The sequence below is a fragment of the Bos mutus genome, chromosome 16 (genome assembly GCF_027580195.1).
Source record: "Bos mutus isolate GX-2022 chromosome 16, NWIPB_WYAK_1.1, whole genome shotgun sequence".
Classification (NCBI taxonomy): Eukaryota; Metazoa; Chordata; class Mammalia; order Artiodactyla; family Bovidae; genus Bos; species Bos mutus.
In genome coordinates this window covers 29,467,715-29,611,893 of record NC_091632.1, presented here as the reverse complement: position 1 = coordinate 29,611,893, position 144,179 = coordinate 29,467,715, and the positions used below count along the sequence as shown (strand labels likewise).

Below are 144,179 nucleotides of genomic sequence, written 5' to 3'. Positions count from 1 at the left end.
GGGATGGACAGGGCAAGAGATGGCTGCTAGGAAACTAAGAAAGAGGAACTAGAATGGAAATAAGAAGAAATTCAGAAACTAAAAAAATAAGAGATTTGAAGAATCAGGTACATGGGAGGTGATAAAAGTTGTGGAAAGATTGAGTAAAATAAGGGTTATGAGGGGGCTGTTGATTTTACCCATAAGGAAGTTGTCAGTGACCTTAGTTGGAGCAGTTTTATTGGAGTAGGTGATATTCAGAAGCCAGATTGCAGTGTACTTGGAGCCTAGGAATCAGTCAGTGGAAACTAGTTATTTCTTAATGCCCATCTCTAACCCAAGCTAAAACTCCATTCATGCTCCAAGTCATATCCCCTAGGAGGCAGCTATGTGTTCACCCTGGAGACCACTTAGACACACAACATTGGGTTTCTACAATGACTTTGTGAGAATATTTCTAGGGATTCATGGGCCCTGCCCAATCCTATTACCGCACTCTTTAGTTATTTTTATGTTTTTAAAATGTGAAACCTTAAATGGGAGGAAGTACTGAAACTGACCAGGGGAAGAGTGTGTTGAATTACCTTGTCCTTCAAGTAATTTCCCAGCATGAGCCAAGAACTCTTCAACTGGAAAGGTATAAATTTTCCTGTAATATGAATGGGTTTGTCAGTGTGTCACTGAAATCTCTGGTGGTTTAGCATTTCTGCTCCAATATCCCCCCACCCTCTCTCTCTTGCCGGGGTCCAGCCCCGGTGGATCCAGGGAATTCGAAGCGGGGACAGCGTCTGCGAGGATCAGGAAACAATTGCTTAATCAAACGTTAATTAAGGATATAAAGAGTGGTTAAATAAGGATAGCTCAGTGAGGAAATTCAGTGGAGAAAAGAGGCTGAATAATTCAGCCAGAAGGTGAGAGAAAGAACAACATGGGGAGACCAAGTTTTGGTGAACAAGGCCCGCACTTTATTTTCCAAAGTAGTTTTTGTACCTTAAATTATGCATAGAGGATAATGGGGAAGGGGTAGAGTCATGCAGTAAGCCAGGCTTTCTTCCTGCAAACTTATCATATGCAAAAGTTTAGGTGATTTGCATCATCTTCTGGCCTGGAGGCCTGTTAACATTTTAAGACCCTTTCTTCAGAAAACATTTTTCTCTAAAGGTGATTAGTCAGGAGCCACCCTCCAAAAGTGTTAGATAAAGTTGGATTCCTACAGGGCAAAGGTGTGGTGGGCTATAACAAGAAAAAGAATTAACTCAAGGGTCCAAGGTTACAAACATTAAAGCTACTACTTACACCAATTATATTAATCAATACACTGCCAGGGACACAGCAGGTAAGGGATATGGAAACTTAGCAGCAAACATTGGCCCAACAAGTGAAAAACCCTTCACCAATACAATTTCTAATCAATCTTTTAACTGCTCAAAGGAATCTGTATTTAGACAGTTTAGAACATCTCATGCCTTTCACAGTTGGGAGGCTCTGAGCAATCACATGTGGCTGGAAAAACCTATTCAGGCAGGCTAGAGGACTTCCAAGGGAGTTTGTAGGTTGAAACACTATCACACCCAGGAATTATTAACTGGAGCTGTAAGTTAATTCTTTTTTTTTTTTTTTTCAGAGAGAGGTAGTGGGGGACAGCCCCCCGTAAAGTCAGAGGTGTAGGTGAGAGCACAAAGCAGAAAGTAGGCAGACTCTGGTTTTGGGGGTAGATGCTCGAGAATTTCCAGGGGAACTCCTGAGGCTCGATCCTGCCTTTGCGTATGCTGAGCCTCCTTCCTCATGACCTTTGCCACAGCGGAGTGCCTCACGCTGGCTCCCAGCACTCTCTTCCTTACTTCCTCCCTCTCTCCCTCCCTTCTTCTCTCCTTCTCTCCCTCTCTCCCTCCCTACCAATATTTACCATTATCCTTGGAGTTACAGAGATAAAACCAGAGAGTGGATATGGATTGTGCTCTTAAGATTACAATAGCAGCAAAGGAATGATTTGTGCACCCAAATAGGACTGGTACAAGATCAGTTCAGTCACTCAGTCATGTCTGACTCTTTACAACCTCATGGACTACAGCACACCAGTCTTCCCTGTCCATTACCAATTCCCAGAGCTTACTCAAACTCATGTCCATCAAGTCGGTGATGCCACCCAATCATCTCATCCTTTATCGTCCCTTCTCCTCCTGCCTTCAATCTTTCCCAGCATCAGGGTCTTTTCCAATGAGTCAGTTCTTCGCATCAGGTGGCCAAAGTATTGGAGTTTCAGCTTCAGCGTCAGTCCTTCCAATGAATATTCAGGACTGATTTCCATTAGGATTGACTGGTTTGATGTCGTGTATACAGCCAGATGGCCTATTGGCCTCTGGAACTCTTCTTCCTCTGGTCAGTTAGGAGATGCTCTTTCTCTTCTGACTAGCTCTTTCAGAACAGTTTTGGACAGCAGAGCTATTGAACCTCAGTGATGTTGTCTTTCTTGCCCCACAGCCCATGTTTTCCCTGAGTGGACAGTTCATCTAGGAGGGGTTTGGCTTCTGCCTGGTGTCAGGTTTCATATCATACTTTGCTTTTCCAAATCCCAGGCTCATTCCACCACTAACCTCCGTTTTCCCTTTGTTTTACTGTTGGACTCCCAGAATACCAGGGCTGTTCTTGGGCAGCTGTTTTAGGGTCATTGAATATTTCCTGGAAGTTGAAAATTTCCTTAAAAATGCTCAGGTCTCCCAAGAACTTCTTAGGGAAGACATAGCTTAACTTCACCACACTGAGCTGACCAGCTGAGTGCATTTCCCAGTTAGGGGAAGGGTAGGAGAAGGGATACATTTTCATTTCAGTATTGTGGAAACCAATAGAATTTTCTTTAAAAATACAAGCTGTACAGAGAAGTGTTGAAGGGCTACTTGGAGTTGGGGTGATGAGGTGGACATGCAAAAATACATGAGAGGTTTGGGTTGGAACATTCAAACCTGAGTCATTGCCAGAAGCTCCATAGATGTGAGTGAGTTTGGCTCTTTAAATAACATGCTCTTATAGCTTGCTGCAGTCTCAGCTGTTTGTGAATAAGTCTCTGATACTCTTCATCTTGCTGTAAAATTTGTAATATGTAGAGGGGATGGTTGGAGAAGGCAATGGCACCCCACTCCAGTACTCTTGCCTGGAGAATCCCATGTACGGAGGAGCCTGCTGGGCTGCAGTCCACAGGGTCGTAAAGAGTAGGACACGACTGAGAGACTTCACTTTCACTTTTTACTTTCATGCATTGGAGAAGGCAATGGCAACCCACTCCGGTGTTCTTGCCTGGAGAATCCCAGGGACAGGGGAGCCTGGTGGGCTGCCGTCTATGGGGTCACACAGAGTCAGACATGACTGAAGTGACTTAGCAGCAGCAGCAGCAGCAGCAGAGGGGATGGTAAGTGTAGATTGTGAGAAGATGGGAGAACAAAGTATAATTGAATGTGAAGCAAGAGAGGTGTAGGGGATGGAACCACTTGGGAGGAGAGGCTGTTTGTCATTAATTTTGGCTTCCTACCCACCCTCCCTCCCCACTTTAGCTTTGAGACATTCTCTACCTGGACAGAGCACAAAGTCTTCCACTCTGTAGAAGCCAGGTACTCAACATTCCAGCTTTCCTTATAGCTAGACCATGTGCTGGAGAAGACAATGGCACCCCACTCCAGTACTTTGGCGTGGAAAATCCCATGGATGGAGGAGCCTGGTAGGCTGCTGTCCATGGGGTCGCCACGAGTCAGACACGACTGAGCAGCTTCACTTTCACTTTTCACTTTTATGCTTTGGAGAAGGCAGTGGCAACCCACTCCAGTGTTCTTGCCTGGAGAATCCCAGGGACAGGGGAGCCTGGTGGGCTGCCGTCTATGGGGTCGCACAGAGTTGGACACGACTGAAGCAACTTAGCAGCAGCAGGAGGAACAGACCACGGTCATATGGCTAACAATTCATGAGTCGGATTCACCGAGGGTGGACTTTGACTTGGAAGCTATGAATCCAAAAGACCGTTGGCTATGTAGACATCATCTTGGCGAGGCTAATGGTGCCAGTGGAAACTAGATCCAGTTTCCAGAGTCCATGGTGGTAACAGTTTTAGCCCAGACACCAGTGTCCAGGATCAGGGTTGTCAGTGGAAGAAGCAATTGGTCTGTGTCCAGGAGAAGCAACAATTAAGTCTTCACAGGATCAGTTCTGCAAGAGAATTTTGGGTGCTTTTCTGGAATGGGTGACATTTAAGTCTGATTCTGATCCTCCTGGAGCCTCCATGGGCAACTCAATGCCTTTTTTGTTTTTAAACATTTTATTTTGTATTTGGATATAGCTTATTAACAATGCTATGATGGTTTCAGGTGAATTCAGTATTTTTTCAGTATCATTATTCCCTTTCTGCTTCAATCATCCAGCTTGCAACTATGAACCTTGACACCCAAACAAGCAAATAAACAAAATTTATTTTTTTTGAGGCAAAAATAGTTTATTATGATATAGTTTATGTTAAGTTAAAAGTTAAAGTGAAGTCACTCAGTCGTGTCTGACTCTTTGCAGTCCCATGGACTATAGCCCACCAGACTCTTCCCTCCATGGGATTCTCCAAGCGAGAATACTGGAGTGGGTTGCCATTTCCTTCTCCAGGGGATCTTCCCAACCCAGGGATTGAACCTGGGTCTCCTGCATTGCAGGCAGATGCTTTGCCCTCTAAGCCACCAGGGAAGTCCTTAAGTTTAGAGTGCTGAAACCTGGCTTATATATATAAATATTTACAGTAGAAATGATTAGCTCAGTTCAGTTCAGTCACTCTGTCGTGTCTGACTCTTTGTTACCCCATGGACTGCAGTACACCGGGCTTCCCTGTCCATCACCAACTCCTGGAGCCTACTCAAACTCAAGTGCATTGCATCAGTGATGCCATGGAAATCTAGCATGTCACACAAAGGAATAAACGTTTTAACAAAGTAACACTTCAGCTGTAGTGAACAGTTGATCAGAAATTTTTTACTGTTTAGTTTGAGGCTCTTTTTAAAAAACAAAACAAAATTTAGAGGACAGAAGATTTGAAAAGATGAAGAAAAGGCACCTGTAATCCTGTCACTTTAACACAACCATGATGATACCTAAATTCTCCTCGGGACATGTTCCCAGAGTGTTTCCATGGAACACGAGATAGGCAGGAAAAAAAAGTTTTCATCAAATGATTTTGGAAATTTGGAATATGTTTGGATAATACAGTTCTCTTTACTTCAATGTGTAACTCCTCAGAATATGTAAGTACAGTTACAGATGATTCAAGAAAGAGACAGACAAGTATATTTCCCACTCCCTGTAACACTGCAAGGGTCTTGAGGAATATATGCTGCAAAATGCTGCCCTGTGCTTTTTCCTCACATGCAAGTGATACACACAGAGGTAGTCACAGGGTAATTTTGTGCCCTGCTTTCTTCTAAATTGTATCATAGAGGCTTGGAGGGCAAGACTTTGCATGGAAGAAGCTTCTCTCCTTTTGTCTCTGGGGTCTCTAAGTATGAACCTGAGATCATGCAGCACATTAAAAGGTGGGAACCGCCTCCTCTAGCTTGCAGATCGTATCTTGTGACTTAATGTCTGCTCATGTGTATTCTGGTAGAATCAGTTTGTCAGCACTTGAAATTAGGGTGAAGACCGTCTAATCCTGAAATAAACTGGCTTTATTTGGGCATTTCCAACTCACTAAACTGCATATCCAACTTCCCATTCACTCCCCAGACCTAAGGGTGAGACCTGGAGCAGTGACTTGACATAGACTATAAAGGACAAAAGAAAATCTGATTTTCCTCAAAGGAAGAAACTCCAAGTGCAATGGACTGACTGCAGCAGGGTTTGTCATGCAAATGACTCAGTGTATCCTTGTAGCTCTCAATTATGCTCACTGTGGAAAGGGCTGAGATTTAAGAAAACTGAACTCAGAGGAAAGAAAAATAATGGCTCATCCATGCAGCAATGGCTGTTTAAGAAAAAAGGGGAAAAAAACCCTTCTTTTCACTTTATTATTTTTTTACACCTGCTGAGCTGGCCCCAGGAAATATGACACTCACTGATAGCTCTATCTCAACTGTGCTATATAACTCTGCTGGTTAGAACATGGTGCTGAGAAAGGCACAGGCATGAATCTCCATTTGAATTTATATTCAATGAGGGTGGAGACTTGGTTTTTTCACTTCTGTATCCTCAGGATGTAGATTAGTTGCACTATAAATATTTGTAGAATTAATGAAATCTGTCTCCTCATAGAAGAGCTAGTTCTGCTGGATCCACAGACAGAGGTTGAACCTCTAATCCCCACTAGCCTGAAACATCTAGTTTGGTATATATTATTAAAAAAGGCAATTATCATCATATTTCTCTAAGTTCCCTTTGAAAAATTGTCAAGGTACAGATCTCCACATTGTCCTGTTTAGTAGGAATTCACTCTGAATTATTTCCTTGCTATAGACCTGCACATTTAGAAAATATATAGCTCTGCTTCTGGTAATATAATGACTAGGTATCTGGAACAATCTTCCTGCTAATAACTATGAAAAATGTTAGTTAATGTATATTTTTAAAATCTTCTTAAAAGCATTGAAGAACTGGTAAAATATAGCAGCAAGGATTTATCCATCCAACATCTAAGGGAAGGCAGGAATCTAGAGAAGTAAGCAAAGTTTTTACCCCAAGGGCTGTTGCTGAACCTAATGAACTTGTGCTTCAACTTTCAGTTTTTTAGGACAAGTGCCTGGTATGTGTGTGTGTGAGAGAGAGAGAGAGAGAGAGAGAGAGAGACAGAGAAAGAGAAAGAGAGAGAGAGAAAGAGAGAGTAGGGAGCAGGGAGAAAGCAAACTCCAGTGACTGTTCCCAATCCTGGAACCCCAATGGGTCACATGCTAAGTGTCAGTGTGAGCCAGAATGAAACCCAGCTATGCCCCTTCCACACACAGGAAATTTCAAGGTAACATGCCTAAGCATCAGACAAAGCAGGTAATAGTAGTTATGGTGGTGGAACAATGGAGTTTAGTTCCTAAGTCACGTCTGACTCTTGCAACCCCATGGCCTATGCACTGTAGCCTTCCAGTCTTCTCTGTCCCTGGGATTTCCCAGGCAAAATACTGGAGCGGGTTGCCATTTCCTTCTCCAGGGGATCTTCCCAACCCAGGGGAAAAAACCTGTGTCTCCTGCATTGCAAGCAGATTCTTTACCACTGAGCCACCCAGGAAGACCTCATAGTAGTAATAATAATAATATTAACAATTCTTCCCGATGATTAAAAATTTAAGCTGACATTTGTGTGGACATGTAAATCAAATTCATATGACCCAGGTGGTAAGAAAAACTTCACGTCAGATTTTAAGATATTTCCAGAATGGCAATGCCCCAACCATCTGGTAAAAATAAGCACAAAGCCTCTCTGAGGGAAACTGCTTCCATCCAAGACCTCAAGAATTCTCCTCCCTCCACAAAGGAAAAGGAGCAGCTAACAATGAATAATTACTAAATATGTGAACAGAAGAAATAGATCTGTATAGACATTAGTCAGTCAGTTCAGTCACTCAGTCATGTCCGACTCTTTGCCACCCCATAGACTTCAACACGCCAGGCTTCCCTGTCCATCATCAACTCCTGGAGCTTGCTCAAACTCATGTCCATCAAGTTGGTGATGCCATCCAACCATCTCATCCACAGTTGTCATCTTCTCCCGCCTTCAATCTTTCCCAGTATCAGGGTCTTTTCCAATGAGTCGGTTCTTTGCATCAGGTGGGCAGAGTATTGGAGTTTCAGCTTCAGCATCGGTTCTTCCAATGAATATTCAGGACTGATTTCCTTTAGGATGGACTGGTTGGATCTCCTTGCAGTCCAAGGGACTCTCAAGAGTCTTCTCCAACACCACAGTTCAAAAGCATCAATTCTTCGGCGCTCAGCTTTCTTTATAGTCCAACTCTCACATCCATACATGACCACTGGAAAAACTATAGCTTTGACCAGACGGACTTTTGTTGGCAAAGTAATGTCTCTGCTTTTGAATATGCTATCTAGGTTGGTCATAACTTTCCTTCCAAGGAGTAAGTGTCTTTTAATTTCATGGCTGCAGTCACCATCTGCAGTGATTTTGGAACCCCCAAAAATAAAATCTGTCACTGTTTCCATTGTTTCCCCATCTATTTGCCATGAAGTGATGGGACAAGATGCCATGATCTTCGTTTTCTGAATGTTGAGCTTTAAGCCAACTTTTTCACTCTCCTCTTTCACTTCCATCAAGAGGCTTTTTAGTTCCTCTTCACTTTCTGTCATAAGGGTGGTGTCATCTGCATATCTGAGGTTATTGATATTTCTCCCAGCAATCTTGATTTCAGCTTGTGCTTCTTCCAGCCCAGCATTTGTTATGATGTACTCTGCATATAAATTAAATAAGCAGGGTGACAATATACAGCCTTGATGTACTCCTTTCCCGATTTGGAACCAGCCTGTTGTTCCATGTCCAGTTCTAACTGTTGCTTCCTGACCTGCATACAGATTTCTCAAGAGGCAGGTCAGGTGGTCTGGTATTCCTATCTCTTGAAGAATTTTCCACAGTTTGTTGTGATCCACACAGTCAAAGGCTTTGACGTAGTCAATAAAGCAAAAGTAGATGTTTTTTTTCTGAGACTCTCTTGCTTTTTCTATGATCCAGCAGATTTTGGCAATTTGATCTCTGGTTCCTCTGCCTTTTCTAAAACCAGCTTGAACACCTGGAAGTTCACGGTTCACGTACTGTTGAAGCCTGGCTTGGAGAATTTTGAGCATTATTTTGCTAGCGTGTGACATGAGTGCAATTGTGCAATAGTTTGAGCATTCTTTGGCATTGCCTTTCTTTGGGATTGGAATGAAAACTGACCTTTTTCAGTCCTGTGGCCACTGCTGAGTTTTCTAGATTTGCTGGCATATTTAGTGCAGCACTTTCACGGCATCATCTTTTAGGATTTGAAATAGCTCAACTGAAATTCCATCACCTCCAGTAGCTTTGTTCTTGGTGATGCTTCCTAAGGCCCACTTGACTTCACATTCCAGGATGTCTGAGTCTAGATGAGTGACCACACCATCATGGTTATCTGGGTCATGAAGATCTGTTTTGTATAGTTTTTCTGTGTATTCTTGCCACCTCTTCTTAATACCTTCTGCCTTTGTTAGGCCCATACCATTTCTGTCCTTTATTGTGCTCATCTTTGTATAAACTGTTCCCTTGTTATCTCTAATTTTCTTGAAGAGCTCTCTAGTCTTTCCCATTCTATTGTTTTCCTTTATTTCTTTGCATTGATCACTGAGGAAGGCTTTCTTATCTCTCCTTACTATTCTTTGGAACTCTGCATACAAATGGATATATCTTTTCTTTTCTCCTTTGCCTTCAGCTTTGCTTCTTTTCACAGCTATTTGTAAGGCCTCACCAGAGGCCTAAATTTCTTTTTCTTGGGGATGGTCTTGATCACTACCTCCTGTACAATGTCAGCAACCTCTGTCCATAGTTCTTCAGGCACTCTGTCTGTCAGATCTAATACCTTGAATCTATTTCTCACGTCTACTGTATAATCATAAGGGATTTGATTTAGGTCATACCTGAATGGTCTGGTGGTTTTCCCTACTTTCTTCAATTTCAGTCTGAATTTGGCAATAAGGAGTTCATGATCTGAGCCACAATCAGCTCCCAGTCTTGTTTTTGCTGCCTGTATAGAGCTTCTCCATCTTTAGCTGCAAAGAATATAATCAGTCTGATTTTAGTATTGACCATCTGGTGATGTCCATGTGTAGAGTCTTCTCTTGTTGTTGGAAGAGGGTGTTTGCTATGACCAGTGTGTTCTCTTGGCAAAACTCTGTTAGCCTTTGACATGCTTCATTTTGTACTCCAAGGCCAAATCTGCCTGTTACTCCAGGTAGCTCTTGACTTCCTACTTTTGCGTTCCAGTCCCTTATAATGAAGAGGACATTTTTTGGGGGTGTTAGTTCTAGAAGGTCTTGTAGGTCTTCATAGAACTGTTCAACTTCAGCTTCTTCAGCATTACTGGTTGGGGCATAGATGGGGATTACTGTGATATTGAATGGTTTGCCTTGGAAATGAACAGAGATCATTCTGTCATTTTTGAGATTGCATAGACATCAGATACTGCAATTGTCAATCTCATGATCCAAAATAAATGATTATCTTACTTAAAGAATTAAAAGACAAGTTTAAAATGTCTGTAGAAAACACAAAACTAATGAGGGTCTAAGCAGATGTTAAAATCTAAATTGAGGCGTATTATGAATTTAAGTGATTTATTTAAGCAAAAATCTACTCAAATAAGGCAGTGCCAAACTGGAAATGGTTAGGAGCATTCTGCCAAGAGGAGTAGGAGAAAGACTTCTACAGAGAAAGTGGGGAAGAAAAAAGAAAATTATTTGATTGACTACAGCTTAAAGCCTAACTGGCTGTTTGTGACAGGTTGTTCTTAGTGTTTTGATTTCAGAACCTTGAGGCTTTTTACAGGTTTAGATTTTGGTTTGATTCCATAGGCTGCCATGTCATTAAAGCCACCTCAGTGTCATGAACTTCTTGTGTAATTAATTTAATGCAGATTTGAAGAAAAGCCAGATATGATTTATTGAAATGAAAATTATAATAATACAAATTGAAAACCAATGAATGAGTTTAACATAAAATTAGATGGAGGTGAAGAGAGAATGGGTGAACTAGAAGATAGGTCAGATAAGTTATTTAGAATGTAGAGACACACAAGATGGAAAATGTGCCAGAGATCTCCAGAGACTTAGAGCACAAAATGTAAAGATCTACCAAAAATGCTAATTGGCGTTCAGAGGAGTGGTGAGAATGGGACGGGGAAAATGTTCAGAGAGAGAGGAGCTGGGAATTTTTGATAACTGTTAAGGACATCAACTATATTTTTAAACTGAAGTGCAGTTGATTTACATTCCTGTATTTGTTTTGGGGTGTACAACACAGTGATTCAATATTTTTATGAAATAAACTCTATTTAAAGGTATCACACACACAAAAAAAGATGAAAATACACAGATTCAACAATTCTCACAAATCCTAGGAAGAGAAAAAATAAATGTGCATCTGGGCACATCACAGTGAAACTTCAGGACATGAACAACAAAGAGAAATCTGAAGAGGGTACATTTACCAGAAGGTAAAATATATGTTACCTTTAAAGAACAACAGAAAGTTGAGTTTTTCAGAAGAAATAATAGAAACCCAGAATCAGATCTTCAGGGTGCTGAGGAAAAAAAAAAAAAAAAACCCACTAACCTGGAATTCTGTACCCAGAGAAAATATATTTCAAGGATAAGAATAAAATTAAAAAACCCCAAAACCAAGAAAACTTGCTTCCAGGGGAACCACTCAAAAGGAAATTCTAAAGGATGAACTGCATGCAAAAAGAAAGCAATCCCAGATGGAAGGCTTACAGTCAAAGAAGAAATGAAGAGTGAAAGGATGGTAAATACATGGGTAAATTTAAATCCTCATAAACAATACCAATAACATCTTGTGTGGGGTTTTACTTTTTTAAATATGATGAAAGTATGGCACCCCACTCCAGTACTCTTGCCTGGAAAATCCCATGGATGGAGGAGCCTGGAAGGCTGCAGTCCATGGGGTCGCTGAGGGTCGGACATGACTGAGCGACTTCACTTTCACTTTTCACTTTCATGTATTGGAGAAGGAAATGGCAACCCACTCCAGTGTTCTTGCCTGGAGAATCCCAGGGACGGGGCATCCCGGTGGGCTGCCCTCTATGGGGTCGCACAGAGTCGGACACGACTAAAGTGACTCAGCAGCAGCAAACTACTTTAATTGAAACGGTAAATCTAGAGGATGATAAATGGTATTAAGGTGTTATAAAATATTTGTATTGTCTAGATGAAGAGTAAAGATACTGTTTAAATTTAGACTTTGATGAGGGTTAGGGAGAAACATAATACAACATGCAGAAAGCACAAAATAAAGTGGAGTGCATACAGAAATATATCAGTAATCTCATTAAATATAAAAGGAATAAGTGAAAATATACAAAGAACACTTAAAATTCAATGATAAGAAAAATAAGTTAAAAAATAGGCAAAAGATCTGAATGGATACCTAAACAATGAATTTAGTTGGCGAATAAGCATTTGAAAAAGATCCTCAATATTTTGTCATTCAGTTCAGTTCAGTTCAGTTGCTCAGTCGTGTCCGACTATGCGACCCCATGAATCGCAGCACACCAGGCCTCCCTGTCCATCACCAACTCCTGGAGTTCACTCAAACTCATGTCCATCAAGTCGTGATGCCATCCAGCCATCTCATCCTCTGTCGTCCCCTTCTCCTCCTGCCCCCAATCCCTCCCAGCATCAAAGTCTTTTCCAAAGAGACAACTCTTCACACGAGGTGGCCAAAGTATTGTAGTTTCAGCTTTACCATCATTCCTTCCAATGAACACCCAGGACTGATTTCCTTTAGAGTGTACTGGTTGGATCTCCTTGCAGTCCAAGGGACTCTCAAGAGTCTTCTCCAACACCACAGTTCAAAAGCATCAATTCTTCGGTGCTCAGCTTTCTTTATAGTCCAACTCTCACATCCATACATGACCACTGGAAAAACCATAGCCTTGACTAGATGGACCTTTGTTGGCAAAGTAATGTCTCTGCTTTTTAATATGCTGTCTAAGTTGATCATAACTTTCCTTTCAAGGGGTAAGTGTCTTTTAATTTCATGGCTGCAGTCACCATCTGCAGTGATTTTGGAGCCCCAAAAAATAAAGTCTGACACTGTTTCCATTGTTTCCCCATCTATTTGCCATGAAGTGATGGGACCAGATGCCATGATCTTCGTTTTCTGAATGTTGAGCTTTAAGCCAACTTTTTCACTCTCCTCTTTCACTTTCATCAAGAGGCTCTTTAGTTCCTCTTCACTTTCTGCCATAAGGGTGGTATCATCTGCATATCTGAGGTTATTGATATTTCTCCCAGCAATCTTGATTCCAGCTTGTGCTTTTTCTAGCCCTGCGTTTCTTATGATGTACTCTACATATAAGTTAAATAAGCAGGGTGACAATATACAGCCTTGATGTACTCCTTTTCCTATTTGGAACCAGCCTGTTGTACCATGTCCAGTTCTAACTGTTGCTTCCTCACCTGCATTTGGGTTTCTCAAGAGGCAGGTCAGGTGGTCTGGTATTCCCGTCTGCTTCAGAATTTTCCACAGTTTATTGTGATCCACACAGTCAAAGGCTTTGGCATAGTCAATAAAGCAGAAATAGATGTTTTTTCTGGAACTCTCTTGCTTTTTCAATTATCCAGCAGATGTTGGCAGTTTGATCTCTGGTTCCTCTGTCTTTTCTAAAACCAGCTTGAACATCTGGAAGTTCACTGTTCACATATTGCTGAAGCCTAGCTTGGAGAATTTTGAGCAAAGTATGTTTTAGGGGATTTCAAATTAGAGCAACAATTAGATATAACCACATATATCAATGAAAATGACCAAATCCAAAGAAATTGACAATATCATATACTAGCTAAGATGCAGAGGAACAGGAGCTCTCATTAACTGCTGGGAATGAAAATGGTACAGCCAATTTGGAAGACAGTTGGGCAGTTTCTAAAGAAGTTAAATATTTACCATATTATAGCAGTCACATTCCTATGTATTCACCAATTGAGTTAAAAACTTTTGTCTATTACCCAACAGTGAAAGCAACGGAAATGTGCCTCAGCAGGTGAATGTATAAAATGTACATATGGTACATCCATGCAATAGAATATTATTAATATTTAGTAATAAAAATAAATGAGCTATAAAGTCACAAAAGACAGAAAACTCTAAATGGACACTGCTACATAAAAGAACTCAGTCTTAAAAGGCTACATACTGTATGATTCTAAGTATATGACACCCTGCTTATTTAACTTATATGCAGAGTACATCATGAGAAATGCTGGTTTGGATGAAGCACAAGCTGCAATCAAGATTGCTGGGAGAAATATCAATCACCTCAGATATGCAGATGACACCACCCTTATGGCAGAAAGTGAAGAAGAACTAAAAAGGCTCTTGATGAAAGTAAAGAGGAGAGTGAAAAAGTTGGCTTAAAGCTCAACATTCAGAAAACGAAGATCATGGCATCTTGTCCTATCACTTCATGGCAAATAGATGGGGAAACAGTGGAAACAGTGGCTAACTTTTGGAGAGGAAAATGGCAACCCACACCAGTATTCTTGCCTGGAGAATCCTGTGGACAGAGAAGCCTGGTGTGCTGCCGTCTATAGGGTCGCACAGAGTAGAACACGACTGAAGCGACTTAGCATGCATGCATGCATGCATTGGAGAAGGAAATGGCAACCCATTCCAGTGTTCTTGCCTGAAGAATCTCAGGGACAGAGGAACCTGGTGGGCTGCCAGAGTCGGACACGACTATGGGGTGGGTCGCACAGAGTTGGACATGACTGAAGCGACTTAGCAGCAGCAGTGGCTAACTTTATTTTTTTGGGCTCCAAAATCACTGCAGATGGTGACTGCAGCCATGAAATTAAAAGGTGCTTACTCCATGGAAGGAAAGTTATGACCAACCTAGACAGCATATTCAAAAGCAGAGACATTACTTTGCCAACAAAGGTCCATCTGGTCAAAGGTATGGTTTTTCCAGTCGTCATGTATGGATGTGAGAATTGGACTATAAAGAAAGCTGAGCACTGAACAATTGATGCTTTTGAACTGTGGTGTTGGAGAAGACTCTTGAGAGTCCCTTGGACTGCAAGGAGGTCCAGCCAACCTACCCTAAAGGAGATCAGTCCTGGGTGTTCACTGGAAGGAATGATGTTGAAGCTGAAACTCCAATACTTTGGCCACCCAATGCAAAGAGCTGACTCATTGGAAAAGACCCTGATGCTGGGAAAGATTGAGGGCAGGAGAAGGGGGTGACAGAGCATGAGATGGTTGGATGGCATCACCAATTCAATGGACATGAGTTTGGGTAAACTCCAGGAGTTGGTGATGGACAGGGAGGCCTGGGGTGCTGCAGCCCATGGGGTCGCAAAGAGTTGGACACAGCTGAGCAACTGAACTGAACTGAACTATATGACTTTTGAAAAAGGTAGAACTCTTGAAACCAGTAAAAAGATCAGTGGTTGCCAAGGGATTAGGAGGAGAGTGAGCGAATAGGTGAAGCCCAGAGAATTTTTTAGGTAAGTAAAACTATCTGTATGACACTGAAATGGTGGATAAATAACCTTGTGCATTTATCCAAAACCGTAGAACTTAATAACATAAGAACTGAACTTCAATGCATGCAAATTAAAAAAAATTATTTAGGAGTCTGGGGGATCCCAGGAAAGAATCCAAACTATGGCAATAGAATCTATATCACAGGGGTATTTAAAAAGATTTCATTGAACAGGATGGAGGGCTTCTCTGGTGGATCAGATGGTAAAGAATCTTCCCACAGTGCGGGAGACCTGGGATCAATTCTTGGGATGGGAAGATCCCTTGGAGGAGGAAATGGCAACCCACTCCAGTATTCTTGCCCAGAGAATCCCAAGGACAGAGGAGACAGGCGGGTTACAGTCCATGGGATTGCAGAGTCGGAAGTAACTTAGCACACACAGACGAGACACTGGAAAATGTGCTGACCTAGGTCACTTTGGAAATGAGTGCAATCTATAAGGCAAAAGCAACTGAACATAAGCATTGTGTTTTAGTTGATAAAGTTGCTTCCCATGGAGATACATGTTAGAAATTCCGATACTGCTCTATGTGCATGCTGGAATTGAAGAATTAAGTAAATGACAGCAGATGGTAGGAGCCTAGTTTCTCACTGTTGGAATGGGAATTTACCGGTAAGCTTAGGGACGAGGCTAGAATCATTCACTTGGTAATGAGTTGGAGACACGAAAAAGAACTCATTTCTAACCTAATATAAAAACAACTGGTGACATACCATTAATACCGGTTGATATACACCCATATATGGTGTATTTCTTTGTTTTATCAGCTGAAAGGGCTTAAAAGAAGTGACACCTCAGTAGTAGTGAGCATACCTAGTGCCCAGATTTGGTTTGTAATGCTGTTAATCTGATAAAAGGAACCAGACCCCTTGGAGAAATGGCTGGGGCATGAAATACACAAGATCAGCCATGGACATCTTACAGTGCCATAAAGAAAGGAAATGCTAAAAAAGAAATGGACAAGCAAACAGACACCTCATACTGATGTAGGTAGATCAAAGGGGCCATTGAGTCAACCCAAAGAGTCCCCAGTGGCCAAAGCTGGAGCAATTCAAGCAAGAAATAAAGTCATATTGGTTTATATGCCAAACTAGAAACAAATATCCATGAGTCTGTATTGATATAAATAAATAAATGGAGTAGAAAGAGAGATTTCTCCTCTGCGGAAACATTTCAAGTATATTACATGCATAGTCTGCGCTCAAGGAGGTGACACATGAGTTTCTACTCCTTAAGCATGGGTGGCACATGGTGACTTCCTTCCAAAGACTAGAGTATGGGGGGTGGGGGTGGGGAAGACTAACTTTACAATAGAGAAACCTAATAAAAATGATCTCAGTCAAGTGATCAAGGTCAATATCAACAGTGATAATACATGTTGATAGCATGTACACTTGATCTGACGTGATGAAAATGGCACTTTATCTCTATGGTATTCCTCTCCAAAACATGTCAGTTAATAATGATGTATCAATATTGGTTCATCAAGTAGAGCAAGTGTCCTGTATGAATGTAAAAACATTAACAGTAGGGGAAATTGGATGTGGGAAATATGAAAACTCTCTAAAGAATCTTTGCAATTTTTCTATAAATCTAAAACTGTTCTTAAAAATAAAGTCTATCAATAACAAAAAGGAATAAATGCCACAGTTAAGAGAAAGAAAGATGATCTGATTTGGTAAAATACAAAATTAACTATGTGCTATTAATAAAAGAAACATATAACAAGATGTAGAAAGAGTGCACAGAAAAAAATAAGTGAAAAAAGATGTATCAGAAAAAATCTAACCAAAAGGAAGCTGGTGCAATTACTTTTTCCCCAAATTTATTTATTTCTGGCTGTGCTTGGTCTTCAGAGTGGTGCATAGGCTTTCTCTAGGTGCAGAGCACAGGCTCTAGAACCAGTGGACTCGGTAATTGCAGTGTGCAGGCTCTCCGGTTGTGGTGCGTGTGTGGGCTCTAGAGCACGCAGGCTTAGTTGCTCTGTGGCATGTGGGATCTCAGTTCCCCGACCAGAGATCAAACCTTTACCATCTGCGTTGGAAGGTGGGTTCTTAACCACTGGACCACCAGGAAAGTCCCCAAGTGCAATTATTTTAAGATCAGAAAATATAGACGTTAAGGCCAAATTTTTTCTAGTGACAGGGAGGACCACTTCAATAAAAAGTTTAATTCTCCAAAAAGATATAATTTAAAATCATGTGTACCTTAGTAACAAAACTTCTAGATCTCTAGCCAAGTAATGATAACTACAAGGAGAAAAGAAAATCTACAGTCACAATGGGTCATTTTAATACTCTTTTCTCAGTAATTATTGAACAAGTAGATAAAAAACATCAGTAGGAATATAGAATATTTGAACAACATGATGAAAAAAACCTTGATTTAATGGATATGTATGATTGACTTGACTGGGAAATGTATTTTTTTCAAAATTCACAGAATATTTCCAAAGTTTTTCTGTATGCTGAGCCATAAAGCAAAACCTAACAAATTTTAAAAGGCTGAATAACATAGATTGGGTATTCTCAGCTCAATCCAATTAGGAAGGAATCAATGATAAAATGGTAATTTAAAAAGTATGTTTAGAATTGGAATGCACACTGCTAAATAATCAGTTCAAAGAAGAAGTGTTTAGAGAAATTACAGATTACTTTAAATGGAATGATAATAAAAAATACTGCCAATTAAAATGTGTGCGATGAGGTTAAAGCAGTACTTTGAGAGTTTATACTTCAAATGCCAACATAAGCATAAAGAAAGGCCAATCAAATTTAACAGTGTATAAAAATGACAAAGTCAAGTTTATCTCAATAAAACAAGGTTTTAACATTAGAAAATTAAATTTGTTTTAATATTACTAGATGAATGGAGGGAAATCATGCAATAATTGTATAGATACAGAAAATTGTGGTCCATTTATTATAATTGCTCAGAAACTTGGAAATAGAAAGGAATTTTTTAATTTAATAAAGGGTTTTGGCAGAAGTAGGGGAAGAGAACTAGAGAAAGCATGATCTAAAATGGTGAAACATCAAAAGCTTTGTCTTTGAGCTAAAGAATAAGAGTACCGTCATCTGTTGCCTCAGCATTACTCTAGTTTAGCCAGTGAAATAAAGCAGGGAAAAAAAGAATAAAAGATACAAAGTTTGAATCAAAAGAAATATTTAATTATTCAAAATATCACTTTATTTATAAAACTCCTATAACATCCAAGGAGAAGTTATTAGAATTAATGAATTTATTAAGATTATTAGAGGGCTTCCCTTATTGCTCAGTTGGTAAAGAATCTGCCTGCAATGCAGGAGATCCAGGTTTGATTCCTGGGTCGGGATGATCCCCTTGAGAAGGAAATGGCAACCCATTCCCATATTCTTGCCTGGAGAATCCCATGGACAGAGGAGTCTGGTGGGCTACAGTCCATGAGGGCGCAAGATTCAGCCATGACTTAGCACCTAAACTGCCAAGATTATTAGATAATAAATTAATGTGAAAAATTCAATGATATTTCTCTGTATCAGCAACAGACAAAAAAGCTTGACATTTTTACAAGGTTCTGGGAAATACTGTTGGGAGATCCTCCTCCAGGAGTCTTTCATATGCCTGCATGTTTTATTGGATATGTCAAGAGCTCATGGTCCTGACAACTCTTACATGACTCAGATCGTAAGGTTGTTTTGGCACTGAGAGTTCTTGAGGGATGAAATAATGTCTTCCTCTGGGACAAAGAGCAAGCTTGCTTATTGCTCGCAATAAAATAATCGGTTTCTCATGCTCAGTGATCCTTACCCATAAAGCAAACCCACTACGTGGACAGATTCAGTACATCTGGGCTCCTTTGTGGGACTCGAATCAAGGAAAACCAATGCATATGCTTCTTACTGGGAGTAATAAGAGTTTTCTTTTCTGCAGGAGTCTCCTGTCTTCTGCCAGCATTCGTGAAACAATAATAGGCCAACATTAGCTTGTAAATACAGTGAAATCAAATCTCAAAGCCAAAATGTAGCTGGCAGGAAATCTAGTGACAGATGTGTAAGACCTCTTAGAAGAAAATTATAATCCTGAGAGACATTAAAGAAGACACGGTAAATTGAGAGATATTCTGTGTTCACTGACGAGATGATTCAACCTGTGAGGAGGCCTGTTTTTCCAAATTAATGTGTAGGATCAATATAATGTCAAGAAAAATACCACATTTTTTTTGGTGGAAATTAACAAACTGATTCTAAAATTTATTTGGAAGTTAAAAAAGACAGGAATAGTCAAACTCTATTGAAGAAAAGGAATAAGGTAAGAGGTCTTGCTCTACAGATATCAAGTTATTTTAAAGCCAGAATAATTGAGATGATGTGGTATTGGGTCTGGGATAGTAAAAAAGAAAGGTGGCATTGAAGATCAGTGGGCAAGGATAGATTTTTAAATACACAGTACTGGGAAGATTTTTATTCATATGGAAAAAAATGAAAATATGTCCCTGCCCATATCATACATTGTGTTGAGCTATAGAAAACTATTATCTTACAGGCCCAAAACAGTCAAATAAGGCAACTTCATATAATTCTACCTAATAAAAAATTCTAGGTAGGTTAAAAAGCTAAATGTAAAAGATAAAACCATAAATACCACAAGAGAATATATTCATGTCTCAAAAAACAAGACCAACAAACCCTGACCACTAAGGGAAAGATTGATAAACCCGATTACATTGAAATCAGAAACTCTCTTTATCAAAGACACCATAAAAGGGTGGAAAAACAAGCAACTGAGTGAAAAAAGACATTTGAAGTACACACATAACTGACAAATGCTTTCTATCTAGAATACATAAAAATAACTTCTAAGATCAATAGGAAAATGACATAGAAAACATAACTATAATAGAAAAACCATTCAATGAGTTATGTAGATATTTCAAATTTGATGTATTCTGTTACACAAAATCAAACAATCACATCTTTAAACATCACTACCGATCTCATCAGCAATTTTCTTAAGATTCTTGAAGCTGTCAAGCTTAGCATGGTGGATACAAGTTTTTCAAAATTCTAATTTTCTCTTGAGAGCTCAATTTTTTATCACTAGCTGCAAATACTGTCAATTGTTTTCCTCAAAATGACAGGCTCACTTGGCTCATTTTTAAGAAAAGTTCTACCAAAGTCTGAAAATCTGTAGTTAGTCTGTCAGTTGTTCTTTCAAGTAAAAATGGCATTCCATGAAAATAAAAAAACCAACTGGTTCAGCTGGTGACTCAAACAATTGCATAAATTCTTCTCTTTGAGATAATTATTGTACTTGGGTATGCCACAAAAGTCCTTTAAGAATTCTCCCCATTTAGCCACACAGAATTAAAAAGACATGCACTGAAGATCAAGATGCAATAAAATTAATAATTTTTATTTTTTTCATCAAGGACATTCTTAAGGGAAAATGACTTTTTTTTAGTGCTAGTTAAAAATACTGCTATGTGTCTAGTTAGTTGCCATTGCTTTGATTTGTCCTGAGGTGCCTGAAGTTTTACCATGATTGATGCAAATGTCAATGTAATGAAAAAGGTAAATTTTATCTTATTATTCTTATAAAGGTGTTTGGATTTTTAGGGTACCCTGAAAATGGACCCTGTGGACTACAGTTTTTGACAACAGCTGCGCTAGCTGGGTTAATTTCCCAGTGTCATCACAAAACAATAATATAAATGTCTAGATAGTATATTAAAAAGCTGAGACATCACTTTGCCTAAGAAGGTTCATATAGTCAAAGTTATGGCTTTTCCAGTAGTCATGTGTGGATGTGAGAGTTGGACCACAGAGAAGGCTGAGTGCCAAAGAATTAATGCTTATGAACCGTGGTGCTGGAGAAGACTCTTGAGAGTCCCTTGGACAGCAAGGAGATTAAACCAGTCAATCCTAAAGGAAATCAACCCTGAATATTCATTGGAAGGACTAATGATGAAGCTGAAGCTCCAGTACTCCAATACCTGATGCAAAGAATCGACTCATTGGAAAAAACCCTGACTGTGGGAAAGATTGAAGGCAAAAGGAGAAGGGGTGGCAGAGGACGAGATGGTTGAATGGTATCACCGACTCAATGGACTTGGGTTTGAGCAAACTCCAGAAGATATAGGAAAGCCTGGCATGCTTCAATCCATGGGGTAGTGATTAGTTGGGGATGACTGAGCTACTAAACAACAACAAACATCTAGAATTTAATTTTCTGGTTAACTTTTCCTTTCTTCTATATATATAGGGTATCTTGGGACCATTCTGGATGAGCTAGGAATCGAGGATATGTTGATGGGGGATATCTGATGGAACTCTTTTGACATTATCCATTTAAGTATGCAACTGACATGACTTTGAGGATGGTTGTGGTGAAGGTCAAGGTTGGAAAGAGGCAATGTCAACTTCTCTTAATTTGTTTTTTCAAAACTGGAAGTTATTGGTAGGTATTCTTTAGACTGAGTCAAAAATTTCCTGGGGCCTACATATCATGAACCTACTTACTGTATTTTATAGGTTAAGATTCTTTTAGTATCAAATAACAGAAAACCCAACTGAAACTGTCTGAAACAAAAAAAGAGGATGTTTTCACAAATCTAGGTCAGACTGGATTCTGAAGCTTAACTATGTAATCAGAACCCAGTTTCTTTCAGCATCTCTGTTTAGCCTCATGTGGTGTTAGGTTCATTTTGAACCTGACATTTTTCATGAAAAGAAATAGGATACACTGGTTCTAAGTGTTTCACCCATAAACCCCAAAATTTAGAGGCAGTGGGAGTTTTATTCTTGGAACCTGCTAAAAAATGTTTGTCTCAATTTTCTGGAACTAATTTGGGACTTTGTTCACCTTGAACCACTAACTGTGGGCTGGGTTAGGATTTTCTTGCTTGGCTTAGGCCTGAACCACTGTGCCCTGTCCTCAGAGGGGTGGTTTTCAAAGGGCAGGGCATGATTTTTCCCCCAGGGGACAGTTTTGTTTGTCAAAACTCAGGTGCGTGTGCATGTGTGTGCAGCTGGTATCTGGTGGTAGAAGCCAGGGCTGGGCTTCCCAGGTGGTGCTCGTGGTTAAGAACCCATCTGCCAATGCAGGAGGCATAAGAGACATGAGTTCCATCCCTGGGTCAGGAAGATCCCCTGGAGGAGGATATGGCAACCCACTCCAGCATTCTTATCTGGAGAATCCCAATAGACAGAGGAGCCTGGCAGGCTACAGTCCATGGGGTGGCAAAGAGTCGGACACAACTGAATGACTACACTTTCATTTTCACCATGATATAAAGTCCATGAGGGCAGATATTTTTGTCTCTTTTGTTCTCTGCTATATCCCCAGTGCATAGACCAATGCCTGAAACACACCAAGTTCTCCATATATTTGTGCGATGAACAAAACGAATCCATGTCTGCAGCTTCAGTTATTCTCAGTATCCTTCTTGATATCATATGTGTTCAGGACCAGCTCTACAATTTACTGGACTTTCTGAAAAATAAAAATGTGGATCACTTTATTCAGAATTTCAAGATAATAGCTGCAGAACATTAGACCAGTGGAGCTCTTCTAAGTGTGGGGCCTTGTGTGACTGTCCAGGTCACATGTCCATGAAACTCACTCTGTATGTGATCCCCAGGTGTCTCTGACTCATGCCCTTCCTTTAACTTCAGACCTGTACGTGCAACTGCCCTCTTACTTGGATATCTCAGAGTGCCTCTATCTGACATGTGAAATGGAGTTTCCTGCCTTTGGTTCTTACCTAGTGCCTGCGACTTCCTGCATGGCCACTGTCCATAGAGTCATGCGACCGAGAATCTTACAGGCCATCTTGTGACCACGGTGTTGCTCATCCACATGTTCGAGTTCTGTCGATTTACGCCCTAAACATCTCTTGACTATGCTTATCTCCCCAACTCTGCTAAAACCACTTGATTTCTCATCTGAACCACTCCTGACTTGCCCCCCCAGCCACATCTTGTGCATCCCCTAGTCATTTGTATGAGAGCCAGAGTCAACTCTTTTAAATGCATGTATAATCATCTCGCTCCTTTTTAGAATCTGCTCACTCATCTCGTGGCTTCCCACTACTCTTAAATTGGGTCAGAATTCACATGTGTCTAGCAAGGCCCTGTCTGATGAGGTCCTGCCCTCCTTCATGGGTGCTTCTGTATTACCCACTCACCATCCATCTGCGCTCGAGTGGCCCTGGCTTTCTATCAGTTCTTTGCACAGTGAGGACAGACAGGGGGTGTTCAGTGACTCTTTGTTGAGTGAGTGAATGAATGAATGTACAAACAAATGAAAAATGAGTGAATGGATTCTCTAGGTCAGGAATACTTGAGGGGCTCAGATGAGAAGTTATATTGAAGGACGTCTTCCTCCCTGCCCTGTGGCGCCTTTTTGGCAGCGGGCTCTTTGTGCAGGGAGAAACGCTCTTGCTTTCAGTATTCAGTACTGTGCCTTGATGAGGCTTCCCTGCTGGCTCAGATGGTAAAGAATCTGCCTGCAATGTTGGAAACCTGGGTTCGATCCCTGGGTCAGGAAGATCCCCTGGAGAAGGGAAAGGCAACCCACTCCAGTATTCTTGCCTGGAGAATCCCAATAGACAGAGGAGCCTGGCAGGCTACAGTCCATGGGGTTGCAAAGAGCTGGACATGACTGAATGACTAACACTTTCATGTCACACTTTTACCATGCCTTGACGGGGGAAAACAGCACCAGAGGGGCTCTAGTGCCCAGCACATCTGTCCAGTCCATGTGACACTACCAGAGTGAAAACACTGGCTCGATGAACTGCAAATTTGTCTATGCCCCTGGGTGTAAGTGGGAGCTGAGGACTCATGTGAAGGTGATAATTTCTGTTCCTCTTCTTTTCTTAGGTCAGGACCTGGGACAGATGAATAGCTCTGAAGGTGGCTATGAGCCTTTTGCCCCCTGTAGCACCAGGCAGAATCAGAGCTGGGTTGTGCAAAGCTATGGTCCCAATGTCATAGCTGGAGGGGGACAGATGAGTGCTCAGCTCTGGAGTGGGATCAGGGCCTTCTCTGAGAGACCAAGCTTCTGTCAGTAGGAAGTTTGGGGTCCATTCTGAGGAGCAGAAAGGCTTCCCAGGTGGCTCAGTGGTAAAGAATCTGCCTGCCAATGCAAGAGACACAGATTCCATTGCTGGGTCGGGAAAATCCCCTGGAGAAGGGAATGGCAACCACTCCAGCATTCTTCCCTGGAGAATCCCATGCACAAAGGAGCTTGGTGGGCTACAATCCATGGAGTCTCAGAGTCAGACACAACTGAGCGACTGAGCACATACACACTGAGGAGCAGAAAAAGACACTCTTATGTGGGGCTTAGCAAAGTTGGAGGGCAAGCCTGGGTTGAGACATGGGCATCCAGAACAATGGCCCTTTCAAATGAATATTCTTCCAACGTGTTTCATATTCATGTAGAAGTGAGGGTAAGGATCTGAGCCTCATATCGGGAGAATATAAGAGGGCTGATGGCAGTGTTTGGGCTCTCTGTCCCTTGAGCATCTGGGCTATAGCCCCAGATGCCGCACTTAACATAACTGAAGCCCACAGTTTCTCAGAAGCCAGATGGGAGCCCTCACAGTAGAAGTTGTCATCTGTGCTGGTGAAGCATGCCCTTTGGGGGCCTAAAGCCTGAGCCCAGCAGACTTCAACCACAACCAGGTGTGGTCTGTGAGGAGTTTTGATAAATACAGATCTAAGGGAGGATCTCATCCACGAATCTGAAAGAGGGCTGTTAAGAGTCTCTGGTGGCTGCCAGGGTCTCTCTGGTCCTGATTCAGTGTCCCAGGGAAGGGTCTGGTTGGGGGATGAGCTGGAACCAGGCTGTCCTTAGACAGTAGCTCTGGACCATATTGGATTGGCTTTCAACACTGCCTGTTCCCCTTCACGTCTCTTCACCAAAAGAGTCACTAGTGGGCAGACCTCCGCTGGGCCTGCTTTGTTCCACTCTTGTGTCCCCTGTTCCTTGTTCTCTGGCTTCTCATCTTTTTGCCCCCTCCTGTTCTCAGGTAGCCATTGGCTGACCCATGATAGCAAGCTGAGGCTCTTATTTTGCCCAGGGCATTTTTTAAGGCAGTAAGTTGCTTTAGGGAACTAGGTTGGTGAAATTTTAGCTCATAACACTGCTGGGAAGGTAGTTGCGGTTTAAGCATGATTTTCAACATTTTTATACCTTCAGCAGGTTAGCACATTTGCAGTAGTGAGAACACTTACTTGAAAACATTTTCTGCGCATTTTAATGTCTGCCTCTCATGGTAGTCTGTGAAGTAGGAAGTATGGCTGCTCTTGTTCCCATTTTAGAGGTGAAGACGTTAAGCTTCAGAGAGGCAAAAGGACTTACCCTGGGGAGTGTTACCAGTAAGTGGTAGAAATGGTTCCATTACATATACCTCTGACCAAATATCCAGGATTCTTTCCTCTCTTCCTCAAATAAGTCTCAGAGTGTGCTATTTTAGAGCTCTATTTGAACTTTAGCGTAATTAATGTTGTTTACTGAATCTCTTTTGTAGATGTGAAATAGGATTAATTTGATTCAGTTTACATCAATTCTGTATTGAGTCCCTACAGAGGGCTGGGTTGAATTTTAGGAATAGAAATGGAAAACCCAGCCTCATCCCCCAAGGAGCTCACAGATGAGGGGAATACTCTTCTCTCTGGTACTTTCCCAATCCCCCCCACCCAAGCCTTTGGAAAGAAAATACGCCCTCTCCAGTCCACCAAACTGGAGGACTGACTCTTCCGAGGGCTTTAGTCTTGGAAGAGAAACAAATGGTCTAGAAATCTGATAAAGCCAGACCCCAATCAGAGAGGGTCGGCTCTCATTGATCTGGAAGAAAATTCTGTGGTGGAAAAGACCGTGATGGAAAGCACCACATCTCTTATGGCACCAAGTTGTGAATCCCACATTTTCCTCCCTTGCTGTGAGCTCTGTGACTGTGCACATCCCTACAGGAAAGGGATCTCATCAGAAGTTTTTGAGAGACTGAACCAGACCTGTCCCATCTGACCAAGAGAGCTGTCCGTCACACTGGCATGTGGATCCTCCCCTGATCCCAAATAACCTTTACAGGTAACATAACTTTACAGATGATCTACTATGGTAATGTATTTTTCTAAGGACAAAACTAGGCCAAGTGGCCCCACAGGCATGGCTGGGACACTAGGAAAGAAAAATCAGCCTGGTGACTCCTCTGAAAAATGGCATCTCTCCCTGCATCCCCCTTCCTGTTGTGGAAGAGCTTGTTTGGGCGGGTGAGCTGGGGAAAGGGGTTTAATGGTAGGTGTGCTTCTCTGTCACGTGTTGCAGTAGATTTCTTTCACGGACAGCTATCTATTTTCCCGTTTTGCTCCATTTCTATTTTTGTGACCCAATTAAAAAGTTCTCCCTGGTTGGGGGTCTGGTTAGCTTGTTGCTTTCCCCAGCATCACAGAGGACCCTCTTAGGCAAGTAACTTGGATGTGCACATTCTCCTGGGGAACACAGGCACTGATGTTGGTTCTCCTTGCTTATTGGATCAGAATCCTGGACCTAAGTAGAGTTTTCTGGCTCCAGTCTTTGTTACCCAACTCTCCCTTGATTTCTCTTTTCTTGAGCAACCTTCAGGACATATGAAATTGTGCAGTATCTAGGGATCTTAGACAATCGATACCATTTATTATTGTCCATCAGATGAAGCAACAGAGCCAAAGGTCTAATTTCCCAGTGACCCTAGGTTTGAGACTTAATTGATTCCTGGAGAGCCATGACAAATGGAACCATTTGTAAGTCAAACTCTCATTTTCAGTAAGCACCATCTGATAAATTCTACTTTCTGCCTTGGAATCTAATCTTATATCGCAGAAGTACCCAGAGTAATTCCAACAAAATGAAACTTAAAAAAGCACAGATAGATTCTTTTCAAACTTTTATAAATTATATAAAAAGAAATTCAATAGAAAAGCTACAGCAGCGTTCAGTTTGGGCGACTCTTTTGTCTTTTGGACTGACAGGGACCGGCTGAAGCTTCTGAAAAGGTTGCTTCAGTGAGGTTGGTATTGAAGTCGTCTTCTTTAGTGATGTCTCCTTAGATGGTGGTTGTTATTTTGCTCCTTAGGGGGCATTTGGCAATGTCTGCAGGTATTTTTGACTGGTGAGGGGGTGATCCCACTGGAGTTTGGTGAGTAGAGACCAGTGACACTGCTAAATATTCTACAATGTGTAAGACAGTTTCCTGCAACAAAGAATTATCTTACCAAAATGTCCATCATACTGCTGTATTGACACCCTGGCCTCTAGCAAGCATGGTAATTCAAACTCAGTTAAAATTCAATCATTTCTTGGGTGGAGGACAGAAATGGTGAAAAGTAGATTTACATAAATGTCTCAGAGTCTCTAAAGGGTACAGGGTGGGGCTGGGGGAGGGGGAGGGCAGGTGGTTGCACCTTGACCTCCCTGGTGATCCTTCTCTCATTTAAGTCAGTAAGTCAGCTGAGTTGCCTTTAAAAGCAATCCAGGCTGTCATTGCTGCTCATTGTTTCAGGGTAGCTTTGGTTGTAAATACGAGTTTTGGTTATTACTCTGTGGGTTTTATTTTTGTGGGGCAGAAAAGTCATAAAAAGTGAGTGTGGGTCACAAATCACACCAGGTATTGCTTGCACCCAGAGGTAATTTACGCATTCCCTCAGAGTTCTCTCTGTTTTCCTTGGATCTTTAAATTTCCTGTACAGCTAGCATATTGAATTTTCATAATTGCCACTGCATTTCTTGTAATTTATACTCATTTCCCAGAAACCTCTAAAGGGCTTATTGTTTGTCAGGAAGAGCAGACCCAAAGCTTTTACACAAGCTATGAATGTGTGTTTAGTGGTCATCTCTGGGCATAGCAATTCTTATGTAAGGCATTAAAGGCCATCCACATCCCAAAGCACCAGAACAACATCTTCTGATGCCATCCCCCCGACCCCCTGCCTCCCAAGAAAAATTGTATAGGAATCAGTCATTTGAGAAGGTTCTGTTAGCTTTTTGGATTCAAGTATTTCCCTGATTGCCACATTTCTTAGTGCCTGAAGTGTTTTAAATGTGTCTGAGTTAAAAAAGCAGACCAAAGAAACCAACTGTCGATATTGAAAGGACAACCCTCATCCTAGCTGATTGAATTCTTTTACTGTACATCTCTTTCCAGTTCCTCATGAACACATAAACACAAATTTGGAAAACTTGCTCTATTTAACTTTAAAAGTTTTGAAGCGAGGCTCTTTACTCACATATGTATGGAATATTAATTGGGGAATAGGGAGTTTGGTATCAGTGGATGGAAATAGAAAGAGGCAAAAAGAAGCTAAAGTTCTGCCGGTGGGAGGCAGCCCTTTAATCTCTGCACGTCCAGGGCCAGTGTCCCTGGGTCTGGTCCATAGCAGGTGCTGTGTCAGCAAATTTGGAAAACTCAGCAGTGGCTACAGTTTTCATTCCAATCCCAAAGAAAGGCAATGCCAAAGAATGCTCAAACTACCGCACAATTGCACTCGTCTCACACGCTAGCAAAGTAATCCTCAAAATTCTCCAAGCCAGGCTTCAGCAATATGCGAACAGCGAACTTCCAGATGTTCAAGCTGGTTTTAGAAAAGACAGAGGAACCAGAGATCAAATTGCCAACATTCGCTGGATCATCAAAAAAACAAGAGAGTTCCAGAAAAACATCTATTTCTGCTTTATTGACTATGCCAAAGCCTTTGACTGTGTGGATCACAATAAACTGTGGAAAATTCTGAAAGAGATGGGAATACCAGACCACCTGACCTGCCTCTTGAGAAACCTGTATGCAGGTAAGGAAGCAACAGTTAGAACTAGACATGGAACAACAGACTGGTTTAAAATAGGAAAAGGAGTACATCAAGGCTGTATACTGTCCCCCTGCTTATTTAACTTCTATGCAGAGTACATCATGAGAAATGCTGGGCTGGAAGAAGCACAAGCTGGAATCAAGATTGCCGGGAGAAATATCAATAACCTCAGATATGCAGATGACACCACCCTTATGGCAGAAAGTGAAGAGGAACTAAAAAGCCTCTTGATGAAAGTGAAAGAGGAGAGTGAAAAAGTTGGCTTAAAGCTCAACATTCAGAAAACTAACATCATGGCATCCGATCCCATCACTTCATGGGAAATAGATGGGGAAACAGTGGAAACAGTGGCTGACTTTATTTTTTGGGGCTCCAAAATCACTGCAGAGCCATGAAATTAAAAGACGCTTACTCCTTGAAAGGAAAGTTGTGACCAACCTAGACATATTAAAAAGCAGAGATATTACCTTGTCAACAAAGGTCCGTCTAGTCAAGGCTATGGTTTTTCCAGTAGTCATGTATGGATGTGAGAGTTGGACTATAAAGAAAGCTGAGCACCGAAGAATTGATGCTTTTGAACTGTGGTGTTGGAGAAGACTCTTAAGAGTCCCTTGAACTGCAAGGAGATCCAATCAGTCCATCCTAAAGGAAATCAGTCCTGGGTGTTCATTGGAAGGACTGATGTCAAAGCTGAAACTCCAATATTTTGGCCACCTGATGCGAAGAGCTGACTCATTTGAAAAGACCCTGATGTTGGGAAAGATTGAAGGCAGGAGGAGAAGGGGACGACAGAGGATGAGATGGTTAGATGCCTTCAGTGACTCAATGGACATGAGTTTGGGTAAACTCCAGGAGTTGGTGATGGTCAGGGGGGCCTGGCGTGCTACAGTTAATGGGGTGGCAAAGAGTCGGACATGACTGAGCAACTGAACTGAACTGAACTGAACTGAAATCCTGGGCAATGGAGACTCTTGTACATTTCACACGTGAGGTGAGATACGGACCCCTTGGGCTCTTACTCCACCCTGATGTGCCTTACTGCTGCCTGGCAAAGAGATCACTGCTGGGATCATTAGCGGGGAGAAGATGCTACTGGCTTTAGGTCATGTTTTTGGTAATTGCACCGATTACTAATGTTGCCAACATTTCTCTTGCTTAATAACCCACTTTTAAATTTCACCCGTGGCAGTTCTTCATTCCCACAACACAGCAGTGATTAAATCTGTGTTCAGATGGTTGTCAATGTACCCAGAGGTCTTAAGCAATCAGTGAATTATGCTCATTTAAGCTAGAACATAGCTTTGCATTCAGCCTCTTCAGGAATAAATACAAATTCTTGAGATGCCTTTGATTTCCACTGTATCCCTTTATCCCTATATCTCTTTGGTCTCTTTTTCCCAGATAACATTCAGAATGAGATTTCATGGATGGGTTTTATCCAAATACTATAAAGATCCCTCCTCTGGTAACATAATTCTGACATATGGATTTGGGGAGTGGCTTATTTAAAATAGGATCCAGAAATGTGGCTTATTTAAAAAGGGGCCTCTCTTGTCTGATATTACAGAAATCTGATTTTTAGGAAATGAGGCACAAGGAAAGGCTAAGAAAAGTGCTCTGCCCTCTCTGTAGGGTGTCTGCCTTCCTGCATCTGTGCTCAGTCGTGCCTAACTCTTTGGGACCCCTTGGACAGTAACCCACCAGACTCTTCTGCCAATGGAATTTCCCAGGCAAGAATACTGGAGTGGGTTGCCACCATCCAGGGCAAATTGTCATGTGACTGGAAGCTGGGATTTTGTTCCTGTTTCTCACATGGCCCCAGGGTTGAGGACAGGCCTGCTGGTACCTGGAAAAGGCTAGGAGAAATAAACATTTAAAAAAAAATTATTATTATTTCCAAGGCTGGGAATCTGTCCCCCTTTTAAAGTCCACTCTGTGTCTCCCTTTTAATATGGAGATGTGGAGAAAAGCCTCTGCCTGTTGGCCTTGGGATCTCACAGTGCTCTGTCTGTCCCTGTGAGCAACTCTGTCGCCACACCCCTGCCCAGAGCCCCAGGGAGCCAGGCCAACGTGACTGCTCACCAATCTTGGTCCTGTTCACACAGGTTGCGCTGTTTCATGCCCTCAGACTCTCCTTCTAACTGCTCCCTCCTTGTCTTTCCTTTGGCGAGTTCCTGTTGTCCTGAGACCCAGCCCTCCAGGTAGACCTCCCTGGGGCAGTTCCCTCCATGCCCCTTCCCTGTCCAGCTGGGGAGGAACCTATCTGGGTTTATGGCACCTACACGCTGTCACAGTCCTCTCTGTATTTCCTGGCTCTGCGTGCCTGCAGAACTGAACTGGATGGAAGTTTTCATCATGACCCTGCTCCTGGGGCTGTTACTTGTCTTGTTGTGGTTTAGTTGCTAAGTCGCGTCCAGCTCTTTTTCGACCCCATGGACTGCAGCCAGGCAGTCTGTCTATGTGATTTCCCAGGCAAGAATACTGGAGTGGGTTGCCTTCTCCAGGGGATCTTCCCCACCCAGGGATCAGACCCACATCTCCTGCATTGGCAGGAGGATTCTTTACCACAGAGCCACCAGGGGAAGCCCTGTTGCTCCGCCAGGTCTCACCTAATGTTACCTGGATATTAGAATTGATCTGACCCTGGGCACCGGGTCTGTTCTCAAGGGAGAGAAAGGGAAAATGTTATTCTAGGTGACAAGTCTGAGAAGCAGGAGCTGGAGACTGACTGAGCCTAAGGTAGGCAGCTTGGCAGGCTGTGCCTGTTAGACATTCTCCATTGGTGCCCATAGATGGCACTAGAGCCTCGGCGATCTGGCTACCACTGGGCACTCCAGGCTTGGAGGAACTGGACAATGAGTCAGTCTTTGTGGCTGATCAAGAACTCAAAATCATAGACAGGACCAGTCTGGGTGATGCTGGGGCATCCAGCAGAGTCTGTCACCCAGCAGTGACCTTTCCTGATGGTAAACACAAAAGGTGAGATGGAGAATTCAGAGAGAGTGGGAGATGCAGAAGGAAGAGAGAGAAAGATGAAGAAAGAAGAGAGGAGGAGAAGGAGGTGGAGAGAAGAAGGAGAGGATAGAAATAACGAGGACATGATGAGAGAATGGGGAAACAGGAGGCAAGGGACACAGATGCAGTAGCAAGGCACTGAGCGTGAGATCAGCCTGGCTATGTTACTGTGGTTTATAATAAATATATATTTGTCTCCATCCATCTGTCCTGCTTACCATTCCCCAAACCCTTGGGATTTCCTGAAAGTTGAGAAGTGATAAAGTTGTCTGGTTAGGTGAATGAGGTGACTTTTGGAAACACCTAAGGATGGGGGCTCGGAGAAGGCAATGGCAACCTACTCCAGTACTCTTGCCTCAAAAGTCCCATGGGTGGAGGAGTCTGGTAGGCTGCAGTCCATGGGGTCTCGAAGAGTCAGACACGACTGAGTGACTTCACTTTCACGTTTCACTTTCATGCATTGGAGAAGGAAATGGCAACCCACTCCAGTGTTCTTGCCTGGAGAATCCCAGGGACGGGGGAGCCTGGTGGGCTGCCGTCTATGGGGTCACATAGAGTTGGACACGACTGAAGCGACGCAGCAGCAGCAGCAAGGATGGGGGCTAGTTGCTAGGAGAACCAACCACCTGATTAGACTGTTAGAACTTTCAGCCCCACCCCCTGACCTCCAGGGAAGGAAGAGAGAGAGACTGGAGGTTGGAACAATCACCAAATGGCCAATGATTTAATCAATCACATAATACCTGATAAAAACCTATAAGGACAGGGTTCAGAGAGCTTCCAGGTTGATGAACAGGTGGAACTGTTCCTGAGGCTATATATATATAGCCTCAGGATATATCCTGAGATATAGCCTGTTATGACAGACCAATGATCCACTGAGGAAAATGATTCTCTGAATTCTGTGAGCTATGCTGGCAAATCAGTCACCGGAACCTCCAGTTTGGAGCCCATTGGTCAGAAGCACGGGTAGCAATCTGGGCTTGTGACTGGGGTCTGAAGTGGAGGGTGGTCCTGTGAGACTGAGCCCTTTACCTGACTCTCTTTTTTCCCACACCAAGCAATCTGCAGGATCTTAGTTCCCTGACCAGGGATCGAACCTTGGAGCCCGGCAGTGGAAGCCTGACATCCTAACCACTGGCCCACCAGGGAAGGCACCTGTACTCACAGTGTTGGAGAATCATTTGTTGGTGTGGGGGAGCACCCCCCAACCCACACACGATGGAACTGGGTCTAGCAACCCTTCCACCACCCAAAACGGTGATTCTGGGAAGATGCTTTGGTGAAAGTGATGGGTGAGCCTGAGGGGTGGGGGATGGGGCCTGGGCAGAGGCAAAGCCAGCCACCTGGGAAGAAAGATGCGTCTCCAGGATTCCCCACAGGACTCCACAAAAGCATGTCATTCCTTCAGGATCTTTTATTAACGTATAGAAAATGTGTTTTAAAAAAGGAACTATACAGAGGCTAAAAGCAACCAGGACTAAAAATACTAGTTAACAATGGTTAACAAGCAGAGATTCCAGTCTTTGAGCTACAGTGCCATGGAAGGATGGGGGAAGTTGGTTTGTCCTCTCCCTTCCTCTGTCTGTATTTATTTTTATTTTAGCTCACTTAACACCTGAGGAGTATGTACTCCATGTGTTCTTGTTTTTTTCCTTTCTTCCATCTAGTCTTTCTAGTCTTTAAGTAAATGCTTTTCCAGGCACAGTGTAGCTACAAAGTGAGTAAATCGATCTTTGTTATTTTTTACCTGAAAAGGCTGTTAAAGGTTAAAACAACAAACTCAAATTTGGAGGGACTGGAGGATTTGGTGTTTGTGATTTCTCAGAACAACAGTCTAGAGACCACTGGGGTGGGTTCCAGCTGCCGAGCCCCAGGTAACAGCTCCTTCAAGATCACGGTGACTTGCTTAGGGTAGCTGGGAATTCCTAGGGCCTGGAGTGTCTTTGAGGTTGGAATGATAGGAAAGGGAAGTCTGTGTGTTAACGGTAGCTCGTATGGATTCTAAACCTTGCTCTGTGTGGCCGTGGTGTGAGTTCAGCAACAGAGAGGGCACGGGTGGGGACAGAGGGTTGGCAGGGCAGCACTTCCCTGGCTGACATTTTTTGTAAGCCATGATGTCTGCTGCATCTAACACAGAGATGTCACTGCTGTCCAAGCAGCCCCAACATGGGAGAGGACCAGGATGCAGAGATCTCTCCCAGGACATCTATTCCTTACATATGAATGTTGTTCAAATAAGAGAAAGGGGCTCATGTCTGGAGTTCGGGCCAGGCAGTGAAAAATACAAGTTGCCAAGTACTGATTTCCCTGTAAATCCCCCAAAGTAGCCAAGAGAGCTGAGATTATAGCCACAGTCCTCTGAGCCCCTCTGCTCACTGGGAGGGGAAAGCAGGTAGGGAGACGGGTAAAGAAATCAGGGAATAAACGAAAGTAATTTGTCTCCTGCCTTTTTCTAGCCTCATTCCTCAAAAATTTTCACTGATTTGTCCCTGCAAGGAACCATGAAGGTCCTAGTAACCCTGAGAGTTTGGAAGGAGGGAGCCCAAATCAGTGTTTAACTTACAGGCTTTAGCCTAAACATTTTCAGCATTTCTGCATTTGATACCAACTGCATTGGTTTGAATACATGAATAATACAGTCCTTCCTCTCCCAAATTCAAGAGTAAAGCTGACACTCTAGGAGCACGTGCCATGCTTATTCTGGGGTATCCCCCTTCTCAATCCTGGCTTTGTCTCCTGCCTCAGTTTGAGAAAAATGACCCTGGAATTGCCCCCTCTTCTAATGTTGGCTGAGACAGAGGCTTCATATTCTCCAAGGAGTGGGGTGGGCGAACCAGTGTTTGTGTTCTGGTTCTTATCTTCTCCTCCCAACCCACTGTGACCCTCTCCTTCATTTCCCAAATTTAAAAAAAAAGGAAAAAAGGAAAAAGTTGCCGGGATGTTTCTTAACTTCTGATGGTGAGGTTGAAGGTCCCCTGGAGTAGTGGCAAAAAAAAAAAAATGCAAGAATTCCCTTTTCTTAAAAGACAGAGAGGAGAGAGGAAGTTGCCCCTTTGTGAGGACATTAGCAAATCCAAGATGGTGGCCACATGGCTAAATAAATATAAAGGGCAGCAGCCTCATGAAGCCGCAAAAGCATGGACTTTAGAATTAGAGAGCTTCCCGTTATGGTTCTCCTTGGCAGCTGTGTGACTTTGTGCGTGTTACTTAATCTTCCTGTTCTTCTATTCACTCATCTGTAAGATGATTAAACTTGAGTCAAGATGTGGTGAAAATTTAACAAAGTAATAGATGTCAAGCTTCTAACACAGTATCTGGAAAATAAAATGTTTATAACCAATACCGTTTCTCTTAGTCTTCATTTGGGGAGAGAAAAGTTTAAGAGCCTATGCCAGATCTAATCTCACCTCTGTTACTAATTAGCTGTGTGAACTTGGGCAAGTTGCCTAACCTCTCTGGGCCTCAGTTTCCTGGAAAATGAAATGAGAGGGATGGCTTAGATGAGCTTCAGAGACCCTTCCAGCTCTGAAGGTTCCCAACACTTGCTGTTTGGAAGCTGTGTTGAGCATATTACTGAACAACACAGGGTCTTCCTGGGGGCTGCCAAACCAGTGATGGGAAGAAAACAATGTGATCATCCATGCATTCGCCTCCTGGCCATGCATCTGGATCCAAACCCTCTCTCAAGGCTTCGGTGTTCCAGGCCTCCTGGGGTGTCTGCACCGCCTCCCATGAACCCTGGTGCCAATGAGCCAATGCGAGTACCTGGGAGAGTGGGACCTGTGAGACCAGAAGGGTTAAATGAATTGGAAATTTAGCACCAGCCCAGCCTCACTGCCGACAATGAGGAGCTGTTTTAGGAAATAAACAGCAGACAGGGGTTTTTCTGAGGAACAGGAGCTGTGATCTTTGGATGCTCTGCCGTAGCCTTATTAAGCTTGGGGAAGGAGCAAGAATTTCCGGTGGGGAGGAAGTGCAACTCTGTCCAAAGACGGCGAGGTTTGCCAAGGACATTTGGACAATGAAGTGCTGCAGGTGCAATGAAGTCATGCTTCAGGCAAGGGGTGACCTTGAAAAATTAATCAGAAATGCTGGGGATGGCAAATCGGGTTTGTGGCTGCTGTGAAGAAAAAGCAAGGTCCAGGCAGACAGGTGGAGCAAGCAAAGAAAGCCGCTTTGCTTCTCATTTCTGTGGTGTGAAGACCTCTGGTGCCTTCGCTCCTCCTCTTGTGAAGCGGGTGAACTGATGGGAGCTCTGGTGGGGGCCAGGACTCAAAGGACTAATGCTGGTCCCTTTTCCAGGCCTCCTCACTCGGGTCTCTGTTTGTTTGTTTGTTTGTTTATTTGCTATTCTTACTGTGGGGCCATCTGTAAAAAGCTTGCTTTTAGTCTCCAATGACCCATCAGCTTCTTTTTTATGTTATTTTGTGTTTTGCATTTAATTTTTCCTTCCCAGTTGTTTCTCAAAGCTTGATGCGTCCAGAGTAGACCAGTAAATCCAGCCTGCATACAGTTAGGACGAACTCGAGCCATTCTTTCATATTGGGCCTATACCAGCACACCCATTTTCCTGGAGTTTTTTCCTTATTTGTTTTTAAGAGTTTTCCTTTAGCCTGTGGGTGCTCATTTGGCCTGGTAGTGACAGAATGCCCCAGAATTGCTGAGGAAAACTTTGTTGTCCCATCTGTGTGGGGTTGGTGGTAGGAGCAACAAAGGTTTAGGGACGCATTTAGTCACAGATCTTCAGGGTCTTGGCCAAGGGACCCTGAGGTAGAACCAGAGGAAGGCTAGAGGCAGTGCGGCAGTGAGACAGCTGACCCCATAACTCGTCCTTAGAGCAAAGAACGTCTCTGTCACTGTTACTGGGAGGAAAACATGCCACCCAGGGAGGCTGAATCAGCAGCTCTCGGTATCTGGAGATTTGTGCGAGAAGCAAGACTCCTAAACTTCCCAGATTCTCTACAGGCCTCTGGGGTCCCAAGGCTCTTCTTACAGCTGTGGCAAGTTTGAGACAAGTGAAAGCAGATTACCCCACCCTCTTGGGATTATTGAAACTGAAGTGTGAATCTTTCTGAGGTTCCTTATCAATGTTTTAAGAATGGACAGTGAGATGCAAATATAGTTCTCCCTTTTGTTGCTGTTCAGTCACTCAGCCATGTCCGACTCTTTGCAACCCCATGGACTACAGCAAGCCAGGTTTCCCCTTCCTTCACTATCTCCCAGAGTTTGCTCAGACTCATGTCCATTGAGTCAATGATGCCATCCAACCAGCTCATCCTCTGTCGCCCCCATCTCCTCCTGCCCTCAATCTTTCCCAGCATCAGGGTCTTTTCCAATGAATTGGCTCTTCCCAGAAGCCCACTAGGCTCCTCTGTCCATGGAATTTCCCAGGCAAGAATACTGGAGTGGGTTGCCATTTCCTCCTCCAGTGGATCTTCCCAACCCAGGGATCAAACCCACGTCTCCTGCACTGGCAGGCAGATTCCTTACCACTGAGCCACCTGGGATGCCCTCGTGTCCCCCTTGGAGGGAAAGAAATGGAAGTAAGGGATTAGATTGAATAGGAGTCTGGTGATAAGAAAGCAAATCATAGAAAAGCACATATCCTGAGTAAGTGGTTCCACCTTCCCTGAAGTTCTGAGTGGATGGTAAAAAAAGAAAAAGAAAAATGTTTGCATGCCCCAGGAGTATTTGCAAATCCAAGCCACTAGCTAGTCTATTTCAACCCCCTCAGCTTGTTGTACCCACTGTTCTCACAGATCCCATTTATCCTCCAGAAGAGAGGACAAAGAGGAAGTCATAAACCCGCTCTCAAATGGTGCTTTTAAAAGGGCTCTTTGAGAAGATTCCATAATGACCTGTTGTCCCTTAATCTATGGCTCGGTTCTGGGACTGGATTTTGAAAGTATAAATGTGATTAAAGATTGCTTGGTTTGGCACTGAACTCATTGGCAACCTTGGTTCTTCACATTTGTCTTTGAAATAACAGCTTCACTGTGCAGAGAGCTGCTGGCTTCCCAGGTGGGAGGGCATAGGTGCTGGGTGTCTTACATACTCCATGAGTAGTGGAGTGGGGATCTGGTAGATGAAGGGTAGGGTGGATTAAACTATTACTGGGATTTTGCTTTGCATTTTCTTGCTACCATTTTTGTTGTTTCTTTTACAGATCAGTCAGCTAGTTTTCCTGGGTCCTGGTCTGGTATGAGTTCTGAAAACCTGGAGGCACTGTGTCCTCAACCCCATCATCAGAAAGTGACTGGGAGGTGTCAACGCCACCTTGTGGTCATGCTTAGCAAGTTTCCCGCCTCCGGTTGAAAGTGAAAGTTGCTCACTGGTTTCTGACTTTTTGCGACCCCATGTACTCTTGCCTGGAAAATCCCATGGACAGAGGAGCCCAGTGGGCTGAAGTCCATGGGGTAGCTAAGAGTCAGACACGACTGAGAGACTTCACTTTCACGCATTGGAGAAGGAAATGGCAACCCACTCCAGTGTTCTTGCCTGGAGAATCCCAGGGATGGGGGAGCCTGGTGGGCTGCCGTCTATGAGGTTGTAGAGTTGGACAAGACTGAAGTGAAGTACAGCAGCAGCAGTACTTACTATACAGTCCATGGAATTCTCCAGGCCAGAATATTGGAGTGGGGAGCCTTTTCCTTCTCCAGGGGATCTTCCCAACCCAGGGATCAAACCCAGGTCTCCTGCATTGCAGGTGGATTCTTTACCAGCAGAGCCACAAGGAAGTCTCAAGGCCGGCAGGAGTTTTCCACAAATTTGTCATCTCTTCGCTACCTCTGCCCCTTCACCTTCCAGAAATAAACCTGGAGAAAGTGTTTACTGCGTTCGAAGTTATCTGATGGGGAGATGCAAGAAGAAGAAACTGTTCGGGTCTCGGGTCTAGGCGGTGAGCCTATTGAGGTCATCGGTAGGGTGTTTTCTTTTCTTTTTCTATAAGCACATATCCTGATGTGTCTGCCGTTAAACTGCTTCTGAGCAGAGTCCACCTCTATTTCTTCTGAGTCCCTTGAATGAAACTGTGGTGTGTGAGGGTGAGCTCTTTGCGACTATTGTTTCCTGGATCCATCTTTGGAAAGAGCACAGGTGCTTGGAGGAACAGGATAAGCAGGAATCCATGAGTCATGTTATGATGCTTTGAGTCCAGTTGACCACGGGCCTTGGGGAGATATTGAGGTACAGTGTCTCTTAAAAATGGTGACTTGTGAGAAAATCACTCTACCTAATAAAAGGAATCTATAAATCCTTTTTTTAGGAAGTTAGGTGAGCTAGTGTTTGAAGTTCCTTTCTTTGCTTTGAAATTCTTTAACAGGAATCTAGGCAATGCTGCTGATATTATTTATAAAAATGTTCCACAGGGTAAAATGGTTCCAGTAGAAGACAGATTTTGATTCCCACTGATGTTTCTTGGCTTTCACCTGAATTGACAACATGAGGGCCCATCATCTTTTCCCGTCTCAGTTCCCTTGATGAGGTGGGCTGTATTCGTACCACCCAGGACCCTGGTTCTGCTTTTATGAATAAAATGAATCCAGCCACTTCCTTGGCACAGTCTTCTCTGCAATGTTTTCGTGTGTGTGTGTGTGTCTATGTACATGTGTATATGTTTACTGATGACTCCAGAATCAGCTTTTCTTTTTCTCTGTCTTTCATAAAGCAGGGCTTCTAGTGAATTTTCATTACTTAGTTCTGCTCGCTCACCAATGCCAGTTTCCATGTTCAGATCAGAGACTAGCCTTACTGACCGTCAGAACCGAAAGGGAAGTTAGAAGCCATTCTAGTCTCATCCAACCAGATGAGGAAACTGAAACCCCAAGAGGTGAAACAACCTTCCCGAAGTCATAGCGCCAAAACGCGGCAGAGCTGGGCCCACCCCTGAGACCCCAGGTTCCTCATCCAACAAGCTTCCTGCTGTTCACTGGGCTCCCACTCTCTAGCTAAATCTTAATTAACGGGTTTCTTGAAAGACTTGTTTCTGTTTCTTCTTCCTTCCCCCTAGTTTTTTGAAGCCCATGGGGAACTGAGAAATGGGAATGTCACCTCCATTTCCGCCACTGGTCTGACAGTCACACGCACACCATGGCAGCGGGCAGTGAGCAAGACCTTGAAGATCTACTGAAGGGAGAGGGCAAGGGGCAGCTGACTCCATACTCGTTACATCAGAAACGTGGTTGCCAGCCTGACGGACTGTCCTTCCCTGCTTAATAGAGCTCAGTTACATTGGGCATGTTTCCTTTAGAAAACTGCCAGCTCTCAGGCTCGTCCAGTGATTGGCTAGGAAAGGCCCAGGATGCCTCAGTTTGACTAAAGGTGGATATTACAAAGAAAAAAACCCAAACCTGAGGCCTTAAGGAAAGAGAGAGAGGAGGAAACAAGTGGCTGGGGAGATGGGCATGAATTTTGGCAGACCCCACAGGAATGTTTGTAGCTGACATTTGGCTGGAGAAGTTGAAGGGTCATGGCTTTAGAGCCTCCAGCTCTCTTGGGTGTAAAAATCAAATCATGCTAGCGAAGAGAGCACATCTCATAAAACGGGAGGTAGGCCTATACTTCTCCCCTATTCACCTTTGGATTTTTAGATGTAATTTCCTCTGGCACTTTTCATTTTTCCTCTCAAAGGCAGAATAATAAAAGAAGATGGAGAAAGGCTTCTTGTGAGCTCACCTCATTAAGGGGGTCATTCCTGTTTCTCACTGGACCAAAAGAAAGAGGAGAAAACTGAAACCCAAACCCTGAAATTCCACCTCTTCCCAGAGATTATCAGTCAGGGGAATGGCTGGCTGGTCATATAACTTCTCCTGACTCTTATTAAGCCACTTGCCTTAAGGAGACCCTGGCTGAAATGAGAGCCTCAGAACTGAGGCTTTAGTTTGCAATTCAGGGAAAAAGAATCATGACAAATAGGAGCAGAAATAGAGAAAATGCAGCTGGGTGGGATCTATGCTCCCCAGGGCACCTGTGATCTCAATGGCAGGTTCCGAGGGGAGCCCAGATCTGCTGCTTCTGTCTTTCCCCTCAGTGTCTGACCCCAAAGTGCTGTGAACCATAGCTCTCTCCCCATCCCAGCTTCAAAGAAAGTTGACCTTTGGGAGGGGGCAGGGATTTATGACCCTCAGGCACACGGCTGCTGTGCAGCCCAGGCCAGGTGCAAGCAACACCTTGGGAACTAGAATCCAAAACAGTGGCTGGGCTTGTGAGGCCACAGGGGATCTTAAGGTAGGATGGAAGTGGGCAAAGGATGGGTTGGCTGGAAAATAGGAGGCGACAGAGGACACTTGGCTGGTAAGACTAAGAATGTTTGATGAGAATCTTTGGCCCATTACAAAGGACTTGGGTTGCTGGGACAGGATGAGGTTAATCTGTTTCCTTTTAAGGGGACTTGTTGGCAAAGCTCTCTTGCTGGAGCTTCTCTCTCTCTTCTCGGGGCTGGTGTGAGAACCCGGCCACCGAAGGCAGTGACCAGAGCTCGGTTCCTGGAAGTTAAGGGTATCTCAGAAGGAGGGCAGGAAAGAAGGCACATGCCTGTCACCGATCTGACTCCACGATCTGGTTTTGAGTTGGTCTTTTAAGAAAATGTCTCACTGTTCCTCCTTGGTGGAAAAAAAGGGGATGGTTAAGGATGGCTGGGTAGGAGGGAGCATGGAGACTGAAGGGCAGGCACGGGGGCAGCAGAAACCATGAGCTGCTGATTCTCAACTGATTCCTGCTACATCCCGCTTCCTTCAAACACTCTTAACATGTTGCAAAGCACATTACTATGTCCCCCACCCCTTGTTCCATATTATAAAGTACAAACAAATGACAGAAAAGGTCAGTTGGCTCGCAGCCGCCCACTGCTTAGAACTGCAAGGACCGCCGTTTTCTCCCCGCCACGAGACGGTGGCTGTATGGGCGCATCTTCATCTCCACGAAGGGGATGGAGAACTCGTGGCCTTTCCAGTGGTACCAGTTGATCCCCTGGGAAGGAGAAAGATGAGCATGTCAGATCACCTTTCCCCACTCAAGCGAACTCCCAGCCTGAAAAGAAAGAGGGTGCTGAGAGCGGGGAATCCAAGATGAACATTTAGCCCTTTTCCATTAACTTGAAGCTTTGTGGCTGAGTTCCCTCCCCCCAAAAAAGGGGCCAAAAAAACAGAGATTTTTTTTTTTTTCCCTAGCTTTTCTCTTTAGGCATGCTTGTGGTCTGGGCCTATAATAGGAATGTATAGCAGGTCTTTCCTTATCACTGGCTTTCTGGTTTGGGCTTTCAGGATTTGCATGCACCAGTAAATTTGAATTTCAGATTCCTAACAGTATAGAAGCATTTTGAAGAGCATAACTGTGTTTGACTGCTCACTCCTGATGGGAGTGTTAAGTGGTTTCCATCTATCACGTGACCAACCATCTTGGTTTGCCCAGGACTAAGGGGTGCCCCTGGCTGCTGGCCTTTCCTGTGCTAAAACCAGAGAGGTCCCAGTTGGTCACCCAATCGCCCGGCCCAGCTGATGGATGTGTAGTCTCCAATGGGGAGACATGGTCTCTTTTACACTGCTATTTCTGCTCTCTCCCTTCCTAGGATACTTCTTTGGATGAAGCCAAGCTGAACCTTCTTTGGATGAAGCTGTCCCTGAACTTGATAAGCTCTTCACGGGATATCCTAGAGGAGGAAATGAAATGGGACTTGACTGGTCATCAAGGTTTCTCTGGGTGAGTTCTAGCTCCCGGATCCGGGTGTGTTCCCCTTTTCTTCCTCTGGCTTTGACTCTGTCCTGTTCTTATCTCAGTGTCTGCATTATTTTCCTCTTTATAATAATCCGTTCTCAACACTCTGAGTGTATCTTTTTAAAAAGGAAATGCAAGGCCCACCTGTGCGCTTAGAACATGAAGCTAAGGCACGTGGGCTGCACGGCTCTGGCTCATCTATGCAGCGGCAGAGTTTCACCCACCTGACTGTGCCTGGACTCGCCGTATTTCCCGTTGAGGTTGGTCCGGTGGCAGTTCTTATACCACCAAGCCCCCTTGTACGACATGGCACAGTTGGTAACTGCTATGTCATTGTCTCTGTCCTCCGTGGAGAATGGGCGGCCCTGATGGTAGCTGAGAGAGTCCCCTGGGAAAAAAACACATGCTTGAAGCTGTCCAATTTGTCATTCTTTCGTCTCAACGTTCTGGACATTTGACCCTGGCCCAACAAACCTGGCTTCTGCTTCAGAGACCTTCCACTTACCTCTCTGTGTCTATTCAGCTTCGGCCTGGCTACACTGAGCTTTTTCTCCACGTACTCCTGGGGTCCCCTACATCTGTGCTGCTCTCTCCAACTCAGTTCCTCATTCCCTTGACCTTCTGCTCAGAATGTGTTCACTCAGCTCCCACTCTCCACCCTTGCCTGTTTCCTCCAGGCCAGCACTGGGACACAGGCATGGATGGCTCCTTGTGTCTCAGAGGAGACAGTGATGAGTCATGTTGCCCTGGGTAATCCGGGTCACCACTGTGCAGCCTGGCTTTCCCCATGGCTCATCAGGCCTTGGTCACGTCAATATCTGCTCGTTCAGAACTTGGGTCCACATGTGAAGAAGGACATTACCTAACTAGAGTTTCTGTCTGTAGGAAGCAAGATGATAAGAAAATCCTAATCATATTAGAGGAGAAGTGATTGGGAAAACCAGGGCTGTATCTTGGGGAAAAGCAGACTTGTAAGGGGAGACAAGGTTCTAGATCACTGACTCCAAATATTTGATGGGTTATTTAGTAAACAAACAGAACTCCACCAAACACTCTTTGGAGAAGAATGAAGATCAGTAGGTAGAGACTGTGAAGTTAGAGCTATTGATAAATGGGATAGACTACTTGGAAATATGGGGATATCTCTATTTTTAGAAGCTGGGGGTTTTCTTGTTGGCATATTGTGCAGGCCACACATATGAACTGAGTATTTAAGTAAGGTATTAAATCGTAATTAATTTATAACTATTGGCCAAACCTCTGGCCTCTGGCAGAACTTGTGGTTAGAGATGTTGTGAAGGGGCTCATGCTATTGAATGAGTGTTGTTTAAGATGTTTCCGAGGCCACTTTAAGCTGGGGAAACTCATGGCTCTGATCCTGTGGCTTCCTGAGTCCACACTCACAGTGGCCACTCAATGCCTCCAAGTGCTTCTGGTCACAATTTAATTCTTAGGAGGATGGTCTTTCTTTTATAGGGAAGCCTGGTCCCTTCAGGCCAGCTTGGTCCCTAAGTCCATATGTTATTATTTTTATTCCATCGTTTTTATCTCCCTCTCTAAACAAACCAGGCTTTATCTCCACCCAGAGCTAATCCCACCGACCTACAACTCATTCTTTCTCATCTCTTCCAGGTCCTGAAGAAGGCAGAAAAGAGTTCTTACTTTTTTTCCTTTTTTCATATAGATACAGATAGAGATAGATATATATTGATATTTTAGCATTTTCATCTCTTCTCACCCTAACTCATACTCAATCCCTGTGTCTTAAAAAATCCTGGCTTAATCCTACTTTCTAGAGACTCTTTCTTTACCATCAGTCCCCTATTTTGTCTCTACCCATGTTTCTATATTCTCATCTTCTGCTTATCTCTCTAACCTAGAAGCTGCCCTCCCTGGGAACTATTCCCTCCTGCTTCCACTTTGGATGTTGCCTGCTGCTGTCTCAGATATGATCCTGATGTTGGTCTTTGTCTCCTCCCTAGATCCCGTTCCTAGTTCATAAATCCATCTCATACGTTCAGTCCATCTATTATCTAAGCTTGGTTTTTCTCTCTCAAACTGCTGTTTGGATTTATGCTTTTCTCTTAACTCCTAAGATCAGCCAAGGCCCTTGTGACCTCCTACCAAGATTAATGCAGCGGCTCCAGCTGGTCTCTGGTCTTCACTCAGGTTTGCTTTATCCTATTTAAGGCTGACACTTGGATCTTCCTAAAACTCCACGTCTACTATGTCACTCAGGACCCACCATGGCTCCCCACTGCCCACCGTATTAAGACAGAACTCCTCTGTCCCCTTGGCCTTAAGGCCCTTCAGGGTCTGACTCCACCCTACTCCACCTGCTTCCTTTCTATTCTTTCTGAACTCACACCTTGTCCTGGGCAGCCAGGTCCTCTGCACTTGCCCTCCCTCCACACTAACTGCTCCTTCTGTGACTTCTCCCCCAGGATTTTCTTTCCCTGGAATGTTTCCTTTCCCCCTGGGATCCCAGCCAAATGCTGCTGCTTTCATGAAGTCTTCTTCAACCTCTAAGACCCCCCTTCTCCAAATGCACGTTAAACTGGAAGTGAGTACCCTTCATTTTGTGGTGAGTTGCTTCCAAACTGTTTCTTTTTCAGATAAAAGTTTAGTTCTTGCAGAGGTCATGCCTTATGCTCCTTATGAGTCCTCACAATTCACACGATGAACTTTTAGAGGTTGCTCAACAACCTTTTCGCCATAATTTGACTTGTAATGTTCAGCTCCAATTCAATTAAGAGTCCTGGTTAGAGACTTGGATTTTTGCAGGCTCGAGAACAATGGAGATGGGAGAAGGGACTGAACTTGGCATTGAAGGCCACAGAGGCCACTGTTCTAGTGGGGCCAATAAAGATGAGCAACATGCAAGATAAAGGCCAGGGGACTTGGGCAATAGTAAATGCCAGAGAGAGGATGGCTCCTCCTCCCTGGAGACCTTCCAGTCTGGAAAGAACCACCACTGTGTGAAGTTGTCCAGAGAAGGGGCCTACATAAGCCTAGCTTCGCATTGTTTGAAGAAGATGAACTGAATATTTGACCTACGAGGTCAGACTGCAATTCATTTTTGATGATTGGCCAAACTGTTGGTGGGACTTGCCTCTGAAACATGAGAGTAGAGCTCAGTCCAAGAGCTGCGACCTTCACGGGGTCCAGCAGTGAGACAGAGCTACACAGAGACTGCGGAGGTTGGGCCCAAGTTCAACAGGCAAGAGCACAGCCTGGGGCCACTGAGGAGGAGGGAGGGGGCTCAGCCAGGTGAGGAAGTGGGAGGGCTTGCTTGTCTTTCTGTGGGAGAAATAAGGACGGATTTCTGCAGGCACGATTCTAATCTTAGGGAGTGGTTGGTATCAGGTTATTTCTGAAATGGTTTGGTCTGACATTTTGTGTAATACACTCCATTTCAAATGACTATTTTACATCCAAAGTGTGGGTAAATTGGATCTTTTATTGGGGCACTTCGGGCAGGTCTGATTGCCATGGGGCATGATCTCTCGTGTGAACAACAAGGGAAAGCATGTCTTCTCTTTGGAGAAGAGACACCTGGCTGAGCAGAGAAACGGCTGAGCAGATGCAGTCATTGGAGAGGCAACACTTTGATGGTCTTAACTCCAAGAGCCTTGAACATGTTGCTAAATTTATACCCTCGCATTTAGCCATATAATTGGAGTTAATGAAAGGACCAATAACTCCATATACCAAATAGTGGAATATTTGGCAAAACAGGTTTTAGGATATGTACTGGAAAGGAACCTAGGAAATAGATTGGCAGAGCCTAAGAATCAGACTGGGATACGATGTCCTGATAAAACTCTTAATGCAACAGAGCTTATAGAGACGCTTGTTGTACTTAGTGGAAGTGTCATAAAATCTACAGAAAACATGCCTGTATGGGTTCTTGTGGAGGACTGAAAAGACATGTGGCCTGTGGGGGGACATGTAGAGCTGTTGTTTGTTCCCTGATGGAGGTGTGATGAAGACTGCTGTTAGAGGAGGGCCAGCTCAGAATGGGGGCATCTGTCTTATTTTCATTAGTTCAAAGATGATTTTCCTAGCTGTCATTGCAGGGGAGATTTCTATCCAGACAATAGATGATTATGCTTTCACTGGATGAGAGCCCATATTGACTAATCTAGACAAGAAAAATAATCCTTCACCCTCGCATGGTACTTTTTTTTAACTTCAAAAAGCACTTTCACTCTATTTATCACATTATTTTTTCTGTCTCCTCTGCGAACTAGGGCAGGTATCGTTATTAAGATTTTCCAGATGAGGAAACTGAAGTCCTTGAGAAAGTGATTGCAGGTCACCTGAGTGGTGAGGAGCTTGCGTGCGTGCCAAAGTCCCTTCAGTCGTGTCTGACTCTTAGAAACCTTATGGACTGTAACCCGCCAGGTTCCTCTGTCCATGGGATGCTCCAGGCATGAATACTGGAGTGCGTTGTCATGCCCTCCTCCAGGGGATTGTTTCAACCCAGGTGGGGGGCAGCCTGGACCAGAGCCAGCGCTTCCAGCCCTCCACCCTCCTCCTTGGCCAGCAGGGACTTCACCAGCTCTGTGGGTGCTGCTGTCACTGCCCAGTGCAGCTCGGCCTGGAGTGTGGGCCCTACTCCACGTCCACCACCATCGGGGGCTTCTTGGGGGCCAGGGTACCTGCGGTGCCGTTGTAACCTCCTAGGCGGAGTTTGTACAGGCTTCTGTTGTCCTCAACAGAGAACCTGTCGTAGGAGGCAAAGGCGGTCTCCTGCCCATCACGCATGTCCACGCGCAGCTCGTAGCGGCCCTGGGACGTGATCCTGTGTATGTTGTCCAGCCCTGTGAAGAAGAGCCAAGAAAGCAGTGAGCCTGGCTGCAGTGGCTTCGGACATGGGTGGCAGAATGTGACTATGGCCTCAAAACAGATGTTCTGGGAAAGAGGAGGAATACTGGGTTGCTTTAGCTTTTAGACCTTCCCAGCTGGTTATCTAACAGACCCTTGTTGTTGTTGTTGAGTTGCTAGGTCATGTCTGACTCTGTGACCCCATGGACTGTAGCCCACCAGGTTCCTCTGTCCATGGGATTTCCCAGGCAAGAATACTGGAATGGGTTGCCATTTCCTACTCCAGGGGATCTTCCTGACCCCAAGATTGAACTTGCATCTCTCCTGCACTGGCAGGCGGATTCCTTACCACTGAGCCACCAAGGAAGCCCAATCAGACCTTACCAGACCCCAGATTTCCTCCTACAAAAAAGCCACCCAGTGCTGCTGGTGAGTTCCCACTGCAGGTCAGCTCAGGGGTCCTGCCATCAAGTACTGACCCAGTAACTGACAAGCTCTGAGCCATAGGATTCCTGGCCTAGGCCTGCCCCCTGCCTCCCCTCCACCTCCCACTCCAAACCACAGTGTGGGTTGAAAATGATGAGCACCATCATGGTGTGACTCCTTTGGTGTGAGTGATAGGAAGCAGGAGGTAGGAGCATTGATCAGGGGAACTCAGAGTGGACCCTCAGGGTCCAGAGGATCTGGACATCCTACCCAATAGCCTGGGAGGGGGTTCCATCCACCTTTAATTACACTGCCTTTCCTGTTCTCTGCCTCAGCCCTCCTGAGGCTCCCATAACTGGGTCAGAGAATATTGTCCCCTGTCTCCTGACGCAAGCTCCTGTCTCTTGGATCTACCTGTTATATCTTTGCACTGCCACCTCTGCACTCATCTATCTGGTCAGTCATGTACCCTCACCCCCCGGCCCACCCTCTTGGCCCTCCCACCACTGTCTCCTTGGCCTCTAAGCTTCCTAGCCTTTGATCTAATAGGTGCAAACCCCAGAAGTCCAGAGTTAGGCAGAGCCCAGATCCTTCTTGGTGGTATTTTCTCATATTTTCTTGTCTCTTTGCTCTGGCTGGCTGTGCTCTGGATCTTTCTGATTCTGACCTCCCTGCCCATACTTTGAACCGCCCCCACCCCCACATTGCTGGTGATCTTGGAGTCCTCCTGATTTCTACCTGCTTGCTGAACTGGGGTCCTCCTGCTTTGCTGTGACATTTGATATCTATCAGAGTACACCATGATTTAGAACTGCAAATATTGCAGATGGAAGGGAATTTAGAGATTACTTAGGCTAGTCTCTTTGTTTTGTTGAAAACGTGGCTGAAGTCCAGAGAGGTGATATGGCTGATGGAGGGTCACCTGGATCTTTCTGTTTCCCTGTCCTGTTTGAGAGTTAAAGCCTTATGTTAATTATATATTATATGTTATATAACTTTGCTATTTGCCGTTTACTGGGTTACTGGTACCCTACACTTGGCTTGTGATGTGGTGGATCCTGGTGGTGCCCTACCCAGATGCCCTTTAACTGGTCAGTGGACATAACCTCAGCTGCTAACAACACACAGGTTTATTACTCAAACAGGAGTTGCTTCACTCTGGAAATTACCCTCTCCCTCCCCCATGCCTTGGGGCAGAGCCCCATCAATGCCTGATGTAGGGGGTGGGTAGTCCCAAATCCCAGCCCCCTTGCCCCACTGGGGACCAACTCTGAGGAGCAGTTCATGCTCCAGAGCTTCCTGGGGATCAGACCGATGCTAATCTCCCACCAAGATCACACTGTTAAACTCCTCCCTGCTCTATCCTGTTTCCCCCACCCACTTCTGAGAGCACTCGCCCGATAAATGGCTTGAACAAGAATCCCAGTGTCAGACTTTGCTTCTAGGGAACCCAGCTGACAACATAAACCATGGTCAGAGTATTACCCCTCACCTGAGTACTGCTACCAGGCTGTGCTTCTACTTAAGAGCCCTCCCTGGCTCCCTATTACGTATGGCATTAAGTCAAAGCTTCCCTTCCTCACTTGAGGGACTGTAACATTTGTTCAACCCACCTCACCTCATTCCCTTCTTTCCCTGAGCTGCATCTTTGCTCTAGTTGGATGGTTTTTCATTTTCCCATGTGCTCATGTCAATGGGATCCCTGCCTTCCCTCTTTTCTTATCCCCCTCCCTCCTTCATCCTTTTTACTCATCTCTCAATGCCTTCTGCAGGAAGCTGACTCTTCCTTCTCTGAATATCTGTGGCCTAGCTCATAGATGAGTACAGTGTTTCTGAGTGTGAGAGGGCATCTCTGATGATACGAGAAGTAATTGGGGAATGTGCTTAGTCATGTCTGACTCTTTGTGACCCCATGGACTATAGCCCACCAGGTTCCTCTGTCCGTGGGATATTCCTGGAAAGAATACTGGGGTGGGTTGCCATTTCCTCCTCCAGGGGATTTGCCTGATCTAGGGATCGAATCCGTGTCTCCTGAACCCCGTGCATTGGCAGGTGGATTCTTTACCACTGAACCACCCAGGAAGCCATTTTTGGAGTAAGGACTAAATAACTTTAAATGTGTAGGGAGAAAGGTATTTCCAAATTCTCCATAGATGGAGGGGAAGTCTTAATCCTGATTCTAACTGTTCCTCTCAGTCTGGATCTAGTAGTCTGTGCGTATTCATTGGAAGGACTGATATTGAAGCTGAAGCTCCAATACTTTGGCCACCTGATGTGAAGAGCTGACTCATTGGAAAAGACCCTGATGCTGGGAAAGATGGAAGGCAGGAGGAGAAGGGGATGACAGAGGATGAGATGGTTGGATGGCATCATCAACTCGATGGACATGAACTTGAGCAGACTCCAGGAGATAGTGAAGGACAGGGGAGCCTGGCGTGCTGCAGTTTATGAAGTTTCGAAGAGTCAAACATGACTTAGCGGCTGAACAGCAGCAACAACAAAAACTTTGTGGTTTAACACTCAACACTCTCTAATCTCCATTTTTAACACCACCAGCACCAGCAACAACTGGCATTTAGTATTTTTGCTGTTTTCATTGCATTTATTTTTAAGATTCCCTTTTATTTACGGCACATGATGACTCGCTTTCTGTTTTTGGCAATGCTGTGATGTTTCTTTCACGAAAGAATAGATTTCATTTATTAAAAGTGATACATAGGGACTTTCCTGGTTGTCCAGTGGGCCAGACCCCAAGCTTCCAATGCAAGGGGCCAGGGTTCAGTCCCTCGTCAGGAAACTGGATCCCACATGCTACAACTGAGGATCCCATGCGCCACACCTGGGACCCAGCACAGCCAAATAAATAATTTTTTTAAAAAGTGATATATAGAAAATTCAAGCGTGCGACAGTTCAGATGTTTCCCAGAAGTGACTGTGGCGTCCAGTGGCTGAGGCTGGGGAAGCATGAGCACTGTCTGCTGTGGGGACATCGATTTCTGTGCTTTACACTTACCTCCCAAGCTGACTGCAAACTCTTAGAAGGCAAGGATACTTTCCTATTCACTTCTCTTTCCTTTTTTACCTTCTATTTTTATTACATTCATCAGCAAATACAGATCTGGGCATCTAGTAGGCATTCAGTAAATTCTTATCAATTGAGTGATTGATTGGTATCTACACTTTAGGTACCTACTATCCTCAGCCACTGTGACAGGTAACGAGGTTGAAAATGAATATGGTTAGGTCCCAGGCCTGAAAGAAGTTTACATAGTATAGTCAAGAGAAACAGAAAGGAAAACAGACCCTGATTTCGGCCACAAAAGAGAGAGACTGCTCCTGCAGGCAAAATTAGAGAAAAATGGTTAGGACGGGTCCTACTGGGGAAGAGGAGGTGAGCTGAGGCTTTGAATATGCAGCGAAGCACAGCAAGGTGTATGGGGGTGGGGAGAGTTGATAGGCAGAGGTCCCTTGCAAAGGAAACAGTGATTCTAAGGCTTTGGAGTCTGGGGAAAGGGAGGGGTGAATTGGGAATTGGGAGTTAACAGATATACATTACTATATACAAATACTGTATTGGCTCAAAAGTTTGTTTGGGTTTTTCCATACTACCTTCCACAAAAATCCGAAAAAACATTTTGACCAACCCAATAGATAAACAATAGGACTTACTGTATATAGCACAGGGAACTATATTCAATATCTTATAATAACTGATAATGGAAAAGAATCTGAAAAAGGATATATGTATTTATGTGTGTATGTATAACTGCATCATTTTGCAGTTATACATACTTGAAACTATGCCAATCAACTATGTCAATATGCAACTATACTTGAAACACTGCCAATCAACTATACTTCAATAAGAAAATATTTGGAGTTTGGTGTCGGTTGGAGGGTGCAGGGAAGGGGAATGGGGCTCTTGGTGGTGGGGAGCAGGCCCAAGAGGGCCTTGTACCATAGCTAAGGTGCTGGTGACGGGGACTCATTTAAAAGTTCTACAAATGGGGCTAGTCATTGCTCAGATTTTGGCATGAGGGAGATAGTTCTAGTGGCCATGTAGACAATGGTTGATCCAGGAGGCAGGAAGGCCAGTTACGGGGTTCTGATAGGAACATCCAAGAGAAGGATGGTGAGGCTGAGCGGGAGATAGAGAGGAGACCACAGATACAGAAGACAATTATTGCCTTTCCTTGGCCTCCCTTCATGATCACTGTGAAAATCTAACAGGGAGATGCAGGGAATAATAAATGTACTGCTTTCTGGAACTGGCTCCTCTGCCATCTGCCTGGGTCGGGTTCTGTTTACCTTCTCACACCAGTTCGGTTCTCAATCTACACCTCCCGCTTGTGTTAGACCTCTAGGAAATTGCCGGTCACCTCTAATGTCATTTTCATTTTTTCCTTTTCCATCCCAAGTCAGGTAATAATATTCCTCCAAGGAGCAAGGTCTGAGCGACTGTCTCATTTTCCTCCTGGCCTGCAGGCTGGCTGGCTGATGCCTGGCTTCTGAGAGATGACCCGCCAGCCTATTGCTCCCCCTGCCCTCTTCCCCCACCAGGCAGCTCACTCCCTTTGTAAAAGTTGCCTCACGTCAAGACCCATCAGCATAAGAGACTATTAATGAGGATGGGAAGAGACAGAGCAAAGAGGAAAACACCACCACAAGATAAAAACAGATCAATAGTGGAGCCAAACAGAGCAAGAGGTACTGAAAGCAATTCACGAGCTGTCAACTTCTCAACAGACCCAGGGTTTCTGATAATCCCAGATGGACACAGAACAGAGAGAGACGGACAAAAAGCCGGAGTAGCATTCCAAGGGAAACAAAAAAGGAGGCGTTACCCAGCCAAAACTCATCCTCCAGGTTCCCAAAGCCAACACGGTACTCGGCCCATTTCCGGAAAAAATCAGTTTGGCCATTCTGCCGCCTCTGGAATACCTGTGAAGAGAGAGGGGGACAAATGAAAAAAAATGAATAAAACTACTGTAACAGAGTTTTATATCTGCAGTGACAGAGACACTCAGGTAAGCACCACTGCAGTAGAGAGCTCGGTATGTGCACAGCGGTCATGGCCGGAGACGCTCGGAGCCCTTCTCTGAAGCCCAGGGGCCCTTGATGAATAGGCTGGGGTGTGATGTTGACACTAATTTGCACCCCTGCCATGTAGAAAGGATTCAGGATACATATCAAACCCCTGATAGTCAAGGGAAATAGGCTAGGCTCTCAAATTCATCTTTTCACACCATGGCATGCAGCAGAAAGCATTTTTCACCAAAAGAATGGGACCCATTTCAGATCAGCCAGTAACGTCATCATCTTGTTTCAGGCAAAGCAAGTGTGTATCATTCACTTTCTGAGCTGTTTAAGTGCTAATTTCATTTAACCTCCAATACATCAGCCTCGACTTCAACTTCCGATTATGCTTTAAGAAGGCACAAATATGTCAGAAACATAAAAGAAGACATCTCCCAAGAGTTTGACTCCATTCAACAACTATCCATTTGGCACTGTGAAAAATCCAGCATGGTGTGTTGCTGCTGGAGGCGGGATCCTCAGGAGGAAGTAGGGTGAAGGGGTAGGGTTTCCATCTGCAACTGACTCAGCTAATGCTGGGCTGCTTTCAGGCCAGGCTGCCAGAACTCCCCCACCTGCATAGTGGCCTGCAGTGATGTGTGAGGCCATTCGCCAGGCTGCCCATTCTCTTCTCTCTGTACTGCCCTATTGGACATGGGAGGAGCGTGATAGGAAATGGAGTCTCTCTTTTCCCTACCACTTCTGCTCCCTGAAGACTATTGGGGAAGAACCGGAGAGGCCAGGAGAGGATGGAGACAGGGGTGGCCTTTGTACATAGAGGTGGTGATCCACTTTCTGCACCTTAACTGCTCCGCCATATGTGATTCTCCAACAGAAAGATACTGATCACTTCCCCATAGAGACTTCCCTCCTCCTGCGAGGGACTCACCTCCTCTACTCCTTATCATAGATGCAGTTTTCAGCAGGGAAGACCCCTGGGCCTCTCTGAGCTACTTCTCTCTTTTCCTGGCACCCTCCTGCATGAACTATCCCCCCAGAAGGAGCCATTTTCCTGGGTCCCCCTTTCTTGGCTGGACCACTACAGCCTCATATTCTTATTCCTTCCTCTGCCTGTTCAAACCTGTGATAGGGCTGCTGAACAAGGGCCCTGAGGACAATGCAGAGTTACAGAGTGGACCTGTGGGGTGAGGGTGGAGGGGTGGGGAGAGTGGATGAAAAAATGGCCAAAGGATGGTGAAGTATGGATGGATGGGTGCCGAGCCAGGTGGATGGAGGCACCAAGGTCGCTGGCGTGCCTGGAGAACAGCCAAAGATACTTACAATCCAACCACCCCCATCGGTGGTCATGTCGCAGTACACCTGTAACTTCTGGCTTAGTTCTCCGTTGAGGAAGATGGTGTAAACCCCGCTCAGAGTGTCTCCGTTCATCAAATGCTGGGCACAGTCTTGAGGATGAGGGAAGACCCGGCCCCCTGCACAGGAAAAGAGGCAGTTTCCATAGTGGGGTAGGGACCTCCCACTATGCATGAGAGCCCCTTGGACTGTAAAACATTTTAGAGAATCTGACAGTACTTCATCAAGAGCGATAAGGAATCCTCAGTGAATCTTCAACTGATGTTGGGTTTATCAGACAGTATACAGCTTTATGGGATCTGAAGACCAAAAAGCTGGGTTCACTGTGTGACTCCCCCACTCCCCCACTTGTTTAGCTTAGGCAAATAGCCTGACTTCCTGGCATCCGTCTTCTCATCAGAAAGATGAGGATAATAAAAATATTCCTCTAGCAACGGTGAAAGTATGTTAATACAGAGAGTGATGGGTTACTTAGGTGATGATTACAGATACATGGGCCACAATAAATCACCGCAGAGCCCACATCTCAAAAGAATGAGAGGGATTTAAGCATAGCCGTCCACCATTTTCACAGCAACCCATAAGTAATGCCCCAAACAGGCTTAGTATTAGCAAGAAGATGGATATCTATTTCTCATGCAAAATAATTTCCTGATTGGACTAAACAATCAAATGGCCATGTTTTACAGTTCAGTTTAAGTTTAAGGAGAGGGCAGAGGAAATAAATTGCTGCTCATCTTTCAGAGAGAACAGCCCAATTTGTAGAACAATATCTAATTAGCTGAAAGAGAAGCTTAAATCATGTGTCTTGAAGAGCTTGGCTTCAGGGCGGATTTTAATGCTCAACAGGCAAGCCAGAAAGCAGAGGTCCCAAGGGAGGAGCTTTACTGGACTGCAGGAGCTTATGGGAGCTAGTTAAAGGCAGAGCTTTCCACGGGAGGAAAAGTACCTTGGGTACCCTGTAAATATATGATCTCTGGGTTCAATGGAAAGGGTGGTGCGCTGCTGTGGTTCTGCATCCTGCGAACTGTAGCAGAATCATGAAGAGAGGTGAGGTAGGGACCTCATGGGAACCTATAGCGGCCCCTAGTGGCAGAACCGGTGCACTGCAGGTACAACAGAGGGCCTCTTGAAGAGTCATCCAGTGGGCCGGAGCAAGCAGCAGCACAATGCCAGACAAGGGAGGTAACATAGCAACCTCAACGACGCATCTGTGCTAGTAAGAGCTTCTGGTGGTTTGGTAGGCTTTATGCAAGACCCCTATTGGAGATGTGTTAACTCCTCCTGCATAAGGACTGTGCAGCGTGCTGCCACACCACGGATTAGGTTCCCTTCCATTTAAGGTAGTGTGGAACAAGCCACCACCTGCTTCAGGCATGTTCCGCCAGGGAATACAAAATAGTTCTATAGAACTAGTACTTTACCAAGTGTGCATTTATTTCCATGTAATTCTTGCAAGAAACAGGAGAGGAAGACATTGTTATAGGTTGAAGACTTATTTTACAGAGAAGGAAACTAGCTCAGAAAGATCACGTGACTTCCTCCGTTCATTTGAACTTAGGTTTTCAGACTCCAGGTCAAGTGCTCCTTACACTACTAAAATGGGGACTATAACCTATGATACAGTTAACTGGATCTACATCTATTCAGACAGCAAATGATTAACGAACATCATATAGGTCTCCCAGGTGGCACAGTGGTAAAAAATCTGCCTGCCAAGCAGGAGACCCAGGTTCAGTCCCTGGCGGGGAAGATCCCCTGGAGAAAGGGAATGGCAACCCACTCCAGTATTCTTGTCTGGGAAATCCCACGGACAGAAGAACCTGGTGGGCTAAAGTCCATGGGGTCGCAAGAGTCGTATGTGACTTAGAAACTAAACCACAACAAATATTTATCTTATAAGCATATAAGGCCCCAAAGATTAAAGTTAGCTCAAAGTTCTTTGTTCATATTAAATATCTTAACCCTCCAAAATGTATTTCCTTGATAGCTATAGAAAAGCTCTCAATTTGCATCTCCAGCCTGTCCAAGAGCTTGTTAGAGTACCTGATCCCACCTGTTCCTAGAGGGTCCAGTTACATTTCAGGGACAAGTGTGAGTAAGCACCTCCCCCCCACCCCCCTTGCCACCTTGGGAGCACAGTGATTATTTCCTGGCTTCCAGGATATTCTCTAGCTGGTCTTTAGAGCAACTGGCTTGTCTGCCTTCCTTTTTCCTTTATTTTCTCACTGCTTGAGTTTCTCATTTTAGATCAACATAAAACATGCTTGTCTTCAGCTCACTTCTGCCTTATGCACTAATAACCCTTTCCCTGAATCTGCCTCAGTTCCTTAAAGGGGCCAGAACCCCGCATTTCTTCCCAATACACATATAACTCCAGGCCAAACTTTAGAACAGACAAATAAATGATCATATATAGGCTCCTTCACATTGATAATGTTGATTATTTAATATTTCTGTTTATATCCTTTCAAAAGGCTCAAAGATATTAGTTGTTTTAAAGGTAGAACTACCAAAAACAAATATAGGACAACGAGATAACTTGTTCTGGAGGAGAGAAGCTTTTACATATCTAAAGGCTGTCATATAAAAAAGGGATGCATTTTTATAAAGTCAGAAAACAGGGATAAAATCAAATTAAGAAAAAGTGGACCTAAGGAGTGTCCTGGGTCAGGAAGATCCCCTGGAGAAGGGATAGGCTACCCACTCCAATATTCTTGGGCTTCCCTTGTGGCTCAGCTGGTAAAGAATCCACCTGTAATGTGGGAGGCCTGGGTTTGATCCCTGAGTTGGGAAGATCCCCTGGAGAAAGGAAAGGCTACCCACTCCAGTATTCTGGCCTGGAAAACTCCATGGGCTGTATAGTCCATGGAGTTGCAAAGAATCAGACATGACTGAGTGACTTTCACTTTTACTTTCAAGGACTGTATAAGTTTGGATGGGATGAAGGTTCCAGACTGCACCCTGGGAGAGGAAGGGGCATGGTCTCCTCCTTCTGGGCCCCCACATTGGACTGGTTAGTGGAGGCGCTCATCAAACATGTGCAGGGCTGATGCATAGTTGCCGGATGCACTTGCCTTACCTTTGACAAACGGCAAGTCCACCAGGTGGCTTAGAGATTCCACTTACTATAATTTAGTCTGTAGCATTAATGGAAAGAATCAAAAGCATTTTGCTTGTACAGACTATCTGGGGCAGCAATATTCATATCTTGGGAGCTTGAAGGAGACATTTACTATGAAACCACTCCTCTTCACCCTACTCCAGCTTTCAAGACTGTCAAAGTTTTACCTCCCATCACCAGTCCATGATCAAATTATTATTCCTTTTCAGCTGTGGAGAGGAAGCAGACTCATTAATTGTTCCCAAACCAGAGACTATTAAAATTGAGTTCCCTGGGTTTTGCAGCAGATCTGCTTAATCAGAATGCTGGGGCAGGGGTGGGGGGAGGGGGCTGGGTGTCAGGAATCAGTATTAAACCAAAGCTCTTCAGATGAGCCTGAAGACCAGCTGGATTTGAACTCCACAGTTCCTCTAGTATGTTTTCCTCTTCTTAAAGAGTCCAGAGGTAGAATTGGTTAGCTATACTGTGCTCTAAGGGGTGCAATGATCTGCTTTCTCTGTTGAGATCCACATGGCAGAGTGGATAAACACCTCCCCTCTTTCCTTCTTTTCTTTCCCATTTTCTCTTTCCTTCTCTCTCTCTTTCCCAGTGGGCATGTTTTGAGTAGGCTGGTCCCAAGATGTGTAGATTGAGCGAGAGGGATAAGAGACTCTAATTATCCTTGAGTTTAAGCCTTGTGTCCCAGTTTTTACCATTAAATTCTCCTGTGGGGTTATTGGGCCCTGGTTTAGTTAATAATATATAATACACTGGTTCCCAATGTGCTTTGTTCATTGCGTGTACACTGTGGCTTCATATGTTTTTAGGAGATGATCTGGGCATTTTGGGGGCATCCTTAGGTCTCTGGATGTTATACATCTAAAATACCAAAAACTCACCTTTAATCCTAACGTAGATCATCACAGTAGTTTTTCCAAGGCAGAAATTTTAGGATGAAGACCAAACTGAAAGGCTTTCCTTCTCTTCCCCTTCGATACAATTACTAGGACCTGGCCTGACAAAGAGGCTTTTTTTTTTTTCCCATTTTCTTTCTTTCTTTTTTTTTTTTTAAAGCACAGGCTGTTGTGATTACCAAGTTGAGAGGAAAGCAATGCCAAGCGATCAGTACACTGAAATGTCTTACGGCTAAGTGTTTCTAGATGTAATTGGGAGATCAACAGGATCGGGTCATTCACTGGAAGAATGGCTCAGAAATTGGTTTCTGTTGGGCATCTGGAGGCTGAATGCTGAGTAGAGGGAAGTTAGCTCTGTGATAAGCAGTGCAAACAGAGTGCCCCCAGTAGGCTGGGAGTGAGGGGAGAGACCCTGTCCCTGCTCTGTCCCTTACTTGCTTTGTGTTATTGAAGTGGTCTTTAAAATGGTCAGAGTTAACGGCTTTGGAGAGTGTCTGCCCAATCTAACGGCCTTAGCATCAGAACTGAACTATGATATCAGTATTTATCTCTGAGAACAACCTCAGAAAGTCTCTGCAACTGCAGACAAAAGGTGCCGTTTCATATTAGCACAGGTGAGACCACCTCTGGCCACCCACCCTTACACTTTTTTCTCAGAAGTGGGTTTGTGGGTAGCAAAGTTTGGGGAACCAGTCTGAGGCTGTGGACAGGGAAAAGTTATCTGTTTAGCCCACATGGGCTGTCAAACCTACCACCTTGGCCTCCTTCACAGTATCTTCCAATTGATTTATGTGTTTATTCTTTTGTGTATTCATTCAGCAAACATATAGGAAGTGTCTATTGGGTTCTAAATATTGGGATAGGAGATTGAAATATAGGGAAGCAAAAGACACAGTCTTATTTTGCAGGTTGCTCACACTCTGGTGGGAGAAAAAAAACAAATATAACCCCAAGTTCTGAGTACTCTGGAGAAGAGATAAACAGGAGTATGTTAAGGCTGTATATTGTCATCTTGTTTATTTAACCTATATGCAGAGTACATCATGCAAAATGCTGGACTGGATAAAGCACAAGCTGGAATCAAGATTCCAGGAGAAATAACAACCTCAGATATGCAGACGACACCACCCTTATGGCAGAAAGCAAAGAGGAAAGTGATGAAAATGAAAGAGGAGAGTGAAAAAGCTGGCTTAAAAATCAACATCCAGAAAACTAAGATCACGGCATACGGTCCCCTCACTTCATGGCAAACAGATGGGGAAACAGTGGAAAGAGTGGCTGACTTTATTTTCTTGGGCTCCAAAATCACTGCAAATGATGACTGTAGCCATGAAATTAAAAGATGCTTGCTCCTTGGAAGAAAAGCTATGACCAACCTAGACAGTGTATTAAAAAGCAAAGACATTACTTTGCTGACAGAGGTCCATCTAAGTCAGGGCTATGGCTTTTCCAGTGGTCATGCATGGGTATGAGAGTTGGACCATAAAGAAGGCTGAGCACCGAAGAATTGATGCTTTTGAACTGTGGTGTTGGAGAAGATTCTTGAGAGTCCCTTGCACTGCAAGGAGATCAAACCAATCTATCCTAAAGGATATCAGTCCTGAATATTCATTGGAAGGACTGATGCTGAAGCTGAAGCTCCAGTACTTTGGCCACCTGATGCGAAGAACTGACTCATTTGAAAAGACTCTGATGCTGGGAAAGATTGAAGGCAGGAGGAGAAGGGTATGACAGAGGGTGAGATGGTTGGATGGTATCACCGACTCAATGGACAAGAGTTTGAGTAGGCTCTGGGAGTTGGTGATGGACAGGGACGCCTGGCATTCTGCAGTCCATGGGGGTCACGAAGAGTTGAACATGACTGAATGACTGAGCTGAACTGAACAAGGAGCTATCAAAACATGAAGTGCACATGTAGTGAATCCTGTGGCTGGTGAGGGTAGGGTGAGTGCTGGAGTATGGGACAGGGGTTAGCAAGTGCTAATCAGAAAGTGCTTCTTATTTTAGGAACCAAAGTAGAAATTAGTCACAAATTGATGGAAGAGGAATATTCTAGGTCTGTGCAAAATGTGGTCTATCTGGGAAACTGCAGGTTTCAGCCAGGAAACAAGAGAAAGAGCTGGATTGAGTGGGTGAAAGAAAGACTTGGGGAAATAAGAGGGACTGGATCATGACATTTAAGGAGTTGGACCTTCTCCTAAAGGAAATAAGATGAAGAGCTCATTAATGGACTTTAAGCTTAAGTTTTTAAAATAGCATTTTCCCTGTAGTGTGGAGAATGAATTAGATGGGGGTGAGAGTGGAGGTGAGACCTCATTTGGGAGGTGGCAGTAGGAATCAAGGTAGAGAGGTAACAAGAGCCTTCAAGGAGCCAATGGGAGCATAGAATTAACTGTGCAGTCAACAGCTTGGATGGCTTTATCTTAAGCAGAGTTTCTGAGGAAGGTCTTTAAGCTCTGAAGACCACTTGCCTTCTACCTACCAAGGGCTAACATAACAGGCTTCTAAATCTTCCCTTTGAAGATCAACTAAAGGCACCCTAACAGCAAAGAAATGTTCTGACATAATTTACTATTCCTTAGATTTACTAATATGAGGAGATCCCATTCTATGGCAGATTAATTGATCATAGACAGGCAGCTTCCAGCCTGGACCTTCTCTGTGGCTTTTGATTTAATATCGCAAGGAAAGGCCTTCTACCTAGTCTCTTCCTGCCATCCTGGCCCCACTTGCATCTATTCTCTATATTTTAACCAGGGTAATATTTTTATAATGTAAAAGTGATACTATCTCATCCTTTCTCTCACTTGCTGAGACCTCCCAAAAGCTTCTCCAATCAGTGGCTCTGATTGTAATGGCTTCTTGCAATTAGAAAAAAATCTAAAATCCTTAACACATCCTATAAATTCCTGCATGCTCTGCCTCTGCCTTGTATCCTTCCCTCTTTCCATTGGCTTTCTTTTAATCTGAATATGCCAAACTTATTCCTCCCTCGAGGTGTAGTAATTACTCTTCTCTAGGCTTGGAATGCTCTTCTGTGTGATTCATTCTCATCATTCAAGTTCTGGCTCAAATGGCTCAGGTCAAAGAGAGGTCTTTCCTGACCACCCTTGTTGAGGCCAGAGTCTGGGATGTGGGAAATAGTGGCAAGTGAGTTCCAGTGCAGAGGAGATAATTTGAAAGAAGCCTGGGTCAGACCCACTTGCTTATCTTGGAGAGCCCCTCAAAGAGGCAGAAGGTAACTGGGATGCCCCCTGGGGACATAGATGCTGGTGACAGTGATTTTCGGGAGTCTGTCCTACCACAAGGACACTGGTACTGGCAAGTGCTATTTTGAAATCCTTTCTCTATCCTATTAGCACAAAGCATTTACCCACTCATCCAGCATCAGCCTCAGACCCCCTGGACCACACAGCTAGCCTTGTCAGAATCTGGCACTGTCCACCATGGGCTAGCAGCTGCCACTTGGCTCAGAGCCTGGCAGCCAACCAGGCCAGGGGCCAGCGCCACCTGCCAGCATACCCACAAGAGTCAGTCCCCTTACAACAGAAGGACCCACAGAGCCCACACAGGGAACACTCCTAGAGTATATTACTCTGTGAGCAGAGGCAAGTGTGCTGCTTGGCTCCATAGGATGTTCCTACATAAGGCTACTAATCTGAGATGAGGAAACATAACTGACCTACTCAATACACAGAAATAAAAAGAGAATGAGACAGAATGAGAAGACATAGGAATATGTTCCAATGAAGAAATAAGACAAAACTTCAAAAGAACTAAACAAAGTGGAGATAAGCAATCTATCCAATAGAGTTCAAGGTAACAGTCATAAGGATGCTTGATGAACTCAGGAGGAGAATGAATGAACACAGAGAGGAGTTTAACAAAGAGTTGGAAAATACAAAGAAGAACCAAACAGAGCTAAAGAAAACAATATCTTGTTAAAAAAAACTACATTAAGAGAAGTCAACAGTGGATTAGATGATACAGAGGAATAGATCAGAGAACTGGAAGACAGACTGGAAATTACCCAAACTGAACAGAAAAAAGAAAAAAAAAAAAGACTTGAAACTTGAGGATAGTTTAAGAGACCTCTTGAACAACATCAAGTGTACTAGCTTCCCATTATTGGGGTCCCAGAAGGAGAAGAGAGAGAAAAGAGGGCAAAGAACTCGTTTGAAGAAATAATAGCTGAAACTTTCCGTAACCTGGGAAAGGAAACAGACTTCCATGTCCAGGAAGCAGAGTCCCAAACAAGAGGCATCCAGAGGTCTGTGTCAAGATGCTTTACGATTAAAATGGCAAAAATTAAAGGTAAAGAGTCTTAAAGGACTTCCTTGGTGGTCCAGTGATTAAGAATCCACCTGCCATTGCAGGGGACATGGGTTTAATCCCTGGTCCAGGAAGATAAAGAAAGCTGAGTGCCGAAGAATGGATGCTTTTGCACCGTGGTGTTGGAGAAGACTTTTTTCTTTTTTTAAATTTATTTTAATTGAAGGCTAATTACAATATTGTAGTGGTTTTTGCCATACATTCACATGAATCAGCCATGGGTGTACACGTGTTCCCCATCCTGATCCTCCCTTCCACCTCCCTCCCTATCCCATCCCTCAGGGTCATCCCAGTGCACCAGCCCTGAGCACCCTGTCTCATGCATCGAACCTGGACTGGCGATCTATTTCACATATGCTAATATACATGTTTCAATGCTATTCTCTCAAATCATCCCACTCTTGCCTTCTCCCATAGAATTCAAATCTGTTCTTTATATCTGTGTCTCTTTTGCTGTCTCGCATATAGGGTCATCATTACCATCTTTCTAAATTCCATATATATGTGTTAATATACTATATTGGTATTTTGCTTTCTGACTTACTTCACTCTGTATAACAGGTGGAGAAGACTCTTGAGAGTCCCTTGAATAGCAAGGAGATCAAACCAGTCCATCCTAAAGGATATCAGTCCTGAATATTCATTGGAAGGACTGATGCTGAAGCTGAAGCTCCAGTACTTTGCCCACCTGATGCAAAGAACTGACTCATTTGAAAAGACCCTGATGCTGGGAAAGATTGAAGGCAGGAGGAGAAGGGTATGACAGAGGATGAGATGGTTGGATGACATCACTGACTTGATGGACCTAAGTTTGAGCAAGCTCTGGGAGTTGGTGATGGACAGGGAGGCCTGGCGTGCTGCAGTCCATGGGGTCACAAAGATTCGGACACGACTGAGTGACTGAACTGAACCGAGGGGCAACTAAGCCCATGTTGAAGTCTGAGTGCCTAGAACCCAAGCTCCATAACAAGAGAAGTCACTGCTATGAGAAGCCCCTCACAGTGTAACATAAAGTAGCCCCTGCCCCCTGCAACTAGAGAAAGCCTGCACACAGCAACAAAGACCCAGCACAGCCAAAATTAAATAGATTAATTAATTAATTAATCTTAAAAGCAGCAAGAAAAAAGCAACTAGTTTCATACAAGGGGACTCCCATAAGACTTTTCACTGACTTTTTAGCAGAAGCTTTGCAGGCCAGAGGGAATAGCATGATATATTCAAAGTGATAAAAGGAAAGAACCTACAACCATACTCCACCCAGAAAGCCTACCTTTCCAATTTGAAGGAGAGAGAAAGAATTTTACAGACAAAAAAGCTAAAAGGGTTCAGCACCACTAAATTGGCATTAGAGGAAACGGTAAAGAGACTTGTTCAAGCAGAAAAGACTATTATTAGAAACATGAAAATTACAAAAGGAACACTTGCATTGAAGCAAATGTGCAGTAAAGATAGTAGATCAACCAATTATAAAGCTGGTAGGGAGTTTAAAAGAGAACAGCAGTAAAATTACCTATATCCACAATAAGTAGTTAAGGGATACACAAAGAAGAAAGATGTAAAATATGATGTCAAAAACATTAAATATGGTGGCAGGGGTGGTTAACAAAACACAATGTAGTGTTTGGAAAAGAACAGATCAATAGAGCATGGAATAGAATAGGGAGTTCAGAGACAAATCCATGTATATATGGGACTTAATAAACAATATAGCACCACAAATCAATTGGTTATTCAGTAAAAGAGGGGTTATTCAGTAAAAGATGGATTATTCAGTAAAAGATGGATTATTCAGTAAAAGATGCTGGGGAAATTGGCTCACTGTGTCCCTACCTAATTTGTTGTTATTGTTTAGTTGCTCAGTTGTGTCGACTTCTTTTGCAATCACATGGACTGTAGCCCCCGAGGCTCCTCTGTCCATAGGATTTCCCAGGCTAGAATACTGGAGTGGGTTGCCATTTCCTTCTCCAGGAAATCTTCCCAACACAGGGATTGAACCTGCATCTTCTACATTGGCAGGTAGATTCTTTACCACTGAGCCACCTGGGAAACCCATCCCTACCTTATACTGTAAATAAAATTGAGACTAGATATAACAATACATCCAGAAAGTTAATAGAAGAACATGTAGAAAAATATATTTGTGTTCTACAGGCAGGGTGAGATTTTTTAAAGAAAGACTTCCAAAGTTCAGATAAATATAGCTAATACTTAACGAGCACAGGAACCCGATGGAAAGACAGACAAACTATATGAACAGATAATTTACAATAAAAGGAAACTCAAAAATCAAACAAGCATTTGAAGAGACATTTAAAAAAACAAACATTATTTAATGAAATTCAACTAGAACAGTGAGATATCAATCACGCCTATTAGACTGTCAAGAATTACAAAGCTGGATCATGTCAAGTAATTAGGAGTGATGTATATCATTAGGAAATAGGATCCTTTGTGCACTGTTGGAGGCTGTGTAGACCAGTACAACCATTCAGGAGAGCAGTACTTAGTTAAACCATATAAACACATACCCTAAGACCCAACAATTCTCTTCTGGATACATATATCCCAAAGGTATTGCCTCAGTGATTTATATGTGGACATGTGAAACATCTATTTCTGCTTTATTGACTATGCCAAAGCCTTTGACTGTGTGGATCATAATAAACTGTGGAAAATTCTGAAAGAGATGGGAATACCAGACCACCTGACCTGCCTCTTGAGAAACTCGTATGCAGGTCAGGAAGCAACATTTAGAACTGAATATGGAATAACTGACTAGTTCCAAATAGGAAAAGGAGTACATCAAGGCTGTATATTGTCACCCTGCTTATTTAACTTATACGCAGAGTACATCATGAGAAACACTGGGCTAGAAGAAGCACAAGCTGGAATCAAGATTGCTGGGAGAAATATCAATAACCTCAGATATGCAGATGACACCACCCTTATGGCAGAAAGTGAAGAGGAACTAAAAAGCCTCTTGATGAAAGTGAAAGAGGAGAGTGAAAAAGTTGGCTTAAAGCTCAACATTCAGAAAACTAAGAATTTAGAAAGATGGTAACGATAACCCTGTAAGCGAGACAGCAAAAGAGACACAGATGTATAGAACAGTCTTTCAGACTCTGTGGGAGAGGGAGAGGGTGGGATGATTAGGGAGAATGGCATTGAAACATGTATAATATCATATATGAAACAAATCGCCAGTCCAGGTTTGATGCAGGATACTGGATGCTTGGGGCTGGTTCACTGGGATGACCCAGAGGGATGGTATGGGAAGGGTGGTGGGAGGGGGGTTTGGGATGGGGAACACATGTACACCTGTGGCAGATTCATGTTGATGTATGGCAAAACCAATACAATATTGTAAAGTAATTAACCTCCAATTAAAATAAATAAATTTATATTAAAAAATTAAAAAAAAACCAAAACAACAACAAAAAAAGAAAACTAAGATCATGGCATCTGGTCCCATCACTTTATGGCAAATAGATGGGGAAACAGTGGAAACAGTGGCTGACTTTATGTTTTTGAGCTCCAAAATTACTGCAAATGGTGATTGCAGCCATGAAATTAGAAGACATTTACTCCTTGGAAGGAAAGTTATGACCAACCTAGACAGGATATTAAAAAGCAGAGACATTACTTTGTCAACAAAGTTCTGTCTAGTCAAGGCTATGGTTTTTCCAGTAGTTATGTATGGATGTGAGAGTTGGACTATAAAGAAAGCTGAGCACCGAAGAATTAATGTTTTTGAACTGTGGTGTTGGAGGAGACTCTTGAGAGTCCCTTGGAGTGCAAGGAGATCCAACCAGTCCATCCTAAAGGAGATCAGTCCTGGGTGTTCATTGGAAGGACTGATGTTGAAGCTGAAACTGTAATACTTTGGCCACCTCATGCGAAGAGCTGACTCATTGGAAAAGACCCTGATGCTGGGAAAGATTGAGGGCACGAGGAGAAGGGGATGACAGAGGATGAGATGGTTGGATGGCATCACCGACTCAACAGACATGAGTTTGGGTAAACTCCAGGAGTTGGTGATGGACAAGGAGGCCTGGTGTGCTGCCGTTCATGGGGTTGCAAAGAGTCGGACATGACTGAGTGACTGAACTGAACTGATGAGGTATTTACTATAGTATCATTTATGGTGGAGGGATACCGGAGACAAAGTGATGTTCATCTTCAGGAAAATGAAGACATAAAACGTGATGTGTGCACACCGTGCAATATTTTACAATGGTTGGAAGCAAATGATTTTATACATGTATAACAGTGTGTGCAAGACCAGGGTTAGTCATGTCCAACTCTCTGTGACCCCATGGACTGTAGCCTGGCAGGCTCCTCTGTCCATGGAATTCTCCAGGCAAGACTACTGGAGTGGGTTGCCATTTCCTTCTCCAGGGGATCTTCCCGACCCAGGAATTGAACCAGGGTCTCCTGCATTGCAGGCAGATTCTTTACCAGATGTCTGAGCCACCAGGGAAGCCATTATAACAACATAGATGGATCTTAAAAATGGTGCTGAGCAAAAAATAGAATAGGGAATGAGTTATGCAATCTAATAACATTTACATACACTTAAAGTATACTTAAGGCAACTTTTCAAAAATACATTTAAAAAACACAACAAAAGTTTACAAATTTAGCACATCAAAATGGCTGCATATGGAAGGTGGAAGAAAAGATGGGAGGTAAACAGAAATAAATGAATAAACGGAGAGGGACCTTGTTGGAGACTGACACTGGTCATATGTGATAAACCGAGTGGTATGATTAATTCAGACCTCTCATCTGACACCCATCCATCTCCCATGGTGGGCAGGCATGGGAATGGCTTGTTCAGATGGGATGTTTAGAGCCCTACCACCTTCCTCAAATGCAGGTCCCAAAGAAAGGAGAATGTGGGCCTCTCCTTTTAGGGGTCTGCTCGTTTCAGCAGCAAGAAGTCAAGCTGTTTCTAAGTAGTGGAGAGGAGAGAAGCCCCTTCAGTGTCCTACTTAGGTGTGGGGAAATATGGCATAGATAGGAATAGACTGCAATCAATAGTGGTCATGCTCTCCTTCCCCACTGATAACGACGTGGACTTGCATGACCCACGGTCTGTTGTCCCAGAACCCAGGGTTTGCCCACCTTCATTAATTTTCACAACCTCAGAAAATGAAGCTCCTGTTAGATCACACTCTAGGAGTTTTCTTGAAAAGCCCCAGAGAGCAGCTCACTCTGGCTGCTGGGAGAGCAGGGACGGAGCAAAGTCAATAAAGAAAACTTCTCATTACCTATCTCTGGGTGCCTCCGAAAATGATTGTTTTCGCTTAACCTCAAGGTCAAGACAACCTATTTTATAGTGTTCACTGTCTCCGAGGACAAGCTTTAGTGAGCACCATGTTTGCTTCTTATAGTATTAAAATAGACAATGAAATCTGCTTCTCAGAAGATCATTTCACCAAGTCCCTGTTGCTCTGTGGGGAATATTTGTTTCCTCATTTATATTCATGTCTCTAAAAGACAAGTAGACCTTGGATGAAATTTCAGGCGACAGTAAATTATAAATAATGTATCCATATTTTTTTTTTCTCTTCCATACTACTTGTATTTAATTCCCCCCAGAGTCTTGTGCAAACACCAGAGACAAGAGGACAGGAAGCTATTAACATGATGGAAACAATGAAATGGGCTTATATTATATAGCAGGAATGCAATGAGAAGAGACATCTTGATCAAAGGAATTTTTTGAGGTTTTGTGGGAGCCAGTTCTTTTCTTTTTTCCTCTCTCGTATTATTTTTTTAACATCTCAACTTTTTCCTAAACCATTAAATTGGCATCTGCATGTAATGAGTTCTCTTTGCTTGGCCCACCCAGGATAAGATGAGGGTTTGTCAGTGGATGGAGGCCACTCTGGGGTCCAGCCTTAGACTCTTTTGTTCCTTAAGACATGACATGATGCTGCTGCTGCTAAGTCGCTTAAGTTGTGTCCAACTCTGTGTGACCCCGTAGACGGCAGCCCACCAGGCTCCCCCATCCCTGGGATTCTCCAGGCAAGAACACTGGAGTGGGTTGCCATTTCCTTCTCCAATGCATGAAAGTGAAAAGTGAAAGTGAAGTCACTCAGTCGTGTCTGACTCGTAGTGACCCCATGGACTGCAGCCCACCAGGCTCCTCCGTCCGTGGGATTTTCTAGGCAAGAGTACTGGAGTGGGGTGCCATCGCCTTCTCCAAAGACATGACATAAAAAACACTTAGAACAATCAGCTGAGATCAGTCTAAGAATAGGATACTGCTAAGTGGAAGTTCAGGTACTGTTAGTGAAGTCAGAAAGGGTGTCGGTTACTAGAATGAAATTAGCTTCTAAGTCCATCATCCCTGGTGTTCCTCAGATCTCTTGCTCAGCAGGAGTGATTCATGGGGTTCAGGAGGGCAGCCCTTCAATCTTTTGAGTAAGTGAAGATAACTCTGCTCTTTGTTTTTGTTTCTTTCTCTCCTCTCTCTTTCTCTCTCTCTTTTTTAAAGGATGCTGCAGATGGAAAATCCCATGGACGGAGGAGCCTGGTAGGCTGCAGTCCATGGGGTCACTAAGAGTAGGACACGACTAAGCGACTTCACTTTCACTTTTTCACTTTCATGCATCGAAGAAGGAAATGGCAACCCACTCCAGTGTTCTTGCTTGGAGAATCCCAGGGACGGGGGAGCCTGGTGGGCTGCCATCTCTGGGGTCGCACTGAGTTGGACACGACTGAAGAGACTTAGCAGCAGCAGCAGCAGCAGATGGAGCTTGCAGGGTGCTGCATGTGGCTTCAAGGGCGTGAGGGGAGTATGCTCTGGTCCTGAGGGAGGGGCAGGGAAAGGATGGATTAGAATGTGCTGAGTGTCGGCAGAGGGTGGGGAACTCAGAGAATTGCAGAATCAGGCCCGAGGCACTGCTGCTCCAACCACTTTTCCCTGAGGAAGCCCACTCTCAGGGGATGTCAGGAGATATCCAGGGCAGACAGGGAACTTCTGGGATGAGAAACACCTGGATGCCCAGGTGCCCAGTGAAAGTGAAAGTCACTCAGTCATGTCTGACTCTTTGCGACCCCATGGACTATACATTCCATGGAATTCTCCAGGCCAGAATACTGGAGTGGTTAGCTGTTCCCTTCTCCAGGGGATCTTTGGAGGCCTCTTTTTCTCCCCCAGACTCTTCCTCAGGAGTCTAGCTCATGTCATCTGTGAAGTAAACTCCAGTCCTTCTCTTCTTGATAACATCTGCACCCCTACACTCAGGAAGGTCATACACTTGTATTCTCTTCATCTCTAAGAAAATTTGCTTTTTTGGTGAGGGATTTAGGAGAAGGGAGAGGGCATGGCACAGGCAATGAGGACTCATTAATACTGACATGCATATTTTCAAATTATAGTTTTCTCCAGGAGGAAAGGTTCCTTTTCCCCGACACCCTCTTCAGCATTTATTGCTTGTATTTTTTGATGATTGCCATTCTGACCATGTGAGGTGATACCTCATTATAGTTTTGATTTGATTTGCACTTCTCTGATAAGTAGTGATGTTGAGCATCTTTTTACGTGCCTTTTGGCCATCTGTATATCTTCTTTGGAGAAATGTCTATTTAGATCTTCTGCCCATTTCTTGATTGGATTTTTTAAAAAAATATAATAAGCTGCATGAGCTGTTTGTATATTTTGGAGATTAATTCCTTGTTGGTTGCTTCATTTACAAATATTTTCTCCCATTCTGTGGGTTGTCTTTTCATTTTATTTATGGTTTATTTTTCTGTGCAAAAGCCTTTAAGTTTAATTAGGTCCCATTTCATGTACCCCAGGGTCCATTGCAGCACTGTTTACAATAGCCAGGCATGGAAGCAACCTAAATGTCCATCAATGGAGGAATGGAGAAAGAAGGTGTGGGAGACATATATCTACCTCGAATGGAATATTATTAAGCCATAAAAAAGAACAAAATAATGCCATTTGCAGTGACATGGATGGGCTAGAGTTGTCATGTTGAGTGAAGTAAGTCAGACAAAGACAAATATCACATGATATCGCTTATATGTGGAATCCAAAAAAATGGTACCAATGAACATATTTACAAAACAGAAATAGAGTCACAGATATAGAAAACAAACTTATGGTTAACAAGGGGGAGAGAAGGGGAGGGATGAATTTGGAGATTGGGATTGACATATACACACTACGTGTGTTAGTCACTCAGTTGTGTCTGACTCTTTGCAATCCTATGGACTGTAGCCCACCAGGCTCCTCTGTCCATGGGGTTTCCCAGGCAAGAACACTGGAGTGGGTTAGAATACTGGAGTGGGTTGCCATTTGATAACTAATAAGAACTAACAATAATAGCACAGGGAACTCTACTCAATATTCTGTAATGACCTCTATGGGAAAAGAATCTAAGGTAGATATATGTATATGTATAAATGATTTGCTTTGCGGAAACTAACACAACATTGTAAATCAATTGCACTCCAATAAAAATTAATTAAAAATATTATCAAACCTTTATGGTCACTGTGTCCTTTGTGTCTGCATTTTGTTCAGAGCCTGTTGTTATGTAAACAATAAAATTTACTGTGTCAGTTGCTTTGAATCTTAAAAAAAGTATTGACATGCAAATGACTCTGTAAGCTCTGTGTAATTCATTTGAGGAAATCTGCATGTGAGGTGGCCGAAAGAGCCTGCAATCAGAGAGACACGTGCATCATACTCTGTATGCAGTCCCTCTTTGCATGGGCTGTCCCGGTAAAGGGTATTAAAAATCTTCTCCTCCTACAGCTTTTCATCAGAAACCCCTCTTCCCAGGCTCTGCACCTGGGGTTTAACTGCTCCTCTCAACCCCCATTTATTACGTCTGCGATGTGCCCAGCTTTGTGCGAGGTGATGTCTTGTGCTTTGCTTCTGTCCCTGGATTGTCACTATGCCACTGGTCATTTCAGTGGGTTTGGGATGCATCAGTGATTGAGATTTAAATTTGAGCTTTCCAGGGAAACTCTGTGAAAACTTCTAGACATAGACCCCTCTTTGCCATGAACCACTGTAGTTGTAGTGGTAAGTCTGTCTCTGGTTCCCCAAACTGCATGGAACAACTTGGGTAGTAATCACACTGCTGTTACAGGCAAGTGGGCTCTTCAGTGCTCTCCTTTTCAGGGGGGTTACTGGTCATGCTGCGGGGGCTCAGTGCCACCTGAAGTCTCACAAAAAGAACAAACACCTAAATACATCTTGATGGTCCCCCTGTGCTGTCCACGGAACAAAGCCACTACCCTGGGCTCCGTCCCAGATTTCCACAAATTGTCAACCCTCTGTTTACTGGACCTTACTGGGCCCCCAGCTGGATTTGGGATTCTAGACTCAAACTATTGCACACCCTTTGGGGGTGACTTCATCTAACAGAGGCCAGCGGAGGGCTCGGAATCTGGCATGCTGTTACAATCCAGGCGGATATGGAGCAAGGCACAGCTGCAAGATACTGCAGAAACCCCAGGCATATTGTCATCCTGCCCACCACCACTAGCTGTGGTGTTACTAGGATGGGAATTGAAAGCTCATACTACACTGAGCAAGCAGTGAAACCCATGCATTTGGGGAATGAAATGAGTAGTTTAGACCTAATAAATATGCAGATCAGGGGCTTTGTTTATGTTTCTGTCATCTGTGTCCTTTTTAGGGGAAGGAAAATTTTAATTCAGTGAAAAGCTCCAATCCCTGGGTCTTGGGCGGTGGCTTGAGAAGGGAAACCCTGGAGGACCCTTTAATTAACCTGCAGGATTAATGTGCAGGAAAGGGCTTGAGAAAGATGGTGACACCTTGGTTCTGAGATAAGACACCTCTAGAAAGTCATGGAGCTTGAGCTGACTTGACTTCAGCCCCATAAAAGAGATCAAGTGTCCTCCAAATTCTACTTGTCAAAGACCCGTCTTGGATACATGTCTTCATTGAGTGACCAAAGTTTATTTTTATGTTTTAATTAAAAATTGTTTTTCTGATTATTGTGCTCATTGTCAACACTTTGAAAGATATTGAAAAGTATAAAAAGGAAGGAAAAGGGAGACTCAGTCATAATTTCACTACCCTACGGAATCACTAGTGACATTTGGGTGTATTTGAGCCAGTGCCCTGCTTTGTCTATGGGGTCGAACAGAGTCGGACATGACTGAAGCAACTTAGCAGCAGCAGCAGCAGCAGCAGTGGGGGAGGCGGAGAAGGCAATGGCACCCCACTCCAGTACACATGCCTGGAAAATCCCATGGAGGAGCCTGGTAGGCTGCAGTCCATGGGGTCACTCAGAGTCGGACACAACTGAGTGACTTCACTTTCACTTTTCACTTCCATGCATTGGAGAAGGAAATGGCAACCCACTCCAGTGTTCTTGCCTGGAGAATCCCAGAGACGGGGGAGCCTGGTGGGCTGCCGTCTATGGGGTTGCACAGAGTCAGACACGACTGAAGCGACTTAGCAGCAGCAGCAGCAGCAGCAGTGGGGGAGGCACCTGGGTAGATGGGTGACTTTCTGTCACCTCTCTCCAGTGATGGGAGGATGGGCTCTGGGGGTGGACAGGAATCCAGTCACCCTGGTGCTCTGAGATGACAACAGAAGTGTGTCTACAGATAACGAACATGGCTTCACTTGCTCTGCTGGCTTAGATGATAAAGATGATAAAGAATCAGTCTGCCAGTGCAGGAGCTGCAAGAGCTATGGTTTTGATCTCTGAGTCAGCAAGATCCCCTGGAGAAGGAAATGGCAACCCACTCCAGTATTCTTGCCTGGAGAATCCCGTGGACAGAGGAGCCTGGTGGGCTACCGTCCATGGGTTTGCAAAGAGTTGGACATGACTGAGCGACTAACAGTACACTTGCCCCACATGGTGTACAGCCACCCTCCTCTAAATATGGGGTGGGGAGAAGATACAGTCTGGACAGGGCAGCACCACATTACAGACTGCAGAGAGGCACCATGAAAAGTGGTGGGAAGGGTTGTTAACACAGACCACAGAGCTAGCACACCTGGGGTCAATCCCAGCTGTTCTACCTGAGAGCTATGGGATCTTGGGTGAGTTACCTCATCTCTCTTTGGCCCCGTTTCCATATCTGTAAATAAGGAAACTAGAACATACCTCATAGACTGCCATGGGGATTAAGTTAGAATACATAATACTGTTGTAACAGTGCCTGTCAAACAGCCCTCAAATATCAGGTGTTACTTTATTTCCTGTTGTACACATTAGACCAACCTTACCCCTTAAGGTGGGGTTCCCTGGTGACTCAGACAGTAACAATTCTGCCTGCGATGCAGGAGACTCAGGTTCTATCCCTGGATCAGGACGACCCCCTGGAGAAGGGAATGGCAACCCACTCCAGTCTTCCTGCCTGGAGAATTCCATGGACAGAGAAGTATGTAGACTGCAGTTCATGGGGTCGCAAAGAGTCAGACATGACTGAGTGACTAACAATTTCACTTCACTTTTCACCCTTTAAGGGTATTTCCAGTATCTTCTTCTGATATTGGGTTAGCCAAAAAGTTCATTTGGGTTTTTCTGTACAATGAGATGGAAAAACCTGAAGAAACTTTATGACCAACCCAATACTTAGATGAAGGAAGGCAGAAGGAATGCTGGATTTAGAAGTGGAAGACCTTGGTTCAAGTTCTGACCCAGAACTTACTAACATGTAAGTCATTTGATTTCCAGGCACCTAAGTTTCATCGTCTGAGGTGAATGGGGATAATAACACCCTTCTCACCAGTTGTTGTAAAAGAATGGGTTGAGACCATGGAAATGCAGAAGTGCTTTGTGGATGGAGAACTGCAGACTTCATACTGGGGCTTTATTTGTGCGACTTTTACAGGCAGCAGAGGCAGGAAGGAGGGAAGGACAAACCGTGCTGGAAAAACCCTTGCAGAAAATCTGCACAGGAGCCTGCTCTCTTACTTGGTGCACTTAGTTGGTGCAGGAGGACCAGGAATTTGTGTTGTTGGTTCCTATGGTTGCCTTGGTAGTGAGAGGTTCCTGACAGGGCCATGGCAGTTGGGGAAGGCAGGAGTAGGGGAAAATAATTATTTTTCTTTGCAAGAAGAGGCAATTGAGCTTCTCTGGTGGGCTCCTCCCTGGCCAAGTCTCAGCAGAGGCTGCTGAGGAGCCAAATGCCATGCAGGGGAGGAGGAGATGGCAGGGTGGAGGTACCTCTCTCACCTGTGACAAAGGCAGTGGAGGTGATGCTGCTCCGCTCCGTGTCCTGGGCCGCCTGCAGGAGCACCGTGTAGTCTGTGCTCTCTGACAGGCCTTCCAGTCGGATCCACGTGTCCTCTGCATCCACAATCAGCTCCTGCAGGATGAACCAGGGGAGGGAAGTGGAGGTTGGTGAGCAGAGGGCTCACCATGGAGGAGAGCAGGGAAGGGGAAGTCCAGACCCCATGGTCAGTATTACAGTGACCATTTTTATTCTCTCATCCCACATCACATGAGGAGAAGATGTTCCAATAAGCAGAGAGAACATGTTCTATGTGGGACTGAGGCCAGCTCCCCTCCCATGGATGCACATTGGACAAGCTTAGCTGTGGGTTATTGAACTCTGTGGTTTTCAGATCACACGGGGTCTCCTGGAGGTGTGACGAAGGAGGAACTTAGGCCTCCCTCTTGCACACCTGCGGACTAGCTCTACTGAAACCTATTCTGTATATTTGGTTTCTGTATAAGATTTCACATTGTAAAAAAAAAAAGGATTCCACTGTTAACAAACATTTGACAACCAGTGCTATAGGTAGCCTGTTTCAACTGTCCACCTAAAACAGAAATTTGTGATGTCTTTGCTGTGGGCTGTATAGATGGAGCTTTTATCGTGCTTATCGAGAGGCACATGAGACTGTCGAATGTGGTATCCAGCTCATGTTTGCATGGCCCTATTACCGAAAATTCATTCCAATACCATGTACTTATTAATTGGCTTGGAAGCTGGTATTGGCAGCATCAACCACAACCGAGTGAAGTTGCAGGGTAGATGCCCCTATTACCTAGAGAAGAAACTGAGACTCAGAGAGGTTGAGTGTTTTGCCTCAACTTGCACAGAGAGTAAGAGTAGAGGCAAGACTAACACAAATGTCTGGCTTGCAGATGAGTGCTCTTTCCTCAACAGCCTGCTATGTATCCGTAACGGCAAACCTAGCTTACTCCCTGTGGGTTGCTTCCAGAAAAATCTCACCTTGCGGCTTCCATCAGTGGATTTGTAGGTCAAGATGTAGTTTTCAATCTCTGCTCTGGGAGGCTGCCAGGAGATCAGGGCGCTTTGTCTGGTGACTTCACTAGCTGTCAGATTTGCAGGGGCATCCAGGACTGCAAAGAAGAGAAAATGTGAGGAGTGGGCACCCCTCCAGCTCCTCCGTCTTTGATGCCAGGCATGTGGACCAATTTGTCCACCTATGGGATCTCTGGGCTGCTCACATGGTGACCCCAGTTCTCGCTTGGACAGGAGCATAAAGGACACTCCTGGGCAGAAGGTAATCATTCAGCGTCACGATCATCCCTGAAACTATTCCCTCTTCCCTCACCTGGTCCTCTGGGCCTGGATGTGGCATCGTCCAATCTGAAATCATGACCTTGTTAATCTTGCATGTCTGTGAGTTCACTCTTGAATTTACATCATTCCCACAAATATACTTTTGTCTACTGTTCTCCTGGCCATGACTGCACCTGGCAATTCTCTCCCAGATATTAAGCCCTTTAGTATCCATCAGACTTTAATGGGCCAGATGCATTCCCAATACCAGCCTCTCTTGACCTGGTTCTACTGCTCTCAGCCAGACTCAGGAAGAGAGTTGCAGCCCACTTTCACTGGCGTTTGGGCTGCAGTTAACTAAAATAATACCTCGTAACTGCATTGTCCAAAACCTATAGACTCTAATCTAGTCTAGCCCTTGGAAACTGATCATTTTCAGGATGCATAAAGGCCTCCTGGGATATTGACATGGAGCTGACCACTCGAGTACTCACGGGTAGAGAAGTTGGTACTGACAGTACCACTGGTGAGAGGCCCGCTGGTGGCATACATGGTGACCGTGTAGTGGGTCCTAGGAAGCAGGTCAACAAGCTGGAATTCCTCACTGTCTCCATCAACCAGGATGGTCTCTCCAGCAACTAAAATCAGATGGATATGGATAAGGATTGAACAAGACTATTCAGCTTAGGAAAGACTTATCCAGTCCAACGATACTCCCTAAAAAAAATGCACTATTAGAGTATTTTGGAAAAAGTCCTCTAGAGGTTATTTAACTTGGCATTATATTCCATACAAAGCTCCCCTCTCATCTTATTTTTCATCATAATTGAGAGATTATTTGGAGGCCAAATAGTCTTTCATATAACATCTACTTGGGTCTCTGGAGTTAGAATAAACCAAATCTGTTGTTTCATGACCCCTTCCTGCCCTTCACTCTTCCTAATCAGGTTTTCTCTCCCCTAGACTAAGAGCATTCAGCCCAACCCCCATTACATGTATGAAAGTGAAAGAAAGTGAAGTCTCTTAGTCATGTCCAACTCTTTGCGACCCCACGGACTTAGCCTGCCAGGCTCCTCCGTCCGTGGGATTTTCCAGGCAAGAATACTGGAGTGCGTTGCCATTGCCTTCTCCAGAGGATCTTATGAGATGATTCTAAAACTGTCACATTCCTGGCCACCTTTCTCTAAACAAGGAATGGTTTATCAGTGTCCCTGCTGAAATGCAAAACTCAGAAGAGAATCGAGAATGATAATTGAGATGAGCTGACAACGAAAGAAACAGGTTAAGACTCTGCTTTTATTTGTGCCAAGTGTGTATATTAATCCTGGTCCTAGGGTGGAAAATTCTGAAAGAGATGGGAATACCAGACCGCCTGATCTGCCTCTTGAGAAATTTGTATGCAGGTCAGGAAGCAACACTTAGAACCGGACATGGAACAACAGACTGGTTCCAAATAGGAAAAGGAGTTTGTCAAGGCTGTATATTGTCACCCTGTTTATTTAACTTATATGCAGAGTACATTATGAGAAACGCTGGACTGGAAGAAACACAAACTGGAATCAAGATCGCCGGGAGAAATATCAATCACCTCAGATATGCAGATGACACCACCCTTATGGCAGAAAGTGAAGAGGAACTCAAAAGCCTCTTGATGAAAGTGAAAGTGGAGAGTGAAAAAGTTGGCTTAAAGCTCAACATTCAGAAAACGAAGACCATGGCGTCTGGTCCCACCACGTCATGGGAAATAGATGGGGAAACAGTGGAAACAGTGTCAGACTTTATTTTTATTTTTTTGGGCTTCAAAATCACTGCAGATGGTGACTGCAGCCATGAAATTAAAAAACGCTTACTCCTTGGAAGGAAAGTTATGACCAACCTAGATAGCATATTCAAAAGCAGAGACATTACTTTGCCAACAAAGGTCCATCTAGTCAAGGCTATGGTTTTTCCTGTGGTCATGTATGGATGTGAGAGTTGGACTGTGAAGAAGGCTGAGCGCCAAAGAATTGATGCCTTTGAACTGTGGTGTTGGAGAAGACTCTTGAGAGTCCCTTGGACTGCAAGGAGATCCAACCAGTCCATTCTGAAGGAGATCAGCCCTGGGATTTCTTTGGAAGGAATGATGCTAAAGCTGAAACTCCAGTACTTTGGCCACCTCATGTGAAGAGTTGACTCATTGGAAAAGACTCTGATGCTGGGAGGGATTGGGGGCAGGAGGAGAAGAGGATGCCAGAGGATGAGATGGCTGCATGGCATCACTGACTCGATGGACGTGAGTCTGAGTGAACTCCACGAGTTGGTGATGGACAGGGAGGCCTGGCGTGCTGTGATTCATGGGGTCTCGAAGAGTTGGACACGACTGAGCGACTGATCTGATCTGAGGATATTATTATCATAGGCTGAGATTAAAAATCATCAAAGACCATGTTTATTACCCCCTCCCAACCTTACCTTGTGTAGTTGATTTTTTTGCACCCATGGGAAGGGATTTGCATTCATTTCTACTGCATTTTTCCTTGTTGACTGAGTGTGGGGCTACCATTTCAGTTTACTAAAATATATCTGAATTTGGATTCTAATGATCACAGTTTTGTTTGAAACATAAATTTCATATTCATATCTTTTCTATATTCATTCAAGCTGTTGATAAAACTGTTCATTAGATCAAGGCCAAGCCTCTTATTGTGTCTTGAGAATACTTCTGAGTCATTCAGCATTTAATAGAGTTTACTGGGCACTTCTCCAAACAATGGCAGGGCTGAAGTTTCCATTTTTTGTGGTCTAATGACATAGAAAAGCATGCAAACAAGTTAAAATATAAACTAGGCTTTTGAAAGAGCTCATATAATGGCTCTATCTTTTTAATATCCTCCTTTACCACATGGTGCCAACAGTTAGTGCTCCAGCCACATCTATGGCAGTTCCTGAGACTCTCCAAGCTTTCTCTCTAAATGCACCACAGGCTGCTCTTTTTCTTGGAATTCACGTCTTTCTCCTATTCTCTTTTTCTTTTTCTCTTTTTCTCAGATCTAAGATCTGCCTTCTTTCTTCCCCTCCACACCCTCACTCCAAATCATAGTGGCCCATCAGGTGTGGCAGACTGGTGTTTTGTATTTGCTCACATCATGTATTTGCCCACATACTTGTCTGCATCTTTACTAGAAGCGAATTCTTCAAAGATAAGAACTCGTGTTTTGCTTTGAATCATTGTAGTCTCAGAGAGTGCATGGCACTTTGGAGGAAAAGCAAAAGTAGCTGTTGAATGAATGGAAATTGCTAGGTGGAACTCTGTGCTTCATATCCGTGAGCAGGTGCACCTGACTGCCTTAAGGGAATAATGAGAGCTTTGATCTAGGAGATTGTGTTGGAACTGAGACTTAAAGGATGAGTTTAGTAGGTAGATAAGTGGGGAAAGAGTTTCCTGGTACAGGAAAGAACATGTGCAAGTGCATGTTGGCTTGAGAAGGCAGGTGAGAATTTAGAAATGCAGGGTCATAATGTGTAGGGAGGGGTGGTAGGGTTGACGTGGCTTGCGCATGCACATAGCAGGGTTAGGATGTATCCACAGTAATGATGTTCATTCTCTGGGGAGGGTCAGTCATTCAGTCAGCTATGTAACTCCAAATGTGATCCATCATGCAGTTTTCCATCTAAATGGGAGGTGGGCCTTCTAATGCCTTGCTGAGATACTGATGTGCTAGCAGATTTTCTAGTGAAAAAAGGGGGGAGCAAAAAGTGGTTTGGGCAAAACTCATACTTTGTGAACCTGTGCTGGTATGTAGTAATCATTAATTCCTTTCCAATTTATTTAATAGTCTGTTTTGGTTTCTTTCCCAAGCTTTGACAATCAGTTTACTTTGCAGCTTACAGAATTAACTTAATCTGTCATTTTTGAAAATCAAGACATCTGCCTGCCTTCTGTCTTCTGGTATCTTTGTTCTCTGGATTTCTGCCTATAACCCACAATGTTCTGTGAGCACATGTATAATTTAGGCAGATAAATAATTTCCTAGGCCTAGACACTTGAACTACTCAAAAGCATTCTGCTTTGGGCTTCTCTATTCAACTTCAAATAGCATTAAGGTGAGTAAGTATGGCAAAGAAGACATTAAAACTCAAGATCTCATGTTGGCTCAACCTTTGGGGTTAGATATCGGTAGAGAAGATCAAAGCGACAGAAGAATTTAGTAGTTCTGAATCCTCTGTCACCTGTTATCATGGATGGTCCTTTAGTGTTTTCCTCACTTCGTAAAATATCTAGAAAAGTCAGCTTTCTTGCCCATAGCATTCTGGGGCAAGTTCTGAGTTTTGTCTTTCAAGTGCTACTTCTGTTTCTGTATTGGTTACATGCCCTTTTTGTACTTTTTAGATTTAACTTTCTCAACTCCCATAGTTGATACAGTTCACAGAGTTTGGGGGCTATCTTGAGGGCTTTATGGTGAAATTAAAGCGGGGAAATTTCTAATTTTCTTTCAGATTAAAAAGATTTTTTAAAAAAAATTTTCATACTGGTCTTCAGCCCCAATCCCCACCATTCCCACCTGCCTAATGCAGTGACCTGCAGACACCCACCTGCAAAGTGGGTGAGAACAATGACATAGTTCTCTACTTCGCTCATGGGCGCCTTCCACTGCAGCAGGGCTTCGGTTGGGGTGATGTTGGTAGCAGTCAGGTCTGCAGGATTGTCCATGGCTGAAACAACATGGGAAAATACCAGGGAGAGGTAAGAGGAACTGCAGGATGGAAGAGGAGAGAACTGTCTCCTGTGGTTTCACCTAGAATGCATGTCTGCTGCTGTGTGACACAAAATAATGGAGTGAGTGAAGACCTCTTTTCTTTCTCCCCTTCTGATTCCATCAGCCCCTTCCTCTTCTCCCATTTCTCCTTCCTCTCAAGCACCCAGCACTCCCTTAATTACTCTCAGATCTTTTAAAAAATCGATTCATTAACTTCTTCTGTGCAGAGCAGTCGGGTGTTATGGGGGAGTCCAAGGTATGACTCTTGTGCTTTAGACATTTAAACCTAGATAGAGAAACTTAAGAACATATCAAAACTGTTATATTTTTGTAGCTGATGAGCTAATATGCTTCCCAGGCTCTTTTTACTTGCATAAATGTTGATAGAAGGGGCATGCCATGTGAAACAGTCTCTGTTGAAGAACTGCAGGAAGTGTGGTGGGAGTTCCCTGAAGTCAGGGAGTAACCCCAGCACCTAGAACTTAGACATTGCTCAGTAAATACTTGTGGAATGAGGAATGGGACTCAAGTTGGCTTTAAAGTCATATCTGCTCATTGAATGCTTGCTTTGCTACTCACAAGGCTGACTCTGTACTGAGTCCTGGGCTCTTTTTTGGCATAGAGAGTCAAGGGACTTGGTCCAGGCTTAAAGCCAGGAGTGCCTGTTGAGGAACAGAGTTTGTTCATCATAGCACCATATTCTTATTCTCTCTCACACATGTGATTTAGTTGCTTCAGTTGTGTCTGACTCTTTGCGAAACTATGGACTGTAGCCCATCAGACTCCTCTGTCCATGGGATTCTCCAGGCAAGAATACTGGAGTGGGTGGTCATTTCCTTCTCCAAGGGACCTTTCCAACCCAGGGATCAAAGCCTCATCTCTTAAACTGCAGGTGGATTCTTTACTGCTCCTGTTCCCTGCCTCATTTCCTTACTGTACCTCTCTTTCATAAAGTTGGGATTTATCTTAGAAATGCAGGTTATTACAGTAGTTTAGGTATCAGCTCAACCTATGTGTCATGTAATTTAATTTTGGGGACCCAGATATGCTATTGATCTCTCCCTCTTCTCTAACTGAAGGCTCTTATTGCTTGTCTATGTCCTTTATTTCAAAGAAACAACCATTTACAATTTTAACATCTGAATTGTGTCTATAATCTATGCCTTGAACAAGGTCTTCAAATGCAACCTTCCAAAAAGAAATAAAGAAGAAAAATCTTAAGAGACTACATTTAGCTTGACCTCTCTGAGACCTACCAGGAGACCTTGAGGAGTAATCAGTCAAAAGTTATAAAATCATAGACCTCACACTAAAGCAACAGCAACAGCAAAAGAACAAAATAAAACATTTCTGTGAGTAATCTAGTTGTTGGGAGTTGCTGAAATAGCTCTGCCTGAACTTGAAGAAAGAAAGCTGGGTCGGTGCATTACTGAATATATGCTTTAGAGATACTTGCTTATGACCAATGGAGAAGGAAATGGCAACCCACTCCAGTACTCTTGCCTGGAGAATCCCATGGATGGAGGAGCCTGGTAGGCTGCAGTCCACGGGGTTGCAAGGTGTCAGACAAAACTGAGCAACTTCACTTTCACTTTTCACTTTCATGCATTGGAGAAGGAAATGGCAAACCACTCCTGCCTGGAGAATCCCAGGGATGGGGGAGCCTGGTGGGCTGCCGTCTAAAAGGGGTCGCACAGAGTTGGATACGACTGAAGCAACTTAGCAGCAGCAGCTTATGACCAAGAACCCAAGGAGTGAGTTTTTGACCTAAGTTGTTCTCTTATACTTTTGGGTTTGGAGGCTCGTGAAGTCCATTTTATTGTCCTCACTGAGAAAAACCCTAATTTCTTTAATGTGAATTTCTAAGACTTAGAGAAATGGACGAGGAGGGCTTCTTTATACTCACTGGGCATCCCTTCAGGTCAACATGTGTTGATACTTTAATGGTCATAGACATCTTGATAGGAAGGGTAAGATTGAACCAAAAACATGGCTGTGCTATATGTAGTCACAGGCATGGAAGGACAGTAGGGAAGATGGGAACATCCTGTGATGTCCTCAGGTGAATAATTTTTTGAGTTTCTGAAGGAATATTTCTTTGGCCATGGCCTTAGAGATGCTCCTTCTGGGCTGGTGAGCGAATCTACAAGAGCAGTGAGGAATTCCAAGTTGCTCTCATTCATGAAGTACCGTTCATTCCCTGAGGGAAGTAAACAGCCTCAGGAAATCCAGGTGTTCTCTTAATGAGGCAAGCTGGATGTCTTCTTATGTGCTGGGTCAGTGCACTCCTGAATATATGCTTCAATATACAGGAACTATATTGTCACTGATAGTTGCGTCTGGGGTTGGAACCGAAAGCTTTCACTGTTCCCTCTCATGTTTTCTGTGGAAAACCTGTCTAGTTCTACATGATGAGCTGGCTGAGGAGTCGGAAAAGAAGAGCAGGTAGGGTCTGTCAGAGCCCTGTTCTCAAGCCCATCATTTTTTCCAGAGAAAAGCACCTCCTTCCTCCTCCCTGGATGATAAAGCAAAAGCAAATGTAGTTACTTGGTGGTTCTGGTCATGTAGAATGAGGGGTTTCATGATTCTAAGGGTCGTTACTGGAATAACAGACCCCTTTTGTTTTTTCTCTAAGGTAAAGTTTCCCTGTCAGAGTCTTTTAAAAAATTAGATGGGATGAATCACATGTCTGTTCTGGAATTCACTTCTGTCATGAGTCTTTGGAGGGTTACTTTTCATATTGGAAATGCCATGAAAATGTCTGACCTAAACCAGTAAGACTCTTAGAGGGTGACTCTCTAAACTCCTAGTGTTACAGAGGAGCTCCAAGGGAGGAACTTTGCAAACTGCTTCAAATTGTGAGTCCAAGGAACAACCTGGAGGGCAACCTCCCATCCCCAACCCAGAACCAGTGTCCTCTGAGTTAGCCAGGATAACTTCTGTTGGTCCCAGGTCCTCAGCTGGGGTCCCACCTTGTCCCCCCATGGGGAGGCATGCCCACCTGTGTGCACAAGAGTGCAGATCCGCTCACTCTCCTCCCTGCCCCGCACACTGTTGAGGCTGATTTCATATTCTGTAGCTGGGTACAGCTTGGTGATGGTGAATTCTGTCACCGTGTTGGGCACCACTGAGCTGTCCAGTCGTCCCACTAAGGAAGAGCAGAAGCCACAGGTCAAGTTCCATGGATCTCACATCAATGCAGCTCATGATACAGGATCTCCCAATGGCACCTTGTCATGCAGCCTCGATAGATGAGCACAAGGGTCAGCACCCAGTTGGGAGAGAGGGGGCTGGGAATGTTGGACTTTGAAGATACCTTGCATGCTGATCCCACTCCCATACTGTATAGGATCCCAGGAACAAAGTGGGGGGGGGGGACTATTTATTAGGTGGTTTTCTAACAAGCTGGTCTTCAAGTAGTATAGAAAGCATGGCTGCAGACCAGTCCATGCAGCCCAGAGATCCGGTAGTCTGGAAAATTATGCCCCCAGCTCACTGGAAGTAAGCGTACCCTCTACTTCCTTAATAATTCCACATGCAGCAGCAAGAGCTGGCAGGATGCAAGTGAGGTCTGGCCCTGTTTCTTCTGACTCATAACTTGGATGGAGCAGCAGTAACAGGACCACCATCACTGTAGTTTCCTCCATATGACTCTGTGGTATCTTCAGGCATTCCCCAGGGGTTTTAGTCTTGGACTTTAATTCTCTCAGTTGTGTCCAACTCTTTGCAACTTCCCTGGTGGCTAAGACGGTAAAGCGTCTGCCTGCAATGTGGGAGACGTGGGTTTGATCCCTGGGTCGGGAAGATCCCTGGAGAAGGAAATGGCAACCCACTCCAGTATCCTTGCCTGGAGAATCCCATGGACGGAGGAGCCTGGTAGGCTACATACAGTCCACAGGGGTCGCAAAGAGTAAGACACGACTGAGCTACTTCACTTTCACTTTAATTCTCTCAGAAAAGTGCACGTGACCTTGGCTCTTGGCAGATTCTTTTAGAGTTCTTTGTTTCTCACTATACTGTCTGGATAGTGGTGACTGATTATCATGGTTCACTCTACCTGTAAAGGGCCTGCTTCCTGTGTGAATATAATCAAGCCTTTTGTGGGAGGAGCTGGTATGTTCTGGGTTCCTTGGCTACTCCTCATTACCCACTCTCATTCTGATGCAGCGTGCTACAGAGAGGAGGAAATTACAGGCAGGGGGGTGATATCCCCTGGGATATGCTAGTTCTGCCATAATAGTCTTCATCCAGTTCCAAATTCTATTCATCTTTGAGAAATCAAGTAACTTTATTACCTTGTGTTGGCCGATAGGATACTCGGTAGTAATCAAAAGATGCAACAGGAGGGCTCCAGGAGACCATAACTGAGTCCTTGGTCACATTGCTAATTGTGATGTCTTTGGGAGGATCAATTCCTACAAGGATCCAGGTGGTCATGGGGAAAAGACAGAAAGCATAATATGAGAAACAATTTCCTATTTTTGGTTTTATGTGGACCAAGAGCTATTGGTGTTCCAGAGGCAATCAAGACCTTACACTTTATACTAAGGAAACCTTAAAACCATGATCAGGCTGAAGTTTCACTTGAAACCTCATAGATATGGCCAGAGCCATGCACCTAGAGAGTATTTTAACAAAATGAAATCAAGCTGTCAAGGTCTATGCCTCTGTAGCGACTCTTACATATCTGAAGGCCAACGGGAAAATATCCTTCAAGTTTGTTGTTTTGTTTTGAACTAGAAGTAATGGTCATTTTCTTTGGGGCAGCTTCTTTTGAACAAACCCAACTCTTTCTCTCTCTCTCTCTTTTTTGTATCAACCACCTTTGGTCAATTTGGAAAAATTGCTATTGACTGTACAGGGATTTCAGAGTACAAGTCCAGAACAAATCCACTTTCCTAAACTGTTTTTTTATTTATACTGTATGCTCTATTTTTTTTTTTTTTTTTAGTACTGGCAGGTTACAGGGCCAAAACCAGCTGAGTGTTTAATCCACTTCTTCATTTCTTGTAAGTATATAAGAAATCACCCAAACAGACGTCCTCACCCACATCACACTCATATTTGTGACTGTATGTAAGAAGGATGAGATGCAAGTGATTCAGTGCATCTCAGAGTAGCTGTGTTTTTCAGACAACATGCAGATCAACCTGATTCTCAGAGTACCAGGTCCCTATATGGTTGCATGCCAGTCTCATATGATTCTGGGGAAACATCATTCACAAATTGAACTGACTGGGCAGTCAAGAGATAGCTCTCCAGAAGAGGAACAGATGTCTCCTCACTGTAGAAGGGTCTCCTCTTGGACACTAGCTCTCTCCAGAGTTTTCTTCTAAGTTGATAGAAGGAGGACCTCTGGATCAATGCATTAAAGCCCTGGCGTCCTTAAGACATCAAGTCCATCCTATCTTCTAAGTGGAAGCTTCCTATCTTATACATTTTGTGCAGCCCTGGAAGAGGTGACTGTTTAAGAACAACTCATAGACCCTCTCTGGATAAACAAGGTGGTCCCCTACTCCTTGGGTGTTTCTCTTTGTAAATTTCATAAAGGTTACCATGGGAATCCCCATTATCACCTGCTGCCAAGTCCTCCAGCCCCACCTGTGGTGATGGAGCCCACGATGGGCTCAGAGGTCACTGTGCCATGGACTGCCACCAGATTCACAATGTACTCGGTAGCTGGCTGCAGGCCCATCAGGACAGCATGCCTCTTGGTGGCATCCAGGGAGACCTCCATCATTTCTTCCTCTTCATCCCGTGGGCTGTAGTTGAGAATGAGTCTGTCTGCCGGAGGGGATGGGTCACTCCAGGTGATGTTCACGCTGGAGGAGGTCACGTGAGAAAAGTGCAAATGGGAGATGGGGCGGAAGCCTGAAAACAGAGGAAATGAATGGTTCTGGAATCCACATAAAGTGGTGGGACCACTGGGGTAAAGGAGATATCTGACCAAAGAGGTCTGCTTTCCCTGCTAGTAAGGACTTACACCTGCACTTGTTAACCACCACGCTGCTATCTCATCCACTCTCCTTTCTCCAAGCCAGATACTGTAAAATGAATGCCCTCAGCAGCATAAAAACAGCATCACCTCTGTGAATTATTCATAATACTGATGGAGGATTTAAAACTTATATCCTGGAAGGAACTGAACACGATCCCATGGATCCTCTGAATGCCCACTGACTTAGTGAAGGCAGAAAATGAACGGAATTAACTACTCTGACCAGCCTATAGGAAACCGGACATAATTTCAGGCATGCAGGTAGCCTTGTTCATCTCTCCCCTTCGCCTCCAGCCATTCTCTCTTAGGCTTCCCAGATGACTCAATGGTAAAGAGTCTGCCTGCCAATGCAGGAGACACACAGGAGATACAGGTTCAGTCCTTGGGTTGGAAAGATCCCCTGGGGTAGGAAATGGCAATCAACTCCAATATTTTTGCCTGTAAAATTTCATGAACAGAGGAGCCTGTTGGGCTACAATTCATGGGTTTGTAAAGAGTCAGACACAACTGAATGACTAAGCACACACATACACATTCTTTCTTGAGGTATTTATTAATTTCTTCTCTGTCTCTTCTTTCTCTACCTTTCTCTAGAATTCTTCCTTTCTCTAGAGGCAATGGGGTGTTGGAAGAGTGGGTGGCCTAGATGATCTTCTCATCCTAAGATCCACTGATCCCTGAACCCAGCTGAGATTTCTGCTACCCGGGTACCTGTGAAGGCATCCACAGTGGACTCCAGGCTCTGCTGCCGGCCCCTCTCAGCTGTGATTGAAATGATGTACTCTGCCCCGGGCTCTAGATCTGTCAGTGTATACGAGGTCCTGTCCTTGGGCACAGTGACTTCAGAGGCGATCCCAGAGGACGGGGTAAAGGTAATTCGGTAGTGGTCAATGGGGCCGCTGGCCTTGGTCCAGATGAGGGAGATGGAGGTTTCCGAGGAGGCTGTCACCATGAGGTCTCGAGGACTGTCGAGTTCTGTGGATCAAAATAACCAGCCTATTTTACGTAAGTTCCACACGAGGGCCAATATTTATTAGAATTAGGCCCCCAGTGGATTTCTAAGCTATCAGCAGGTCTGCTGACCATGAAGATTGGCTTGTCATTGCTGACACTAATCTCACACTTTGTTAAGCACCTTCCCTTTGAAAGATGTCCAGGGGCTTGGCATATAGATGAATAATCTGCAGGAAGGCATAAGTAACTCAAGACACTCACCTGTGGGACAAAGCTGGCTGCTGATTTTTAAGCTCTCCATTTTCTCCCAGCCATTCTCAGTAAGCCAACCAGGGCAAAACAGGTGTCACAAGCAAGTACAGATATGCTGCTCCTGGCAACCCTGACTACCTCTGTTCCTGGTGCCATTCTGACCGACCTGGCCACAGGTGTGTAGGCAATAAGATCTGAGGACTCCTGGGGATCCATGTCTTGAGGTTCTCTAGAGAGGTTGTCTATGCTCGACAACCTTGGGACAGGGATTGGTTCAGACCAGCCCAGCCCAGGCTGCTACCAGTTACTAAAGTGACTTTGGAATTTGCCTGGGATTTGAAACCAAAATTGTTGGATCCAGAATAGCAAGAATCTCAGTGGACTTCTCCTTTCTCCAAGCTCAAATGGATTGTTTCCAAGTCTAGACCTTCAGCCTGTGGCCTTTCTGAAGGTTCTGTCTTATGGGGTGAGAAGTATCACATTCTGCCTGCTGTGAGATGATTTAGAAGGAAATATGACTTGCTACAACACTGGCTTTTATGGGGTTTTACACCTCTGCTCTGCACAGCAGTGGGCAGCCCTTCAGACCATTGGGTGCCAAGTGTGCAGAGAGGGTGGGACTCCATCCTGCATGTCAGATGCCAGAGGGTAGGCACAGGGAATCAAAGAGCTACAGGTAGACGGTGTTCCTAGGCCAATAATCCTCACCCAGGGACCTGTTCGCTAGGGGGAATTGCCATCTGACCAGTCCTCGATGGCCCTCAGGTCAGAGTGTCCTGGTCTCTTTCCACACCAGTCTTCCTACTCACCAGTCCTGGCATTCATGGTGGCTGGTACGCTTTGCTGTGAGTTCATGATGGCGGATATTCCAATTCCATACTCAGTGCCAGGCACCAGATCTGTTGGTAGATGCAGAAACAAATGTTATCCCACATATGTCAGGGATGGGGAAGGCTGAATTGGGATGGGGTGGAGCAAATGACCTTAAGATCCTGTTCAGATCTCGTGTTTAATTCCCCCCTAATTTTATCCATTTGCATTGCATGTGCGCACAGTCATGTCTGACTCCTTGTGACCCCATGGACTTAGCTTGCCAGGATCCTCTGTCCATGCAATTTTCTGGGCAAGGATACTGGAGTGGGTTACCATTTCCTCATTTTACCTATTAGGAAATCCTAATTTCACCACATAGGAAATCCACACCAAGTCAAGAGGATGAACTGGTCAGTGTAGAGCTTCCTTTTTGCTGCCGGTCTCCTTGGGAGGGCAGTGGTACTATCCTGGTCAGTGACATTCAGAACTGTGCTCTGCTGTGGAAGTCTTCTTGAGGCACTTAGAGTCTCAGGTTGGCTACAACTGGTGAGATTTCTTGCTTACACTGCATTGGGGAAGTGTGTAATTGAGGACCGTATGGACATAAGCCTGTAAAGCATTTGTTGAACGTTGTGGATGAAGAACAAGCTGCACCTATTATAGACAGGGACTGAGGCCGTATGGATGTCATATGTCTGCATCCTTTTTGGGGAGCAACTGTAGATGCACTGTCTCACTGAGCTCAAGGCTGTAGGGTCTTTAATGTAAGGGGATGTAGTGCCCTGTAGTAGCTACCAAGGGCACTTCAATGTGAGGATGACTTCTGGGGGACCCTAGGGAGCTGGAGAAAATGGAAAAAAACTTCCCAACCGTCAAGGGAAATTCTTTAGGGTTCAATACAAAGGATCACTGGGGATCTCCTAGAATATCTAGAATTATCTGGGGTGTCTCCCTATCCTCTTACCCACATTCATTTTCAGTTCAACCAGTTTGACAGATATATTAATTTCCTATTTATGATGCAGCAAATTACCACAGTCTAGTGGTTCAAAACAGTACATCTATTATTTTACAGTTCAGGAGTTTGGCAGGGCAGTATTCTTTCTGGAGACTCTAGGAAAGAATTTATTTCTTTACCATTTCTAGCTTCTACAGGTCGCCGGCATCCCTTGGCTTGTGGTCTCATAATCCGTCTTGAAAGTCAGAGGTATAACATTTTTTCAAATCTGTTTTTTTCTCTGAGCTCTTCTTCCATGATTCCATCTTCTACTCTGATGTCTCTGAATCCTTTTAAAAAGGATCCTTGAGATTACACTGGTCTTGATTAGCATGGGATAGTCTTCCCATCTTAAGATTCGTAACCTAATTACATCTATAACTCCCTTTTGTCAGTGTAAGATGATATAGTCACACATTCCAGGGATTACAATGCAGACATCTTTGGGGGTCTTTATTCTAGCACCAAACTAGCATCAAACTCACCCTCATTAATTAAGACTGAAATTGTAAAAAAAAATACAACAAGATCAAATCATCACCTGTGGGTCCCTTGTTGTCAGTCTGAATCCTTTTGGGTATCTCTTTGTGTAGGCTCAACTAGAACCCAGATTGATGATCATGCTGTTCTACATTTATATAATAACACTTGTTCTTTTCAAACTACCTGTTTTTTGAAAAAAAAATTTTTTATAGGAATACAGCTGCTTTACAGTGTTGTGTTAGTTTCTGTGTACAGCAAAGTGAATCAGCTATACATATACATGTACATATATTCCATCTTTTTTGTATTTCCTTCCCATTTAGGTTCCTCAGTGCTCTGGTGATCTGACTGTGTTTTGACCTTTACCACAACCTTACGAGGAATGTGAGATGGGGAGTCTTTTCCCCATCTGCATTAGTTTCCCTCATGACCTAGTCATCTCCCAAAGGCTCCATCTCCTAATATCATCATGCTGGAATGAGGATTACAATAGATGAATTTTGGGGGGACACAAACATTTTGGGCTTCCCTGGTGGCTCAGTCAGTAAAGAATCCACCTGCAATGTGGGAGACCTGGGTGGCTGCCATGACAAAGGATCACAAACTTGGTGGCTTAAAACAACAGAAATGTATTCTCTCCCAGTTCTGGTGTCTAGAGAGCCAAAATCAAGGTGTGGGTAGACCCATGCTCCTTCCAAAGGCTTTAAACAGGGAGTATTCTTGGCTCTTCCTAACTTCCAGTAGCTGCTGGGAATGCTTGGTGGTATGCCTTGGCTTCCAGCTGCAGCACTCCAGTCTCCATCTCTGTTGGCCCATGGTGTCTTCGTCTGCTTAGGCTGCAATGGGCTGGTGACTCAAACAACAAACATGTGTTTCTCACAGTTATGGAGGCTAAGAAGTTCAAGATCAAGGCACCAGCAGATTTGATGTCTGGTGAGCTCCTGCTTCTTGGTTCATAGACCATCTTCTCACTGTGTTCTCATACAGCAAAAAACCAAGAAAACTCTCTGAGGTCTCTTTTACGAGATCACTAGTCCCATTCGTGAGGACTCTACCCTCATGAACTAGTCATCTCTCAAAGGCTCCTTCTTCTAATACCATCACACTGGAATGTGGCGGGGACACAAACATTTCAGACTTCCCTGGTGGCTCAGGTGGTAAAGAATCTGTCTGTAATGTGGGAGACCTGGGGTCAGTCCCTGGGTCGGGAAGATCCTCTGGAGGAGGCCATGGCAACCCACTTCAGTCTTCTTGCCTGGAGAATCCCATGGTCAGAGGAGCCTGGCGGGCTACAGTCCAAAGGGTCACAAAAGAGTCGGACATGACTGAGCGACTAAGCGCACACACAAGCCAAAGAGTAAGTCTGCGACCAGCTGGAGATGACCCTTGGCTTCTGGCCTCAGGGGTCAGGGCTTTTAGGACTGAATGCCTTACTCTTCCCTTCAGTTCCTCCCCTCCCCAGAGCAGTTGTGACCTCCCAGGAGCCTTGAAGGAAGAGGGACGATTTTGACAGGAAATGCATCGAGCAACCCTTCCTTAACAAGGGCTTGGTTTCAGGAAGGTGAATGATGTGTGGGAGCCAGAGGGTTCTGCACTGCCTCCTCAGTGTCATTTTAGTACAGCCTGTGCAGTGAGCCCCTCCATGCCCGGGTAAGGCAGAACCTACCAGGCCTTACTGACCAGGCTCTCAGGTCAGAAAGTGTTAGAATCAGCCCCTTTCTTCCTCTTCTCAAACCCGCTCCAGTCAGTTCCTTACCTTTAGTTCTTTCTTTCTCTAAAGTGTCAACATTGGGACTTCCTTAGTGGTCCATTGGTTAAGAATTGCCTTCCAATGCAGGAGATGTGGGTTCGATCCCTGGTTGGGGAACTAAGATTCCACATGTCAATGGGGAACTAAGCCTGTGAGTCACAGCTACTGAGCCCACGCACTCCAGAGCCTGCGCACTGCCGACAGAAGATCCCACGTGAAGCAGCAGAGATCCTGCATGCTACAACTGAGACCTGGCTCAGTCAAACATAAAAAACAAACAAATACTAAAAAAAATAAAGTGTCAACACTGGTGGAGGTGAACTTTGAGGTCTGCTGGACATTAATATTTAGGTTCTGCCACTTTCTATTAGGTTGGTTCAAATGTAATTGTGGGGGTTTTGGACTGTAAATTTTAAATCACTGTAACTCATTTCAAACACATCTTGATTAATCAAAATAGGAACTATTACAATTAACACAGTTTTGCCAATGAGAAATAAGCTTGCTTATTCCTATAGTGTAAAAATCCATGCTTCGGGATTTAACAAACTCTTGGAAAGCATTTTCTGTCTCCTGGTGGTTGTAGAAGTGTTTTCCCTGAAAAAAGTTGTCCACATGCTTGAAGAAGTGGTAGATGGTTGGCGAGTAGTGACATGAATATGGTGGATGAGGCAAAACTTTGTAGCCCAATTCGTCCAACTTTTGAAGCGTTGGTTGTGTGGCCTGTGGTTGGGCATTGTTGTGGAGAAGAACTGGGCACTTTCTGTTGACCAGTGCCAGCTGCAGGCATTGTAGTTTTTGGTGCATCTCATTGATTTGCTGAGCATACTTCTCAGATGTAATGGTTTCCCTGGGATTCAGAATTGAATCCCACTGTAGTGGATCAGACGGGCAGTAGACTACCAAACAGTGGCCATGACCTTTCATTGGTGCTTTCAAGTTTTGCTCTGGGAAGTGCTTTAGAACTGCTTAGTCCAACCACTGAGCTGGTCATTGTCAGTTGTCATATAAAATCCACTTTTCATCACACATCACAATCCGATCAAGTAACGGTTTCTTGTTGCACAGAATAAGAGAAGATGACACTTCCAAATGACATTTTTTTTTTTTAACTTTTGGTCAGCTCACAAGGCATCCACTTATTGAACTTTTTCACCTTTTCAGTTTGTTTCAAATGTTGAACGACCATAAAATGGTCGATGTTGAGTTCTCCAGCAACTTCTCACATAGTTGTAAGAGGGTCAGCTTTGATGATTGCTCTCAATTGCTGTCAACTTCTGATGGCCAGCCACTATGCTCCTCATCTTCAAGGCTCTCATCTTTTTTGCAAAACTTCTTGAACCACCACTGCACTGTACGTTCATTAGCAGTTCCTGAGCCAAATGGGTTGTTGATTTGGAAGTTATCTCTGCTGCTTTACAACCCGTTTTGAACTCAAATAAGAAAATCACTCAAATTTGATTTTTGTCTAATATCACTTCCATAGTCTAAAATACATATAAAATACACAGCAAGTAATGTCATTAGCAAAAAACCTAAAGTGAGAAATATGCATTAAAATGATGTATAACATAACCACATTTATTTAAGAATGTATTCCAATATTGAATGGCAAAGTCCAACAGTGCAAAACCTCAATACTTTTGCGCCGACCAAACATACGTGTGTAACTCTGATTCCTTCATATCTTTGAGCTTTATTCTCTGTAAAATGGTAAGAGTAATAGTGTCTATCTCAGAGGGTCCTGGAGATTAAATGAGCCAATGTAGAGAAAGCACAGTACCTGGTGCATCGTAAGAGTAGCCCATAGCATTATTACCTGGCTCAGAGAACTATTCCAGAATTTGGAGTCATTTTTTGGTGTGCCCCAGACAGATACAGGTTGGTCCTCGGCACACCTGTTGTCAGTTTGCTGAAGCTTAGCCCACTGAGTCTGATGAAACCAGGGATTTAGGGAGTCCAGGTGTCAGCAAGGAGCTGGCCCCTGGCTGGGCTGGTACCTGTCACTGGATTGAGTTGGGCTATTGCAACACCCCCAGATCTGTTCAAAGCACATATTTATCTCCACCAGTATGTTCGCAAGTCCCAGGTACATACTTGGCTGGAGAAATTAGATTACCTTTGGGACATAAACTACTCTCAGACAACTGATTGAGACCTTCAATTGCCTATAATGAAGTAGAAATTTTCCGACGTAGATGAAGGGTGACAGATTGAGGAAGGAAGACAGAAATTATATGTTGCCAAACGGATCCAACATGTACCGTTTTCATCTGAGTTTCTTATTTATGAAGCTTAAATGAAATGTTCAATAATTTACAACGGAATCATCTTCTCCCAGAAAAGTGTAGAGTAGAATTTAAAGTGCTCTTTTTCCAAGCTTTCTGTCTAGGGGATGGGGAAATGGGACTCGCTTATAGGTTCCTGCCTGCTGCTTTTCTTTGATTTTCAGCAGCTTTCTTCCTGTGCTGCAAGTGAATTGTTGCTCTTTGCCAGCAGGTAAAATACACTTTCTGCTGGAAAAGGAAATGCATACCCAAGGCATAGCAGGTACACTTATATATCAGCACTTGGAAGACTCCTAGGGATTTCTCACTTTTTAAAGACCCCATTGCTGTCTATCAATGCTCCCTTTATCTTTCTGTCCAACTCCTGCAAGTAGTAGCATATGAATGGCTCTGCTCTCTTTTTAACACTAGCTCAGAAAATTCATCCCATGGGAAACCACCACTCTTCCATCTCTTATAGAACTTCATTGGTTCAACTCAGGGGATGACACTTCCCTCAACTCTTTCCCTGCATATCCATTCTTCTTTGAACACTCAAAGCACACAGTTCATGCACTCAGCAAACATGACTGATGGTCTCCTTTGTGCTGGGCACAGGGTTGTGTACTTGATACAAGGGTGAGCTGAATGGAATCACCCTTGTCCTTAAAGAGATACAAAGAAATCTGTACTGAAAAGGATATTCATTACTTATTGAGCACCCATATATACCTTGAATATATCACTGGAAGGACTGATGCCGAACCTGAAGCTCCAATACTTTGGTCACCTGATGCAAAGAGCTGACTCATTGGAAAAGACCCTGATGCTGGGAAAGGTTGAAGGAGAGAAGAAGGGGAAGACAGAGGATGAAATGGTTGGATGGCATCATGGACTCAACAGAGTTTAACTCAATGAGTTTAAGCAAACTCCAGGAGATAGTAAAGGACAGAGAAGCCTGGTGCACTGCAGTCCATGGGGTCTCAAAGAGTTGGATATGACTTAGTGACTGAATAACAAGAATATACCAAGTACTGAGCTGCAGGCACTGGGTAATCTACAAGAATAATAAAAAAGAAAGAGAGGGAATAAAGGAGGGATAAAAATCAAGAGAACTTTGAGTGCCTGGTAGCCAAGAGGTCCATTATTGATTGACTAGTTTCTTAGAGATTCATACACGATATCTTATTTTCCACTCTGCTGGGAGGGCATTACTTATGGGTAAACAGAGGACTGGAGAAGTCCATTTCTCAAACCAAGGTCACAATGGTAATATGCAATGAAACAGGGTTTGGAATCCAGGTTCATTGTTCTTTCTGATACATCACTGCATGGTCCCTAAGAGTCTTACAGGCTGGGAGAGGAAAATGGAGTAAGCAAATTGGAATTTGAAGGTGATTTGGTACCACTCCATGGGAAGCTAACTAAGAAAACAATTTCAGAGTGGGGATGAAATCAGCATGGGCTGGGCTGGAGTAGCCAGAGAAGACTTTTCTAGAGAAGGGACTTGAATTGAATCTTGAAAGCTAGCCAAGATTAGGAAAGGTTGAGGGGCAGAGATATGGAATTCTCCAGTGGGCAGGATGGGACATGGTGAACAGGAAGAGATTAATTAGAGCCAGAGAGCAACTAGCTCTAATTGTGAGCTCAATGAGCCCAACTAGCTCAATGAGCAGATTCTCACCTGCACTGCAAGGACCGTGGGTGGGTGATAAAGGCAGGATGACTCACTTCCCTCTGTCTAGGAGGCCTGTTCTTCATGCTTCCTGCTGCTGGCAGGAAAGTAGTGGGAGAAGGAGGCCCAAGAAACTGAGATTGCTGTGTCTTGCCAGCAAAAGCATGAATAAGACTCCTGGGGTCTGCAGGCTTGGTTAGGTTCACATGGGCATTCAGAAATATGGAACCTTTCCATCTCTAAATCCCTGGGTTCATCTCCAGAATATCTGTGAAGTTCAAGCCTACCAAACTGGGGTTGGGGATTTAGTTCGCTGAAGCATCACTACAAACAAAGCTAATGGAGGTGATGGAATTCCAGTTGAGCTATTTCAAATCCTAAAAGATGATGCTGTGAAAGTGCTGCACTCATTATGCCAGCAAATTTGGAAAACTCAGCAGTGGCCACAGGAAAAGGTCAATTTTCATTCCAATCTTAAAGAAAGGCAATGCCAAAGAATGCTCAAACTACCACACAATTGCACTTATCTCACACGCTAGCAAAGTAATGCTCAAAATTCTCCAAGCCAGGCTTCAACAGTACGTGAACTGTGAACTTCCAGATGTTTAAATTGGATTTAGAAAAGGCAGAGGAACCAGAGATCAAATTGACAACATCAGTTAGATCATCAAAAAAGCAAGAGAATACCAGAAAAACATCTATTTCTGCTTTAGTGACTATGCCAAAGCCTTTGACTGTGTGGGTCACAACAAACTATGGAAAATTCTTAAAGAGAGGGGAATACTCGACCACCTGACCTGCCTCCTGAGAAATCTGTATGTAGGTCAAGGAGCAACAGTTAGAACTGGACATGGTACAACAGACTGGTTCCAAATCGGGAAAGGAGTACGTCAAGGCTGTATATTGTCACTCTGCTTATTTAATTTATATGCAGAGTACATCATGAGAAATGCTGGGCTGGATGAAGCACAAGCTGGAATCAAGATTGCCAGGAGAAATATCAATAACCTCAGATATGCAGATGACACCACCCTTATGGCAGAAAGTGAAGAAGAACTAAAGAGCCTCTTGATGAAAGAGGAGAGTGAAAAAGTTGGCTTAAAGCTCAACATTGAGAAAACTAAGATCATGGCATCTTGTCCCATCACTTCATGGCAAATAGATGGGGAAACAATGGAAACAGTGAGAGACTATTTTTTTGGGCTCCAAAGTCACTGCAGATGGTGACTGCAACCATGAAATTAAAAGATGCTTGCTTCTTGGAGGAAAAGCTATCATCAACCTAGACAGCATATTAAAAAGCAGAGACATTACTTTGCCAACAAAGGTCTGTCTAGTCAAAGCTATGGTTTTTCCATCAGTCATGTATGGATGTGAGAGTTGGACTATAAAGAAAGCTGAGTGCCTAAGAATTGATGCTTCTGAACTGTGGTGTTGGAGAAGACTCTTGAGAGCCTTTGCACTGCAAGGAGATCCAACCAGTCCATCCTAAAGGAAATCAGTCCTGAATATTCATTGGAAGGACTGATGCTGAAGTTGAAACTGCAATACTTTGGCCGCCTGATGTGAAGAACTGACTCATTTGAAAAGACCCGGATGCTGGGAAAGATTGGGGGCAGGAGGAGAAGGGGACGACAAAGGATGAGATGGTTGGATGGCATCACCGACTCTATGGACAGACATGAGTCTGAGTAAGCTCTGGGAGTTGGTGATGGACAGGGTAGCCTGGTGTGCTGCAGTCCATGAGGTTGCAAAGAGTCTGACATGACTGAGGGACTGAACTGAACTGAGTGCATTAGAAGATGTCTGCCTTTGGACTTCCCTGGTGGTCCAGTGGTTAGGAATCCGCCTGCCAATACAGGGGATGCGGGTTTGATCCCTGACCCGGGAAGATCCAACATGCCCCGGGTACCACAACTACTGAAATAGCACCACTAAGCCCGTGTGCCACAACTACTGAAGCCCACGCACCTAGAGCAGGTGCTCCCACCAAGAGAAGCCACCACAGTGGGAAGCCTGCGTGCTGCAGCTCGAGAGTAGCCCCCTCACTGCAACGAGAGAAAGCCTGCACACAGCAACAAAGACCCAGTGCAGTAAAAAGTAAATAAATGTTAAAAATCAAAACCTTTAAAGGAAAAGAAAGACATCTGCCTTTAAAGGGAGGGGCAAACCAGGGACCCTCCCCAGGGAGTTCGCAGTTACTCTCTTAGTTTTCCTAACAACCATGCTGCTATGTTGTTATTGTTAGTTTTCTTGTTAGTCTCCTCACTATACTCTTAGGTCTTTGGGTCAAGCGACTTGATTTTTTTTTTTAATATTTTAATTCAGTATGTAGTATAGTGAAAAAAGGTATAATGCGTAGAAGCAGCATGGGAGGGGCAACAGTGATGCTGGGAAGACTTCTATGAGAGAATATCTGAGCTGAGTTTGAATGATCAGGTGATATTTGGTTGGGGAAAGGGCATTGCAGGCTGAGGGAATAACACAGGCAAATGTGTATCTGGTAAAAGAATTCATGAAAACCAAGGACCCAATATAGAGCTTCTCACAGGGAAATCTCCAGCAGGGGATTTCATAGATGGTTTCACGGATGGGGGGATATTTGGAGACAGAGGATCTTCTGGGAACCCCTGAAATCATGCCAGGTAGGCAACAATCTACTTTTTGCTGTTCTGGGCCTAACCTCTCAGGCTTCCCCCTTCTGATCTTGTTGAGGGGAATGGTAGATGCTTCTCCAGGGTTCCCTGAATGAGAAAGGCTTTGGAGGACACCTCCCTGATTTGAGGGTGTGGATGATGTTCAAGCATCAAGAGAAGACTCCATGCTGACTTAAGGAAGGGACTGGTCCTACAAACTTATGTTTGAAACAGAAAATCATCACCAAGGACTGTTCTCATATACAGCTTTTTTGTTGCCAGTGGGATTAATGAGGAACATGGGTCATCACCCTCTGTCCTACAAGAACATCCCACCTGTGGGTCTTTGCTGTAAACAAGCATTCCCTGCTGAAGAAGTCAAAGCAGAAACAGAAAAATTCCCACCTGGCTTGACTCCTGGTCCCCTCGTATCAGCCCCTTAGTGCAAATAGGGAGCAGAGGCCCGGAGGTGCCAGCTGTGAGGACCGCGTGGAAGCCTCCGCTCTTTCTGTCCTTTCTTCTGTTTGGGTCTCTGCAGCCCCTGGGAGTCGGAGCCATGCTCAGAGGGTGCCTTACCAAAGTGACCACTTGGGGTCACTGTGACTTCGCCCAAAGTAGGTTGAGCACCATCTGGCCCCGGCCCCAGGCCCATTGCCCAGCTCCTCCTCCCCAGAAGAGCCTGCAGGGTGTTGAAGGTCTGGCGCTGGGTCTGGGGCCTGTGCCCTGGCATGTCAGGGAGTGCAGACAGGATGAAGTGAACATCAAGTGCCTCCATCGGCACTGATTTGCCAGCTGGACTCCTTTAAGGGGGTCTTGGGTTTCTCCGTGGAAAGTCCTCCTGTGGACAAGCACCTCTAGGAGCCCTTCTTCTCACCACGAGACCTCCACTGGGGCCCCAAGGAAACAAAGTGGGCTCTGGTCGAGGCCTCGCTTTTCTTTCCCCAGCCACCAGAAGCCTGGAGGGCGGCAACTCGTAGGGCTGACTGGGGCATGCTTGTAGACATCAGCCCTGTACTGGTGTGTTTGTATGTGTGTGAGTGTGTGAGGATGTCGTGTGTGGCTGGCTGCAGGTCTTTGTTTTCTTGCGGTCTGGTGTTACACCATGAGGTCTGTAGGAATCTCTAAGCCCCTGGATTTCCTAACCCTGTGGATGATTTTTCTGATTAGCAGCTTGTGGACTGGAGATCCAGGTGGTTGCCATGCAGAGGCAGCTGGTGAGGAGGTGCCATCAAGAGGTGTTCAGGGGCTGCCCCATGGAGACGAGGTGACAGCCAGGTCCCCAGAGCTGGGTTACAGCCTAGGGCTCACTTGGCCCTACGGGCCAGCTCCTTTCGCCCTTCTCCTGACCACAGGGGTCCTCAAATGTGGGCTCCTGTTCCTGAGGGCGACCAGGCAAGACTCTTCATGGCTGAAGACACCCCCTTCCCCTGTCCACAGAACACTGCAGCCACAGGCTCTTCAGAGCGCAGGGTATAGAGTCCCCTCAGACACAGGCCAGAGCAGTGTTTATAATCTGCATATAATCTGCATCGATCTCAGGCAGGGTTTTATTGTTGTTGTTTTGTTTTTTTAAACAAAGTCCATTCAAACAATGAGGATCTCCTTCCTTCCCCACCCCCACTTCCTCACTTCCTCCCACTCTCCCTCCACTAGGAGTTTTCTGTATGGTTTATGGTTTGTCACTGCTTTTCAGAAAACAGTGGTGGTGCCAGTCCCTGGTACCTGCTGCCAGATCTAACCTAGAGGGAAGTCAGTGAGTGGTGAGCCTATATAACACTCAGGGACCCCTTTGGGACTCCAGGTATGGAACACAGGCCAAGCAGACGTGGTCCAGGCTGAGTGTGTGAGTGCTAAGTAGCCTCAGGTGTGTTTGACTCTTTGCGACCCCTTGGACTGTAGCCTGCCAGGCTCCTCTGTCCATGGGATTCTCTAGGCAAGAATATTAGAGTGGGTTGCCATGCCCTCCTCCAGGGGGTCTTCCCAACCCAGGGATCGAACCCCCATTTCTTATGTCTCCTGCACTGGCAGGCGGGTTCTTTATCACTAGTGCCACCTGGGAAGCCCCCAGGCTGAGAGGCTGAGCCTACAAAAAAAGACTTATCATTAAAGATATAGAAGCTACCAGAGCAGAGAGAAAAATCATTGTAGTCATGGAGTCTGTCGCTGAGAAACAAATCCATACTCCTGGGCATCGCCTGGAGAGACCAATGGAGAAGAAAGGTTTGGTATTCTGTGCCCCAGCCTGGCCTCTGCATTGCAAAGTGGGGGTGGGGGGAGGCGGTTATATGATGGGGGAGGTGGGGTGGGGTGGGGAGGTGCTGTGAGGTCTCTGTGTGACTTTGAGCCCTGGGGTCAGGAAGGGCCTGTGTTCCACAGTAAAGGGGTACGAGGTGGCTGCAGAGACCAGGGCTTCTGCAAAGAATATCCAGTACAGGTGCCATAGAACTTGAGGGACTTGGAGTCACCTAACTCTGAGAATAAAGGGTGTGTGAACTTGTGCCTGGCAGAGGCCAGGTTGCAAGGACCCAGGCTGAGCTTTGTAGGGATTAAAAACTATAAAAGGTTAAATGACTACTGAATGTTTGTTATGTGCCAGTGCTCAGATACATAAATAAATATGATTTCATTGAATCCTCAAAACAACCTGTGAGGTAGACCTGATGTCCTTTGGGCCAGGAAGCAGAAACACAGAAATTGAAGCAATTTGCCAAAGACACACATCAATGAAGTTGGTCTCAAGCCTAAGTGGGCGATTTCAAAAGCCATGCTCTAGGTATTCCTTTTTATGGCTGAGTAATAGTCCATTGTTATATGCACCACATATTCTTTATCCATTCCTTTACATAAAGCTGGTTCACTTTGCTATACAGTAGAAAGTAACACAACACTGTAAAGCAACTATACTCCAATAAAAATTAATAAAACATAAAAAGGCAGTGATGAAAATTTGGTAATCTAAAAAAAAAAAGAAGAAGCCATGCTCAAACTTGGTGCTTCTTGCCCATTAATGTGCACACAGATCCCCAAGGAGCTTTTAAAATGCAGACTCTGATTCTATAGATCTAGGTGGAGAGGATTCTGCCCATTGCCACAGGTCCCCCCACACACCCCACTTTGAGAAGCTGGGAATCTGCTCTGTGCCGTACTTATACAGGGTGTCAATTCAAACCATCTCTTAGCTCATAGACCTCCTCCTCTGTGCCCTTATTCATCATCATCATTGTCATCATCTGAGTATTGAGTACTTTGCTATGTTAGAAGAATGGCCTTAAATTCATTAAGTTCATGATCTCACTAAAGCCCCATCAAATGCTATGAGGCAGGTGGCAACATTCCCCTTTTACATATGATGAAACAGAAGCTTAGAAAGGTCATATCAATGGCTCCAAACCACACAGGATGTAGTTGAGCCTAGATGTAGAGTCTTAGGACTTCCCTGGTGGCTTAGATGGGAAAGAATTTGCCTGTAATGTAGGAGACCTGGGTTCAATCCCTGGGTTGGGAAGATCCACTGGAGAAGGGAATGGCTACCCACTCCAATATTCTTGGCTGGAGAATCCCATGGACAGAGGAGCCTGGTGGGCTACAGTCCATGGGTTGCGAAGAGTTGGATATGACTGTGCAACTAACACACACACACAGAGTTTAGAGTCTTGGCTCTTAACGTGTCCCATGGGACTGAGCATTCAAATAAAATGGGGCAGGAGAGATGGTACCTTCTGTTATGGTTGCAGTTGTTTTTGACTAAGGGATAGGGAGGGTGGGGATAGGCAGAGCTGAAGTTTCTAGTCCTTCCTGTGCTTTCTGGCCAGGAAGGAATTGCTTCAGATGAGCCTGGAATTGTCCTTCCCACCGTGCCCAGAGTCCTGTTTTATATATACAAGCAAATAACTTGCTGGGAACCCAAAACAAACAAATTGAACAAGAACAACAACAAAAAAATCCCAAAACAAGTCTTAGGAGCTGAAAAACTCTCCTTTTTAGCATCCAGGTAGGACAGTGAGGGAGAAAACACAACTATTAAGAGCTGGGATCAAACTTCTCCCTCTTTTTGCCTTGCCTCCAGCAGAGTCCTTCCTTCTCTTTCCCTAGACACCACAGTAAGAGCGCCAGTGATCCTTGTAATCGGCATCTCAGCAAGTACAGACATACTTGATTTCCTTACATGCCTATAATCCCTTTTTAAATCACATAAGGCTATTTGCCTTTATAAATCTTCCCAGCAGTGAGCTCCCTGGGATAATTATATGTAATATATATTTATAGTTTTATTTCATAAGCCCAACTCAAATAAAAAAACCAATATCTCTGAGTTCACTCCTCGATAATAATCTTCCCATTCCTTGGAAGTCTGCAACATTTAAAATTTGACCCTTCCTTTGCTGTTGCTTCTTTAGTAAGAGCAGCTGTGAAAATGGATGGGAGCTTTTGACTAGGCTTCACAACTGCCTTTCATGGCTCCCTTGGTAATTTTGGGGACACGGGCAAGTTTCCAAACTCTCTGAGCCTCAGTTTCCTTATCTGTAAAATGGGGATGATGACTGGGGTGGCTGTAATGCGATGGCTGATGGCACCTTAGTTGACTGATATGGCAGGCAATATTTTCGTTCTCATGTCCCTCGTGAGTCTTGTTGTTGTGAAGATGAAATAAGCTAAAACTATGTGAAGCTCCCTGGGATAACAGATGACCAATGAATGTAGAATCTTCTTTTTTTCCACTAATGGGAAATAATAACTAGGATGTGAGTGAATTCTTCTCTATATCCCATGATTTTATAGCGTATCCTCCATCCGAACATCAAGCCATCATCTTTGTAAAGCTGGTAATTGCCAAAGCAGCCTGCGGCTCTGGGCAGGGATACGCTGTGCCTAGAACCAGTTCCCTCTTGTATCATTGCAGGTTTTTTTGTTTAGCTTAATTTTTGTGAATGTCTCCAGCTCTCTGGAAAGGCCCTATGCCAGCTGGTCTGTTCCTGCTATGTTTAATTCACCCCCATTAACCTGCTTGGTCAGCATATCTTTCCATCTCTTTTCTGTGTTTTCAGGAGTACGTCTGTCTGGAAAAAGCATTTATTATATTTACTTTAACTAGCCTCATTTGGCAAGGCGGTCTGCGATTTCAGTTCAGGAGGAAAACAGCTTTGATTATCCTGCCCTTGTTTACTCTACGCAGTCTTTGCTGTGGATCCCTGGTCTATCGAGATGACAAATGCTTTTGCGAGAAGCCAAGACACAGGATAAACAAAGTCTCTGTCAGCACACCACCGGCCTCTGGTCCATAGCTGTTTTGAACAGTCTCCATCTAAAAACTGTACCCCCATTTCCAGCCATCTACCTTTCAGCAAAGCCTAGAGGTAGGTTTTCCTGGATGGGTGTGTCTAAGGCCCGGGAAGAGCACTAGCTGGGCTCCACATCCACATGGGGACACAGAATGCTCCCCAGCCAAGCATCACGGTGACCTGGAGCATCGTGTTAGTTCGCTCCACCATTATCTCTCCCTGACTCCAAACAGCCTCCTGACCACTGTCTGCCTCTGACCTTGCCCGCCTCCTGTCTGATCTCCACTGTAGCTGTACAGATCTGCACTGCATCATCTATTTAAGACCTTTCAACAACTCCTCACTCACACGCTTTACAGGGTGCAGAAGGCATGACCAGGCTCTTAATTTATCAGCTTATCACTGGCTTCTTGTAGCTTGTGTGCAGTTGCTCTCATTCATTCATGCATGCATTTATCCATTCATTCACCACTTATCCAGGACCTAGGAAGTGCTAGATGTTGTGCTAGATGCTGGGGAATCATGGTGATCAAAACCAGACATGAGCCCCCTTTCACAGAGCTTCAGTCTAAGCTGGAGATCAACAACCCAATAATCATACCCACAAGCGCACAAGGATAACTTGAGAAGTGCTATGAGGTGAGGGGTCATCAGCAAGATGACATTGCCAGGCAGGATGACCTGACCTCACCTAGGAACCAGTCAGGGTTCCAGAGAAGTGACAGGTGAACTGAGAGCTGGAAGGGAAGCTGCCATCATGAGGTGAAGCGAGTTGTGGGAGGAGAGAGCCTGATAAGCAGAGGGAATGGCATGTGCCAAGCCCTGGGGCAGGAGGGTGTTTGAGGAACTAAAAAAAGTAGGCCTGTGGGCCTGGAACACTGGGAGCACCAGGAGATATGGGAGATGGAAAAGACTGGAGAAGATGGTAGGGAAACCAAGGCCATGGGAGGGTTTGGAGTTTATCACAAAAGCAATTGAAGTCCTTGAAATGGATGCACAATAGTTAGAAATGTACTTTGAAAAGATCACCGATGGAGTGAAGAGGACAGTGGAGGGGCCAGGAGAGAATGGGGGGTTATTGCAGTGGTGGAGACAAGAAGTGATAGTAGCTTACACCAGGGGATGGCAGTGCGATGGAGAACAGTAGATACATGCCATAGGTACTTGGTGGATTATATCAGAGGGATTTGGCAACGGTTGGATGTGGGCATGCAGGGCTGGGAAGAGGGCTGGGAGGAGCTCAGGAACTGCCGTGCCCCCAGGAGCCAGGGCTTACTCACCGGTGAGTGTGGCTCTGCTGGTTGGTCCGATGCTTTTGGGGACCAGCCGCTCATGGTACTGCTCGCCCGCCAAGGTGCTGTACTCAACCTTGTACTCCTGAACCTCTGCTTCACTGTTGTCCCACTCGAGCTCAAGGCTGGTTGCTGTGCGGGAACCAACCCGCAGGTTCTTGGGGGCATCAATCTCTTAAAAAAAAAAGACATCACCAACATCACACAGGATAATGTGCATTTGCCATGCATCTTGAACTTGAATAGGCTCTGCAGTGAGAGCCCACATCTCACCCTCTGCCTTTTGTTTGAGTGAACCCCAGGGGTTGCCCCTTAGCTTTTGGTCTGCCAGGTTGGCCATGACAGATTCCATGGGCAGGCTGGAGACAGTTTTATTTGGTAGTTAGACATCAATACACTTTACACATTCCCCATTCCCATTCAGAAGTTCTAGTGGTGTTCTAGAAATTGAAAAATGAACTAGTTAGTATCTTAAGCCTGAGACTAAGGGAATTCCCGGAAGGAGGAAATCAGAGATGGCACTCAATTGAGATGAAAGAGTGTAATTTCAAATTTGATCACCAAGCAGCAAAACAGAGGATTGGTTGCAAGATTTTGAAGTATAAGATGTCTTCCCTTGGATTTACTTGCATAGACATGCTGAAAGGTTTGTACAGAGAGAGGGGATGTGATATAGTGGAAATCAGTCAGCTCTGGAGTCAGGTCTCAGTTTGACCTCCACTTCTAATTCTAAATGTAATGGGGCCATAGGCAAGCCTTCATCTGGCTGGGCCTTGATGGTTACATCTGTAAGATGGGCTAAGAATACTGCTTTTCTAGTTGTAAAGATGAGACAATGCATGTGGAAGTGTACAGTTTGGGGACTGGTACAAAATTAGGTGTCTAAACCCTGGGTTGACTTACTGGTGCTTCCACAATTCTCCCTGAGTTCTAACAACCTGGCACCCCCATGCCTGCTCCTTGGAGTTCCAAGAACTCCACAGTAATGAAAAGACCTCTGGCATTGGGGTCTCTCCCTCAACTGTGGGGGGCTGGTTCTCTCTCCCAGGACTGGTCATTCTGGCAGGCTTATTTGGGCAGAAACAACATAAAACAACTTACAGGGTAAAAAGGTGCTGTCTTGACAAACTGCCACTTAAAAAGTTCTAAATAGGTCTTGACTTTGAGACTTGAATTTAACTTTGGAGTGGACCAGCCATTTGTTCTGGGAAAACCTCAAGTGGACTGTTTTACTTTGTAAATGCCAGGCAAGTCTCCACCGATTGTTCTTTCGGAAGATGGGATGTTGTGAATCAGTCTGAGCGCAGCTGCTGCAGAGTGAGAAGTGTTCTGTTTAGGGATGTAAATTGGGTGAATCTCTTAGCAGATTTATGCCTCTGCAGCTTATTTTTCTGAGAAATGTTTCCTTACTCAGTGTGGGTTTGGCATGCGGGAAACCGTGCATTCTGCACGAGCTGTGTGTGTAATTTCTCCAGCAATTGTATGGTGAGAGGAGCTTGAGTAGAGGGGCATGTGGGAGGAATGCTCTGGACTACAGGTCTCTAAATCTCACATCCCTCAATCTTTCTGGCAATGGGGAGGGGTGTGGGGGAAGAGAGGCTGGCAAACGACTGGGTGGGGCTTGGGGGTGTGTTCTGAATGGAACTGGAGCAAAAAAAAAAAATCACTTAGGGTCCAGGTTGAGTCTCCTATTTACCTACTGCTCTTCACAACTAAAGACCTTGGAAATGGTAGACTGTAGTTTTTTTGGAAATGGTAAACTATGGTTTTCTTTTCTGCATTTTGGGGCCTTAGGGTCTACGCCCTGTGGACAGGCAGCAGTGTTTCTTCTGAAGGGACCGGACATTTCCAATGTCAGTGATCCCCAAAGAGATCAATCCTGGGAATGAGAACTGGGTAAGGCAGGTGTCTTAGGACTAGGCTGGAGTGAAATGATTTGCTCCCTCTAGGTCTTGGAGCCTGACCTCCAGGAGGGCCAGCTGAAGGGCCCCCTGGCAAGTGGGAGCTGGGCTAGTCTCTACAACACACCAGCAAGCCAGGAGCAAGGCAAAATCAGATGCCCAGTGGAGGCCCTGGAGAGGGGGTGGGACTGTGGACTCTCAACTTGAAACATAAATTAGATCAAGCACTTTGCCTGAAAATTTTCCATTGCTTCCTATTTCAAGCTCCTAATGGTAGCCCATCATTAGTTGGTGATGGACAGGGAAGCCTGGCATGCTGTAGTCCACGGGGTTGAAAAAAGCTGGACACGACTGAGTGACTGAACTGAACTTCAAGGTGGCCCGCAGGGCTCGGCATGGTCTGGCCCTGCCTGCTTCTCCGGTGGCACCTGGGAGCATTCTTCCCTTACTCATTGTGCTCTAGCTGCACTGCCTTTTTCCTACTCCTGACTCATTCAAGCTTATTCTCACCTCTGGGCTCTGCACTGACTGCTTCTTTTGCAGAGAATGCTCTTCCCAGACCCTCACATGGCTGAGGTCACTTTGCTGTTGGTGTTTAGTCACTAAGTCATGTCTGATTCTTTGGCAACCCCATGGACTATAACCCACCAGGCTCCTCTGTCTATGGGATTTCCCAGGCAAGAATACCGGAGTGGGTTGCCATTTCTTCCTCCAGGGGATTGAAGCCGAGTCTGTCAGGCAGATTCTTTACCACCGAGCCACCTGGGAAGCCCCCATGAGGTCACTTAGGTCTTGATTCAAACCTCAGCCCCTCAGAGAGACCTTTCTGACTACTCCCTCTGTATCATTAATTTCATTTTTTAGCATGGTCCTCGTAATTGAGACGGTCCCATATAGTCATATGTTCCTTTCTTTTTCCTTGTCCAGTTCCCCTCACTGGAATACAACTCACATGAACTGGTATCTTGTCTATCTTGTTTATTCTGCAGCCTTACTACCTAGGACAGTGCTTGGCACCTCTAGGTATTCTTTAAACACAGGAGAAACAAATACTGTCCATTCTCTGTCTTGTCTGCTCCTTCAAAACCCTCGAGAAAGTCTTGTTAAATATTCTGGCTGGGGACTGTGAGGATGCTCAGAGTGAGGGGGTGCAGGAAGAACAACAGCTTTGACTGAGGGCAGCTGGTCCTGGCTGGCTGACAAGCACCATCAGGGTTGAACTTGCGGAGGCATTTCCTGGGGAATCCCAGAGCATACTCCCTGCCCAGCAGGTGGGAGCTCCAACTGTTGTGGGGCCTTTAAATGAGTTTCCAGGACTGCTGCAGCCAAGGGCCACAGACTGGTTGGGCTTACACAACAGAAACATTGTCTCACAAACTGGAAGTCTGAGATCAAGGTGTTGGCTCCCTTCTGAGGGCTGTGAGGGAGAATATACCAGAAGAGGAGCTTCCCTGGTGGTCCAAGGGTTAAGAGTTCCCCTTCCAATACAGGGGTCGATCCCTGATCTGGAAGCTAAGTACATGTCTTGTGGCCAAAACACCAAAACATAAAACAGAAGCAATATTGCAATGCGCCTTCTCACTTAGTCGTGTCTGACTCTTTGAGACCCTTTGGGCTGTAGCCCGCCAGCCTCCTCTGTCCATGGGGTTTTCCCAGGCAACAATACTGGAGTGGGTTGCCATTTCCTTCTCCAGAGGATCTTCCTGACCCAGGGATCAAATCTGTGTCTCTTGTGTTGCAGGCAGATCCTTTATCTGCTGAGCCTTCTGGGAATTCAATAAAAATTTTAAAATGGTTCACATAAAAAAAAAAAAATTCACCAGGAGAGTCCTAGGAATTCCCCTATGAGGGCAACTGCAACCAGAGCTACGTACGGAGAGTGGCGAAGTTTGTGAGACTGGCCTCCGGATCTTCCTGGACCCTTTCTCTCTAACCACTGGCTTTGGTGGGCTTCCATCAATGCCCTCCTTTTTCTGAGCGGCAATAAGACCCAGGCAGATACCCTGCTCACCACTCGGGAAGCAAATCTCTGTTTTAATTGCCTGTGCAATTAGTGCGCTCCTAGTGTCGAAGCCATCACCTGGAAAAGCACTTTGGCTAATTTGAATTTAAGCGGAGTTCTAAAATGACTGAAGGCCCTGCTGTGAGGGTCCAGGCACCTTCTCATCATTCAGCACAGCACCTGTCAACTCCGGGCCTTGAGAGCTGGTGAGCAAGTCTGTCCACAGCTCCCCGCCCCCATGGCCCCCTCACCACTCACCCCCCACCCCCTCGAGCAGAGCAGGGCAGGTTGCAGGTACAGGCTGCTGCTGCGTGCAGGAAGCAGGCACCTAACAGCTGCCCATGCACGAAGCAACCAGAAACAGAAAATCACGCCAAGAACGGAAACTCATGGTGGGGAGTGGGGGCTTCTAGGAGGCAGAATGCAATTGTCTTGATTGAAATTTTCCTGGGCCACCAGCCAGTCCTGCTTCCATCTCGTCAACCTAAACATCAAGAATTCCCTTTTCGTGCTTCCGCCTGAAAGCTCTCGTCTCCTTTTCAGCCTCTTCAAACTGCTTATCTGAGCACAGCCACAAAGAAACCACTTTTCACACAAAAACTATCTTGAAATTGAAAAAGAATGCAGGACTTGTGGCTCTCAGGAGGTCCCACCACCTGAGCAGGTCCTGCTGTGGGTGCTAAGGTTGGGGGTGGGCAGGACTGACCTTGAATTCACCAGGAAGGGACCTTGTGTGAGGCTCCGAGCAGCTTTGGCTGAGTGAGGGAAAAGAAGGCAAGAGAAATGGGCAGAATGTAGTTCCTTTGTTCTAAAGATACACCGTCACAGGGGAACCCAACATGTGTTTAGTAGAAAATCAGACCAGGGACCCCAGGCTGGGCTAGAGTCTAGCACAGGGACAGGAGAGAAAGCCTGAGAGGGTCTCTTTCAGAATCAACTGTCTTCTCCATTTCCTCAGTGTTCACACTTGGTCTCTTCAATAGGGAAATCTTCTCCCTAACCCAATGTTTCCTTTGGGGTGGAGGGAAAGCTGTTATGAGATTCTCAGCCTTTTTCTTCCATGGGGAAGATGGACTCACCTCAATGGTAATTTTTGTAGTGAGACTGGGCACAACCATTCTGGTTCCCCTCTCAAGGGAGCCCTCTGACCATGGGGATCAGCCTCTGCTTGTTCCTCTGTGCTATAAGCCCTAACCTCAGTAGCCCCCAGCTTCTATGACATGGGAGTCTTGCCCAGACTCACAGGGGCCATCAGTTGGCAAGCCCATTCGATTCTAACACTAAGCTACCTGTTCTAATCTAGGGGATATTTTGGCCTCCATCTGTCTTACTCTTTGCTATATTTATCAGCTGATTTTAAACACAAGCAGAGGGTAATGGAGCCTCCCTGAAGCCCTTGGCTGACTTGCCCCATCCTGTAACAGGCTCGTAGGCCACCACTTAATGTGGGATGCTTTGATTAGTGATTCTCCTACTTCATTCTGATGGAAGATGCTGGTTCTTAGATCTTACAGATGCCTGCAGTTCCCTTTGACTGCTGTGCCACCTTGGGAGCTGGCAGAGACATTCCTTGACCTGTGACCTCCAGAGGGCAGATAGGCAGAGACACGGAGTCTGGATTAGATAGAGACTCACTCTTGGATCTCAGCACCCGCTGACCCAGGAAGAGCACTGGCGAGCCTGCATCTGCTTGTGACTGACCTACTTGTCCACTAGTTGGCCGGCCGGATGGGCTCCAAGAGAACCAGGGAGCAGGTCATGAGGTCTGGCTTTTCCCAAGGCTCTTTAAAAGTCCTGACTGCCTTGGGAAGTGGGTGGCCGGTCATCCCAGCTGGGGAGGAGGCATTGACATGGGCTTCATTCAGCCTGCCCTCCGTGGGAGCCAGGTCTATGTTAGCCCTCTTGCAAGTGCTCACAAGGATGAGTAAACCATTCTCAGGCAGAAGGCCTGCTTCGACACGGATGGGCTTTGCCCAACTCCAAGGTGCGCCATGGTGCTGGTAAAGTCGCTGTGGATCTATGGAATCATTACCACTGTTTCCAGCAAATAGCAATGAAGTGTCGCCAGGAAGGGTCACTGAACTCTCACAAAATTGCCCTTTGGGTTAGCAATGGGGATGTGTCAATGACTTCAGGACAAACGTTTCATTTTATAAAGGAAAGATGTGAGACCGGAGGGGAAGAGTTATGTCAGGTCACAGACCTGGCTGGCAGCAGAAGCAAGACAGGTACCCAGCTCTCCCCTCCACAGGTGGCCGGCGCTCCTCCATTCTGTGATGCAACCGCACCGGGAGGCCCGGAAACCTCTCGCTTCCCTCTGGCAGTGCACGGGATATTTGTGGATGCAGGCGCACACACCATCTCTCTCCCTGGATGCCCCCTGCCCCGACGATACCTGCTGGCGCCGCGCCCTCTCCCCTCCCCAGGCCCGCCCCCGCTCGCAGCCTCACCTGTTGTGAACTGGGTGGCGGTGGCCTCGCTCTCGTTGGTTCCGCGGACCGCGCTGACCCACACCTCGTATCGGGATCCCGGCCGCAGGGCCTGTACCGAGTACTGGCTCAGGGGAGGCTGCAGCCGGAAGGTGGTCTTCCCACCTTCCCCGCCCACCAGGCCGTACTTCAAGAGAATGAAATCGACTTTGGCTCGAGGTGGGGTCCACTCCACGAAGGCCACGGTGTCGGAGACATCTCGAACTAGGATATGCGTGGGCCCATCAATGACTAAATGAGGAAGAGCCGATAGAAAAAAAAAAGTTTGAGAAGTGAGCCTTGGACTTTAGTAAGCGCTTACCTTTCCTTTCCTCCTTACATTAGCCTGGTCTGTTAGAGAGAGGATGTGTATTGTTATCCCATTTTACAGATGGGGATAATGAGACAGTGAGATGGACTCTTTCCTGAGGACACATGGTTTGGCAATGGGTGAATGGACACTGGATCTCAGGTCCCCTGAGGCTGTGATTTTTTTCAGGACTGGCACTTCCCAGTTTGGGTGGAGGAAGGGCACTTAATGGCTTGAGAGGGCTAGCCCTGCTCTGTCAGGAGCTTATGAGACAAAGGACAGAGAACCGTGCTTCTTGTGTGTGCCCAGCTGTCCAGCCTTCACCTTCTTTGAGCCCCAAGGAAAGATCTATGAATTAGCATCCTGTCTAAACATCTGAGACTTCCAACTTGGTTGCCAGTGAGGGCATCATGAATATCCAAAAGGTGTCCCTGCTCAGCCATACCAACAGCTCAGTCAACCAGTTGCTAAGATGCTCAAAAACCCAACAGACATTTGTATTTGTGTATATGAAATATGCCTTCTGGGGAAACTTGCTCTTCTGTTGAAAAAAAAAAAAAAAGATATCAATCTTGGAACAGCCTCTTGTGAGCTATTTTTTCCCCACTGGTTCTTGCATATTCCTGAGCCAGAGGGCACTGCATCACACCCAGTCCTTCCGGGCTTCCAGATATTCAGCACATATCCCTCACAAGTCCTGGCCCCGGCACCGAGCAGCCAGGGGAAACCACTGTGCAATGGCCTTATCTAGAAAAAACTGGTTGATTTCCTAGGGGGCCCACTATCAATGGTTCTGATATCCATCTAGGGTCCTGTTCATATTGAATTAAATGATGGTGGAGGTGGGGCAAAGTGAGAGAATGTAGAAGGGAACTAGAAAGGCCTTAGTGAGTAGAGTAGAAAATGGTGTTCTCAATTCCTCATGGCATGTCTACATGGCTAACATGCCCTCTTTTAATTACTCATTATCTTCTAGAAAGAGCTGACTTGGCTTCCATGTTTTTATTTATTACGGATGACACCCTTCTAGCTGGGGCTGATTAATGTTAATATTAATATTCTTCAAGGATTAGGAACTGGAACCACAGGCTCTGGCTCTCTGATTAGTTGGTGAGCCAGGACTAGGGTGGGCATTCTCTACCATCCTCACACATAAATAGAAAACATCTGATCTGGATGGAGCAGAGAGGGAGAGAGAGGGAAAGAGAGAGAGAGATAAAGAGGAAAAGGAGGGAGAGAGAGACAGAGAGGAAGGGGGAGGGAAGAGGGCAAAGGGAAAAATGTGATTTATAGTAAATACCTATTTGGACTTCCCTTCTTGGCACAGAGCTCCTAAAACCCTTGATATTTTCTAAGTGATCAAAGTGGTAAAGTTGTCTCTTGTTGAATGGACTTGTGGACAAAGCGGGGGATGAGAGGGTGGGACAAATTGAGAGGCTAGCATTGACATATATACACTACCATGTGTAAAACAGATAGCCACTGGGAAGCTGCTGTATCACACAGGGAGCCCAGGCTGGTGCTCTGTGATGACCTAGAGGGGCTAGAAGGGAGGTGCAAGAGGGACGGGATATATACATAGTTATGACTGATTCCCGTTTTTGTATGGCAGAAACCAGCACTACATTATAAAGCAATTATCCTTCAATTAAAAAAAAAAAAGAAAGAAACATGATCAAGCTTTCCCCATTTAAAAAAACAAAAAACACCACCAATTTCCTTTTCCTCTCTGTAAAAAAGTTGTCTGTCTCTTGTTATGTTAATGAATTGAGTTTGGAAGCCTGTTGTCAAGGGACCCAACTAGGTGATTAGAGGGTTGGAACTTGCAATCTCACTCATGACATCTGGTCAGTCCACCACTCGTGCTCAAGTAATGAAACTTCCATAAAACCCCAAAAGGATTGGGTTCAGAGAGCTCCCAGTTTAGGGAACCAGAATGCTTCCATGTACCGCTATGACAGGACCCCAGTTCCATGGGGGCAGAGGCTCCTTTGTTCAGGACCTCTCCTGTGTATCTCTTCATATGGCTGTTGATTTGTGTCCTTAAATATCCTTTGTGATAAACCAGTAATTTGGTGAGAACATGGGTTTCCCGAGTTCAGTGAGCTGCTCTAGCAAATTGCTGAAACCCAGAGAGGGAGTCGTAGAACCTGTAATCTGTAGCCGGTCAGTCAGAAGGACAGGTGACAACACCTGGCTTTGTTTTGGCCTCTGAAGTGGAGGATGGTCTTAAAGGAGCCTTCAACCTGTGGAGTCTGATGCTCTCAGATGGTAGATGGTGTCAGAACTGAGTTGAATGGTAGGATACGTAGCTGGGAAACAGAATTGCTTGGTGTGGGAGATCCCTCCCCCAAACACATACACACTGGACCTGGGTGCAGAATTTTAGGAGCAAACGAAGAGAGAGAAGCAGAAATGAGTGGCCGTGTGGCACTTCTAGAAATATATAGAGAATAACTTGATTCTTGACTTTCCATTTCCTGGTTCAAGTCTTCTGTGAGACTCAGATGCATTTCAGGCCCTGGGGTTCCATGAGATACTCTGTGTCCTTCCAGTAAATTCTCTTTTTTGCTTCAGCTACTTTATGACCATTTTTCTTCCATATTACCAGAGTGTCTTGACTAAGATTGTGTTTTTTTTTTTTAAACAATCCTCACCGGATCACAGTCTCGATTGTCTCCAGGATGGTGTCCCCCTCAGGACTGTCTCAGCCTGACTTTGAGCCTCTCAGTCTTTCTGAGTTGGGCCTTTCCCTGGGCACCCCACCCTCTCTTTGTGGGTCTAGCCTAGTCCTGTTCTCTATTAAACAGCTTTGGATTTGGGGTCTGGCACCAGCCAAAATAAAAATCACCAGATCATTTGGTTTTGGTGCCACCTGGTTTGGAGTTAAAATGTTCTGGTTTTCATATTTGGAGTAATAATGAGATCTAACAGAATACATCCAGATGTTTTCTTTCCTTCATGCTGTATTTCATGGTTTTAGATAATTTGGGCTTTTAAATTTCATTTAATTTAATAATGAGATGGGGGAGATGTTCTCCAAGCAGCTGAATAAGCATAATACTTGAAACATAGTAGACACTCAGTACATGGGTGCTGAGTAAATGAAATAAAGAGATGATTCTCAACAGTCATAAGAAAGAAAAGGAAGCATTTCAATAAACTGGAGCTTCTTGGGAAAAAAAAAAATGTCACAAAAACTCTAATGACCATGTCAGGCTTTTTCCATCAGCTCTTTAAATCCCCCAGTCCTAGTCATAATGCTTGCTTGTATTAGAGTGTCATTGTGAAGCAAGCGCCAAGGCCTCTGGCTGCAGGAGGTCTTGTAATTTGAATTCCCAAAATGGCCCGACTGGAAGAAGCCAGCTTGTGTGCCCGACAAGGACTCAGAGCTTTGCAGGAGAGGGTTGGTGTGGATCAGACCTTAGCAGAAGGAATTAATTAAACAATGGTTTCTTAAAAACAGCAGATGGGGCTGGGAGCCAACCGTCTTTTCCGCACCCACCCTTGGATTCGGCCCTTCAGTTGGCCACTGGGTAGCCATGTCCCATTCCGGTCAAGAAGGTATCAGTTTGCTTTCAATTTAGGCCCTAATTTTTAAACAAACACACATCCTCCTCAAAAGGTAAACTGGAATAAATATTTTTCTTTCCATTTCTTTGTGATTCTGTACACAATTTCAAAATATGAACTAGGACATTTTTTTCCTAATTGGAAAAAAAAAATTGGCCTGGCTTTACCACAGATGACAAGATCAGGAGCTTTTCATTTTAATCCTAAGAAAATTCCAAATTAAAAAAAAAAAAAAGACTGCCAATTTTGTCAAAATGTGGTGTAAGTAGAAGCCTAAAGCAGAGTCTGTCTCTTCTAAGCGTGTCAGTGTTTTGGAAGAAAGGCATCCTATGTCTGTAACGTTCTTCTCTGCGCTTTTATGTACGATCTTCTTCTAGCTTTTTGTTTTCTGCTAATACTTTCTTGGTATCAAATCTCAGAAATGATTTAGGGACCTGAAACATTCCAAATCAGAAGAGGAGAATGAACAATTACCTAACCAACTCTTAAGGGTCCAGCATAACCTTGGGAAGCAAAACTGGGGGATAACTCTGGCCACTGGAGAGAGTCCTACAGAACACGTTTAGTTTTATGGCTATAGTTTTTTCTAAAACATATTTGGATTAGTACAGTGGGTTTAAAGCCTTTTGGGGAGGAGGGGGGGTCATATTCTTTTTTTAAAAGAAGAAAATCTTAAATGATTGTACAAAATATAAAAGAGATGAAAGGGGAACTAACTGCCTTGGTGGGAAGGTGGGAGGGACATGGGAGTGGGAGTAATAAGAGGCCGGGATCTCTACTTCCTCCTTGCCTTGAGGAGCTGTCACGGAACCCTGGGGCTCTAATGAAGCATAATCTGGTGCCACAATAGTTTTAAACCAATGTTTTCTTGACTGAGCACAAACCTCAGCACCTGAGGCTGTTTAGTTTGGATCCAGTTAACAAAGTATGAATCACTAATCCATAAACATGGGCTCATTATATAGTGTTGTGGTTCCCTTTTCTGGCCAACCTGGCCTTCGCCCTGGACTCATGACTGGTTTTCTTAGGTGTCAGTTTCTGTTTATAAAAAAATAAAGCTCTCCCAATATTCGCCTAACTCAGTCTCTGTTACAGGGAGTGTTGCTTAACCTTTGAGTCTCAGCTCCTCCATCAATAAAATGAGAACCAAAAGTGATACCAGAAGCTATTTATAACTTTTGAGAAATCCTTGGTTGAGGGCGCACACACACATTATATTTGTTAATTTACAGCTCTGAGGTTGAACATCCTTTTTTAGCTAAGGAAACAATAAAGCAAAATGTGATACAGTTAATGACTCAAACATAGAAATATAATGATCTTGCATGAGAGGAACTGTGGAGATGAAATAATAATCTACTTAAGTTGTCACCTTGAACAGTGACCCAACCCACACTTACTGGTTTGGAATGATGTGTTTCCTCCGGCTCTGTCACTTCGAAAGGTGTTCTCTGAGTGAATGTATACACACTGTCATCAACTCAGTGCTAATCACTTTGTGTGCTTTATCTGATTTAATCCTCATGTCATTTCTTTGAAGAAGGTATTATCGTTCATCATTGTCAAATGGATCGAGGTTTGGGAAGCGTCTTAGGACTTTCTGCACACCTCACAATAAGCAAGAGTGTATTAGCTCTTGCTGGTTCCAAAGCTCAAGATATTAGGGGCTGACAAATGAAGTCTGTTAATGAGTAAGATCAGAATACAGACACACTGGAGATCTGAACAAAGAATTTCTCATAGAATACTCTCCTGGGTTTCTGGGTTTGCAAGAATAAGGAAGATGTTCACCTAAGCATCTAGTGGAATAAGCTCCATCTCCAGGCACCAAAATTAATTTCAGCTGTGGGAGAAGTCCTAGCATCCCTTTGTCTCTCTTGATTGAGTCTGCAGTTCTTCCTGAGTGAACCTTGGGTTGTCAGAGGGAGAAAGGTTGGAGGCACTCACCAGTGGAGACGCTGGCTGAGGTAGGGGGGCTCCGGGCTTGCTCTTTCAAAGCCACCACATTGACAATGTATTCCTCCCCAGGCTTTAGTCCCGTCTGGTTGAAGGATGTGACGTCACTGGGGAGCTGGGCAATCACCCCTCCTTCATTGTTCTGGTGGAAGGAAGGGAGAAGCAGAGAAACCAGAAGAGGAAATCAATAGGAGGGGAAAGGATGGGACCCTGATTGTGAGTTAAAGATGAGAAATGCTTCTCTGCCCTCTAGGCTGACAGCTGAGTGTCTGGGGCCAGGAATGGCTCCCAGCAGGCTCAAGAAGAATGCCACCACTCTATGAGGATTTGGCAAAGGGAGAACCAATTTTCAAGAACATTTCTTTGGCTTCCCCTGCTTCTACTGAGTTTGCCAATAAAAATTAGTCATGAGGTGATGTAGACATTTTTGCCAAAAATGAAATGTTTGATACTTACCACCTATCAGATTTTTTTTTTTTTTTTTTGGCATTTATCATGGTGAGCATGCCTTTGGCTATTTAGAAGAGTCTAGTTGTGTGTGTATGTGTGTAAACATCTTTATGTACATGACAACATATTTCAAACTGAGATGTTCCGAGTTTTTTAATGAGCTGGAGCTATTATTTTGCTGTGTCTGGAGTTTCTCATAGTGTTACCCTGGCTGCACATCTGTCATTGTCTTGTTTCCCTTTTACCCAGATGAGTTAGGAACCAGTGATACAACCATGGAGTACAAAGAAGAGGAAAGGGTAGAACAAAGAATAATACAAAGGAGAGAAGAAAGAGACACACTGGTGAAAGAGGAAGCGAAAAAGATCAACATGACGTCGAGTCCAGGGTTTAGCGTCTCTCTGCCCACCTGTCTGTCTGTTGGCCTGTTCTTATACGTTTTCTCTTTGTGTCTCTGGAAGTGGAGGTGACAAGAGGGCTATTTTTTGTGGCACAGTCCTTTTCTTATAATCTTTGGTCTCTGTTCATGTCACCTGGAGTGCCCTATATGTATTTTATATCCATACTCTTATAAATCAATGTGACAAGTGCCTCCCACTAGCCACAACCTACAGAGCATACAGTTATTGTATGTGGCTGTATATTTGACCTAGGTAAGCCCTGGCTAGCCCCACTCTCATTTGGAATTTACATATTAGATGTAAAACAGGCAATCCTGGCATTGTTTTGTCTTGCCTGAGCGGCAGAGCGGCATGATTCTCTCTGCTCTGTTATGAATCCAATTGCCCACCATACTTCTTTGACCATTTTAATGCAGATAAAACATATAAGAAACTACATATATAGAATATCTGCTTAGATGTAGTTCGCCTGGCATGTCATGACTATATCCCCACAAGAGAAAGAGGTATCTTGTTCAGTTCAGAGGTCAGAGCCCTGGAATAAGAAGTGGAGATCAGGTTCTTGTTTTAAGCCTGCCACCAACCAGCTGTCTGATATTGTTTAAGTTCACTGAGTCTTATTCTCTATAAACTAAACAAACTAGATGTAAAATGAAGGGTCATTCTCTGTGAATCTGAAAGTCTTTTGTATTTTCAACAATCCATGCCTCTAAGAATTTTGAAGTAAAAGGAATGGTAAAATCACAGTCTTATTAGCCAAAAATGTGTCATCTGTCATTAAGTCTGATGAATTATTTGAAAAAATGCCCTTTGATATTGAAAGATGAAGACAAAGGAAAGGAATGTGATTAAACATTTTATGTATATGTATGTATGTGTATATATATATATATGCCCTCATGAGTGATATAGTTAGGGAAAACATCAGTCGCATTAATAACTCCTAGAAAATTAGAACTAGTCAGGCACCTCTGGCAACTTAGATACGTTAATTTTCAGATTAATAAAATAAAATACCACTTTGATGAATGGAAAGAAATCTTAAGATCCTTTTCAGCTCAAAATGTTTAAGGAACATTTTTCTCAATGACTAGGTTATGCATGGTGTTTTTGTGTTACATCTCTGACTTTCAGAGCCTGAAACCACGTAGGCCGACTTCTGGGGCCTCTGCCTGCACAGAATGAAGCTGTGGGTTGACTATGAGACTGATTGGCTTTAGCTTTTCTTGTATCCTAGAGAGAAGCCCCAACTTTTTGAAAGTCTAGGTTTTCAGACTCACTGAAGTTGCAGCTTGCTAAAAATGTAGAGCCTTTTGAGCAGAGAGCTGGGCCATGGCTGCTCCCTCATTCTCCTGTCATCCAAGGCCTGGGTACCAGGCTTGGGGCTATTCTTGTTAATCAGTCATTACCACGCCTTTGTGAAAGAAATGTTCTGTAGCCCGCCAAGTGCCCCCTTGTGTCCTTAATGGCATGGAGAGAGAGACAGAGATTGTGTGTGTGTGTGGGGGGAGGGTGGCTTTTTTGCTGCCCCAATCCTAAGTCGAGGGTGTGGGTATGCCACATCAGGCTGTTTGGCCATCTGACAGGTGGGGGTTACCTTTGGAATGAAGCTGATCTCCCACCCATCGAAGGAGAATGAGAAGGGCTCCCACTGCACCTCCACGGTGGTCTCTGTGATCGTCTTGAATCGGAGCCCTTGAGGCGTGGAGAGATCTGGAACACAGCAATGTGGGTGATGGTGTCATGGCTAGCCCTGGCAGGGGCAGAGAGCAGTACCTGGGCTCCCTCCACGCCATGGATGCCGTGGTGTGTGATGGGCTATCCCAACCTCATTACAGACGCGCTGGATTCCAGGCAAGGGGTGGGCCCAGGCACTGTGGTGTCGGCGCTCAGTGTGAGCAAATAGAAGAGTAACCCTAATGAACACCTAAGAAGTACTTTTTATGCTTTCTGTTCCATAATAGGTTGATGTTAAAATCCAAAAGTCACACTTCCCTTTCCTTACTAAGGTGTTGAGTCTTGGCATTTAACATAATGCCTTTTTCAGAGAAACCAAAGGCCATCTTTGGAGGCTTTAAGGGTTTCCGAGAGGCGGTGTGAAGGTTAATGTCACTGTTCCTTCTCACACCCGGGAGAAGGGGGCACAGAGAGAATTAGCAAGCCAACTTCAGAACAGAGACTGGAACGCTTTTCTCCATCTCATACTGTGCACTAAGAATATCTTGTTTAGCTCAAATCGCCACCTCTAGGATGGCCTGAAATTTCCATTTTGTATAGCAAAATGTGTAGCCAAGCCAAGCAAGGGTGTAAATAAGGGACAGTAACAGATACTGGAGTTTCTGCTTTCGCTCCACGAGTTCCTGCTTTTCTTTCTCCAGCTTTTGCTTGGTTCTCTCTTCCCTCTCTCCCTCACTCACCTTCACCTCAATCTTGTTTTTAGTTCCTCTCCTGATTCCCTGGCTTTCCACTCCCCACACCCTCCCACCCCTCCCGCCCCCAAACACACACATGCGCACACAGGTGGAAGTAGACTGGTCCTAATGGAGTTCCAGTTACCAGCCCTGAAATACGACGGCACGACTTTTCTCACTTCTCCAGGGAGCCTGATCCCATTTTTAGCTGCACCTCTCCTGGGACCCTCCCATTGGAAGATGGACAGATTCTCCTCCTTCCTGTTTGGAAGCTTCCTTCTTGGTGAAAGGCAGGGCAGCTCCTGAACCCACTTGAAGGTGCATCAGGTGAGTTTACATGATTCTGTCCTTGTCACCTGGGAGCTTGCGAGGGGATGCCCTGAATCGGCAGAATAAACGCCACGGGAGATGGAAACCTCACCACGGCGCGTGGTGCACGCGGATCAGAGCAGAGAGGCCTGGGAGTCGGGCCAGGCTCTCGCTGTGGTGACTCATCCCAGAGCAAGGTGGGGAAAGCAGCAGATGGTGACCTGCCTCTCTACGCGATCACTGCAGATATTTTAAACTGGTTCTCAGGCACCAGAGGAATTGAAGAAGAAAAAAAAAAAAAAGGTCAGATATAAACAGAGATAATTATAGGCATATTTTAAAAAAGTCAGCATTCAGAGGGGGGAGTCCAATATTCTAACAGGATCTTTGTCACCTGAGAAGCAAGGGGACAAAATGACTTCTTAAATCTTTTCCCCTCTGCCTGCCCTATGCTTGCAGCACAACTCAAGACCCTGGCCTCCACGAAGCCTACCAAGCCAACTCTTTCTCCTTGGTGCGTGTGTGCTCAGTCGCCTTCAGTCGCGTCTGACTCTTTTCGACCCTATGGACTGTAGCCCTCCAGGATTCTCCGATCATGGGATTTCCTAGGCAAGAATACTGGAGTGGGTTGCCATGAGCTCCTCCAGGGGATCTTCCTGACCCAGGGACCCAGCCCCCATCTCTTATGTCTCCTGCATTGACAGGCGGGTTCTTAACCATGAGCTGCTGCTGCTGCTGCTGCTAAGTCACGTCAGTTGTGTCCGACTCTGTGCGACCCCATAGACAGCAGCCCACCAGGCTCCCCCATCCCTGGGATTCTCCAGGCAAGAACACTGGAGTGGGTTGCCATTTCCTTCTCCAATGCATGAAAGTGAAAAGTGAAAGTGAAGTCGTTCAGTCGTGCCTGACTCTTAGCGACCCCATGGACTGCAGCCTACCAGGCTCCTCCGTCCATGGGATTTTCCAGGCTAGAGTACTGGAGTGGGTTGCCATTGCCTTCTCCAACCATCAACACCACCTTCCTACTTCAACCTCTTCTTATTCTGAACTTTCTTGGCATTTGTTACCCAAATACCATCTTGTCATTTGAGACCTACACCAAATGGACTTGGATCACTCATCCCATATTTGGTGATAAGTCTCATTTACCAACCCAGGGGCTGATATTTCATGGTCACATCTTGTTCTGGTTTCCTGCCACTACTAAAATCTCTGTGATGTAATAAAAAAAAAAGTATTTGGTCTTTGTCCTAACACAACAGCTCCTAAAACCCTAGGAATCCCCAGAGGGAAAAGAGTATGTTTTGTATGATTATGAGATACCTGGTAGCCCGGGCCTCCTAGATAGCTGGTTTGAAGAAAAACCCAAAAGTGATTTAGGGAGAGGTTTGGAACTTCTGCCCCCAACCTCCAGTGAGGGGAAAGGGGCTGACTTGAGTTAATCACCAATGGCTAGGGGTTTTACCAATCATGCCTGCATAATGAAACCTCCATAAAGGCCCTAAGCAATGGGGTTCTGAGAGCTCCTGGGTTGGTGAACACGTGGAGTTACTGAGAGTTCCTGTGCAGAGAGAACATGGAAACCCTACACACCATACTTTGCCCTATGTATATCTTCCATTTGGCTGTTCTTGACTTGCATCCTTTCTAAGAAATTGGTTATAGAGAGCAAAGTGCTTTCTTGAGCTCTGTGAGTTCTAAGGAATTACCAAATTAAGGAGGGGTTGTGGGAACCCCTTAAATGTAGAGCTGGCTATTCAGAGGACCCGTGACAACCTGGGACCCGTGGCTGAAAACCGATGTGGAAGCAGCCCTGAGAGACTGAGATTTTTAGCTTGTTGGATCTGATGCTAACTCCAGGTGGATAGATATTGAGTTGAATTGAATTGTACAATGCCCAGCTGGCATTTGAGAGCTGGAGAAGTGGGGTTGGAAAGACAATTGAAGAATTCCGAAGTATATAAAGAAAACTAAATAAAAGCCCCTTCCCATCTCTTTCTTATTCCGCTCTTTGATGTAACTAATGTTAATAGTTGATATGCAATCTTTTAAAATGTTTCTGTTCTTAAATAAGCATGCAAAATATAGATACATACCTATAGCAGTTCCTCTGTTATAAATAAAAAAGAGAAACTTCCATTTCTCATAGAAAAGGGTTTAGCATGCTCTGTGTCTCTCTTTTGCCCATTGACTCTTCCTAAATGATGCTTTAGAGATTCAATGTTTATAATCGAAATGGACCATCAGGGTATTTTACTAAACAAAAGATTACAAAGACATAATGCCACCTCTCTCTGAGGAGAAGTGGGTGTTTTCAGTTGTGGTTTTAAATAAGATTTTTTTTCCCACTGTGCTATACACTCGCCATCTGTGATATACCATTTAGCACTTGCTTATTATATGTCCTATTTCATATCTGCTGGTTTTGAATCTCTAACTAGATTCAAAGTCTGTGTAAGTCTCATACTTTCCTTGACTTCTAATCAGACTCAAGCTTATAACAAGTCAAAACTCAACAATTACAGTACTTTTTGTCCTTTTGGCTCTATAATAGATAGGGGCTGTCTGGGCTGTGGAAACTCTGCTCTTTTGGAAGTGTCTTTTTAATGATGTGCCCTTTCCTAAGTGGGTCACATTGGAAGCCCTTCCCCTTGAGAGCAATGATAACTGCAGGCATCCCTGAAGAATTAAGAAAAGACACTACCATCATGAATGCCCATGATCTCATGTAGGAGAAAAGAAAAATGAAGCAGGAGGGGGAAATGGTACGTACGGGTGGCCACCTTGGCAGTGATGGGAAGGCTGAGGATGTTGCTAATGACAGCGTAGACGCTGATGTTGTAGGTGAGACCTGGCTCCAGCTCTGAGATGGTGACGCCACTCCAATCTCCAGGCACCCGCTGCTGGAGCTGGAGGCCCCCCAGGGCCATCGGCTGGTAAGAGATCACATATTCCGTCACTGCCATCGGCCCGTCCCATTCCAGCTCAATGGACCTGTCGCTGATACCAGCCACTCGCAAGTCCTCTGGAGGGGCAACTACCAGGAGGCAATACACAGATAGCATGAGCTCAGAGGTCTGCCTTCCCCACGCTGGACTCAACTTCCTCACCTCTCACCCCACGTGCCCTGTCTGTGTGCTCTCAGCCCACTGACTTGGAGTGATCAGGAAGTCCCTTGGCAGGCAGGTTCTTGTCTTTTCTGTGCTCAGTACTCTCATCTCTACAGGGCCCTGAGTTAGTAGTGGGCTGGAGCCTGCTCCTACTGGCTTGGAAAAGTTAGTTGTCAAATTTTGCGAGACATTTTTAAATAGTCATTGTGAAACATGAAATCGTCTAAACTTAGAATTAGATAATTACCTTAAGAACAAAAGTAATAAATACTCCAGGCTCATCACTGGCAAACGACTTCGCTGCATTATACTATTATCTGTGCCCTTAAGGCAATTCACCTGTGTTGTATCTCTTTGGTAGAAATAGTGCATGCGTGCTCAGTTGCTAAGTCGTGTCCGACTTTTTGCGATCCCATAGACTGTAGCCAACCAGGCTCCTCTGCCCATGGGACTTCCAGGCAACAGTACTGGAACAGGTTGCTGTTTCCTCCTCCAGGAGATCTTCCTAACCCAGGGATCGAACCCATGTCTTGTGCATTACAGGCGGGTTCTTTACCACTGAGCCACTGGGGAAGAAATATTTGGCCAAAAATTTCGTTCGGGTTTTCCATGAACTGGGTGGACAACCCAAATGAATTTTTTCGCCAACCCAGTACTATTTGATTGTATTCTAGTGCACAGCTGTTCCCAGCTCAACATTTAGTGACTTCATGCTGGTACTTTGAAACTGGCTGTGGTGGGAGTATTTATACCATGGGAGCTGGCAAATGCTACAAAGTGGAGCTTGTTATTTTTTCCCTCAGAGAGCTAGTTGTTAGATATTTAACAGCATATGTTAGCTAATATTTTTGGTAGTTTAATACATAATTGTTATCAGATTACTCTGGAAATGTAACTTGTGTTACACAAATTTTTATTAACCTTGACATAGGAGATGATGACAAAGGAGCATTCCTGTTCTACTTCTCAAAGACTATTCAACAGCCTTCATGTATGGTTCCCTGGGGAAGTGAAGATTCAGTGGTAGTGGGGGTATGAAACAATTGAAACTTAAAGACCAATTAGGAAGTTAATACCAGTGTGCCTGTAATTGGACCTGCCTGTAGATGAAATCAAAGATCAGGCCAGTATTTAAGTAGTCATAATTAACTTATAAAGTTATGTGTAGTGGAGGCTTTGTTTAGCTTAAGTGTTGTCATTGGTGTTGAATTTTCTGAGAATTCTCACTCTTTTCCCTTTACACAAGCAGAGGACTGAGGACTGCTAGTCACGGGGCCATGTGAGTGGAAAGTGCCTGCTCTCTATGCTGCTCAACCTCAAATCCTCATCAGAGGCAGAAATGAAGACTCATATGATGGGCATTAGGAACATATATTTGCAGTACTGGGCATTTGCTTCAGGAACTATTCATGGTTTGAAACAGTCTAGATAGCAGAACTTCTTGTGATTTAAGAAGTCATATGTTGACCAAAACAAACAAACAAAATTAACATTATTTTTAACAATTTATATAGCTAGATGTATGTAAATGAAATTTAAATAAAGTTTCAAATAACTTGTAAGCTTGTATTGTTTCTAACTCTGACATGATTGAGCTATGAATTCCACTAAGATCTTTGGGTTAGCCTGTATAATGTATACCGAATGACTCTTGGACCAAAGAAGGAACAGTTGATATATAGAACCAACAGTATTTTGCATGATTATATTAATTATTTATTATGCACCAAGCACTAGGCTAAACATTCTGACATGGATTTTCTCATCTCATCCTCTCACCAACACTATGGGATCAGTATTATTTTTACCCCTGTTTTACAGAGAAGAAAACTGGGTCACACAATCGAATACAGAAGCTAGGATTTGAACCCAGGTGCAATGATTTTAGGAACTCTAAGTCAGTGTGCAATACAACTTACATTTGCATAGCATCTTGGTCTATGAAGCACCATCTAACTAGAATTTTTTTAAAAAAATCTTTTAATAGCAGCTTTATGAGGTAGATTGGGAAGATATAATTATTTCAACTTTACAAATGCAGAAACAGACCCCGGCAAAAGGACTTGCCCAAAGTAAGGGAGTTGGGTCATAGCTGAACTGATCATCAAGCGAAGGTCTTCTACACTCAGTCTACACTTTTCTACCCTGGATGTTCTTCCCCCTACAATTTGTAGGATGGGTTATGGATTGTGCCAAATGCTTTCTTTCATTTGTACAGAGCCTCAAAAATAAACTACATCAGCAAATAATTCAGACTGTCTTTTAGGATGGAAATTCCAGACTGGTGCTTATCCTAGTGGTCAGAAACCTCTTTTAAGAAGGATTCTCTAGTGCCTGCCTTTTGTGATTCAACACATTAATTCCAAGTTTCCAATGTGGGACTCCTCCTGTCATGGTGACAGAAATGGCCATTCCAAATTCCGTCACCAACAATTCTTAGGCATTCAGAACAAGTCGGTGAATTCATTTTTTGTTCCTTTCTCCAGAAAATAAAGCTAATCATGACAATAGAAAATGATCCAAACAGCACATTTGAGGATTTTAAAGTTAAAAAGTCTGCAGAAGGATTTTCTCATCTTGACAACTTAGCTTGGCAAATTTTTAATCTTGAGACCTGAGCCTGGGTGGTGGGAAAAACAACCTTCATGTCTGATGAGAAAGAAGCAATAATGTCCATGGTGGAAGAAGCATTCTTGAGAGCAGTGGCTCAGCAGAAGAGACCATCAACACTCACCCTATAATTTAGCAGATGCTGTATACACTGGGTGTCAATAATTCTTATAAAATTAAATGATATTGAACTAGAAAGCAAACTATAAAAGAGCCGTATGCCTTGATTCAAGGAATTTAGTGGGGCTGATGCAAAGTATTCTTTTATTTATTTATTTTTGGCTGCACTGGGTCTTCTTTGCTGCATGAGGGCTTTCTCTAGTTGCTGTGGACGGGGGCTTCTCTTTGTTGCAGTGGGCAGGCTTCTCATTGCGGTGGCTTCCCTTGTTGCAGACCATGGGCCCTGGGCACATGGGCTTCAGTAGTTGTGGCACACTGGCTTAGTTGCCCCATGGCATATGGAATCTTCCCAGAGCAGGGATCTCACCTGTATCCCCTGCATTGGCAGGCAGATTCTTAACCATTGGACCAAAGGAAAACCACACAAAGTATTTTTAGTCTTGCTTTATTTGGGGCTCCAACTTGGAACTTATGGATGAGCAGGCAGTTAAAAAGAATTAACTGTAGCTTGAGGAACTGGAGTTGCTTATCTGCAAAGATGCCATGCTGTTTACTTTTTAGATCTGGCATCAATTTTGCATATATGCGGTGAGAGCAGTTGGAATTAGTTCCATGAAGTGTCTTGCTCAGAGGAGTGAGTGAGGTCGGGTGCCAAAGTTGGGACTGGCTGCAGTGCTGGCCAACACAGAGGCTGATGGTGATGAATCTCTGCATGTCTGACCAAAGTCCAAAGAATGGCTTTCTGGATTGTTTCAAGCCCCAACTCTGGTGGTTCTTTCATCCTGCTTCTTCACAGGGACTTGTGACCAGTTCACTGGCCACCTCCCACACTAACCTCCTTCGCTGGGGGCACATGTGGACAAATGGTTGAATGAGCACCCCTATCCTGTCTCCAACACTTAATATTTTTTTATCACCTGACAGAGCTCAGCTTTCATATCAAAAGACTATTTCTTTATGCATGTGGCTTTTACCATTTTTATTTTCCAATTCCACTCTACTTAGCATCCTAGGGAGGATTCAAGAGTGCTATAAGTTGGTAGGAGACCAGAGTTCTTATTCTTGTTCTGCCATTAATTAGCTGTCTGGCTCTGGAAAAATCTTCCTGTCTCCCAGGACTGCTGCTTTTTCAGTTTGTAAAATGAGAAGCCCCGAGTAGCTTCTTTCTAAGGCCTGGTTTAAGTGTTCATATTCTTTTTGTTGTTGTTCTATTATCTTTACCCGGCCAGAGAGTAGAGGCAGAAAGGTTGAGATCTGGTCTCATGGCCCACTGTGAGAAAGATCAAGGCTGGGAGTCAAGTAGAGTGGTCTTGTCAACTCTATTCAATTGCATTCAAGCTCTAGCAGGCTAAGGGACCTCAGAATGAAGTCCACACAATGGGCCTCCATTCTCCATGCCCTTGCCAGAGAGAAAGGAAAGTCAGGAAGTGTGTTATGGCTCTCCTCGGTTTCACCTTCCCCACTCTCCTCTCTCCTCCCCTTCCTGCTGTTGGTGAGACGAATAGTAATACTGGCTTGTGCGCATCTGGCCGGAAATGTCAAACAGCCGGTAAACAGCCCCTCTCCTGGAGCCTTCTCACCAAGAGCAGGCGAAGTAGCACTTTAGATAATGACCTAGATACTTCTCTGGAAGAGACCCATGGCATTTGGTTTAAAAGACAAGCATTGAGAGCAGCACCTCCAGCAATGAGTGGTGGCTCCATGGTTGCTATAGAAACAGATGGAAATTATGCAACTGTCCCTCCTCACGTGCTTTGGGAACCTATAAAGTAATTTATCTGGTTGTCTAAAAGTCTTCCGCAATCAAATGGCACAGAGGTAACGTGTTGGAGGTAACATGTGGCTCATGGATTGAGTTCAGCCTAGTTGTAGTTACGCTAGCAGCTGCTGAGTCTTCCCCACGTGACCAGAAGGGTCATCTCCAGCTCAGTTTGTACTCTGGATCCGATTAAGGTTCCATTTGCAAATGAACCCATCCCGGTGGAAAAGGAGGGTCAGGAAGAACATGACAGGTATGTACAACCCAACAGAGACAAGTTTTATTAAGAAGAATGTGAACTATACAGCAGCCACACATAAAGAAGGGCCCAGAAGAACACTTAGCGTCCTCTGATGGGGCCTCATAGAGCCTTGTCCTGTGAGTGAGAGCTGGGATCATGCTTCAGTGTCCCCTTTCCAGCAATTACTAGTGACCTTGGGTTTGTAAATGATGCAGCTTAATTTCTGCTTGAATTTTCCTTCTGAACAATTGGTATAATGACTATATTTTCAGAAAGATATTCAGTAAACAAAAGTATGAGGCTGCATGAAACCATTGACTATGGGAAAAATGGAGAAACATTTTTTTTCCTAAGCAGTGAATTGTTTTTTTTTCTTTACCTTGTTGCATTCATCTTTCAAAAGAAATTTAAGTTGCAGGTGCAGAAGACTTGTCTGACTGCTCTGGTACGTAGGTGGGAATCACTGCTGATGCTCAAGAATAAAAGACCTGGCCTCCCAGAATCTCCCCCTTAAACTGAGGTCAGAAATCTGATCAGAAAAATTCCTAGAATCAACTCATCAGAAGATTTAATAATGTTTGTTTCTTGTTATTTTTTTATTTTAAATCTTCCCAATGAGCCCTCTGAGCCAACTGTTACAGATTGTACTATGAATGAGAAGGATGAAGATCAATCACTCAATCTGTATTGTTTAAAATACAAATTTATCAGAGACAGTCACTGATTTAGAAGATGACGAGCAGTCACAGAGAGATAATGAAAAATAATCTGATTTTAGGCAAAAGAAAATGATCTCCAATAAAATATTGGTATGTTCTCACTGATGGACTTGGGGCCTCCTTTTGGGACATCACCCTTGTGTTGGTTTCATGATGTAGACACATGTGGGGTTGATTCCAGTTTGTTATATGTCCTTTGGAACAAACTGAATCATAGCGTTTTAGTTAGACTGTGAGTTCTTGCTTAATGGAGGGCTTTAGAAATTTATTCCTGTTTACACATAATTCCTCGCCTGTAAATACTTTCATCCATGTGGATTCTAGATCATTTCATAAATTAATAACTTTGCCATATGGAAGCTCCCAAAATAACCAGAGTGCCCAGTGAGTCTGATTATCACAGACCATGCCCCATCTCATAAACTAGCATTGTGAAAGGAGTGTCCTCAGAATATGGCAACAGGAAAGGGGAATATTTCAGAGTGGGTGGAGCTCTGGGAAGTCCGCTGAGTTAGAGAGGGGTCCCTTGCCTAAGGGGTCCCTTGACTCTTCGCTTTCTTCCATCTCAAGGACAGTGAAATGCTGTCTCCATTATTACCATTGACTTTGTTCCAGCCTCGGGGTAAGATTCAGCTTTCATCCCAAACTTGACCTTTTCTGGTTTCCACTCTTCTCCCCTTAAACCCATGTTGTCAACTGTGATCGACTCAAGACATCACCTCTCTCGGAAAGCAGAGGAGCACGACCCATCTGGCAATTCTTTGGCCTAAATTCACTTTCCCTCCTATATCTCTTCCCGCCTCCTGCTAGCTGGCTGGACCGCCCTTGCCAACGGCCCCGCGGAGCCCCCCTCCCTACCTGCTGAGCAGTCAGGGCCCTGGAAGCCCTCTTCACAGAGGCACAGCCCCTCCTGGCAGTGTCCTCGGCCGCTGCAGGCATTTGGACACCGCCGCTGGCCGCAGTCCTCACCGACGTAGCCTTCCTGGCACAGGCAGGTACCGTTGGCACAGATCCCCTTCCCCGAACAGTCCCCGGGGCACCTCAGCTCGCTGCAGTCCTCGCCCGTGTAGGCCTCTTCGCAGACGCATTCCCCGTCCACGCACAGCCCCCGGGAGCTGCAGTCGGTTGGGCACCGGAGTTCTGAGCAGTCATCCCCGCTGTACTCGCTGTCACAGACGCACTGGCCGTCCACACACACGCCCCGACTGGAGCAGCCCAGGGGGCAGTAGGGCTCGGAGCAGTTCTTGCCAAACCAGCCTTGATCGCAGATGCAGCCACAGGACTCCAGGCTAAAGTTGCCATGGCCACTGCAGTGAGGGATATAGTCCAGTTGTCCTGGAATGGCCAAGGAGAAGGTCAAAGGGCAGCTGTGAAACCTCCTGGCAGTGGGGTACGGGGAGGGGGGCAGGCCAAGACCTCGGCTTGCTCACTGACCAAATTTGTGTTGCTGAGAGAGAAGCTCAAGCTAGCTTGGCATGTCAACAGCTTCATGAATCTTTTTACCTAATGTGGGTTGTGTATGTCTGGCATAGTGTTGAGGGTAAGGATGAGTGAGATTGGGTCCCTTGTCCTTTAGGAGCTCACCTGCAGTGTGTCTTGGCTTGGATTCCCTAGTGACTAATTGGGAGGTGCTCCCAGGAAAAAACTGGTTGGGGAGAAGGGGAGACCAGGGAGGGAGGAGCCCAAGCCAAGCATATTATCAGGCAAAGGCCCAGGGAGGGTGACTTGGGTTCAGTCCTGCAGGGTCTTCTGGCCACAGGGCAAGCCACACCTCAACTGGGTTGAAGGGCTGTCCCTGGAGGGTGTCGATCCTCAGGCTCGTCCGTTCTCTACCCTGAGCAGGTCAAGGAGGTTCTCAGAGCCTGGGAGCAGTCCCTGACCAACATGCCCAGGTGCTGGCACTGGGGACTAAAGGGGACCGAGGGGATGGAGGCTGAGAATCAGGCCTGTGAGGCAGGTCAAGATCACATGTGCTGCAGATGCTTCCTATTCCTCTCCTTCCCACCATCTAACTAACTGCTCATCCTTCACAGCTCAGCTCCAGGGTCACTTAAAAGGTTTCCCAGAATTTGTCTCATTTGGTGACTGTTTGCTGTGATCTTTTTAGGATTCTACGCGTATCTCTGGCCCTAGGCTTTATCATGCAATAACTAGAGTGGTTAATTTATCTGTCCAGCATGAATCAAACAAACTTATTAAACGAACACCATAGCAGTACTTGCTTGGCATCCTTCTCGGCACTTGGCCTTGGGGATAGGAAGTCAAGTAAGTTATGTCCTTGTTTAATTTTGCCACTTCATGCACCCCCTCCCCCCATGGCCTGAAAGGATACTATACTGACATTGGTTAACATAGATCTTCCTTATAGATCTTTTCACATCTTCCCAGGGAACCTGGTGGGAAGCTGGTTAAAAAAAAAAAAAAAAAAAGCCCACTTACAGAAGCCACCAGCTTCCCAGGCATTGAAGACCCATGTCCATGGACACCTGTGTCTTTCCTATATTCCCCAATTCCACTGAAAAAGTGAACTCACTGAGGAAGGAGAGTTTGAACACCTGGACTTTGTCCTCAGTTTCAGATTGTTTATAGTTTTGGTTATAAGGAGGAAGAGGTGAGAAAACCCAAGAAATATTTCTCTTCTCAAAGACTACCCACAGTCTTGGTGTCTCAGAATGAATGTGTTGGACATCTCTCTGGACATGTGGGCCATTTCTCCCTATTAAAATGCCATTCCTGACACCTCTTTCATCCTTGGGCAAGGCTTGAGATATTAGACCCTAGAGAGGTAAGAGCTTGAACCCAAGATAGTAAGACACAGTCCTTTTCTCATTACAGACTGAATCGAATGGGTAGAAGGTACTGTTTTGGGTGAGAGAAGCTGGGCACAAAAGGGAACACACTTTCTGCTCATGGGGATCTGCTGATAATAACTACTGAATATGAAGTGCCTACCAGAGGCCGGGCTTTCATCTGAGTGGAGGTTTTTATATTTAATAGCTCCTTGTTGTTCTAGTCTGTCGAGGGGAAAAGGAACGCATGGGTTAAGCAACTTGTTCAAGTCACAGGCTAGCAAATAGCAGAGATAGGACATGAAGTCAGGAAGTCTGGCCCTGAAGATGAGCTGACTTCTCCCAGAGAGGTCAAAAGAGTCATTCATAAGTGTTAGTAGTTAGGATGTGGGTGAGGCTAGATATCCAAGTTCCAGATTGGATTGGGGAGAGGCTTGTAAGAAGCTCTGTGAGTGCGTGTGCATGCACATGCATGCACAGCCCCGTGTTTTGGTGGAGGGGGCAGGGGCTGAAACTTCCAGCTTGCCGGAGAAGATGGGGCCAGGTCCTCTGAGATTTTGATGACTGTAATTTTCTCGGACTGGAGAAAGGCTGAGATGGAGTGAACAGAGCGCCTGCATTCTCTAGTCCCTCCGGTTAACATGGATAGATATCAATTCAACAGCCTGTGAAAACCAAAGATGAATGAAGACAGACATCAAATTCCCTGCTTGCCACAGCAGTTGCTGTGCTGAACCGATGTACCATTCCCTGACTCATCCCCCCCAAATTAGGTTAATGTATTTCAGACTGGCTAAGCGCTGTAGAGAGTCCCTATGCCGAATCCCCTGGGGAAGGACCATACTTAGATCTTAGAGGCATATTAACAGACAGCTGCAGACCAGGGCACTTTTTTTTTTCCCCTCTGTGTGAAGAGGTGCCAGATTTCTGAGGCACTGGTGTAATCACCCAGATTCCCTCTCCCCGTCTGCTCAGCGCCCTCCCTCCCCTGCGGAGACTGGCTGTAAGCTCCAGAACTCTACCTGTGGCCGCACTCTCTGGGCAGCAGTTGCTGGTACATTGGTCCCGCAGCACAGACACCTCCCTCTCCAGCATCTCAATTCGGCTCAGCAGCTCCTGTAGCACCTGGGCCGAGCTGGCACACGGGCAGGCCTTCTTGGGGAGGTTGATCCTGTGCGTGAAGGTGACCTGGCTCTCGTGGTCTGAGGTCTGGCCCGTGTACTCCGTCAGCACCTCGTCTTCGGTGCTCACCTCATGCTCGGCCGAGGCCTCCAGCCCTGAGGAGCAGAGGCTATCCAGGGGCACGTTGATGTTGTACACGTGGTTGAAGACCACCGGCTGCTCCTTGCCAGATGCGTTGTAGCTGGCAGCGCCTCCTTCCTCCTCCACCGCTGGTCTCTGGACCCTTCCCATGGTGACCTCCAGCTGACACTCCGAGGGCTTGAGCAAGGAGCCCAGAAGGATCAGGTTGATGCCAATGAGCACATTCTTCAAGACCACTGTCTCCCTGTCTGCCCCCATCCTCTCAGTAGAGCTCCGGGTTCAAGACTAGCCTGCAGCAGAAAGCATGGAATATGCAAGAGAAACCACGGGATGAACGAGATGGCCTCTGAGACCTGCCCCTGGGCACAGTGCAATGCACAGTCCCACAAAACTAAAGGATAGCACTGAAGCTTTTTAAGGGGATGTTTGGGAAGTGACTACCAGGGTCATGAAAGCCCAGGGCCTTTTGTCTTCTAGAGAAATCCCTGAGAATGGACGCTGCTTCTGCAGTAAGGCATTTTGATTTTCCAAAAGGTTTATCTAGAACGTATGAGTCTGGCCCCTCATTGGGCAGGTGGTTCCAACAAAGAGGACCTGCAAGGACTCGAGACAGGGGCTCTGTGGTTAGGAGAACTCAGAGCTTCATTTCACTTCTGGGTGAGAATTAGGATGCTGGGTACCATGAAGACAGGCATACCCTCATATTTCCCCAGATGTGTATTAGGATGGGGCCCCGCCAGCCACTTCAAAATAACTTGTAAACTCAAATACAAGTTGACTTTAGAATAACCAAGCAGGCAGATAATCTTATTCCAGGTAATTGTGGTTGTTAATAATCCTTGGGTACATTTGTGATTATCTGGAACTGTGTAAGCTGAACTTTTTTTTAATCTTCTCATTAGTACAGTCCCAGTGCTTCGTGACCGCAGGGTGCCTTTCTTCCGAGGTCCTGTTTGAATTGCTAAAATAATGAATTAGCTCCTCTGCTGGTTACCTAGTCACCAAGAACCAGGAAGCATGATAAATTTACTACAATGCAAATCAGTTTTACAGAAATTATATTTCTTTTGTACTCCCTGTGTAACAGAGAAAAGAGGCTTACAGACTTCGGTTCTAAAGGTAACGTTAGAGCTAAGAAGATTAAGGACAAAGGAGCAGAGTGAAAGTATATATATGAGTTTGGGAAGAAGGCAATGAATGACAGCTAACATCAACTGAATGTATACTGCGTACAGACTGTGCTGTGCACCTCACGTGGGATCTTACTGGACCCTCAAAACAACCTTATGATTGAATGTTATGATTGTCTCCATCTTGTAATGGAGTGAATTCTGCCTAGAAAGCTTAAGATTTGAATGCAGATCTGACTCCAAAACCTGTGTTCTTAATGGCTATGCTCCAGTGCTTTTCCTGAAAAGAATGTTCAGTTTTCTCTAGTCTCTGATGGAAATTGTGTTAGTTCTGGGATCTTCCCGAGAACATTGAGATTAGAAAGTTTTGCTAGGACTAGAGCCAGTTTCTTCCTCCACGAAGCATTCTGCTCTCACCTTTTTATTCCTGTTCCATTAGGAAGCTAAGGAGCATCCCCAGCACCGGCTAAGTTCATCCCCAACTCCTTAGAAACCCTCTCTGAGAGCATTTACCACACTAGACCATGAGTTTCCTTTGCTTCTGCCCCTGCCAGCCCCACCTCCTACCTCCTCCCACTGGACCCAAACTGCTTAGTCAATTTAGGTCAGACCACATCTTATCCATAGACTTCCCAGGTGACTCAGTGGATAAAAAATCCATCTGCCAATGCAGGAGACACAGGAGACGTGGTTTGATCCCTGGGTCAGGAAGATCTCCTGGAGAAGGAAATGGTAATCCACTCCAGTACTCTTGCCTGGAGAATCCCATGGAGAAAGGAGCCTGGCAGGCTGCAGTCCATGGGGTCACATGACTGAGTGAGCACGCAGCGCACATTTTAGCCACAGTATTTAATATGTGTGTAAGACAGCAAAAGTGCTTAATGCCATGGTTGTTGAATGAATAAGTGGGTGGATACATGGATGGATGGATAAACAGGTGAATTAGTGAGTAAATGCCCGGTGAGAAAAGGCTGAATCATTCTCCAAGTCACTTGATATCTTTGCATTATCCTCAAGTTATTCACTATTCTCTTCAATTGCGGTTCAACTGGACAATTTCTGAGGGTTGATTTTATTAAGAGTAATCTATATTAGTGACAATTATGAAAACCATTTCCAATATTACATTTTCTATGTTACATATTAGACTAAAATCTTCATTTCCAATATGAAGAGGAAGCAGAGCAGAGTAGAGCTATTACCATTCCAGACTCTAGAGCCAGACTGCCCGGTTCTTCCCCTATCCTAGGACTCCCTTGAAATCACTGGAACATGTGAGAAATCCCCTCCATCATTTGACAGCAGAAAGTTCAACCTTACCATGCCCTGATTCAAAGAAGTGTGAGGTTCCTGGAATGATGGGAGAGGTGGCTATCCCCTGGTTACATCAGATGAGGTGAGTTAACCTTAAGGATAGATGGAGTGACATGTCTGAACCAAACTGCCCTCATGACTCAAAGCTCTTTCCAAGCCCTTCTATCTGAGGCATTACTAGGCTTCCCATTTTCAGATGCTCTAGGCATTGCATCCTTGGAGTGGCATCTGCCCTTATATCATTGAAAGCTTCTGATAAAAGTAATTTAACGTACATTTACACTTACATTTACACTTAAGGCTAAGAGTCTTAGCTACCTCATTTGCTAAACTAGAGTTGGATTGTCTGATCCATGTTGATATAGCTGAACAGCTTTTTTTCCTAAGAATTGTAATTATCATGTAACACCCATAGCACTTAACATAGCTTTTTGCACAGAGCAGACACTCAATAAGTAAGTGAAAGAAATGAAAAGGAAGATCAGTGACAGGAAAATTAAAAGGGAAAAACATTAGGTGCCACACCTAAGTCTAAAGCAACAGCTACAAAATTATATGTAGAGAGAAAAGTATAGCTTTAACTGTGAAAAACGCAAGACTTTCGTCAATAACCAAACTGACTATGAATTAGTCAACAGTGTGATTTTTTGTTACTTCCAAAACCTTATTTAGACTCAGGCTTTATTTATTTATTTGTGTATATATTTATTTACTTACTTATTGAGGTATAGTTGATTTATAGAGTCAGGCTTCATTAATTGCAATACAGACTATGGGACTTTCTTGATGCCTAAGTGGATAAAGAATTTGCTTGCAGTGCAGGAGACACGGGAGACACAAGAACCCGGTTCTATCCCTGGTCAGGAAGATCCCCTGGAGGAGGAAAGTGGCAACCCACTCTGGGATTCTTGCCTGAAAATCCCAAGGACAGAGGAGCCTGGCAGGCTGCAGTCAAAGGGTTGCAAAGAGTCCAGTGAGCAAGCACAGATGGACTAGGCTGCTGTTGTTTAGTCACTAAGTTGTGTCTGACTCTTCAGCCACTCTATGGACTATAGCCCGCCAGGCTCCTTTGTTCATGGGATTTTCCAGGTAAGAATACTGGAGTGGGTTGCCATTTTCTTCCCCAAGGGATCTTCCCAACCCAGGGATCGAACTTGCATCTCCTGCTTGGCAGGTAGATTCTTTACCACTTAGCCTCCTGGGAAGCCCAGACTAGGCCGAGCAGGGGGCTGTTTTGTTCTGTCCTGCACTCACTGTTGATGACTTCTGGGTGGTGAGGTTGCTCAGTTCAGTTTAATTCAGTCGCTCAGTCATGTCCGACTCTTTGCGACCCCATGAATCGCAGCACACCAGGCCTCCCTGTCCATCACCAACTCCCGGAGTTCACCCAGACTCACGTCCATCGAGTCAGTGATGCCATCCAGCCATCTCATCCTCTGTCGTCCCCTTCTCCTCCTGCCCCCAATCCCTCCTAGCATCAGAGTCTTTTCCAATGAGTCAACTCTTCGCATGAGGTGAGGTTGCTGAAGGTACTCAAATTCCTGTCATAGGAGAGGGAGGAGTTTAGCATTCTTGTCCAGGGAAGTGATAGCTCCGGAGATATTGTTCTTTTATCATTCATTCCTTTGACAGATATTTATTGAGGACCTACTATTGCACTGGTTCTTTATTCACAGAAGTTATATTTAAGTGTGTGTGTAGGGGGAAGGAGTGGTAGGGGGAGGGCAAACAACACATAAATACCCACAGTTATATTGTGTATCATATGTAATATATGATACAGTGCATATTATATGATACTTCAATACATGATGATGTAACATTCATCATGACACTGTGGTATGTCAGCAAGTGGTAACTGCAGTGGAGGAAAAGAAGAGAGAAGAAGGCAGAGGAGGCACCAGGGCAGTAGAGCCACATGGATATCTTATAGCACCTGGCCAGGGAAGGCTGGTCCCAGGAGGTGACTGCTCAGCAGAGACCTGAAGGAAGTGAGTAATGAGCTTAGCAGACGGCTGAGGAAGAGCGTTCCAGGCAAAGGGAATATCAAGGATGAGGGCCCTGATGCAGGAGCTGGCTTGGTGAGTTTGAGTGACAGTGAAACTGGAGGCCAGTGAATGAGCGAGCAGCTGGGGGGTGGGGTCAGAGAAGGAGTCGGGGCCAGATCAGAGAAGGCCTTGTGAACCATCACAAGGACCTGGGCTCTTACTGTGGGGATATATATGGTCGTTGTTCTCAAATGCATTTACATACCAGTGTTCTGATGACCTAGTCCCTATCTTTGAGAAACAACTGGCCTTGTGAAAGAGATGGAAAGACAAGAAAATATAATGCCAAGGCAGTGTGATCATTATCATGACCAACAAACACACAAAATGCCCCTGAGAAGGCTGGAAGTGACACAGCAACTTTGCCTGGGGCACAGGGGGAAGCTGAGCAGAGGGTGGTGGGTGACAGGCAGCGACAGTTGCCAAGTACTTCTGGCCTGCCTTTCCAGACACGTGGCAGGACTACTCCTTCCAGGCCTGTGTTTTCCCGCCCCCTGTTGGTAAGGTGAGGCCATGTCACTGGTACTGGCCAATGGTTGTGAGAGGAGCTCACAGGGATCACTTCTTTGGCAGGGGGTCATTAATTGCTGACCGGTGGCTTCCCAGGTGGCTCTGTGGTGAAGAATCCACCTGTGAGTGTAGGAGACACAAGAGACTTGGGTTCAATCTCTGGGTCATGAAGATCCCCTGGAGAAGGAAATGACAACCCACTCCAGTATTCTTGCCTGGGAAATCACATGAACAGAGGAGCCTGGTCAGCTATAGTCCATGGAATCATGGCAAAGAGTTGGACATGACTAAGCGACTGACCACTACCCTCTAGAGCTTTCTTCTTTGCATTGATGATGCCTGGCAATGTTCAAGATGGTGACTGCTTTCTCCATCTGAATGACTATGATAAAGGGTGTCCTGGCTGGGCACAGTGGATATTCAGTGCATAAGAGAGAAATACACCTTTGGTTTTTGAAGCACAGATTTTGGTATGACTTTTCCTTACAGCATAACTTGGTCTATCAGATGATAATGTGGAACTGGAATTTAATAGCTGACTCTTTAGGTGGGGAAGACAGAAATTCATTATAGACAAAAGAAATTGCATTTGCCGAAACTGATAAATGCACAAATATGACTTATTCAAGAAACGCAAATATTTGAAGGGCTGTTCAATGCTTCAGCATTGGGCTTTTACAAAGCAAAAGGTCCAAGGGAGGTAACTTCCCCCAGATGGGAGAATCTACAAGGAAAAAGATTTGGGCTCCATGTAAAGAACAATTTTTCTAATACTTGGAGCTATTGGGTTTTCAGGAGAGGGAGTGAGTCCCTGGTCACTGGAGGTGTTCTAATACAAGCCCCAAGACTGCTCAGTGAGAATGCTGAAGATGAGCTTTCAAGCATCACATGAGAGATTGGACTAAAATGAATGTTAAAGACTTCTGTTTCCTGATGTTTTATGAATTCATGGTCTTATCATCCTTTGAGAAGTCTACCCATGATAATACTGTATTAGTTTCTTAGCTGTCATAACAAATCACCACAAACTTGGTAGCCTGAAGCCATAGAACTTCGTTCTCTCACAGTTCTGGAGACTAGAAGGCCAGAATGAAGATGTCATCAGGGTTAGTCCCCTCTGAGGCTCCGAGGGAAAGTCTATTTCATGCCTCTCTCCTAGCTTCTGGTGATGGCGGGCAGTGCTTGGCATTCCTCAGCGAGTAGATACATCACTCCAGTCTCTGCCTCCATCCTCACTTTGCTGTCTGCCTGCATCTCTGTGTCGTCATGGGGCCATCTTCTTTCAAGGACATCAGTCATCTTGGATTAGGGACTCATCACTCCAGTATAACCTCATCCTAACTAATTACATCCCCAATGACCCTATTTCCAGCTAAGGTCACATTCTGAGGTACTGGGGTCAGAACTGCAACATTATCTTATTTGTGGGACACATTTCAACCCATAATACATACCAGTAATGAACTGAGTATTTACCAGGCACCAACTTAATCATTTTCCTTATATTATGTCATTCATTCCTTACAACAACCCTATATGCTAAGAGGGGTGACATTTAGGAGTTATTTAGCAACTGGCATGGCTCAGGCTTCCCAGGAGGTGCTAGTGGTAAAGAATCCACCTGCCAATTCAGGAGATGCAAAAGATGAGGGCTTGATCGCTGGATCAGGAAGATCCCCTGGAGTAGGAAATAGCAACACACTCCAGTAATCTTGCCTGGAAAATTCCATGGGCAGAGGAGCCTGGCAGGCTACAGTGCAAGGGGTTGCAGAGAGTCAGACACAACTGAGCGCAGAGCCCATGGCTCAGGCAACAACCAATCCAAAGGGGGCACCCATCATCAGACCCGCTCTAAACGGGTTGCAGAGCAGGGCGCTGTGTTGATTTCAGCATGGTGGTAGGTCCTCTTTCAAGTTCCGTTATTGGGGATGAGGAAAATGAGCTCCAGGAAAGGCCGAAGAATGTGACCAAGATTTCACAGCTAATGGGCACAGGAGCCAAGGCTGAACCCAGATCTTGCTGACCACGGTTTGTACTCTTAGCTGCTGTTTCTTTCAGGCAGCTTTAATTAGCAGCCGCATAGCACTCTCATGAAAAGACTGAGAGCTCTTACAAATCAACACTCTCTTCTCCCAGGATCAGATTTAGGACTTACTGACAGCGATGACTTTTCGCTTAATGTTTTCTCCACCCAGTCCAGGCTACTACCCCCAGAAATTGCCTTAGCTTCTCCCCCTGGAGGGAAAGCTTGTCTGCTGGCTCTTTATTTAAAAGGGCCCAGCCTCCATACTGTCTCAAAGAATCAAGAGCACTGCTAGCTAAGCCAGTAAACCTTGATCCTAGAGGGGTCGGGAGACATTTTTTGCACTCACCCTTTCCCAGGACAGTTCCCACCAGCCATCAGTTACAGAAACCCAGGGCTTGCCCTGGCCCCCTCTGGCTTTACTCACTTCTCTGAGCTCTCTCTGGCTGGTCCCCAGCCCGCTCAGTCACAAGCTATTGTTAACTACCCTGAGGACCTCTCTGCTTCCTCTTGTGTCTCTATTTGCATTTGACTGAGAATGCTTTCTGAGGGCAGGCAGAGAGAGGGGGTGGGATGGATGGAATGGGAAGCTTCACTTTTTGTCATTTCTTCTGAAGCCTGCTGGAGGTGGGAAGGGAATGAATCTTATGCTTATATAAAGCTTACTTAATAAATGTGCCCTAAGTTTTGCTAAGCTCATTTCACTTAATAATTATTTCAAAGTGGCTTTCCTTTCTTGTGTCCCTGAAAGCTTCCCTTTCTGGCTTCCTTCTCTACCTTCATCTCCGTTTCCTCTGGAGCACAAGGAATGTTGACCGTTCTGCACGTGGTCTCTTTCCATAGCACTCCTTAGCGATGCTGCTGGGCAGATTTTTGCAACTAACTTCCTACGAGGAAGGCCTGGTCTAATCCTGTGGTGTATCCAAGAATGCCACGTTCCATGTGTTGGTCTCATTTAGAGGGGTTCTGCCTGCTCTAAGACCTGTGGTCTGGCTTTGGTGTGAGGTGGTGGCTGTACCTCTAAGCTAGATGCAGAATCTCTGTCACCACAAGCAGCTGAGGAGACTGGAGGCAACCAGCAGAGCCCCTCAGGGGCTCCCTCACTCTCTTCCTATCTCTCAGGTGAGTCATCCCACTACAGCTGTAAGACTCCAGGATACAAGCAAAACCAGTCAGAGGATGAAGTGGTGGGAGTGGCGGGGAGGGGAAGAGGTGGAAAGCAGAGAAGATGGGGAAGACGAAATAGCAGAGTGCCAAGCTGGAGAGAGAAGCAGAGAGAGTTCTACAGGTAGCGGGAGAAAATGTCAACCTGAGGGACAAGATAATACATTTGGGGTTCGAAGATGCACTAACACTTGTAAGCAAGACAGGTAGCTAAGGACTCCCCAAATGAGAGTGCAAGCGAGTATTGCAGCTATTCAATAGCTCCACACCCAAGAAATCCATGTGATGCCATTGATTTATTTCCTCCACTCCAGCCTCCTTATCAGTATAATTATCATGGAGCACCAGAGGTGTTTCTGGGTCATGTGTAAGAGGTGATATGGTCCTGGATGGTCCTCTAGGCCCAGGGGATACCATGTTACTGGGGTGTGCCCTCCTCTCTGGGTGGCATGTAGGGAGAGCTTGGGTCACCCGGGCTTGGCTAACTCTTACCCTAGCTAAAATTTTTCTTAAGTAGCTTTTCTTTCCCTTGGCCTCCTCCAATGCCTTCTCCCGGCTTTACTTCTTCACATTGAAGAACTTTGCTACTGTTATAGAAAAATATTCCAGGAGCCATCACCTTTACTCAGGCTCAGAGGAGAAAACCGGTCTCAAGAAGGTGGGATGTAGGGTGGGAGGAAGGTGGAGGAGGTGATGACGAGGGAGAGAAAAAGCCACAAGTCACTCACGTGGAAGCTATGCCTTTGAGTTTTTTCATTTTTATTTCCTTCTAGAACCACAGAGGAAGTGAAAGGGACAAACTCAGGTTGAGAAACTTCAGAAAAAATAGGAGTGTGTAGGTTGTTGGGCAGGTAAGGAGAAGTGATCTTCTGGGGATTGGCGGCCAGTGCTCTGTTTAGATTTTCTAGCTTCCTCCAACGTTAGTCTCCATGCTGTCCCTGGGAGTGATTTATAAGCCAGAACCATATCTGTGAAAAAATGACAGTCTTTTTTGTGCTCTTTTTTTTTTTTTTTTTTTTAGTTAGTTAGAATTAGTTTAAAAATAGTTTCCTGCCTGCCTTTGGGATGCTCTGTCACTTGGAGGAAGAGGGTAATTATGAAAGACGAGGGTGTAATGTGATTACAGCCGGCCCCATTGTGTCAGTGGAGGAAGCGTCAGGGCTGCTGGGAGGACCGGGCCGCTCGTCTCCATCAGCACCGGGCCTTTACTGGGCTTGTCAGCTTTCTGAAAAGAACCTGAGGGCAGAAAATTCCCTGCAGACAGGACTCTGTGGCTGGCCCAGAGCTGTCAGGAAGGACAGGTGCAAGGCCAGGCGTGGGTGTCGTCTCCCACCAGCACTGGCCACCCCACCCCAGCTCCTGAACCACTTTCCCTGATGGACCCCCTTGAGGGGTCTGCAGGATGGGTCCTTGGTTCAGAATGTGATACAGCCACATTTGTTTTCTGGCACAAATGGTCAGTCTAGCATATTTGTGTATGTGCGTCCCTGGGGGGTAGAGAAACTGCACTGCTGGATTGAGAAATCTGGCTTCTAGTCTTGTCCTCAGCTCTGTCTTGTACCATCTGTGATAATTCCAAGTGACCTGGCCTCTCACAGTGGTTCCTTCTTCATCTGGAAAATGGGATCCTGAATATCCAGGAAGATAGTGACAAAGTCCACCAACCGGAAGCGAATGTGAGGCCATCCTGGTTTGAATCCCTGCTTTACAATGCAAGGGGCAAGGCTGGGCAAGTTTTACCCCTGGGGGAGCCCCTGTTTCCTTTTGGGAGCAGCTGACCAGGGGCTCCCCCAGGGGTAAAACTTGCCCAGCCTTGCCCCTTGCATTGTAAAGCAGGGATTCAAACCAGGATGGCCTCACATTCGCTGATGGTGGAGAAGGCAATGGCACCCCACTCCAGTACTCTTGCCTGGAGAATCCCATGGATGGAGGAGCCTGGTAGGCTGCAGACCATGGGGTCGCTAAGAGTCAGAAATGACTGAGCGACTTCACTTTCACTTTTCACTTTCATGCATTGGAGAAGGAAATGGCAACCCACTCCAGTGTTCTTGCCTGGAGAATCCCAGGGATGGGGAGCCTGGTGGGCTGCCGTCTATGGGGTCGCACAGGGTCAGACACGACTGAAGCGACTTAGCAGCAGCAAGGCTGATGGTATGCCTTCCAGGTTTTCCCATGATTTTTGGTAAATAGAGATCCCATTTAGG

General features: G+C 44.9%; 1 protein-coding gene across 2 annotated transcripts; it reads right to left on the bottom strand.

The window, feature by feature from the left end:
- Positions 1-41,912: 41,912 nt before the first annotated feature.
- TNR (tenascin R) lies at positions 41,913-134,044 on the bottom strand. 2 transcript variants are annotated; one of them, XM_070384451.1, is made up of 21 exons: positions 133,546-134,044; positions 130,593-131,069; positions 123,949-124,212; positions 120,053-120,168; positions 117,596-117,746; positions 111,748-112,017; positions 105,383-105,568; positions 89,012-89,101; positions 87,708-87,971; positions 86,600-86,869; positions 85,294-85,413; positions 84,000-84,146; positions 80,835-80,954; positions 76,757-76,900; positions 75,969-76,099; positions 74,963-75,095; positions 54,390-54,541; positions 52,877-52,973; positions 47,441-47,602; positions 43,001-43,164; positions 41,913-42,032 (listed from the first exon to the last, which is right to left on the bottom strand). In XM_070384451.1, the coding sequence occupies exons 1-21, from the start codon at positions 134,042-134,044 to the stop codon at positions 41,913-41,915; spliced, it is 4,077 nt and encodes a 1,358-aa protein (XP_070240552.1). The 2 variants fall into 2 exon arrangements, with proteins under 2 accessions (XP_070240552.1, XP_070240553.1); XM_070384452.1 differs by lacking the exon at positions 133,546-134,044 and having other exon boundaries at positions 123,949-124,108; positions 130,593-130,673.
- Between the last annotated feature and the right edge of the window lie 10,135 nt (positions 134,045-144,179).

Bases quoted from the DNA above. Each gene is read 5' to 3' on its own strand.
- TNR (XM_070384451.1), bottom strand. From the start codon at position 134,044: ATGGGGGCAGACAGGGAGACAGTGGTCTTGAAGAATGTGCTCATTGGC. The intron at 76,901-80,834 runs GTGGGTGTCTGC...ATCTGATTTTAG, and splicing joins TGTTCTCACCCACTTTGCAG to TTGCTGGAGAGACCATCCTG. The intron at 76,100-76,756 runs GTGAGTACTCGA...TCTTCTTTGCAG, and splicing joins CAGTACCAACTTCTCTACCC to TCCTGGATGCCCCTGCAAAT.